This window comes from Thunnus thynnus, chromosome 9 (assembly GCF_963924715.1).
Source record: "Thunnus thynnus chromosome 9, fThuThy2.1, whole genome shotgun sequence".
Lineage (NCBI taxonomy): Eukaryota > Metazoa > Chordata > Actinopteri > Scombriformes > Scombridae > Thunnus > Thunnus thynnus.
The window spans coordinates 3517847-3662025 of NC_089525.1; the positions used below are offsets into that span (position 1 = coordinate 3517847).

Here is a 144179-nt window from a genome sequence, read left to right on the forward strand (position 1 = left end):
CTTGGGTCCACACAAATGCCAACTACCATGGAATACATGAGTTATTTACTGAGCACAACCCATTCCTGGCAGAGGAATACTGTATATCATATACGTATACTTGCATACTGTATGTCATTTAAAGGCTACATATTACAGGCTGCATATATTCATGCATGTCCACTCCAACCAATGTGCTACAAAATCTTGTAAGTGCACCTCTCTCTTTCTTTTGGAAACCTCTCTCTGTTGTGTGTCGTAAAATTATGTTTTAAATATGTCACATAGTGAAGATAATATGCAGGTTTTCGTTTCCTCTAATAGTCCGGCTATGTATGTATGTATATGGATTCTGATAGTGGTTCAGTTCTCTTTACTCTTTTCTCCACCTTTATTGTAGAGATTTGTGAAACACATACAAGAAGTCATACAAGTGTTTCACATAAATCATGTGAAACACTTGTCTCTGAGTCTGAAAGCCTCCTGTGCATGCAGGTTTGTTTACATGTGTGAGGCTGTGGGTCCCTGTGGATATAGCGAGTGTACATGCTAGAGAAGAGATTAGTTTTCTGTGTAATGAGTAGTGCATCATATCACAGAAATTCAGCAATAACATTACAGTTCTAATCCCAGTAACCTTCCATTACTTCAATATATTGGGAGTTGGCTTGTTTGCCAGGACTTTGCTTCCTGCTGTGCAGACGCTTTGCTGCTTGTTCTTGCCTCTCTCTGCTTGCATTTTCTGCTGATATTCTTGTTTTTCCTCTGCAGTAAACTATGAGCAGCAGCTCCTGGATACTTATAAATCACTGGGACGGTCATTTTTTGTAGATACAGTAGCCATATTTCAACATTTCTATGACCTCCTCAGAACAATGTGAGTGAGGCAGTGACTGGAAACATGATTTTAGCTAAAGCTAATTAGCAGCAAGATGTCCCAGTTCTCCACAGATGACTACCACAAACTTCTACAGAAGATTGCGGTGCTGGGAACCAAAATTCATCAGTTAGAAGTGAACATGAAAGTGAATGGACTATGTGGGAATGACACCACTTTACCATGGACTCAAAACAGTGGACAAGAGCATGGTAACACATGGCTAATTAGCACCAACAAGACCAAGAAACAGGAGGGCTGTGTACTGGATAATAAATCTACAAGTGGTAGTCCTTCCTAGAACTTCTTAAAAGTAAATAATTTCCCTGGGAAATGGGAGGATGAGTAACAGACAGAGCCTAGCACGCCCTGAGATTTGTAATGTGACCGGCTGGCCTGCATTATCATCCAGGCAGAGTGCCTCTTCAACCTCTGTTCTTGGACACAGCTGTGGACAGCTGCAAAAGGGAGAATTAACAACAAACCTCCCAAACAACCAAGTATGCAACTGGGGAACAGATTTGCTACATTGTTGAAGGACCTTGGATATCTGTCTGATGGCCTGGAAAACCTCTCATCTTCACACAGCAGGGTAAGAACTGAGAGTAACTCAGAAAGTAAAAGGCAACAGGGAAAACGACTGGGCTTCAAACTGATTGTGGGTGACTTTGCTGTAAGAGATGTAGGAATCATGTGCAGTAAAAACACCAATATATTCTGTTTTCCCAAGAATGTGTTCTCTGACATGACTGAGAGAATCCTGCCTATCGTGGCCGCACATCCAACTGTGAAAAATATCACAGTGCACAGAAGGACCAATGATGTTGTGAAACAACAGTGTGCAGTACTGAAACAAGACTTTATTGATTTGTTGATCACAGTCAGCTCTTTAAATGGTGAGGTGTGTATCAGTGGCCCTCTACCACCTGTCAGAAGAGGAGCTGAGAGATTCAGCAGATTGTTGGCACTGAACACGCGGTTCTTAACTGCATGAACAGTCCATTCAGTGTACTTTACTGACAAAAGTTTTCTGAGGCTGCAGACCTCTTTTTAAGGCAGATGGACTTTGTCTTAACAAGTCAGGAGTAAAACTGTTCATCTCTAACCTATTTTACTTCCTGCGTCACCCATCTGTTCCCTTTGCCAAGGACAAGAGACGAGAGGAATCAAAACAAGAAGAAGGCATGACTCAGCATGGCAGAAACCTTGAAAGAGAGCCACCTCAGCCCCCGCCTGACATGAGAGTCATCAGAGCCAAAAGGAAGAGTCTGCACCCCCCCACCAACTACCACCTGTGGGGATTCACCTTTTTCACCTCCCCAAACTTCATCCAGGTCACCCTTGTGTCAAGTCACCCTTTCCCCCTCCTCTGTGATTTTATGTTTTTAACTGAAACCTGGTTAGACTGAGATAACAGTGCCGCTGTTCTTATCAAGTCAACCCTTCCCAACTTCAGTTTTATGAATAAAGTAAGCGTGCATAAGAAAGGCGATGGAGTTGCCATTTTGTTTAATGATTCCCTCCAATGCAAACAGATGTCTTATGGAAATTTTGCCTCTTATGAATATGTGGCTCTTCAGTTGAATTCCTCCTCTTGACTTATATTTCTAAACATCTACAGGCCACCTAAATACTGTGCAACCTTTTTTTATGATTTTGCTGAACTGCTGTCTATAATTTGTATTGACTTTAACTCTGTTATTGTTGTTGATTTTAACATCCATGTTGAAAACTCCCAGGACAGAGGGACTAAAGAACTGTGTTGTGTTCTTGATAACAGCATATGACGGAGCCCACACACAACAAGGGGCACACTCTGGACTTAATCATCTCCAAGGGTCTGAACATTTGTAAGGTTGTGGTGACTGATGTTGCTCTCTCTGATCATTCCTGTGTTTTCTTTGAGAGTGCTATCTCCGTGCACACAAATGGTACAGGATATATATTGTCCCTGTGTCCACTTTTAATGCAATCAATCAGTCAATTCAAGTAGTATGACAGCATTTTATCTTATCAACCACAAGAACTTGGAGGACATTATACAACATCTCAAATCCTCCTCCTGCTGCCTTGATATTCAGCCTGCAGGATTTTTCAAAAATGTTTCAAATTGTAGTCCCTCAGATAGTCTACAAATTGCCAACATGCCTCTTCTCTCAGGTTTATTCTCACAGGCCCTAAAAACTGCCATCATCAAGCCACTCACTGACCAAGAAAGTGGATCATATCACTTTTTTTTGAGACAGCTAGCCTCCGCTAAAAGAGTAGGAACATGCTTTCCAGTAAATCCAAAGTTGTCTTAATGCTGTGTTGTCTAAGCTGGCTAGCTAGTAGGTGTGCACCGGATCACAAAACTCACGGTTTGGATCATATCACGGATTCAAGTCACGAATTGGATCATTTTTCAGATCAGCAAAAAAAAAAAAAAAAAAGAAAAAAAAAAGGGCGAGACAAAACTTTGTATTCCATATATTCTGTAAAACACTTACAGCATGGAACCTTTGCCCATGGTCTTAAATGAAAACAACAAGATGTCCAATGTTTAAATAAAATCTTAAAATATATAAAATATTCAAAGCTCAATTGTTAAATTAAATTACAATATGAAGCATGATACCTTCTTCCTTTAAACATTGTAGTGAATGAAACAACAGTCTGTGTCCACATCATCAAAACTTCATAACTTACAAACATGAACACATGTCTTGTCCTGCAAAATGTTGAATGAGCCACCAAACAAACATGCACCGGTGAAAAGTGCACCGCTAACATCAGTTAGCAGCTTCGTGGCTAATTAGCTGCTCAGCCACAGCACATTAAACAGCTTGTAAACATAGCTGCAGATGTCACTACGGACCCGTTAAATGCTGGTTTGGTCGTAGCTCTTCAAAATCCCTGTTAGTGACATGCTGTCTGTCTATGACTTGTACTTACAGCAGTTTGTTTACTTTATATTAAATGAGATATTAAATTTTGCAATTAATCCACGGTTCACATGCATGCTGAACCGTGGGGGGCGATCCGTACGGATCAAGGATCAACTATTGTTGATCCGTTGCACCCCTACTAGCTAGCAACTGGTAAGCCTACATTAATCACCTGGTTTTGTTCAGAGTTGGGGGGTTCACAGTGAGTACAGGACTTCTGTAATGCTGTGCGCAGTGACCTTGATGTTGATGGAAAGTACTAAAAAACCATTGGCCGGCTACTACCGCAATGTCTAATTTTCCATTTCTCTTAAAAATGCAACGTGTGGGTGTAGAAGATTCGGAGTTTTTGGAAGGTATTTTTAACAGTGCTGGGCTGAATAATCGAAAGTAACAAGTAATGCAACTAATTACTTCTTCTGTTGAGTAATTCATAAAGAAATGTAATTGTTAATGTAATGAGTAATTTATTACATTTTCAATTAAGTAGCCCAATGCTGGTCAAACCTCTATTATCAAAAGCAGATGACTAGCAAGCAAGAAAACCTGGCTACACCCACTATATCTTCAGGTGTTCTAGAAATAATGTACTAAAAGTACAAAGTATCTAGCAACGTTTACATTTATATTTCTTCTTACAGTAAAAGATATAATGTGTAGAGAATCCAGCTTTAGAGATGTTTTAAATGTGAAAATATCATGCTTGATTGATTGATGTGATTTTCTGTTCTTTACCTGCTCTGAACACTTTGCAATGTTACCTATGCTTCAGATCGTTCATGCATGCCCACAAATGGCCATCCACTGGTAGCCTTTATTGCTAAGGTTGTTGCTAAGGTTATTCCAGGGGTTGTTCACATCGTTCACTCACATATTTCGGATCAGATTCAGGCTTAAACAGATATGGATGTATTTGAAAGGTTTCCATGTTGGGTAAAGCACAAGAAATCCTACTACTACTGTTTGTTCATAGTCCAAGCTGCTGGAAGCACAGATGTATTACATGATATTGTAACAAAAAAATCCCTTGCGGCCCAAAAAGAATTTTCCCCTCTACCATTATAAAAGAGATGTCTATAAAACTGTTGACAGGACACTTCAAACTGCCAATAAGGTCAGTTATTACTCTATGAATTTTTAATCCATGAGGGTTTTATGTTTGTGAAATTTTCCCCGAGCCCAGAAAAGTGATTTTAAATTCTGTGATGTCACCACAATATAAAGTCTGTAGGCCAAGAGGGAATTTTCAGGCGTGGCCAGCGGGAGAAACACTGAGCAATTCTCATTCGATTGAATGAGAATTTGAATCCAGTATCCTAAATGCCTGTTTCAGATGGAGGCTGAACTGAGAGGCTGCATAAAGGGCCAGTATAAGATAAAGAATGAGTTTTTTGAACTGTGATTCATACGAAGATATTCCAGTGGAACCCCAAATTAAAAATATAGACTCAATCTTCAAATATCGACAACCAAGTCCATTTACCTTCGATTCAACCTTCCCTGGAACACAGACTGGGAAATTTGTATGACACATCCCCTTTAAAGTGTATTTGGCTGTTTCACTACTGACTGAATGTCATTGATCTTGTTTGACTGATAACTGTGATTCACAAATGCTGAATTAGTGTATTTTTGCCTGTTACAGAAGATAACAGCCTGAGAATTATGCATCACAAATGCAATTTTATGAAAGAAAATGTAGATTAGCAGAGATTACATAAAATTAATATGAATCATGAGGACAAAACAAGCAAGTCATCTGCAGCTTCAATGCAGAAAAGGTCATTTATTTAAAAGTATTCAGCAATTAAAACATGAACATAAAACCAACACATCTGGCTTCTGTCCATCTGTCCATCTCTCGTAAGTTCGCCTCTCCTCTCCTTTTCTCTCGCCTCCCATCTTCATCTTCTCCTCTACTCCAGGAACTCACTCCTCAAACTCCCCTCACTGTCAGAGAAGTTGATCAGCTCCTCTACCTCATCCTCCTCCTCATCCTCATCTTCCTCCTCAGCCTCCCGTGATGTCTGTGCCTCCATGTCTCCTCCACCCTTTCCCCCCAGCTCCAGGTAGCCTTTTGCGGTTTGGTTCACTGCCCCGCGGTCAACCAAAACACCACTCTTTATCCCACCGCCTCCTCCTCCTCCTCCTCCCCCCTCAGCTCTACTTTTAACAGGCTGGACCATCAGAATGCCCTCATCCAAAATGGGGGTCCCTTCAGGGCTGAGTCCTTCCCCTGCTGCCTGGTTTGCTTGGTCTGCACTGAGGGTATGAGCGCTGGGATCCATGGTGACAGTGGACTTACTTGTGCAAAGACCCATGATTAATGCTTTCTTGTGCTTTTTTAAAGCTGTAGATTCTAGTTACTTTTCACAATTGTCTCAAATGTCTTGGGTTTGTCAAATTGATTGTTTTTTAGCCTAGAAGAAAAAAAATGATGCTATCCATAAGCAAGAGTATAAAAGTAGATTCCTTGCTTGATTTGCAGTTCCAAGGCAGCGTCTCTTTTCACTTCACCTTTTCTGGTCGGTCGATCCAAAAGATTAACTTCCACAATCCCAGCCTTTCTTTTCTTGCTGAAAAACCTTCATAAGCCTTGCACCTTGATGACTGTTAGTGGTAAGTCAGATGAAAAACCGAAAGGAATGAAAACTTCCAGGAACTCTCTTGAAGATTGGATCACAGGTATAAAAGATTTTGTCAATAAAAGTGATCTTCCTGTTAATCTCATTAGATTTCTGCAAATCATTTCAAAGTCCTAAGGCCCGTGGCCAGTGGTGATTCTCCCATCCACACTGTCTAGCTGAATTTGCTTATCTGGTTTGAAATGACCATCCTAACTGAGCTGTCGGAGCCAGACTTCTCTTTCCCTCCCCTCAGTCCATAGAACAGGTTGGATAGGATGGGTTTCACCTCTTCTGCTGTCTAGAGCTATAAATAGCACTGAATCTTTTTGGATCATCCTTGGACCACTTGGAAAATGTGGGTGGGAAAAGTGAGAGAATACTACTCTGCATCACCAGCTACTACTGAGGTGCTTTTAAGCAAGAGACTGATCAAAGCTATTGAAGTTGCTTATTGGTCAGCATTAGTTAAGACTCCCATGTGAAGCAGGGCAAATCGGAGAAAAAAGAGCATTCAGTATTTACCGCTGATAAAGTTAACCAAAGTCTGTCTAAGCAAAAAAAGACTGAAATCTATTTGAGGATGATTATGTGTCCATTTTCCAAACTGTCTGTATATGGCTCAAGGTGATTTGGCACATATGGTTCTAGCAGCCTGCATTGTTCTTTCTGTCTCAGCTGGTCTTCTGAGGGTCCTTCACTTAAACCCACAGAGCTCTTAAAAAACAGATAGCGCCAGAGAGGGAGTCTGTTTCTGGCAGGTCGGTATATTTTATAGCTAACAGTCACAGTAAGTCACATAATTAAAGAATGGATCCAATGGGGCTGGATGAGGATGCAGTATATCACCACACAAAATACTGCATTAATTATAGTGTACTGTCATTTGCTGCTTTGGTTTGTTATGACACCACTGTCTTCTGTAATAAATCCAAAATCACCTGAACAAATAACATTTGCGTTACTGGTATTAGTCAGCAACCCTCTGAACACCTCACCCACCACAACAATAAAACACTGATAATAATTTGGTGCAGGGAAATTTAAAGGGTCAAAGTCAGTGGATGACTGGAGAAAGACCAAAGAGGCCAGACACCATCTTTGAATAGAGACAGGGTGAAGACATCAGTATGCTTCAACTGAAGTGCTTATTGGGTGTTCAAATAGTGTCTGAAACCCCCTCCCCACACACTTTTACAAAACCAACAATCTGACAGTCTTGCCCACTTTACACAGGGTCTTGCCAGGGTGCAGAGGTGAGAGAGTAGGCAGGATGTCTTTCTCAAGCTTTCTTTTATTCCATTCTTCACACAAGTACTTTTTGCATGTATAAATGAGTGCAACACTATGAATGCCTCTGAGGAAAGATTGTCCAAAAGTGTGCACCATTATACCCATTTGAGCAATTATTACATCTTGTCTGTCTCTATCACAGCAGGCTTTTCCCCTGCCTTTTGCCTGAGCTACAAACACTTTTGCCTTCAGACGTGGCCAAACAACATATTGTAAGAACTTGTTTGTATATAACCGACTGTATATAAAGCTATAGATGTATAAAGATGGACCCATTGGTTTACATTGGAGCCGGCTTGAAGCCCAGAGTTGCAGCTTGTGGTCGGTGCCATCTTTTCTGTTTGGAGCCAGGACCATCCAATAAGGAGTGTGGAGTGCTGCCTTTCACGCTCTGGAAACATGCCCCGTGACCTCGGACCAAAGTGAAGCACCAACCAGTGCACACTTAGTAACATTAAACTTACCAAAATATTGCATAACTGCATCCTGTGACAATCACAGTAGAACTGCATGTCTGGAGAAAAATCATTGTTTATTCTTTCATTTGAACCATTCCCTGAAAATACACATTTATTTCAAATCTTAACTTTCTAAGAACAATCTTTGTAATGTATAGCATTAGTATACAGTATAGTGTGGAATCAGGACATGTCCTTTGAAATACAGTTTTTTTCACAGATTTTTATTTATTCATCTCGTATTACATTAAAGTTTAAAGAGTCTTTAAATTAAATTCCTTTTCATATCTATTGTGTGTAATTTTATTTATATTTGTACAAGTTAAATGTATGTCGTTGCATGATATCAAAATAGCAAATCCGATCATTTTCTTTCTTTTTTTTTTCACTTTAGATGTGATTTGGTCCGTGAGTTGAGCAAGTGTTGGCACACATTTAAATCTAGCTGCGGATCTTTAAAAAAAAATTCTCTCAGTCAAACTGAAAATTGAGAAAGTCTTTTATTTCTCAGCTCTGAAACACTGACTAATTTAAAGGTACGAAGAAATTTGTGTGGTCTGTAAAAGATACGATGGCTGAGATAGGGAGATAGAAGTAGCGGTCTCATCTTATCTCTCTGCTCTGACAAATAGGTCTGAACACACAAGGTTTTCCACCACTGTCTGGTTATGGAAGGAAAAGTTCAGGGTTCCTCTGAACCTCCACAGTTCAGTGGAATATTTCTCTTTATGAGAACGGCTCCTGCTCACAAATAGTGCTTTAACCCACTTCTTTCTCTGTGTTCATAGTTTTGTGTGCACAAATAAATCAAACATTATAGTATGTTCCATGTTTAGACTGACTCACGTTTTTTCTTAATGTTATCTGAACCTATTCAGTTGAGATGAGCATGAAGAAACGCAGCTTATCTTACTACTGATCTTTCTGTGAGTGTAATGGTGCAACCGCAGTGGCCTGTCTGCTGCTCTTACAGTAAATCACGTAAATGATGTGAAACCATACTTCAGTAATCCACCTGGGGGAGTTCCAGCTTTAGAGTTCACAGCATTGAGACAAATCATTGACCAAAGACATATTTTTTCATTTTATGGAATATCGTTTGAATGAATTTCAGTTTTTACAATTCAAAACACAATTTATTAGCCGACCCCTCTAATCCCAGGTCCTGATACCTTAAACTGCATGATCCCATGAAAAGTTCTAATAATTTCTGTAAGACTCACAGCAGACAATGGATGCATCCTACCAACAGAGTAGTCATTGTAGCGAGGATGTGCCGATCTGGACATGGAAAAAGGGAATGAATATGATGATGCTTTTCAGAAGATTTGACATGCATCAACACTAATGAACAAATGTCAAGAGGCCACCAGTGAACAGGCTAAAAAGAAAACAATAGATGCAGGTGTTTGGGTCCACATCCTATGCGAGGTAAACATCTGTGTCTACCTCTTACTGGTGGAGGTCACGCAGGCAAGTGGTGATTTGACAGTCACTAGAAGTATGTTTAAGCTGAGCTTGTTTAAGCTTGAAGTTTATGCTTGATGCAGTGTCCACGGCACGAGGGTGTGCGTGCCAAAAATGATTGTGACTTTTGCGTTGAGCATGAAGGCTCCACAAGTTGTTGGGGTGCTTGGTCGCACACCTCTGAATTTTTGTAACTAGGCATGCACTTCACAAGTGGTCCCGCCGATTCTGGTGGAGCTGGGATTGCTGTCCCGGTTCATCAAACATCTAGAGACGGACAAGTGACAGTAAATACAGTACACAAATGCAATGTTTGGCGGTACGTTGGTGTTTACTACTGTTGCCAAGCAGCCTACTTTCTTTTACTTCTTCTCTCTATTGTAGTTCATTTCTTGTGTCTCTATAGCACTTGTGCTCTCTTTTACTTTTTGTCAGAAAGTGACCACACAACTTAAAATAACTTAAGTAACAACTCTTTCTATGTCATGATACGCAGAACAAAGTCAACAAAGACTGGAAATCGTAACAAAGAACACTTGCTGACTTCTTGCTGATTCACAGAGTGTTTTGTTTGCAAGTTCCCTGTCGTTTTGGAGAATACTGCAGCGAACAACATGTTGAGCATAAACCCCTCTGCATGCTCATAGTTCGTGCCCGTGCTAAGACTTTATCCCCTTTGAGAGAGTCACTGTGTGGTTACCTGTGTTGTAGCTGGGCCACTGGCTCTACTCTCTAGTAGTAGTGTGTGTGTTTCTTTGGTGTGCCTGTAAATTATGGAGGGATGAAACCGCCAAAATAAAAAATGAATAAAGAAATAAATAAATGACTCAATAAAGAAATTCAAATGCCATTAAATGCACCAAAATAAATATGATAAATAAATGGGCATTAATTAATTGACAAAATGTGACATAAATAGATATTTCTGTTTTAATTTGCTTCTGTATTTATTTACCTTTGTATTAACTTACTTTTCCATTTAATTTTCCATTTTATTTCTTAATTTATTCATTTTAGAATTTATTTATTTATTTATTTTTGTATTATTTTCCCTTTGCATTTCCCCCCTATTTATTTCCCCAAACTTATGTATTTCTGTATTTTCTTTTTACATTTCTTTAAGGTATTTCTGCTTCATAAAGTAAATGTTGGCACTGTCGATCAAAGTGTGTCATGGGGTCAACTTTTTGATTGGTTGATCAACATCAGAGTGCATAGATTGACTATACACGCCTTGCTCCCACACAGGTGGTCAGGCTAGGTGTTTGGTTTGAAAAGGAGAGGGTAGAGGGCTGTAATGGCATTAAACCATACACCTTGATCATCTGTACACATGTGTGTTGTGTTACAGATCTGAGATAACAGGCATCACTGTCTTGATGTAATATAGCCGGAAACAGGTATCTTGTTGAGAAAAAACAGCTGCACCAAACTCTGTAATCAATACATTAGCGACAAACATTCATTACTCGTCTACTATAACTTAAAACAATCATTCAGTTTGGTCATTACAGTCTATTCAGTCTACTGAGAGATTCGGCTACTCTGTGATTCAGCAAAATAGCTTGACTTCGACTTTTGTAACCGGTTCATCTGTGTTTTTACTACAGTCATCTCCTGAAACACTGCAGAGAGCCTAACGGGGGCAAAGCAACTGTGACAGCTGAAATTGTGTTAAATTAATTGCAAATTATATCATTAATATGCCTTCCCGATTAATAACATATCTTAAACTTAAGTTAAGAAAGCGTGGAGGTGTTGATAACCATGAAAAATATACATTTGAATAAACTCGTAGCCTCTCATGTCGCAGATAACCCACCTATTAATCTAATATGAGTAATATCTTGAGTCATATTTGAGGAGTTGAAAGTTTCATGGTAACCAATATGGGCTTATCTGTAAGTTATTGCCAGTAGTTTTAATGACTGGTGATTTTCAATCAGTATTTATCCATTTTGAGCGGCTTCTGTATTCTTACTTTATCAGAACTGCGGCTCTAAACTGCAATAGGAGATGCTGTTACACATGAAGAAGAGATTTATTCTCTTCTGTGACAGTGAACACACAATATTATTAAAAATAAATGTGGCCATTAATTAATTGATAAAATGTGACATAAGTTGATATGTCTGTTTTTATTTGCTTCTGTATTTATTTGCCTTTGTATTAATCCCCCTATTTATTTACTTTCCCATTTAATTTTCCATTTTATTGATTAATTTATTCATTTTCACATTCATTTATTTATTTATGTATTATTTTCCCCTCACATTTTTCTCCCCATTTATTTCCCCAAACGTGTATATTTCTGTATTTTCTTTTTTACATTTCTTCATGCATTTCTGCTTCGTTATGCAAAAGAGGGGGCTGAGTGTGTCATGGGAGACGTTTTTGTTAGCGCCGGTGTAACCAGTAATAGTTCTATTTGGAAGAACATTTAGGAAATTAGAAAATGCAAGAAATGTTATTGAATTAATTGCAAATTATATCATTGATATGCTGAATTGAGCAGAATCCCTACCACATATATATATATTTTTAAACTAAGAATGTGTGGAGGTGTCGATAACCAAGAAAAACTTAAATTTAAATTATTTATGGTGTGCATCTCATTGAGCCTGATACCTGACATACTGTACATACATATACAGGCACATACTGTATTCTTTTATCTGAGACATAATAAATTGAGGTTTATTACTCCAAAAAAAAAATCGTTTTTGTGCTGTATTCACTCTTTAAAACTAAAAAACAGCATAGTTTTGTGTTCCCAAGTGTTCTCTCTCAATTAACATTGCCTGTATTAAGTGTACAGCTAGAAATTACATGATTGTTTTGGGCATTTTTTCCCACATTTGTTTGCACATCCAGATTTGATGTTGTTGTTTTTTGTAGAATGGTCCACAAAAACAGTGTCAGGTGTTTTTTGGCTTTATGATCTCAAATTCAATTGCATGTTTTTTATGTTTGTATATTAGCTTTAAAGGTTGGAGTATGCATGAAATGAAAACCAAATTATTTGTACAAAGCACGGTCTGACCGAGTGATTGTAGCAGTTCTGAATGGCCACACTCGAAGGCAGAGTGAAAACCTTGCTGTCATGAGATGAGAGACACAATATTCATTCAAATTATCCAGCCCTACCACAGTCTTATCTGTGATCAGTGAGCTACCCCACTAGAGCTTTTTGTTGGTTACATGCATTGTTCAAAGGCACCACAATGGTGGTATTGACGGAAGCGCAAGCCCCTGTTATCTGCAAGTAAATTTTGATAATCTGATCTGAGGGCCCGACATTGTTGTACATGTTGTATAGTGAGACTAGTCAAACCATCCATTAGCTAACAGACATGGTCTGCCCCTGCTTTCCCCTTCACTGAAAAAGCTACAAGTGGTATATGCAAAAACTGTTTTTTATGATTTAACAGGGCACAATGTGTGACTGGCAGGGCCAGAATTGTATCTTTTCACTTTCACTTCAAGCCAGGGATGTTGCAGGTCCTCTTCTCCCTTTTTTAACAGAAGAAACACAACATGTTAGGCGGGTGAATGAAGAGAAATACAGTCACATCCCACCAATGGGCATGATGTTCTAAGACACAGATTGCCACACTGGTCTGACCTTTACGTTATGATTAACCAAAAAGCACAAATGCCCGATGTAAACCCTTAAGGTTTTTCATAACCAGCCATGCAGTGCTTTAGTGGTAGCAATAATAGAATCAAGGCCAGACTTGTGAGATGACCCACTGTGAACTGTCTTCATCAGGGACTGTTTTTATCCTTAACAATCCTGTGAGTTTCAGCAAAGAAAACATAAGATATGTAAACACATTTAAAGTTGTATTTAGGGATAACAGATGAGCTGTTATACAGGTGCTATTATCTGTTTATTTTAATTGAGCTTATAGTGGAAGAAGACTGTTGTCCCCCCCAAAACAACAGAATCAGATGTTTCAGGGAGTTCCACAAACAATATGTTTACGTTCAAGTGACAGCACCCTCTACTGGCCATAGTATTTATTACAGGAGCAAAGGAGGAAATCAGTTGATATTATGATAGAGCGACAAAGTCATATAGGGAGGTCGGGCTAGATGGATGAATCAACAAAACATCAGATTTGAACATGATCGCTGTTCATTTCTCGTGTCCCATCATGAGTCAACATTGTTGTTGGGGGGTTTTTTTGTTTGTTTGTTTCTTGTTTTTGTGATCGTCCCCTAACTTCAACCATGTGGTTATTACCATGACAACAAAGGACCCCAACCTTTAAGGGTAAACTAAATTATATTTTTTTACACTGTACATATAATCACGTAGGTCTATGTTGGCATATGATGTTAATACAGGTGATTTTTCCAACAAATATTGTATGTAAAGCTACTTTTGCTCAAAATTGGGTCATTTGTGTCTGTTTGGATTTGAAAATTCAGTTCAGCCAAATTATTTGCCCCCTCCTTTATCATGATGTATTTGGCAAGACTCTGAAGTATATTCACTATATCATGTGCAGCAAGTAAAAATAACAGAACACTGACTAACTGTAGCTTCAGTTTGTACCGCTCACACAGAGCTGCTGGTAGTGTTAGCAAGCCTGATAAGAGACAGCAGAGAGGCATCGTTGTGTTACTCAGAGAACCATGGTTATGAAAACAACCCAAAGATTTGTTCCTTTTTTGTGGCAGTAAATATAACACACTGATAACTAACTGTGCTATATTCAGAGCTGAGCAAGATATTCAGGGCTGATGACGGTAATGTTAAAATGACAAACAGCAGGGCTGTGGCTCAGCTACAACACAGGTACAACACAGAAACTTTTACTCAGGGCCATGAATGTGCTTCCAGTGACTGTCAAAGCTCCAGCGGACTCTGTGTCTCCTAATGTCACCTAATTAGCTCTGACTAGCAGCTCTACATCACTATTCCTACTACACTGAGCAATGGTCATTTTTAATCCACTCTGGTCAGTGTCTATTTACCTCCAGAGTCACACACTATGTAGCCACGAGACCATGCCCGCTACAGTCATTTCTCTTCAGTCCTCTGTTGCATTTTTTAAATACGCTGGGATGGAGGGAATTTGAGTGTGGGGTTACCCTTTAAACCTGCACCTACAGTGGTTTTTTAGAGCTTTTTCTCTGAAACCAGCTGCCTGAACCAGAGTGAACCAAGATGGGAAAGTTGCTGCCGAACAGATAAACAATGAGCTGAAACTCGACATAAAGCTCCATAAAGCTGAGGGGAGCTGCAGAGTCACAAATATTTCTCTGTACATTCATCATTATGAGCCACATCTCTCACATAACACACTATTATACAAATATCAATTATAGCTGCTTTAATGAAGTACTCATTTTAACCCAAACCACAATCTTTCCCTGAACCTAACCAAGTCGTTTTTGTACCTGAACCTAACCAGACCTTCACTATAGCATTGTAACATCATAAAACATATTTATTATAATATTATCCAGGACCATATCTTAAATGGTCAATAATATAACATGCTGGTAGAGGACCATCATAATGTCATTCTCTTTTTAATACTAAATTTGAAATAAGTGGCCCCACACATACTGTCCCCTTACATTTGTCCCATTTAATTAAGTGGTCAGATGATAATGTCATAAAGGCAGATGTTTTGCTAGGTTAATAAATCATCTACACACATGGATACATAAATAATGTTTAAGTTTCTCGGGTCCTTAAAACAAGGGTAAACCCGCCATGTGGATCTATATAACTAGTTTTATATTGCTCATTTGTTAATTAAGAGATAAGGAGTATCATATATGGTTCTAATCCGGGTCCTGGAGGGATAAACGTTATTCTACCAAGAGATATTTTCTCATTTGGTGTTTTGATGGTGGTGGTGGAGAGTGCTGTCTAGCACTTTGTTCCAACATCTCCCATAGGTGTTCAGTTGGGTTGAGATCTTGTGACTGTGAAGGCGATAGCAATGATTCACATCATTTTCACAAGCATAAAACCATTCAATTAGCCTTTATGGCCTGTATGGAAGCAACTGCATTCATTATGTTCATCCACTCATTTATTCAGGTTTTCCTTTTAACTTGTCACTGTTATGGAAGATCCCTCATCAATGGTCAACTCATCAGTGAAGTGTCCAGGAGCCTTTGATGCCTTATGTTAACAATATTTATTGAACACTTGGCCAAGCAGAGAAGAGAAACATTATCAATCACGGTTGTCTGTGCATTGATGTCGTCTCTAGTGTTCTGACACTAGTCCCAGGTGGTCACTCCTTAACCCCTACAGATCATACCATAAACACTATACACCCAGACATGGTCAAACCCAATGCATCTACTGTATGCAAAGTTAGTCTATTGGCTCATTAGTTTCTAAACAAGGAACTGTGTTAGTTTAGGTCACGTTGCATGGAGCATCAGGTCACTGTCAACACAGTGTGTTTATGCCAATGGAATCTGCGCAGTCACCTATCTGTGGTGTCTGGGGAGTCCCTGACCTTGGTTACCGTGACAACGCTGGTTCACTCTTTATTCAGAATGGCTCCTGCATTCCCCAAACATCCAGACACAGCTGTGTACCCAAGGAGAGAGACAGTTTCTCTCAGGGTGACCTCAAGTCCCATGCTTGACCCAGTGTAGCCCAATTTGTAGCCCCTAAAGTTAGAATTTTCACCTGTCTGTGCATATTCATCAGAAGCCAAATTGTGTTTCGAAGGGATCAGAACAGTTTACACAGATGCTTTGGCAACATCTAGAAACAAAGCAAATCTACTAGCATGTTAAGGAAACCAGCCTAACTTGGAAAAAGTAGAGTAAGTAAGAAACAAATCAATTCCTGACTAAAAATTAAGAGGAGGAGAGTGGAAAGATGCACCAGAATTGATTGAGGAACATCGGTGGACAGTGTCTCTGTGACACCTAGGTACGGATCTGACTAAGTCCTGGTCCAGGATTTGTCTTTCTGCATAAAAATTACATTTACCAACTGGTGTATCAGGTACACACATGACCATCTAATCAGACAGTGCTTCAGCTTCTGGTGATCATTTCCTGAGGTGGAGAAGAGCATGTTTCAGTGATCCATCCTTTTCTTTAGGTGTATCTCCTGGATAAAAGCTTTGACTACTTTGGATAATTTTGGATGCCAAAACATATGTACTGATGACAGGTGAATAAAGTTTAGTTTGGAAGCCATGAATTCATAGTATTGTTAGACAATCTTTGCCGACCTCTGTTGGTGAACTCTTACTGTAACTGAAAATACACTGAGCTGCCCATTACCCTGTTTACCATTCACTTGTCTCATGGTTTTTGATCTGAGATCAGTCCTTTTTGGTGATGACAAATTGAAAAATTCTGATGCTTCTACAGGTTAAACAGGTGAGCTAGACCTGTGTAATACCCTATTAGTTTTGGTTTTATTTGTCCAGGTGAGAGATGTCTGCCTCAGAAATTTCTGTCCCTATGCCAATACAATACAGGTGAATGGAATTTCATTTGTGGTTCTCACAGCATTAGTGTTAAAAACACTAAATTGGGCTCAATTTGTACTTGAGTGCACTTCCTTGTGGCTGTGAAAAAGAAATTTTAAAAATACAGTGAAAATTGCAAAATAGAAGCAATTTGCTTTTTGCAAAATCTGACCTAATCTTACAGTGAATACAAACAGCATCACTGTCTATCTCCTGACCAGTCTCTTCATTTTCAAACACTGTACTAAAATGAAGAATGAAAGATCTCTAGACCGAATTTTGCTTCTCTATATCATTTGACATTTTATATATAGACATTTGCATAAAAAGAAGAATAGTTTTAATAAAACAAACATCCACAGTATAAATAAAGCTGTGTGATATAGACTACCTGTACATTGCATGAATTTTACAAAGGCTATGGAGCAGATATTGCTATATTAATATGACTGCTGCAGAGCAACATCTTCCCCAAATACCTGAGGTTTGACACAAAGAATGGAGTGAGAGCATAGTCACTTTGATCATTATCTACCATACGGTGTTTTTATGTCAACATTAGTTATATGTGTGTCAGCCCTCTCCAGACCAGCTGAGATGCACAGGAGCATGTTCTTCAGAGATCCAAAAAGAGCAAAAAATAACTCTCTAACTAGCTATATACAAAAATGTCAATGACAAGAGAAACTCTTGGGCAGGATCTACAGTGTGAAAAGCACTTCCATCAAGTACGAATTGGAGTTTCTAATAAACTGGCTGCAAAAATCTGTCTCCTTGTGCAGCATACTCCATGTGAGTAAGCTAAGTAATTGCAGTGTAGATGCCTTATTGTCTGCTCTGTGCTCCCTGCAGGCTCTTATTTTTAACCCTAAAGGTCATAAGTACAATTAATTGCATAGTCAAGAAAATATTTACATTAGTTTTGTAGTTCATATTTTACAAAGAATTTTGAAAAAAAAAACAAAAACTCTGCACCCTCTAAAAAAACAATAGCTTTGTGAGTGGTGAAAATCCAGATCATGAGGTAAATCTATTGGCTTCAAAACAGCAGCACACCAGAGTCTGCAGTAGTTTTAAGTATGTTTTCATGCTTACAGAATTTCCCATCCAGCTCAGCTGTTTTTGAAAAAGACCAAGAGCTGAATATTATAGATCTTGATTTCGTAGACAAAGGTCCTCTCTATACCTGCGACTATAGCAAATACTGGAATTTAAACCAAGAGTTCAGGATTTGGGGGAAATGCACTCATTTGTTTTCTTTCTGACAATGAGAAGAGAAGATATGGACTTCAGGTCTGTGTGTTGAGTACAGAGCATGGTTAGCCTAGCTTAGCATAAAAACCGGAAACAGGGGAAAGCCTGACCTGCAAGAAGAAAGCCTAACCTGCAACCAAGGCTCTGTTCAAAGTTAAAAAATACACCTCCCAACAACTCTAAAGCTCACTTTGTATCTGTTTTAATCTCTACACAAAGAGAAATGTAAAAATAACTGTTGGTGGTTTTAGGACAAATTGTATGTTGGGGCTATTTCTTGGCAAAGATTTAACAGATGTTTGTGATTACAGTGATCCTAAACTACAACCTGGAAGCACTGCACAGAAGTGCTGGGTGGATGGATAAAATGATGCTCATGTAAATAAAGTCACAAATTACCAGGCTAGCTGTTTCCCCCTGCTTCTAGTCTTTATGCTAAGCTAGGCTAACCAAATCCTGACTGCAGCTCTAGACTTAACACATAGACATGAGACTGATATTGTTCCAAAATATTTCCAAAAATGTTGAATTCTTCCTAATGTAGTGGATTCACATAGTGAGTGTTTGTTGATGAGATGCAGCTGACTTTTATTGCATATGTCAGATTTAAATTGCCAACAGTGTCCATGTGCCCAGCAGCAAGGCAGCAATAAAAGATGTTGTCCTGCCACCAAGAGCTCCATTTTGGCAAGTGCACTGTGTTCTTATGTGCGGACCTCTGTCCTGCCTGTCTTTATGTTTATGTCCATGTCCGTCCCTCCCATGGTCTCTCCTCCTTCCTCCTGCTTCCTCCTTCTCCCTCTCCTCCCTCCATCTCTCTCGGAGCTCCTGTCTTCCTGCACGTGGAGAGAGAGACAAGGAGAGGTCGTCTACCACAGGTGAGGATGAGGAGTTGGGGCAGTCCAGCCAGTCAGCGGCCGAGGATCGTGGGTATCCGTCCTGCGGCGTGGAGCCTGGAAACATGAACTTCCAATAGGACTCTCCTCTGAAGAGATAGACAGAACCTGGAGAGGAGAGAGAGGAGGATTTCACAAAAAAACTTGTTTTTTCTGCTCTTTATAACAAATTTCATTCCATTTAACAGTGACAACAGATTGGCTTGTGTTGGCTTGTTGTACAACCCTCCCCCTCCCTGTCTTTCATCCCCTGAATAATCTTCTTTGCTAAATCTGAACTACTGTATATCTGGGATTTTTCCTGTGTGCATGAATTTTAATGATTCACCACAGTCTACATTATCTACATTACAGTACTGTGTTCAATAAACAATTTTTTATCTTATTAAATACATAAAAATGAACTGCTAGTGCTCATGGATGTAGCATGGAATGTCGACTTTCGTGGAAAATATAATAACTTTCTGAATAAAAGGGAACGTATGTAACAATGGTTAAATGACTAAACAGATTATCCCTGTTTGTTTGTTCAACCAATAAGGTGATGTGGATAAGTTCCTGAAAACAAATCGCCTGTGAGTGGTATGTCAGAGATGGATACCTTCCAGAAATGTTTTAAAGTGGAGTTTGAATGTGCTTATTCAATCAATTTAGTGTACGCCAAGAACATCTTTACTAACCCAACAACAGAAATAATTTCAATCATTTGAATTCCGTTACATTAACCAGCTCAACGAAAGAGATTCTGCCACATTGAGAAGCAACGTTAACACTTTTAGTATGTGGCAAAAGCTCTCACTCAAATGTGCTTCTCTTACAAACATATATACATCCATATGTTAGCCTACTTTTGTGGGATAAAAATGATCAATGAGTAGGTCAGTCCCCATATGATCTTGATATGATAGAGAACTAAGTTGATTGGAAGATGTTTATCATAACTCCATAACTAGTTCCTAATGTTTTCTGATGCTGTTAAAGGTTTGTTTACATCAGCAATGTCTGCAAATATATTTTATCATCCATTGACTAACTGACAAGAGGCAGATTTTTCATACAACAACCTCTTCAAATATGTATGTTAGTTTATTTCAAATTAATATGGTCAAAAAAATGATGGACTGGGATTTAATCCTAAAATAATCTTAACCCTAACCGACACCTAAACCTAATCCGAGTCCCTAACCCAAACCCCTAAATCCTGATTATAAACCATAAAATCCAGCAGACTGTAAGGACATATGGTCCTCAAAAGACTAGATAGCTCTACAATGACACACATACACACATTCCTGTTCTCACCATCACTGTGCGTCGTGATTCCACTGACACCCTCTCTGAGAAGCTGAGTCCAGGTGTCATCTTGCTCTGCTTTCTCAGCATCTCCCTTTTCCCCCCACACAGGGCCCTCCTCTGGGTCCCAGATCAGGCCCCGCCTCCCTGCTTCTCCGTCCTCCTCCTCCTCCTCCTCTTTCTCCACGTCATCATCTGCCCCTGCCAAACTCACCCCCATCCTGAGAGCTGACAGGGGCTGAGGGTAACCTTCCTGCAGGGTGAGGTCCCTGAACAGCCAGAACTGGGAACCTACAGCAAGACACCAGCTGGAGTGGTTACTTTTGGTTTGGAAAATGTAAAACTGCGAATAAATCAGCTTTTAGTGTAAACATTAAATAATAAGGCAGGTATACATATTTAAACAATATTCATGATACAATGTTCATAATTGGTTGGTCCAATGGAAACATTGTAAAACCTTTTCAGCTTGTCCATCAACCGAGTTTGGTGTCAATCGCACTTGCACTGTGTGAAATATAGCTTTTTGAAGTTTTACAAATTTCACTATTGGATATGTATTGGATTGACTGATCAATCTATTGATTTACTTTCTTGGTTTACACTAAATAACTGACTAATCAATTAATTGATTGATTAACAAGGAAGTCAAAATAACATAACATTATGACATAGCTGGGAGTCATTGTTAACATACCGCTGATGAAGATGATGGCATGGTCTGATTGTCTCTCGAGCACAGCGTGAAGACGTTGCAGGTCAGGAGGTAGACCCCTCCACAACCTCCTGACTGAAGCCCCACGACCGGACACTAAACCCTCGCCACTGACTCGCCACATCATCAGTCCTGGAGGGACATGAACAGGGACATAATGGAGGAGAGGCTAATGGTCATTTTTACACACAAGGTATTAATGTCAGTTTTCTAATTCAACCTGCTAATGAGTGTGTTTGAGTTTGCAGTCTCTACCTTTGAAGAAGAAAGTCTCTCCTCGGATTCTTGCCACAGCATCAAAACTGGTGTTACAGCGATCTATGGAGGGGCTGAAAGGATAAAACACACAGGGAGGACCAGTTACTGAAATATTAATACAATCTAATACATATCCTAGAGCTGTAAACAAACCTGTGCCAATGTGTTTTGTAAAAGGAATGCAGGAAATGGAAATGTTTTGGAACATTTAAAGCTGAATGTAATAATTATTGTTGAAACTTATTCATTACAAGATGATATTATTGTAGTTTTCATTGTAGTTTTTTTGTTTTTTTTCGTATTCTGTACTGTAAGCTCACCCATATCTGTGATGATAGTGATGGCCTCTGTGACGTAACTGTGGCTCTGGGGCAATGCGAGGAGCGTCTGTAGCCAGCAGCTGGTTCCTTTTACCTAAATCAAAAATGAAAACAATTTAAATCTCATGACAATATTCTGTACAGTAGACGTTTCCTTATAATGCAACTTTTTTTAAACTATTAATGACATCAAATGCATTCCAGTGATCAATATATTAAAAAAGCATCAGATTATGATGTAACAATCATCTGTAATCAGACAGAGAAATCTCAAGATTGATTATTAATTTGTCACCACACTGCTCATTATTAAGAACACGTCAATGAGCTACACCGTTACACCGGATGACATGTTACTTCATTACTATGAACACACACACTAGTTTATTTTGACTCAAGCCCACACACACTGACCTGCTGCCAGAAATACTCACTAGACCATCAAATGTGTATCAATCTGCTGCTGAAAATAGTCCCCAAAACAAGTTTTATTTCTTTGACTGACGTTTGCTTGAACCTACAGTGCCCAGCTTTTTTTTTTAGGAAATGACTTTCTAAAAACATCCCAAAACTATATATTTTTGACATGATATTTACATCTTTGTTGGGAAGGCCAAGTATTGAGAGACGTGGGATTTATTGACAATAACAAAAATATAAAACCACACCAACCTCATCCTAAAGCCATCCTCAGCCAAAATACTTGTCAGAAATTGTCTTTTTTTATGATGGTATCATTCATGATGATGTATTGAAAGTAACAAAGCTGCTGTGTGATCATACTGATGCATATGTAGAGCGGTCTGTATGTCCAAACTGCTGCTGGTAGGATGTTAAGAAGCATGCATGATATTATACAAAGACTAAATGAATCAAGAGATGCTCATTTTTAACAGCAATGGAGTCACACATGTCATAGATAATTTCCTGCTTTTGATCCTTTCATCCCTGACAGTCCAATGCTTTCACATGAGCATTTGAGAATAATGAGGAGGATAAAACTGCTAACAAAAGGGTCTGTCTGTACATCCTATGTAAGACACCAGACAGAGGTCAGTCCCAGCAACCAGTTCACAGCTGTCCTCACTCATCACTACTCAACAACTCTCCAGTTTCATGCCTTTATTGAAAAGCTACTGAGAGGGACTTTTTTATAAGAAGCAGATATGAAGTCACTACACAATTAAGTCATTATGTCCTCTGTCTGACACAAAATTGTAATGCAATTGGTGACTTAAAATATATGCAAGTAAACTGTCTTGCAAAAATGGGATAAAAATGTAGACCTACTGCAAGGAGCAGCAGTATGGCATGGTTTTCAAAGTCTGCTTTGTTGTCAAGTCAGAAAAGCTTCTAATCCACTTTTGGAGATAGTTTGGATGCAACATGTGACAGGGAAAACGATGTTAACTAATTGCAGCAGTTGTGGCTGCTGTTTACACATTATGTAAGTGCTACTTTTTGAGAAGAAGGTACTTTTGGTTGGTAGGTATTCTATTTTGATTTCTGAACATTGTTTATTGGAACTACTTTCCACTAAAGAAAGAGTCCTTATAAAAATAGTACATAGTCAAGTCTGTGGACTATCATGTAACGGGGACAATGTTTCTGGAAATAGATGTTAATTCTTTAAATGTTAAGCCACAGATGCAATTCCTTTCACCTCCATTGTATTGGGGTAGAGGGAGAAATCTCAAATAAAACCACAGTGACTGGAACTGCATTACTAGAAACCACTAGAACTAACTGAGAAAATGTGTTTTTTGTAAATTTTTTTGGTAATGTTTAAATTCTCATTATGGATACTTGTGTGACTAAGAAAGGTGCATTTTGATAGGAAAGATTCCTACCATAGAGCTGGGTGATGTGCTCTAGATCTTGGGATCCCAGGCGGTAGTGAAGGGGGTCTCCAGCAGGACCCTGGTAGTACGGTCTCATCACTGAGTGGCGGGATGAGGAGTGAGCCAGGCCCAGTGCATGGCCAAACTCATGGACCAGAACTGTGAACAGATCAGTACCCTCAGAGGCTGGGAAGGAGAGAGGGGGAGAAGGGTGTAGTTTGAATATTCATTCGTATCTTTCATTGTTTGGAGAGGATAAATGTAATAGGGAGGGGAATTATAATGTGGTCTAAAGCCTTGCAAGCAGTCACCAGATGTTGCGATCCTTCTTACAAACCCAAAGACACAACAGTTTTTTTTCAGATTTAAGAACTTTGGTATTTTAAGTCTTGTCTCTAAGATGGGCTCATATAAGCTCTGACCTCAGGGTGCCTCTACAGAACAGGTTACAATCACTATATTCAAGGCAGTTTTTTTTTATTATGCAATATCTTGGGTGGAAATTGAAGTTTTGATGTAAAGATAGCAATGGTTGAAAGGTCATGGGATAACCAAAATAAATAAGCTTTTATCTCTGAAGAGAGTGAATATTCTCTGCAAAATTTATGAAAATGATTATTCTGTGTACAAATGTGACCTAACAGGCTGCTTACACTGGATGCTCTTTAGTTTGAATTATTACTGTCTGCACTGACTGTACAGTATAATGACTCACATTTCACTGGTGCTTTATGCACATAATTCTCACTCCAAGCATCTTACTTATACCAATAATTACAGTGAATATGTTAGGCGGTGATTGAAGCCAAAATTCTAGTGCACAGGGGCACTGTGGCTGAATGCATCCAGAATATATTGCTAGAGAAATGGATTGCAATCAGAAAGGATCATCCTCTGGAGACTATAAACATCCACAGCCAAATTCATGAAAATGATTTTGTGTCAGACCAAAGTGTTGATCAAAAGGAAATTTTGAATAATTTCAAAATAGACAAAAGGACAGTTCTAAAATGATTTGTTCAAAAATACATATACAACTTTATAACATTGGAAGATGAACTGTGCAGAAGTTCCACCTGGCTGTCTGAAGACCCACTCTTCCTCTGCGTCCAAATGAACTCCTCCTGCCCGGTCAGGGTCTGATGGGAAAAAAGCATGGCCAACTGCACCGCCTGCCCCATCAAAGGGATAGCCATCACCATGGTAACCATGGAGGAAGTCTACCTGTAGGTCAGCTGACTCTGGACTGCCCACCTAGTGGCAAAGGGCAAGAGGGAAGGAGTGATTTGGACAGATTTACATATTAATGTGATTAGCTGTCTGTGATAGGAAACTCATATCTCCCATCTTCCTTTATGGCATGAATGCAGCATTGCACCAATGTATTTACCTCATGGAACTCCAGTGGTGTTGGCTCTGCCCACACTCTTAAAGCATAGAAGACCAGCGAGCGAATAGTCTCCCGAGACAGATGGGAAGAGGAGGGATATGAATGCAACCTGGGGATGTAAAAGAGTGTGTGTTTATCATGTCACAGGTGACTTGAAGGAAATGGGATGAGTGGTGATTCTGTAAAAATTTTGTGTATCTGACCTCCAGTTGATGTTCCTGCGGGTCCACATAGAGATAGTCCTTTTCCTCCTCCTTCTCATGTTTCTCTCCTCTTGGTTGGTCAGTGATTTAGATGGCTCTTCCTGATCAGGTAGGGAGCAGCGTGGAGTGCTCATTAACGCCATTGTTTCCTCATCTGAACACATCAAAACATGGAAGAGAAAAATCAGGTTCAAAGGGTCACATAAAGAACACCAGGTTAAACATGTTAGGTCCATCAAAGTGTACTTCTATGGTACATAGCTACCCACCCCTCTGTAATCCTCACCTACAATTCCTGTGTCTTTGAGGCCTGCAAACCTCTGCATGGCCCTGACAGCATTAGTAACAGCTGTCCAAGCCTGTAGCTGTCCTGTGGAAGGGTCTGAAGGTGGGAGGTAGCCATACTTCATCAACCAATCCTATGAGTAGAGAACAGAAAAGTCATCCTGAATGGATTCTCCAACAATTTCAGCCTTGCATCTAAACTGAGCAAATGAAGCCTCACCTGCTAAACCTGTCTCCTGAAATGTACTTTAATATGCAAATAATTTGCATTAGCAAATACATTTATACATTTTGTAGGAAAAGTAATATTGCCTGGAGACATTTTTTTGCCATGCTTGGGATGCTGTAGGGATGGCAATGTTGCTCTGTTGTTTGATCAGTCAACCACCGTTGTCCAGGGTGAAATATCTCAAACAACAATTAGATGGATTGCCATGACATTTGTAAAGGTATTTATGGTCCCAAGAGGATGAAACCTACTGACTTTGACTTTTCCTCTAGCACCACCATGAGGTTGACATCCATGCTTCAGAGTGAAATATTTCAGACAACATTTGATGGATTGTCTTTAAATTTACAAAAGATATTTAAGGTCTCTAGAGGACACATTCTAACCACATTGGTGAGCTTCTGTTTTCTTCTTTAGCACCACCAGCAGGTCAAAGTTTTCACCTATGCTGTGATATATTATATATACGATATACAAATTTTTGTGCTGTTTCTTTTACCACCAGTTGGGAGCTCTCGTCTTCAGTGGGTGCCACTGGTGCAGATGAGGGTGTTGGGGTTACACCTGCAGTAGAGGCTGTTTGCATCCATCCATTGCTCAGGCAGAGAAATATAATCCACGTCTTCATCTTGGCTGCATGTTTTTGCATGAAATATTCACTTAATAGAAATCTTCAATGCTGCCTTTAAATCCATTGGAATCTGAGATGATTTTCTATCCCTGGATTGAAGTAAAAAAATAAATTGAAAATTAAAATGTTTCTGGATGCTTTTTTGTCCTTCAGCTACTTCAACATACATTTGTATGCAGAAGCTTCATTCAAACTTCAAAATATTCAGCTCAAAAAATCTGAATATGCGTACTTTAAAAATCTTCACATCATTCATGGTTTTAGAAATATTCAACATTTTCCCACCTTTTTTAGCCCATTGAAATGGATGGAGAGAATGTGAAAAAGAAGAACAGTGTTGGCTCCAGCTTCACAGGAGATTCAACTGTCTAATTAACTTACAATTCAAATGCTTTCATGTCACTTACACTTCAATTGACTACAACTTTAACTGTATTTCAGTATTTCATTTCATATTACATTTCAGCAGGAAGCAAAATGTAGCCTTTTCTACTTTTCCTTGTATCCTCTTTCTCTCTAGCCTGTTTTTTCTTGTGTCATCCCTACATCACACATTCAAATGCAGAGGAAGCACTTTTTCAGTAGGCTCTTATGTCCAGTATCTTCAGTGACAAAACAAAGAATGTGCTGATAAATCTAATAAGACCCTCTAACCTGCTTTGGCTTTCTGTGCTCAAATTATTCCTGGTCAGATGACTGAACAGCCCTTCATTTTCTCACTGCTAAATTAGGAAAAAAACACCATGACTCCAATGTCACAAACATATGAATGAATTAAAGCAGTCAGCAAAAGAAGTTGACAGGAAACATCCATACAGTATTCCCACTGGGGAGACAATCTACCAGATGCAATCAGAAGATGGAAGGAAATTACCATAAAACACAGAGGGGAGGGCACAGATGACTGCTGTACAGGACACTGGTGGATGTGAGTGCGTGTGTCTGTGTCAGTCAGAAGATGCTTCATTTAATTAAGTTAGAGGGTATACCATTTCAGTTAAAACGTCTGGGGAGGGAGGGAAGGATGAAAGGGAGGAAGGAGAACGGTGTTAAAGTAATGAGATTAAAGTAGCAAAGAGAGTAGAGGGCAAAAGCCAAAAGGCATAGACTGTTAAAGACCAACAAACATTCTCCTTTATATCAGAGGTGATATTAACCTTTATGAAATTTTGTATAAAATACACTTTTCTGGTATACTCAGTTTTTTTGTTTGTTTGTTTGTTTTTTGTCATAGCACACATGAAGTGAACACAGCTTCTCTGTGCCATGACTACAAACAAATTATATGATAAAAGTTGTCTTCCTCTTGATTTTTTTCAAAAAGTCACTGAAACAAAGACTGATGAATGTCACATGGAATAATTTTTTGTTTTATTTATTGCTGACTGGGACTTTAATATTATTAATTTTATTATTCTTTTTTCTTTTTTGGACAGTTTGTGTTTTTTCTACCTTGTCTTGTTTCATTGTTACTGTGTGATTTTAAATAGCTTTTGGAATTTAAAATATAAAATAAAGAATCTATGACAAATTGTACGATTCATCTTGAAAACTGGCATTTTGTTTGTATTTCATAAAAGAAGTAAATGCTACTTATGATCATGCTGTTAAATTGATTTATTAGTTAGCAAGCAGTTGCCTATTTATACATCTAGCAGACACAGAGCAACATTCACATTCATTTTGAGTTGTGTTTCTAGACATCTGGTGAATATTAGTGCTATTATACGTCCAATATTCACTCTCCTTTCAGCTCTTGCTGAGGGAAATATCTGCCTCTGTAGTAGCTAGTGTTAGTAGTTGTGCTTTCTTCAGCAGTTATCTTTACTTTTGTCTGTCGGTAGTGTAGTTGGTTTGTTAGCACTTGAGACTGAACTAAAACAGTAAAGTTGCTGTAATGAGCTGAAAGACAGTAAAATGCTCTGTACATCTGCAGCAAGGTTAGCTGTTGCACTTTATTCAGCAGTTACTTTAACTTTTGTCTGTCGGTAGTGCTGTCAGGTCGTCAGCGCTTGAGAGCTGTGAGGGATGTGTTAAAGTAGTCACAGTAAAGTGACAGCCTGTAAAACCAAGAGATGCTAATAATCTCTCTTGTGCTATTTATAGTTATTATAGTTATTTATAGTTATTATTATTATTTCATCTTCCTATGAATGAAAATGCACCAATTCTAAAACTTTCACTTTCTTTTTTTCCTCTATGACAAACTCAATTACAGTAAAGCCTGGTCACTATATAGCTGCATACAGCTGTACAGTCATACTGATTATCTTGGCTGTGACACATGCAATGTTGTCACCATCTTGCACTAGCTTCTAACATCTCACACCTTTCACTATAACACATGCACACTTCAGATTAACTTAGTGGCACATGAAATGCCAGAGCACTCCAAACTCCAAATCTAGACAAACTGCAGACAGCAATAAACAACACAATTACCCTGCCGCAGAGCAATTTAACAAAACAGGAAGATGAAGTGTTTTCATGCTCACCCTGCTCCTGCTTAACGTCCGTCCTCCTCTCACTCTCTCTTTATCTGCCACTATAGGAACAGATGGGTCCTTTCTCCTCTCTTGCTTCTTCCCTCAAAGCCCAGCTAGTAAACCCCCACCCCCCACCCTCTACCCCACCCACTCCCACACTGCCATGACAAATGTAGGCATGTTTGCATAAAAAGCCTCTTCTTTCACCACATCCACAACAAATATGAAATGTATATGAAAATAAAAGCTTTAATCTTACACAGCTCCTGTGTTCTAAAATTAAAACAATCAGTCCCAGCACGACACTCTCTGAATCTGGAATCCTGTATTTGACCCAGCGAGGATTAGTGAGTGTTACATAGCAAAGATGGGTTTAGAGTTTGTGTGTACGTGCATGTTTGCATGTGTGCAACATCTGCATATTCATGTGTATCTTTGCTCATGATAGCATTAACATCTTACACAAAATCTGCTTAACGCCAGGATTAAAAAAAACTAAAATGAAGACGAACAGATTTGATTCTCCCTTTCTCTATCTGTGTTTCCTCTTTTTCTCTGCTTCTTTCTTTGTGTTTAAGCCAATGGACCAACTGTTGGAGGGTTAACATGGTCAGCAGACTGACCTCTAAGTACATCTGATATCCTTCCACTTGGCTGTTAAAATCTCAGTAAAGACATTCATCCCATTAAATTCTGACTTGGAGAGCAGAGAGAATATAAAGTGGAATCGTCAGATAGAGAGACTGACATGACGAGAGTGCGAGAGAAGTACATCTGGAAAAAGATTTTAAACTCTCAGTCATGTGATGCAGTGTTTCCTTGTATTTTCTTTTTGTTCATATTTTTGTCAAGAACACCCATACATTTCTACCTGCCTCCATATGTCTATAGGCTGATTCATGTCAATACTAATATTCTTTCCGTCTTTGCTGAGTCGTATTAGTGGCCGCAGCGTCCCACTGGGATCATTAAGTTCCATCTAATCTGCTCTTTGTCTGCAGAGGGACAATGGCTGATAGTGAAAACACATGTAGGGCTGATGTGATGTTTTTGCAGGAAACCTGATTCCTCTGATCTGTCTCTGTAGCAGAACGGGCAGATCCAGTGTCTGACTGATGCTCTTCACTAAACCCTCTCTGAGTTGGTCACGTTTGTTGGGATTGTTTTTCTTCAGTGCAGATTAACTTGTCGTGAAATAAATTTGTCATGTGCACCCTGACCCAAAGTCTAACTTTGACACATTGATCTTGTGTCCACCTGTGATTGTTATTAATCTCATTACGAATTGAACAGATTTGTACAAATGTAGAGTAGGTAAGTAACTTTTACCTTTAGGGCCAAATCACACCAGCATTTATGATTCATGTGAATGCAATCATTGTGATCAGTGGGTTTAGCTGTAAAATGACACAGGATCAAGTGTAACTTTTTTCTTTTCTTTTTCTTCTAGAATGACAGAGATACAGTGAATATTTGGCAAAATAATATGAACATAATCAATTACATTCATATTTATCAAAGACCTATTGTATTACCAAAAATCTTTTGGGAAGTCTGTGGTTATGCTAGCGGCTTTGTGAGCCTTTGTGAGTATATTGAAAATTTGACCTGATGATGGTGCCAGATTAAAAGTTATGGGATCACCAGAGTTCTTACAATTCATCCTGGGGGAGAACATCAATATCTGTATCAAATTTTCAATAGTCTGTACCATTCAGTAGTTGTTGACGACTTTCATTTAAAACCACAAATGTCAGCCTCATTGTGGTGCTAGAGGAAAAAGGTCAGTTGTATCACCAAAGCCATTAGCAAAAATTGTGTAGGAGCAACGAATGTCTGCACAAAATGTTGCGACAATCCATTTATTAGATGCTGAGATATTTCACTGAATAAATAAAAAAAAAGAAAAGAAATTGTCATTAAATCTGAACAAAACAAAGATTATGGTGTTTGGAAATTGTAAAATTAAAGTATAAGTGATGATAGACAATGTTAGCATAGAAAGAGTATATGAAAATAAATTTAAAAATCTGCTGGAAACCTCATATAAGATATGTGCGAGCAAAGCTGCAAGGAGCTTTACAGTACCAGGAACAACGAGACACATTCTAGATCACAAAGCATTTCACACTCTGTACTGTTCACTTGTATTACTGTATCTGACTTACTGTGTGGAGGTTTGGGGTAACACCTACAAAAACACCCTACAACCATTGTGCATACTACAAAAAAAGAGCCAAAAGGATAATAAACAATGTAGGATGTCATGAACACACCAACACACTGTTTTTAAAGTCATATACCTTGAAGTTCATGGATCTGGTATAATTAGACACAGCACAAATAATGTATAAAGCCAGAAATAAACTACCAGGTAACATACAAAAAATGTTCTTGGACAGAGAGGCAGGTTATAATCTGAGAGAAAAGTTTAATTTAAAGAAACTCTGTGTTCGCACCACATGAAGAGAGTATATGTATTATGAAGAGAGTATATGTATTTCAGTCTGAGGGGTGAATGTGTGGAATGGTCTGGATGTGGAGCTAAAACAAAGTACAAACATAACTCAGTTCAAGAGGATACACAAAAAAATATATTTAAAGAGGTATGTGGATGAGGAAGGGTTGTGTTAAAAAGTTTTATTTTATTGACACCAGGTGGATATTTGGGATGTACATAGAACTGGGATGGTTGTTCATATGAGTTTATGGATGGATAGTTGAGGAAGGGGTAGGAATAAATATGTGTATATTTCTCTACTCCTTTTCGAACATGTAATATTTAATTTGTGTTGTTTATAAGAATGCGTTTATTGAGTTTGTTGTTTAAATTTATTGTTTATTTCATTTTATTGGTATTATTGTTTTGTTTTTATCTGTTTTTTTATTTTTACACGTTCGAAATAAAATTGACTAAACTAACATAAACTAAAACTTGACCTGTTGGTGACGCTGGATGAAAAGTCAGCCAATCACCAAAGTCTTTAGGATTCATTCTCTGGGGATCATGAATGCATGTACAAAATTTCATGGTAATCCAATAGTTGATGAGATATTTCACCACTTGACCAGACCGAACTGCAATCTATAGAGGAATACCCATTCTCAGTTCTCAACAGTACCTAGTTAGTTAGCCATGACACTCTAGACAAATTAAAACACCAAGAACCTGGAAGAAATATTTCACCTCCTATATGACACATAACCATACACAGAATAACTCATATCACAATAAAACCAAGTCCTGTCATTCAGTTACCTTTTTGGAGGTCTGTTCTTCTTCAGCTCTTTTTATTCAAAGTAAGTTTTATGGAAACATAAAATAAAAGTTTCTGGGATAAATGGAGATTAAACATTTCCTCTGACACCGTGACAACAGGCAGCTGCCTCATGAATGCAGCTGCTGTGACAGGTCAAAGGTTACTTGGGGGTAATGGGTGATGGATGCTCGGTGGGTGGGTGGGTGGGGATCTTGGTAAATATGTGAATGGAGCTGAGTGTCTGGGACCGTGTGAGGCTCATCTTGTTGTCGTCCATAGCAACAAAAATACCCCTTTTGGACTGCATGGTGTCTCTGTTAAGTTCTTTGAATGGCCCTCTCTGGAGTCCTGCACACATGGGATACCTCTGTACACAGCTGCATTACGGTTTGACTGAAAAAGGGTTAAAAGACCAATACCCACTCCACAGCTGCCACTTTTAAAATATACATTATCTTTAAGTTTGCCCATTTCATTGCTTATATAAAAATGCTATTGACAGTGACTTGTCCTGATGTTCTGACAAGGCTGACCTGCGGTGGCCCATGATCGGTTGGTGGTAAACCACCAGATGACTTTTGAGTGGAGGAGAAAAGAGGTTCCAGGTCCACAAAGAGAGCAGTGTTCAACTCTGATTACTAATGTGAATGTCAGGGCTGAGAGGACAGTGATGATGTGCACAGAGCTGTGGTCTCATTTATAAAATGACTCAATTCTCAGTTGAGAATTACTCAAGACAGAATTTTGACCATTAGACCTCAAAAACTCACAAACCCACAATAAAGTTCTTACTTATAAAAGTTACTCTGACGTCTTTGTCATGTTTCATACAAACATTAAAACTTTGGTTCATCCAAATTACAAAAAAACATATTTTCCCCTACCATAGACTGTATATGTTAGCCTAACAGAGGTAGACAGATCTTTAATTATTAGAATGATGCATGAATGCAGTGAAGTCACTGTAAAAGAAGCTGATGCCTTTAACACAACTTATGGGGGAAACTTTGCCTTTTCACCAGCATGCTAATGCTAGCAGATTTAGCAAAGTGCACTGACTAATCATCAACATGGCTGGAATAAATCTCAGAGAAGGATATTTCAAAACCTTGGCAAACAGTGTAGAACCCAAACTATCTGCATAATTAGATATCTATCCAGGTGGGTCAACTGATCCTTTAAATGCAATAATTGTTGCCCCACCAGCATTATTGGAGAACATTTTTTGCTATGATGCTATAACCACACCTGTCAAAGTCCTCTTCTCCCCCCCTGACATCACTGTCAGCAGAGGTTGCTGGCCAGCGGCAGAGGAAGTTGGACTGGAATAATAATAAAGTATATGTGTCAGGAGGCATGTGTTTGGCTACAGTGACACTGACTCCTACAGATTTTCCATCACCCATCTCCCTATTTCTAATACAGGTGATTCTGGTGATGAATACTACAGGCAGTTTTTTTGGCAACACATTTTGCACCAATTACCTTGTTAACCTCCAACTGAATTTCATGGTATCCTGTAGTGGAAGAAGTATTCAGATCCTTTAAACACAGCAATGCTACACTGTAAAAAATACTCCATTACCAGTGTTGGGCAGTAACACGTTACTTTGTAACGTGTTACAAGTCAGTTTGGCCACTACCTGCTAGCTTGTTGTTGATGGTTATGTGACTCCAAAGTTGTTTTATTAGCATGTTGTGGTTTCTCAGCTGTCTTGCTAATGTTAAGCTTTCAAACCACAAGGTCTTGTTGTCTTTCTACACAGAAGATGTAGCGTGAGTATGGAGGCTTTGACGTTGTTTAAAGGGCACCTTTTGATGGATCTGGGCTGAGTAACAAAAGTAAAGTAATGAGTAATGTACTTTTGCTAGTATTACTGTGATTACTTTTGAAATAATATGTGTAAATGATTACATATTTCAGGTAACTTGCCCAGTACTGTCCATTACAAATACAAGTACTGCATTCAAAATCTTACTTAGATAAAAGTAAAAAGTATTATCAGCAAAAGATATTTATAATATCAACAGTATAGTCAGCAGCCTGACTGCAGTATGGCCCCTTTTCAGATGGTATATCGCTATTTGTCCTCATTATCCATTGTTTCAATGTCAAGTCAGTTTTTAACTTTGAAACAGTTTTTATATACTGCTGGGCAGTTTAATCTATACCAACACAACATAATTTTTACAAACTAATACTTGTGTTTTGTAAAATCTTAATATGCAAAGTAAGCAGTAATTATAGATGTCAGATAAATATAGTGAAGTAAAAAGTTTTTAGAAAGGAAAAGAAAAGTAGTGGGGTAGAAGCAGAAAATATCTGAAAATGGATATACTTACTCCACCTGTAGAGAGGGCATGATATAACAGTAAGCAAATTTCTTCTATATAGCACCTAGAATTAGAATAAGGAAAAGTCTCCAGGTCACTCCCTGCACTCTGATATACTACATACAGTACATAGTATGGTCTTCATTAGTGTCTGAGCTCTCTTTTTGTTGTAATGTATTATATTATTATATTTATTTTAGCATTTTCATTTTTTTAGTATTAAAATGATTGCTTTACATAACTTTGCTTTACATTTACTCTTGTCTGCATTGTTTCGAGGGTTAAACTACCATGTGTGATGCCTGGAGAGATGTGAGTGCATCTCTTCAGCCAGCTACAAGTCGAGTTTGTGACTGACACCAACAAAATCATTTCGATGTGTGTCCTTGTTTCTGCATCTTAAAAAGAAAACACACAAAAAAAGAAGACATTTTCCTGTTCCTGACGGTCAGTTTCACGGTCTAAAGGAGAAACTTTCTTCAAAATTAACCAACGTTAGTTAATGCAGCTAAACAATCTGGTAAATATCAGGTCCGTATTAACCAAATTGTTTCGCTGCATTAAGTAGTAGAGGTCGTCTGGTTGTTGGTGGATGGTTTATATTGATAAAGCGAATTCGATGGTAAAGCAAAAAAAATATTTTAAAAAATGAAAAGCTGGAGATGCCGGGGATTGAACCCGGGGCCTCATACATGCAAAGCATGCGCTCTACCACTGAGCTACATCCCCACTACAACACTGTGGGAAATTACGCAATAAGTACCAGCTCAAGAAATTTAGCTTGATTTACGATTACATAGTCATCATGAAGAAAAATACAATCACAATTATAATGTATACGTTCATGTAGCTAAATGACTTGCTTTACAGGCTAACTTAATAAAATATACGGTCCAACCAAGCTTTTTATGATGTGTTATTAACATAACATAACGTTAAACCACACAACTAGACAATTAATAACTACACGAAACCACAACTCACGTTTTAGAAGCATTTTCATTTTAAAACAGAAAATGTGTCGGGTACGGAGGAGTGAATGCAGGTGTCTCTTGTTCAACCAGCAGGTGTCGCTGTTATAGGCTATTATTGCCCTTTGCAGCTTGTCAGAACCGACGTTTACAGCACATTGAAGTGATTTATTATGTGTGAGTTTACACCTATGGTCCCCGAGTGAATGGAAACAGGTACAGCAGGCATATTTGTGTGTGTTTGTGTGTGTGTGTGTGATGTGTGGTCAGTCATAGGCTAATTCTGGTGGGACGGCTTGTCCAACTGGGGACAAAAGCCGTGTCCCTAATGGGGAAAAAGCTGATTTTTGGGGCAGTGGTTAACTCTCCAGGAAATGAATGTAAATCTATGTTATGTCGCCTATGTAGTGTATGTTTGTGTGTGTGAGTGTGTGTTTCTTTCTTTCTTTTTTTTTTTTTTTACTGACGTAATTTGGCGTCACACCTGTTAGCCTATAACATTACCCAAGCTTACCTGTACCGTTTACGTCCACCTGCTGCTCGCTGGGGACGCGGCCGTGAGTCTGCAGACAAGAACGGACGGACTGTCAGTGAGAAATGAAATGAGGTTGTACTCCTACAGATTTGGATGTCTGTTGGCCCTCGCGTGTTTCGTGTCGATTACTTGGATTAGGTCAACTCCCAGTGATGGAGGTAAGCTGTCACTGCAACCTAACGTTCTTTTTTTACCTGCAGAAAAGTAACTTAAAAAAAAAATTGCGCAAATCTTCCCCACACAGCAAAAAGTCGTTAAACAGACAACTTTGCCAGACGTCTCAATAACGTTGAAATTTGGTTGCAAAGTAAAAGTTGAAAAGACGTTTTTTTCAGGCTGTTTTCAACGGCTTGAATTCGATCTAATTTCAACCGATTCATGATTATACATTATATTCATTATATTATTACATTATCATATTATATTCATAATTACTCTCACAATAAGACCATTGACAAAAAAAAGTGCAAGTTACATTTATTGATACCTGTCAGATACAATAAAGACGTGTCTGTGTGTGAGAACCACACAGATGGTGAGTGAGACAGAAACTGTGGGAACTACTTTGCTCTTTCTCTCTATGCTCAGAACTAAACATGCCAAAATATATTTCAAATAGACCAAAAACAAAACAAACATTTAAATTGCATTGGGTTGCAGGTATAGCCTCCACTGCCAGACTGTCTAGGGGCATGTTTAAGGTGGTCTGCCACTGCACAGGATGTATGTTCCGTGGTTTTCCTGTCCCACTTTTTGACAGCAGATGCAATGACAAAGCAAATCATTTTTAATTAACGTTTATTTAATCCTGTTTATTGCGGAATACAATCAAAGGAGCTAAAAAAGAAATAGCGTACACACACTGACATCAGGGATGCAAACACATGGTGTGAAAAAATATATATTACTTTATTCTTTTCAGTTTTCCCACAAAAGTAAGAATTAAAATGTTACTATGATAGCCTAATCAATGCCTACTCTGAATGGTTTGTTTGCAGCCCTGTGACATCCATAAAAACGCACATAAAGTTATATCAGTATATACCAATCAAAGTGGTGTACAGTGCTGTTGGCTGAAGCACCCTTTCTGAGCAGTGGCCCTTCATGTTGAACTGTGACACGAGGATGCTGGTCATCAGCCTGAAAGACGAGCACATGAGATTATCTTACAAGGTGTCTACGGTTAATGAGTTAATCATCGTTGACTTCTTACGCTTTTAAAGAGATGGTGAGGGAGGAGAGGAGATGAGGTTGTTGGGGGGGGGGGTAAGAATGAATTGGGGGAGGGAGGAAGATAGAGGTAGGGAAGTGGATAAAAGGAGGAGAGGGGAGGAAGATAGAGAGGGGGAGGGAGGGGAAAAATATAGGGAGGCAAGGACAGAGGGAGGGTAGGGAGGAAGACAGAGATAGGGAAGGATGGGGAGAAAGAAAGGGAGGGAGACAGGGCCACCCGGTTTGGCCCCCTGGCTTGCTGTATGCCTTCCCACCCTTGCAGCTGCTCCACAGGGTCCAGTTGCAGTGGTCTCAACGCTTCAGAATGCATGTGCCCTGTCCACCTCCCGGTCCTACACGGCCCACTGGCGGGTGTTTGCAGACTGGGAGAGACCAGGAACTTCAATCCGCGTTTGTACCCTCTGCAGGGTATACTAACTTTCCTGCAGGGCTTGTTCAACAGTGGCCATGCTGCATCCACTGTGGGGTGTTTGCAGCTGCAATTATGGTGAGCCACGACAGTTTAGACCACTTCACAGCCAGTAGCCATCCACTGGTGAAGCGCTTCTTGCGGGGGGCCAGCAGGCTTAGACCCCCCACTGGACGCTTGTCCTCAATGGGACCTTCAGACGGTGCTGGGCGGTCTAGCAGGCCCGTAACATATTTCACAAACCCAACCAACTTCCCACCAAGAAAAAAAACACTGCACCATTAGACAGTCTCATTTGTTTCATATCAATATATTTAAATATCCGGTAGATGGAACTACAATTCATGCAAGTTCAACATAAGCCTTGTGACAACAAGCCACCCAACTGTGCATCGGAACTAATACATGCAACGTCTATGTAAACCTGTAATAATATACAAATGAAATGGGTAAATATTGCTGAGGTCTTATTATCTAAAGGCTGGATCCTGCTCTCCGCTGCTGCTGGAATTTGACAATGTCACTCTACGTTTTGGGGAAATTGAGATGGATATTTTACATATTTTTGTGACCTTTTATAGCTTAATCAATTAAACTAAAAAGGGAATTAAGAGATGAATCAATAAACATGTACATTTATTGCCTTGGTGCAACAGAAATGATATTTTAGTGCCCTGCCCAGTGAGATATTCAAAGTGAATTCAAAGTGAATGGGAGATAAAGCACATTTTGGGTGTGTGAGCATAGTGGTTCATTGTTTCAACTTTGCTGTTTTTGTCCTCTTGTCTCCAGAGTCCACAGCACTGCCAGACTTGCGGACCTTGTACGAGCGTCTTTTGGTGGCTGAGAAGTTGGGAGAGCAGGTCAGCAAAAATCTCAGCAGTATCCTGGAGCAGCTGAGGAATATGTCCAGAGCTCCCAGTGTCACTCAGCCCAACAGAAACGCCGACACCACCACCATCTCCACAACTAAAAGTAGGGTGCAGAGGATCCAGAGGAACCTGCTTTGGCCTGCTTTATAGTGATGTTTGAGGAAATGTTGGGTCATTCAGAAATTAATGTCAAAAATGCAGTTTTCATGGAAGTTGAGTCTCAGGTAATCAGGACCAACAGCTATATAGAGTTAAGTTTCATCCACATAGCAATGAAAATCAATACTGAAGACTGAAAAGTAGTGGGCCCAGTACAACGCCTTGCACCACTCTATATGAAATGTCTGTTCTTTGTGATGAGAAGCTTTGAATTTGGACAAAAGGTTGCTGTCTGATAGATACGGCTGAAACCAGCTCATAACCAAGTTGTGACTGACACCCCTACCCATTTTTCCAAACTATCAATTAGAATGTCATGAGCAACAGTAGTAAAAGCATTAATGATAAAACACTTACAACAAAATTTTGACACAGGGATCCTCTCCAAGATTAGGATCAACATTAAGAAATAATGCAGGACCCGCCTTTGTTGATTTTTTACTTAAGTGGAGCAAATTCTTGAAGAAAATGGAAAAATAATCAAACCAATCCACCAGAAGCACCAGAAATCAGATGATATGGATTGAAATTGAAGATTTGGAGCTGGTCAGCTCTCCTAATGGTTAATCCAGCCTTGGATTTGCACATTTAATTTGTTTAATGAGTTTCATAATAAGTTTAATACTGTAGTTTCTAGCAGTTTACAAAAACTTTTACCTGTGAGAAAGTTGAGTGCTTGCATTGACCTAATACCTCCTCCCTCTCCTGTGGATAGAAACAGTAAGGCAGCTGATGGGCGATTCAGGTCAACAGACATTCCTCCTGCCCAACATTTACCTCTATATGCCCCACCTCAGACAACATCCAGACAGCCTTGTGCCCAACGTAGTCCTGGGACAGGGACGCCGTGGAGGTATGGAGCACTCACACAAAAACACACTCACATAAACACACACATTTATTAGTGTTTAAAGCTGTGTGACTCTTTGTGTTTCAGCTTTGTTTGAAGGATTCACAATTTTCTTTCAAAATCAGGTTGATTCACAAAATAGTTTGCTTGTCAGCTCCACAGGAAGAAATCGAGCGTTTGTATTTGTCGATTCATTGATACAGTTAATAAGCTGAAAACATATATTTGTGTGATTTAAACAGCTGCCTGCTCAGATTACGCTTCACTAAACGTGACAGAAAAAGACTCAGAGTGTAAAAAAACGCAGGGAGTTTCTGTGAGACTGTTTGGGATTCAGTGTGGATTGATACATTTAATAAAATGGAAGAGTTACATTTTGAACAGAAAGGGATGTTTGTACTTTGGGCAACCACGAAACTGGTTTCAAAACGTGTTATTGTCTGTATAGCTCTCATAGTTTTAAAGAGAGTATTGGGCCCCAGTTGTTGAATTGTGTTGGTTCAAAATAAATAAGCAAATCAGAACATGTTCCATGTCTGAATATATTCCTTATATTACTATCAGACCAGACACTTTCTGCAAAGCTGCATTATTAATCATTCAACCTGTGTTTTCCATCAGATAATGAGAGGATAAAATCTAATGTGAAATAAGTTTGACTAAAATGACAAAAAATGGTTTGGTTGATTGGTTTTGGCTCAACTAGCTTCACTGAAATGTTCTGATGATCTGAAGGCTAAAAAAATATCAACAGTTTTCATTGACTAAAAGTCTACTACAATAGTTAGTTTTCTTTGACTAAGATAAGACTAAAATGCCCAGACTAGTCAACTATAACTTGACTTAAAAACAGGATGAAGTTGACTAATATGATAAAAACTAACAAGGATATTTGACACAGGAATAAGACAACACTAATGTGTGTGTGTGTGTGTGTGTGTGTGTGTGTGTGTGTGTGTGTGTGTCCTCCTTCAGTGTCCATGGTGCTGGGCATTCCTACAGTGAAGCGTGAGAAGCAGAGCTACCTCGTCAATACACTCAGCTCTCTGCTCTACAGCCTGACTCTCCCACAACGCCAAGATCTCCTCATCATTGTCTTTGTTGCTGAGGTTGCACAAGCACACACACAAACACGCACACATACCATTTCAATGTCAATTTCAAAGTCAATTTAATTGGCTTTATTAGCATGACGTTGTGGACCAAACAAATGTTGCCAAAGCAAATAGTTAGACACACATACACACATACTGGCATTGGCACATTTGTGCAGACATTGTGCTGACATTTCCTTATTGCTTATTTAATTTCCTTATCGCTTACTATAACCTTAACCTGTCCTGCTACATGCCCACCTCCAACTCTTAAGCCTCCCCCCCCTTTTTTGTTGTTGTTGGGCCTCCTTATGAAGTCCCACTGAGAAAGTCATTCTAAGGTTTTAAAGAGAAACATGTAGTGTAACCAGATTGATTTGATATTGCTCATCAAGGCCATAAAAATCTTACAAATATTTTACTAGTAATTAAAACTGTAACACTGTATTTCAGAATGGGGTTTACTGCGGTTTTATCACTCAGAGTATACTAGAGCTGTTATAAACTCTCTAAAGTTTTCCCAGCACATTATGCATGTGCTCATGCACAAATACAACAGACTGATACAAAGCTGTTTGACAGGTAACTGGGTTTATCCCTCTTTTCTGAGTTGCTGTTGAACACGCTCATATCAGTCTAGTTCACTTAGGTAAATGGATACACAAAAATCTGACATATGATCATTATAATATACAGTAGACATTCCATAACCTTCTCGTGCAGTCAAAAGTAACTTAATCTAGCATGAGCAGAAAGGGAAAAGTAAACAAGAGTGGACACACATTTACCCTTTAAGACCTGCCTAACTGGTTTCTGTGGTACAACACAAAATACTTACCTGGGCTATACAGGTGTGTGTTTTATATGACATTTGTGAAGCTAACACCCCCCGCTGTGAGCAAATAACATGATGGGGTGAAATGCTAGGAGGCTACATCACCCTCATATGAATTGAAACTTGTTATATGAGGTCTGGCCTTGGAGGGATGAGCACAATGAAGCTGTCTCAGCTCATAAGACCTCCATACTTCATTGTTGCGAAAGCATTCAAGACCTCCTGTTTGGTATTAATTAACTGCATCAGAAATCCCCCTATATCACTGACTTTCTCCTTTCTTTTTCACTCCTTGTCATGTCAGGTGGACTCAGACTATGTGGGCAGCGTAGCAGAGACCATCAGGAAGAAGTGAGTTAGCAGTTTTACTGTTATATCACAGTTGCTGTTTAGTTTGGTTTCATTTCATCTGTTGCCTGCGGTTACTTAAGTTAACTTAAGCTTTCAAAGAAACCAGTTCAGCTGAAAAATAACCTCTTTGTTTAAATTAGTTAATTTTGCTTTATTGTTTGCAGCAGAAGCTTTGTGAAGCAGGGCTGAAATTGAGAAGGGCACTCCACTAATTTAGACGTCACAGATTCACCTTGTTTCCCCTTCGCACCCTATATTGGGTTTCAGCTGTAGCAATACTGTAGATGGGACATTTCCCTCCGCTAAAGAGATGATATCACATCTAGAGAAAACTTGAGAAAATGTGCATTTACATTAATCTCACAAAACAAAGTCAAAATTCAAAGTATCTAGTTGCCCAGAAAGGATACTTTTATTTGTCCCTTTGGAACATGACAGGGACTAAAAGATTCTTAGCTTGTGAAATGACACTCAGACATAATCTCACACTCTGCCCTCTTTTGTGAGTCTGTAAAAACATTTTAATAACAATTTCGTCCACTCATTCACTACTCCCTTTATGACAAACTGTCACAGGTTTACTTCATAGTGAGCAGTAAAGTGGACTCACACATCAGCTATGTTTTGCATCTATAAAATCTGACAAGTTGCATTATGGGATTGTTAACAGAATTTTTTTCAAATTTTGTTTTATTATTATGTATTTTATTTATTCATATATTTTTGACAGTAAGTATAGTGCAACACATATCAAATAAGGAGTGATTTGGGACACAGCTGAATCCAACTAGCCAATTAAAAGCCTTCCTACTGTCTATCCAATTAGATGCCATTACCACCAGGTATTATCATTTGACCTGTAAACCACAAGGAAGCCTCATGGCAGGTTTTTTGTTTCTTAAAATTGTGGTCAAGCTGGTCGCATTCCAGTTGCAATGCATTCTGCATGCATTTCCACCTAAACTATGTTTTTCCTGATCCATGTCCACCTACTAACAGCAGTAGGTGAAAACTAGGTGACAAAACAAATTTTATCATCTAAGTGAGCTTTATGCCCAGGGTCATAAACTGACAGACTTTATGGTCTTTGTTTTCTCTTGCAAGGAAGGTCTGACAATATAGTTATGGCTGAATATGAACCTCAGATTAATTAATTACCGTGTTTGAATTTTAACTTAGGAAGACATGAGAAGAGAGAAATATCTTTTTCAAGATTAAGTACCAGAAATGTGAAAATCTTAAGTTTCCTCCACTTTCCAAGCTCAGAATCTTTCATACCCTGTCATGAGCCCATACACTGAGCTCTTTTAATACATTTGAATGTATATCAAGTTTTCTCTGTGTATGAAAGGCTCTGCACAAGTAAACTTGCCTTCCTTTGTGTACCATGCAGTTTATAATGTGTTGTATACTGATATAAAAGTGTTTGATGCTGCATTGATGTCCTTTGGAATATTCCCTCTGTATTTCAATAACCTGACCTGACCTGCTAAAAACAATGACTTGGTAGTTTTAACATGTGCAGACCCATCTGGAGCAGTTAGCACACCATGACGGAAGTTTTCTGTTTTCTATTCTGACATGTTGATACATTGATTTGTGCAGTAAAACTAGATACTGAAATATTAACAGAAAGTTTGAGAAGTATTTGAGTCTTCTCATTAGAATGTATGCCACCTGAAAGATGTAATGAATGATATTTGTGTCTGTAGTGTAAAGAATGCAGTTTTGTAGTTAACCTGCTGTTTCTGTGTAGTTTTCCCAAGGAGTCGCAGTCTGGGCTGCTGGAGGTGGTCTCTCCCTCACAGTATTACTACCCCGACTTTGCCAGCCTCGAAGAGACGTTTGGAGACTCCAAGGACAGAGTCAAGTAGGTTTACAAATTCACTTACTACGTTCTTGAAATGCTGTAAATGTTGGTTGCATTAAGTTTGATTTATCCTGCTTTAGTCCCATTTACAGTATGTCATAGTTTTCTTTGCCGTATCCATGTATTGGTTGCTGCTGAGACTATCCACATGAAACAGTTACATTTCATCAAATTTTCTTTACTAGGAAATATAAAAGAGAGGCAGGAAATTAGAATATACATAAGTTTTTCAAGAAAATGAGTACTAGTAGGTGAATAAGATGTAGATTGCAGTTCACCCATCATCTGTCTAGTGAATGTGAAGTAAGGACATTAATCATTTCGTCTTTGTTTCTTTGTGTATGCATTTTGTCTGTTCCTAGATGGCGAACCAAACAGAATCTGGACTTCAGCTTCCTCATGCTCTATGCTCAGGACAAAGGCACTTTCTATGTTCAGGTAGGGTCAGACTCTAACTGCTGATATCTGTGTTTCTCCTACTTTGTGAATATGGAGTTTATTTTCATGCATATGTCTGTGTGGACAGTTTAAAGTGCAGTCTAGATGATTGTCACTCCATGCTCAATACTGTTACATAGTCAGCAGCTGGCCACAGGCATAAACACTCTGAAGGGAAATTAATTTATTTGACGTACAGTATCTGACTAAAGCCAATTATCTCTAACCATGGTTCCTAGGAAACTCTATTGCCATCTCATGAAAGCTTTTTCATTTGCTGGTACGCAGTGTTGTAGATGCTTAATGGGAAAACTCCTCAAGAACACAGAAAGTAATGCATTTTACATATCCAGCAGTTTATTTGGAACAGCTCAGGTAGATATCATGATCAGCAGTTGTCAGCATGTCCAGACAGACTCAGAAAACACAAAACAGAATGTCAAACTTAAGCAGTAGACAACATCTCCATACCACCTACACTCATTGACTGACAAGTGATGCAAGTAATAAGCAACAAAGAAACTCAAAAGGCGGGGCACCAAAGGTGGAGATAACATTACAGTATTCAGGAGCATGTACTGCAATACTTTGAATTGATGTTTTGTTATCTTAAAGCTGTCTTCACCCTGCAAGCCAAACCAGTATGAGTAGCCTGTCCAGTATGCAAGTAATTTGACTTAGGGCTGTCGCTGTGTGTCAGCTTTTGTTGTTTTAACCAGTTTTAAACCAGTTTTGTGTTTTCCAGTTAGAGGATGATGTTGTTGCAAAGGCAGACTACTACAACGCCATGAAGACCTTCGCCATCCAAGAAGCTTCCAAGCCATGGCTCTACCTGGAGTTTTCCCAGCTTGGATTTATAGGTGTGATTCTTTGTGTGTGTGTGTGTGTTTGTGTGTTAATCTGTGGAAAGAAGAATTAAAGCAGTTAGTAAATTTACAATCCTCCATATTGGTTTGTAGTGCACTGACAATAAGATGTGTGTGTGTGTCCTTTAGGCAAGATGTTTCGAACCAGTGACCTTCCGATGATCGCTGAGTTCTTCCTGATGTTCCATAGAGACAAACCCATCGACTGGCTGTTAGATCACATTCTGTGGGTGAAAGTGTGCAACCCCGAGAAAGATGCGGTGAGTCAGTTATTGCCAAGAGGTGAAAAACACCACTAAAACAATTTGTCCCACAACTGCTCATATCCCCCATTTAGAAAATATCATGTGTTTTGGATAATGACTTGACAAACAGGAAAAAGATGTGACATTATGTAACTATACTGTCTATGGAGCACAATATTGTTTAAAGCTTTACAATATTCATTATGACACACATGCAGAAATAAGACTTCGTAGTATCCATACCAGGAAACGGATAGGTGAAGAATAGTTTCCTTTTTAACTCAGCATCACTGCTATATCATGAAATAGTACAATTATCAACAGGTTTTATTTTTGCACCTTAGAAAAATCCTAAGAAACTAACTTGCAAATATGCAGACACATAAACAGATGCCCGAAATGTGAAAAACTAGACTAAAAATTGATGTAAAGAAATAAAACGTCATAAGAATAATTTGAAGACAAGACGAAGAATAGACATTATTTTACACATTGTTGGAACAATAGAACAATTGTAGAGACTCCAGACTGTCACGCTTTCTTTAGATTTCTCATCATGTTTTCATTAGCAAATAGATCCTCGATCACAATATACAGCTTGACGACTATTCTTCAGACCTCAGAACTGACATACGTGCTGGTGTATTGTCTTGTGCAGAAAGACTGTAACCAACGGAAGGCGTTGCTCAAGCAGAGGTACAAGCCGTCCCTCTTTCAACATGTAGGCCTGCACTCCTCTCTACCTGGGAAGTTACAGCATCTGAAGGTGAGGGCCCCCAAATGTACCCAGCAAACATTTGGACATCTTATAGATGTCGATGTGTTGAACACCTGTGTAAATATAGCAGCATAATAAGCTGAAATGACACCTATAGTCATCCATAGCTGTGGAATCTGGTTTCCAGATCAGTTTGAGTATTCAAATGAACTATTATATAAAAAAATGCTTGTTTGGGGCATTGTTTTGCTCTATATACCATATACGGTGATAGCAATGTCCCTGGTTCTCTCATATACTGAGAGCAATGGGTGCACTTGTACTTTGAATAATTATGTGACATGTAAATTGCTAATAGCTAATATGGCAGTCATGCAGACAGTAGTTAGTAATAAACAGGTATACTATATGTCTGTGTACAGATACGGAACCAAAATCACCTGGATCTTACATAAAAATTTCCCAGGAGGAATCAAAGGCATCACAAGTGATGAAAACAGGTGCAAAAGGGGCCAAAGTTGTTTTTTTTTTTTTATACATGTCCTAATGCTGTTTATATGTGTGTGTGTGTGTGTGTGTGTGTCCAGGATAAGGACTTTGGGAAGCAGAGTCTGTTCTTGGCCCACAGTAACCCAGCTGCACAGCTGAACAGCAGCCTGAAATATTACCAGCAGCACAGTCTGGAACGAGCCTACAAAGGAGAGGACTTCCTCTGGGCATTAACACCCATCAAGGGTGACTTCATCCTCTTCAACTTCCCCCAGCCAATCCATGTATCTGAGTGAGTTTGAAGAATTATTTTGATAAGTGGACAAAATGAATAATTTTCAAAAAACGCCTGCACGGTTTCAGTCAGTGTCAGTCAGTTAATTTGGTACGTTTTGGATCTTATTATCCATTTTAAAAAAGTATAAAAGGGGTGAGAATTACACTTATTTTACAATGCAGTTTCACTTCTTCAAAAAAATGTTAAATATAAGGGACAATGAGGCAGACCATACATTGTACAAAATTTAACTGAGAAACTGCTTCTGTCTTCTGCTGTGAGCGCTGTAACCAACGCCTAATTCAAATAAAGACATCTGTGAGAAAATGTAAACATACAGGTGAAAGACAGGCAGTGAGCCCTTTCATACATTTCAAGTCAACGTTGAAGTCCCTGTACAACTTTCCACTTGTGCCATGGTTTTCTTTGTGTCAGTAGGATACACTGTTGAGCTGCAGTGTTTCTGGACTTGTATTGTATCCATCAGTCATTTCATGTTAATGGAAGCTGGCTTTTTGTCCTCATCAACTAAGGCGACATGCATCTGTGACACCATCTTTATTTGCGCAGAGACAGTACAGCACACACAGCAGACACACAGTGCAAATAATATCCCACCAGCACATTACAATGCTGTTAATATTTGCAATGTACATGCAAATACCACTACTGGTGAAAAAAAGCAACAAAGACACAAAATGCAAATGTCTACTTACTAAACATCTGCATGAGAGGAAACAACTAGTCAGAAGTCTGATGGTATTGCATAATGGATAAGAATCTAAGCATCTAGGGTGCCTAAAACTTTTGCACAGTACTGTATATGACTGAAAATAAGGAAAAGCACAACAGGTCCCCTTTAATATCCTTATATGATACTATACAGGTTACAGATAATCAAAGACTGTCTTTTATTCACCCACATTAAAGAGTATCTGTCATATCTGTACTGAGGTGCAGGTATTATCAGTATGAGACTTTCACTTATGGCTGTTCTGACCACGTTTATGATCCAATATTTATTTTAATTCAGTCTTTTTCTTGATTATAGAATTTACAATGCACACTTTCGATAACTATTTCGATATGTTTTAGAGCTGAATACCTCTGCAATAAGAAAATATAACATGCCAGTGTCCTATATTTGCTAAAGTGTCCTAAAGTATAGTATAATATCCATAAAGAGATGACGTCAGTGTGAATCTGTCTGGACAGAATTTATTTTGTAGCTCTGCGGCTCACTGACTCACAACACTGTGTCTTCAGTGAGCACAGCTGGGCGATTTTGACAGCTATCATTCCAGGAGCAAACATCTGGATTTATTGTGGATAGCTGTTAATCAAAATGCCTGGATTTGCCTGGCTCAAGACATCAATTGTTTTACTCTAACTGTGTATGTGCAGGTGAGTCCTCAGCTCGTGTCATGTAGTTGTCAGGGTTTAATAAAATAGCCTTTTATGATAAAAAAATTATTTACCCCTTTAAATTATATACTATAGTTACTGTATATTAACAATTCATCTCAATTCATTTCTCAACAAATTGATTCATTGTTTGGTCTGTAAAACACCAGAAAATGGTGACAAATGCCTGTCACAATATTCCTAAAGCCCAAGGTGATGTCTTCACAGTTTTAAACCCATAGATGTACAGTGTAAGATTTTCAGTAAGTAAAAACAACAAAAATTTCCTAATCTAGGTTTCTGTGAGCTCCATACTGTATCTTTAGAACAACCCGCTATGAGGTGTTTGTGTGTGCAGGAGTGTTGTGTGCATTCCTGCTTACGGGAGTGTTTGCCCTGCTCAAACTCATTCTGCCCCATGACATTTAAGGGCTGTGGTTCCATGTCTATAGTGGTTGACGGCCATTCACAGAGATGTTTACCTGCTTTCTATAGGACCCCTCCTCTGTTGATTAACACATCTGAGTGTTTTAGAGAGCATTACCCACCCAGCTAACATTTTCTAGTTTTTGAAGAATTACAGTAGCCAACAAATCTATTTAGGGGTAATATCATTTCTAAATATAAATCACATGACAAAATCAGATGATAAAAAAATAATTCCCACTTATGTTAAAGGTTGAGTTTGGAATGCTTTTATGCTTTTAAAGACTGGTTAGTGAAACATTTTATTTTCAGAAGCAGTAAAAACTGTTATAGTTAATGTAATTACACTTTCATTTTGCTGCTCTCTGTTAATAATTAAACACAGTAGTGAAGCCTTTTGCGTTCTATTTGCATTTCTCAACACCTGGTCCCCATTACTCTTTCCATAGTAACTTATCTTGATGCACTGGGAGTAATTTCTATGTTGGAACCACTCCTAAATAGATTTGCTGGTTACTGTATGTTCTTGTTAGGTAAGTGATAGGAATGATATCATCATGTGTAACAGAAAGTTGGAGTGTTTTAGTCTCTAGCCCATCGTGACATGAATGGTATTTTGAAGGAGGAGCAGGGATTTAGGAACGGAATTTATAGATGATGTGACACATCTGATAATGATATGATACAATTTGATGCATCTATATGTGTGGATCCTAAGAGTACAGCATTGTTTATTATACTTGTCCTGCCTTTTTTACTGCAGGTTCCTGTTTCGCAGTGGAAATATCGAGACCAGTGGAGATAAATTTTATAACACCACAGTGGAAGTGCTTCCCAGCAGTGTGAGTAACCTGTTTGTGTGTGTGTGTGTTCTCTTGTTCCATTACTGTCGTTGAGCAGGTCTTGGTTTTCATCTCTTGGTTTCATTCAGGAAAGAGTGGCAGTGCAAAGGGGAACACCCACCTGCTATCACTCTACTGCCTCCTGCTGGCTATGTGTGTGTGTGTGTGTGTGTGTGTGTGGTCCAGGTATTCCTCACATCGTGGGGACATAAATCTGTTTACAGTCATGTTGTGGGGACTTGCCGACCTTATGGGGATAAAAAGCAAGTCCCCTTAATGTAAAATCATTAATTTTAGGGTAAAAAAAACTTGGATTAAAGTTATGGTTAGTTCAGGGTTATGTTAAGGTTAGGGTAAGTCTCCAGGAAATTAATGTAAGTCTATGGAATGTCCCCAAAAGTGAGCTAGGACAGTGTGTGTGTGTGTGTGTGTGAGAGTGTGAGTGTGTGTTTGTATGTGTGTGCGCATGCATGCGTGCATGCGTGTGTATGTGTGTCACACACCATGGGTGACCTTTGAGTAAAGTTAAAGAGAGATGGAATGGCTGTGTGGAAGATAAGAGGGAAACCAGTTAAACAAGATGAGTCCAGGTCCAGAGGCTTCACATCACAGGTGAAATACCAACAGACCATAGAGTCAAGCACTTTTGACATGACGAAGCATCAAGAAAAAGTAGATAAAGTACATTTGAAATAAGTTTATTCATTTAAGTTAAAAATAAAATAATTCCTTGTCGGTGTTTTACATCTGCCATGATGAAGGTGTTAGAACCATGGACAGCATCACAAGGGTAGAGAGAGTTCAATAGAGAAGTTATTAGGTCATTGTCACCTCTCACTAATCCCAAATACTAAAAGCAAAGAGAAAATAGAAACAAAAGCAGCCATTCAAGAGGTTTGCCTCAATAAAATATTCTAAAACTGGGGGGAAAATGTTATTTAAATTGGGAACTGTCTGCCAAAATACTATTGAGGTTTGATACCCAGCTCTTGTCACCAGAGGATGGAAGAGAGGGAGAACCTCTTTGAATTTGTTGATTACATGGCTTGTGCTGTCAAACTCTTATGTTTTAGCCGAAGGCTCTTGGCATAGCTAAATCATCAGTATGTTGGGTGTAAGGAGCATCATCAGCTCTGAAGAGCCATTAGCAGGACTTAACTCTTCTAAGACCTCTAGTCTCATGCTGGTATGTGCTGGTGAAACAAGCAACGGCAGCATGTATAAAATTTCTGCGTCCAGACCAGCAAATATTTACCTAAAGCTGCTGATGGAATGAGAACCACCAAATGTGTGGAAGATGTGTTGGTTAATGGAGATGTTAGAAGAGGATGTGGTTTAAGCTTTCATGAAAAAGTGATATTTACACAGGTTAGCCAAGATCTTTTGATCTAAATGTTTGCTGGATTATGAAATACCAAGTGATGATTTGGGGCCACAGTAAGTTCAATTGGTTGATTTTGCTTGTGCTACATTAAAGTCGGTTAGTCTGTATCCCAATAATTTAATAGTGGTCTTTGAACATAGGCTTAATGATAAGAGTAAATGATTAATAACCATAGAACCGGACTGTGTAAATGTTTCTTATCTTACGTTAGCCCAACGTCACAGGTTTGATAGCTACAAGATCAGAGAGACGCTATAAAGTACATGCAGCTGGTAACACTGATGCAGGGATTAAGGTCTGACTAACTACAGGTTTTGAAAGACAATATTAGTACAGATGTTGCTGTTTAATATACATTAAATATAAATGTATATCAAATAACAAGTATTTAGTTTTTCATCCAGAATTCTTGTCAGTTTCAAACCCAGAAACACAATCTAATCAGTATTTTCATGTTTCCAACAGACTAAATGTCTAAATGTGTAATGAGAATTATCACCCAACTCTGCAGTCCCCCTCGGCTCTACAGAGATTTCTACCATCTTTCATTTTGTAGGTTTTATAGCCTGTAAATGTACTGTTTTGGTTCAGTCTCACCACTCTCATCAATGTTGTTTCAAGCAACAGCAGCAGGCAGTTTTTTCAGTCAAAAGGCTCTGATAAACCCACTGTACATCACCTGCTCAGCACCAAACAGCAGACACACAGTTAGCAACTAGCTGGTGAACATAGTGGAGCATTTAGCAGCTAAAGAGGATTTGGTGGAGACCAAAACAGAGCAAAAAGGAGAGTGAATATTGGACTTACATATATCAGGTGGACAGGAACACCTGCTGGATGTGTAAATAAGCAATTATATGCTAAGATGATAATCATAAAAATGTTACAAGGTGATATGTCAGTGTTGTGTTTTCAACTTGTTCTGCTGCCAAAAAGTGGCCAAAAAACATGTAATTTTAATGCGGCTTTAATGTTAAACCGGTAGATTTGGGCTATTGTTCACTATCCTTCAGCTGTCAGTCCCTTATACTTATGAGTTAGCAGAGAGAAAAATCTAACTTTGTAGGTTTTTGCTTTTTGAACAACAAAAAGACAGTCTGCACACATCTTTTCACACATCAAAATGATACAGAGTTAAGTCAGTCCGTTGGTCAGTTAAACCATTTTTGGCCAATAGACACACCAGCTTGCAGAAAACCATGGTAACCAGACCAGAGTTTGGTCAACTCCAGGGATTAAGTTTAATTAGGTACACCTCACTAAATTTTCTGTTGACAAAAAAGTGATGGTCACGGAATACTTTCTTACAGCTCTCTGACATTGATAATATTGTATTATATTATCTAATTATGATTACTTTCAAATTCTGGTCTTTCAAATGGCAATTTCAATATTTCTGTTATACCTCTCACTGGTGTTTGGATCATTTCTGGTGGACTGACGTCATATGTCATGTCATGTCATTTTGCTAAAGTCTTCCCGTCATCCCCAGCCTGAGGTCTGATATTAGTTAACACCCACACTAATCAGACTGGCTAGTATCAGTTTGTGTTGGGAAGAAATTACTGGTTACTTCTTTATGTCTTTTCGGGGAAATGTGAAGTCAGTGATGGGATGTGATAAATCAAACAACTACAATCAGATCACAGACTTGATGTTGAAATCAGAATAGCAGCACAAGGTCGTTATTTTGTCTGAAGCTGTTTGTTGAACCCTGACTGATACTTGCTGTGTTTTCTTTCTTAAGGCGTTGGCGCAAGACAAAATAGCTACTGGCTCTTCTCCTCCAGACAAAGAATCTGACAAGGGCTTCGTCATTATCGGTAAATACATCAAATAATAATCATTTAATAATACTAATAAATCACTGTGTGACACATGCATACATGTCAGTAACACACACCCAGCCACACACTAAATAATTGAGTGATCCAATTCTAGAAATTAGGATCTGTGCAGGAAATGTTCTTGTGTGATAAAAGACATGGGTGAGGCTTCTTTGATCACATTCCACACAGGACATTATTTATTAATATACAACCGCACCTATCTGACAGAATGACATAGCTGGTTGTTGAGGTAGACCGATTAAGATAATAAAACATAACCGATACAAACACGTCATCAGAGACGCTTCCACTCATTCCAGTCCTACCTACTCAAACTGATATTTTGTGCAAAATATTAAAACATTTCATTGTTCAAATGCTCTAAGGTAAATGTTAAATGTTTTAGTGGTCCCAGAATGATGACACCCCATTCTTTCCACTGGAGGTTTCCCAGTGTATGTGGGTTTTAGGCTTATCTAAAACCTGCTACAAAATCTCTCATTTTTAGCGCCACTAGCTGCACTAGGGATGGGAATGTTGTTCAGTAGGTCAGTTGGTTCTGTTTGGTGCTAATTTGCAAAACTAAGAAGATGATCATGGGAAACATTATACCTGTCGTTGTCATGGGCATATTAGCATGCTGAAGTTAGCATTAGCATGGCTGTAGACTCATAATTTTGTTATTGACTTGGAGGAAGCTTGTTATTTTCTCTTCATTTTTTTTTCACGTGTCACTGTTTATATGACATACATATTACATACATATTCATGTTGTATTCGTGCACTAACGGCAAGCTTTGTAGAACAGGAAAACCTCCTGTTATTCAGACTCGGGAGTGTTCAGGCATTATTCTGAAATGGTCACCTCCCAATGCTAGCTTTAATCACATCGGATCAATACCCTAAACTAACCTGTCTTTGTGCAATACACTGAGCTGGATTGATTGTATTTGTGTTAATATTGTATTTTATTTAGATGTAACTGTGATGGTGGCTCTGCAGCCATTTTGTGGTGTGTTGACTTCGGTAGTTAATTTCAGAAACGTTGTAGCTGTCAGTAATTCCCAACTCCAACAGGTGTCAGACAGCTCCGACACTGAACTGCAACTTGGAGCCTGACATCAGTTTTCCCACTCGTAATTACGGTCCAAACTATATGACACAGAAAACTTTTTTTTTGCTTGGAACATTGAGTCCAGGTGAAAATCTGATTAATTAATCTGCTGTTTTTAATAAATCTATATTGTTTTATTTTATATTGCTGACTGATTTTTATTTTTTTTACCAATTACAACATGTCAGTGGGGAATATATAAATTACAATTATAGCACTCTTAAAAGGGGATATAGTGAAACAAACAACTTGTGTGTATAGCATAAAAGTGTATATTTTGTCATTTTTTGTTCTCTTTTTACCCATTGCACATGCGACATTCCGTCTACCATGCTGTGTGTTTGTATGTTTCAGGTGCGTTTGAGAATGGGGTAGCTGCGGGGAAGATTGAAGAAGCGCTGCAGCCGATCTCAGCACTACGGTTGGTGGTTCACTCTGACTCAGACGTCTGGGCTCTACTGAGTGAGGTGTGACCTGAGAGCTCTGTGGTATTGTTCAATATGAAACTGTAGATCAAATACAGAAGTGCACAGATTGACATTTTCATATATTTACATTTTTAGGAAGCATAAATCTACTGATCGTTATGTGCAGTGTATGCTAGCATAGTGCTCATTCTGCAGTAAGTTTTAACTGTACACAGTCATACACAGGTCCACCTACATTCTTTTCAAATGCATGAGAACAGAGAGAAGTCTAATCTGCCAGACTGATCACATGCTGCATCAATCTGAAATGTACAAAACATTTCATTAAGTTTTTGCACATTTTTTGGTGGATGAGACGTTCTCTCAGGTCTGTGTGGACATGTACGGAGCAGGCTTGATTGACATCTCCCGCATTCTCCTGTTAGTATTTTTACATGTAGGGTCGAGACTACTTATACTTTCATTATTCTCACTGGCTGTGCTCCATTTGGCTGTGCCAGTGTGCCACATGGTGTGCACAGGCTAGGTCTGGGAAGCCTGTTTTACATAGACTGACACATGAGGCCACAAGAATGGTATTAAATCTTTATCAGATGGTAATCAAAAAACTGCAGGTATGGCTGAAGCTTTTTGAGCATGAGCTGTACTAAGATGATCTAGAACTAGGTGAAAAGGGCAGCATATTAAAATCCTGGAACCAAACGTTAAAGGAAAAGTTTAGTTAAGGAAAATTCGGGGAAATACACTTTTTTAGTTTCTTTCCAAGAGTGAGATGAGAAGATGAATATCAATCTCTGAGGTAAGTATGAAGCTGAAGTCAGGACGTGGTTAGCCTAGCTTAGCAGACTGGAAACAGAGGGAAACAGCTAGCCTGGCTCTGTCCATAGTTCAAATATACGCCTACCTGCACCTTTTAAAGCTCACTAATCATTATGTTGTATCTCATTTGTTAAACATGTACATTAACAAAAATGTAAAAATAACAATTTTTGGTATTAATGGGAGTTACATGCTGGAACCTGTGCTCACTGACCAAATCTGTGGCAGTGTGGGTTAGAGGTCTTCATGGGTCCAGTTGGTTTCGAGGGTCGGGTCGGGTTTCCTTTTACTGCCACAGGTGTCGGGTCTGTATGACCATATGTCCAATACAGGAGTGGATCCGAACGGACCCGAGTGTACGCATATAGGCTCTGATCATGGGGTACATCACAGTCACACATGGGAGAAAATGGTGTTTTCAATGAGAGGAGAATGTAAACTGTGAAGTGTAAAGAAGGAACAAGTTAAAGGAGAACAGGAAGGTAAAACCAACCGGAACATCAGCTGTTTGCTCCTGTTTTATGCAAATAGTTGACAAAAATGACAAAAAGGTTCTGACAAGGGAAATGAAGCTGAACATATTTTAGGAAAATCAGTTGTTTTAAGATTTATGCTGCTAAATTCATTTTGCAATTTGAATCACAGATATTACATTTATTATTAATTTCTATTAAATAAAATAAGGAGTAAATAGGTTAGAACATTGTCTTTTGTCTGTCTATCATCCAGTTGGCTACAGAAGGTTTTATTGTTAGTATAGGAAGTGGAATAGGATTTTCAGTTATTATATATTATACATTTGTGTTTGAAGCATGTATTTTCATTTCTATGACTTAAACAGATAAACAACTCGCACAATGTCCACTTACAATTTATTGCACCAAGCACTTGGTACAAGAAATTATAAGTGGACATTAGAGCTCTGACTTTACATTGGTTCTTAGGGCATTATCATTATAATAGAGCTGCTCTTTGCCACCGCAGCTGCTTGTTAATTGATTGAATTAACTGATAGCACATCAGGCTGCTGCTAATGTTTGTGTTCTCTCTTTATTCTTTTTAAAAAATTAATTTATGCACATCAGGTTCGGGTAGGTTGCCACTGGACAGAAGTTCTGGGCAGATGGATAAACTGTTCATCAAGAGAGTGTCCAAATAACTCCCACTAAAACCACAAATTATTACATTTCTGTTTATGGACTAATTAAACTAACTGGATAATAGGTGTTGTTAATACGTAGATTATTAAACTTTGAGCAGAGCTAGCTGTTTGCCTTTCCCTCCAGCCTTTATGCTAAGCTACACTAACCACATCCTGATCCAGCTCAGTGCTTAACACACAGACATGAGACTGATATCAATCTTATTTTCTTACTCTCACAAAGGAATTAAATAAGGGAGCTGTAACTGCTGACAAAGACACCCAAGCTATTTGCTTTCAGCTTCTCTAAGCCATGAGAACAATAGGTGTTTATTTGTATCCATTGTTTCCTGTCAGGCTGGTTTTTGTTTTTGTTTTTTGTGCCATACAAGCTGTCTTCTCAGGTAGCCACAACTTGTATGTGCCATTGCATGTGCCAGTCTGCACAAACAGGTAATGTTTCAGTCAAGCGGAGCTCTAATCAGCCAGAATAAGCGAAAACACCCATGTGAGTTTGCTATGTGGAGCTTCAAACTGTCTTATTCCCACTGTTGAGATGCAGCACATCAGTTTGGTGTGTTCCTTTACTGACATCCTTTTTTGCTTTATTCCACTCTGTTTTAATATTTAAAGAAGTAAACACTTGACTGCCTACAGTTACATTTGTGATAGCTGTTGAAGATAGTTCATGTAATATTATCTTTGTGTTTAAAAGTAGCTATAGTGAAGTAAGTGTTAAATGTGGTTTAAAACGGAACTAAAAGCCATGATCTGACTGACTCTGTTGTCATCTAATAACACATCAGGCCTTTACGTGTGTGGTCTTACAGCAGCTAAGGTTTGCTTAACACTCACTCTTGTTCCTATCTGTCAGATACTCATTAAAGTTTGACGACCACAGAGAAGAGGAAACCACATGCGGGCACACACACACTCTGCCATCAAGCCCAGCGCTTCACCTGAACAAACTGCTCTCCCTGCCGAGCAAAGACTTTCACTACAGGGACTCTTTTTTTTTAACAAGGTTTACATGAAGTGCCTAAACCGACTGTGACTGTGGAACTATGTTTAATGTTTGTTCTGATTCAAACTGGGGTGACGTATATTCAGTTCAAACAGCAATATTAAAAATGTTTAGTAATTACATCTAGAAGGAAATCCACTTCCCTTGTGAAGTGACCGAAATGGCCACAATGCTGGCTCACAGTAGCTGTTTAAAGACAGTCCTCTGATCAAAGAGTACATTGTTAAAACAGCAGAGTTATCCACTGAGTAATTTATTACATTTTATTTTGTTGTAACAAATAAAGAAAATATATCCAGTAGTTCCTTGTCCTTTGATTATTTAATTGCTGCCTTCTTTGGGTTTTCTTTTATTTGTTTGCATTTACAGGAAATATAAAACTGCAAAAGTTTCCCCAAAGCACAAATAATAGACTTGTCATACACATAGTATAGATGTGTTTCCTTGTTGTAATATGGAATAGAGGAAGTCATATCATTTTCAATACAAAACCAAAAAAAACAGTTTTAATATCAGCTTTCAATAATTTGACTCTCAAACACCGGGTAAGGAAGTGAAGTTTTATCCACAAACATGAGTCTGACATGAGTAGTTTAAATTTACTATTACAGGTTAAAGCTGGCAATATTCTATATTTTTCTTACAAACAAATCCCACGAAAACTACCAAAACCAACAGTGATCCACTAACAAGTATTGTGTGTGTATTAAAGCCTGATTTATCTTATTCATCAATGCTATAGAGCTCCATCGTACAAAAACTGTTAAAAGCACATCAGTGGGTTTCACTGGGTGACATGTTGCATACATGAGCACTGTATTTTCTTTTGTGTCAGTCCTACATATATGGAGGACAAAAACAGACAAAAAATGACTTTCATTTACAGAAATAAATTTAATTTAAATTTACTATTTAAAACATAAAATTTATTTTAATTTACAAGCTGACATTTGTGCTTCAAACACAGATGTCAGGGGCCAGTTTCATCAAATTTGCAACATGCAAGCTGCGACTTGCAACATGAGATCATTTTCTGTCATGTTATTTTTAACACGTTTAACTCGTCAAAATAAACACCTTACTTGTGACCCATGCATGAGCATGTGAGTAGAGTGTAGGACTCACATTTATCTGCAATCTGCGTGTGAGCAATACTCGCAAATTGCTTTTGTGAAATGAGCCCCAAGTCATCTTTATACACCAGGAGCAAGGCAAAAATAATAGAGCCAAATCAATCACACTCTTATGGCCAATTGTGCTTTGCAGTACTGCCTGTTGCATTAAAATACAGACACAAAAATATAGAAATAAAAATGTCTTTATTAACTACCAACATTTATTATTTAGTTATGCATTTGATTATGTATTTCAGCATGTATTTATACATTTATTTACATTTTTTTTTATTTATGTACTTATTCCAGCATGTATGAGTACATTTTTATTTATTTTTTTTTTTTTAGTGATATAAGTCAATTTTGCTCCTCCATACACATTTTTTGCAACAAACAGGCTTTGGGTGTGCCACAGGCAGGCTAGGGAATTCAAAGTGTATCAGAAGACAGACTGATACATTGTTGGTTTTTGTCTTTTCATGGGATTTGTTGGCAATAAGTAAAAAATGCCAGACTTATCTTAAGATTGTCACATTTTAAATGTGGTTCCACAAATGTTATTCTTCCTTCTAAAACAACATTCAGATCATAAGATAATCTAAACTATCATATTCAACATAACTGTAACATACTAGTAACACTGGCTGGTTAAAAGTTAATATCAGTCTGACATACTTTATCTATTAGCCCGCATACTTAGTGACAAATTACCTTTAAAGCCCCTATGTATAGAATTTGTATGCAATTACGCTTTTTTTTTTTTTTTTTTATAAAGTACCCTGCTGCAATACCCATCCCAGCTACTGGGAAGAGGACTCATACATTATCAATTTTTTCACATAGGGGCTTTAATTTGCTGGACCTTGGAGTAGTCTCTACTGTGCTACCTAACAGTGTGGTACATCGAAAAATAAGGACAAACGCCTCCTTTTCCCTCACAGACAACACAGGAGAAACCAGAGTTTGGGATGATCCAAACAGTTTTATTCACAAAGCATAGAACAGTATATCAGAAATGACTGCGTTAATGCCAAACCTGCTGGATTCCCAACTCTGGTCTCTGCTCTTTGTTCAGGATCTAAACCAAGACTACTGGAAAAAGTAGGATACACATCACTGCTGTGTCTACAGACTTTAGGTTACACCCAGTTTCCCAAACATCCTAACACTTGGATTATCCCAGTCCATTAACCTCCAAAGCAACAAACATGCTGGTATTAAGATGTTCCTGGGAAACCAGATCCTGCACAGGAGTTCAGTATAGAATGGACCAATGTGGTCAATGTGGAATCTTTGAAACAATGACTACACACAGTACAGTTTACATGTAACTGTCAAAGTTTTATCTACCATACAAACATACACATGGGTGACAAATGAAAGTAAAAACCAGCATTAATCCACCATGAGGATCCTGAACTGCCTCAGTGCTTTCTCATAGATTCCCCAGGTCTATGAAACGCCCCATCTGCATTCAGTTATTCAGCTTTTTCCTTTCATATGTCACCCGCCTATACATGCAGTATATACCAGACGTGAAAATGCAGAATACAAAGCAGTGGGGTCACTTGTCCTTGCGAGCACCCTTAGTGACCCTGAGAGCATGTGGAATTTGAAAAAGATAAAAACAAACATTTCATCAAAAAGGATCATCACTTTATTAAACCAAATTCATTTCAAATGGCAACATAAAACAATTATATGTAAACAATGTACAAATGCAACAGGGTTAAAGATATTTCAGATTTCATAGATAATGCTTCTTTAACATTTATGCATAAAATGTAGTATGCATATTTGTCACTGATTTATTGAGAGACTAAAACTAGGCTTTGCCAGTTTAACAAGCACATACACAAGACTCTTTTAGATCAAAATGAAATTGACACATCATGGTCGTGGTTTTAAACAGTAACAGTGAAGGTCACTGTTAAGTAGTGTAACTCAAAAAGCAGCAAAAAAACCGACAAAATAGTGACATTGTACTGAAAGACTGAGCAGTTTCAAAATGTGCCTTTAGACCTTCCTCTCTACAGAGAGGTTGTAAGCAGTAACAATAAAACTATTATGTAACATAAAAATACAAATTCTAAAACCTACTGTACTGATGGCAATGGCAGAAATATAATAAATAACAAAAGAAAAATAAATTTTTTCTCTCACTTTTTCTCCCCAATTTGGAGCAGCCCAATTCTCCTGCACTGTGCTCCTTGTCACTGCTGACTCCACTGTTAGGGAGGCAGCAGCAACAAACATGATCCCTCACCAGCTTCCCACCAGCAAACGCTTAAAGTTGTGTTCGCCGAAACTCACCATCAAGCCGGATCCATCACGCTCCGAGGAGTAAAGGGAAGTTTAACGTAAACACTTGAACTCTATAAAAATCTGAACAGGGTGGTTGGTTGGAGTTTTTTTTGTTCAGTGAGGAGGAAGGAGGGAGGGAGGGGTGGTGGAGAGAGGAAGAGGAAGCCCAACATCACCAGTTCCAATTGTCTCTGTGAGCCAATGAACATCTGACAACATGGCTTTGATAAAATCTCAACATGATCTGGACACTGACATGTTTTCCATGATAATGAACAGCCGTGCTCTAGACAGGTTTCCAAGCAATGTCATTGTGCAATGTGTGTGAAAGTGCAGGGTCGAAAACAAACTGAAATTACAGAGCTAAGAGGATGAGCACCATGAGAAGGAAGTTGATTTTGTGCCATTTAAAGGACTGGCTCACAATTTTTCAAGTCTGCCTTAAAACAAGTCAGGTGCTCATTTGAACACTGAAACATGGTTTTGCTTGCTGCTGAGCCATACTGGCCATTTAGTTTTTTTTGGAAGATCTCCATTTTGTTTGATAAACTCAGATTGCTGAAACCTCATTTTATCTTCAGATAAACTTTGGAATATATTTTTTGCATTCACTTGCACTGGAGCCTTATTAAGAAGGAATCTTTTAATGGCCAGCTTGAACAGAAGAAATGATTAGAACGATAAAAAATTGTTTCAATGTTCATATGGGAATATGAGTATAGTTTTATGACAGACTTGAAAACATGTGGACCTATCCTTTAACGGCACTCATTGCAAAGGTAAGGCATAGATATGTTTCAGTATCCCCAAAAAAGTCAAGCTTCCTGTTAGAGTGGATGATTAGCTATTAGCATCTTGTTTTCTGTTCAGAGCCCTGGATTTTAATAAGGTGGTGGGAAGTTTTGCACAGAAACTGGTGAGGCCAAACTGTTACTGTGTGGTTTTAGCTGTTTGTCAGACTCTGTCATCAGTGCTAACATTACTAATAGAACTTCTAACATCTGCTATCTGTTGATGGTTTGGGACGCTAGCTCCATATATAGCAGTTGTTTAGCAGGAAAATTACTGGGACTCAAGATGTTTGGGTTGAGAGATGAATAGCTGTAGATCTGAGTTTCAGCTGACTTCAGTCTAAAACATGCTTCTGAAAGGATACATGTAAACACGTCACCAAAGCTCCCACCATATGTTCACCTTCTAACTTTCAAAAACCTGCTGTGCATATCTGCAGATAAGTTGAGCTTAAAATGGTGTTAATCGAATTAAAACAAAGATTTGTTTCCTGACTGATTTGTCCAGGACTGAAAATGTGTTTCAGCTTTCTTTTGTGTTCATTTCCTCTATATTCTAATTTTAGAGATGCAATACTGCCCCCTAATGCGCACATTATGGAGCAGTGCAAGTATGATGACAAATACCCATCTTTCAAAACTGTCAGGATATTTGCAAAAGCATGTTTGAGGCTTCAGCAGCATCCAGGGGCCCATGGTGTTAATGATCAGAGTCCAGTATTCCAGGATGGTTGGGGTTATGTAATGTGTGTGTGTGTGCCGGAGGGGGGGTAGAGTGTTCTAGGTTCTAGATCAAGGTTCTCCGAGGCTCTCCTTACTTTCGTTTGCTCTTGGTGTCAGTGGTCTGGAAGACACTGGAGGCAGACATGAGGTTCTCGATGTACTGACCCAGAACCTGATTCTCCGACTTCAGCTTCAGGTTCTCCTCTTTGACGGCGTCCACCCGGGCAGACAGGTCTGAACACACACAAACATTCATCTTGAGCAACATTATACAGGTATGTGGGATCTAGATGGGTATTTTGTTTGATCATGTGCACTAAGGAGACAATGACAATTAGAAAGAAAATAAACAAAAACCACCTAAGCCATGTAAAATCTGAAATGGGCCAGACATCTAACTTAAAACTTGCTTGTTTGATTTTCAACAGTATCCGTTTATCCATTTAGTCGATCTGCAAATTTAATAAAAAAACATTTGACACTTGTTTCCATTAGTTCAGTGTGTAATAAGGGAAATATTCCAATATATTGTCCTTTTTGTTTCAGCACAGCCAAGTATTAAGTGTTTCAATGTAGATGGTGACCTTTTCAAAGAATGAGTTAAACCTCAAATGTAAACAGAAAATGTATTCACAGTAAAGCAGCTCAGATATGAATCGGAGATCTGGGAACTTCAAGCACAGATAGCTGTGCCGCTGATTATGATTAGTCAGCAAATGTGTCGTGCACTTGTAAAATCTTATTAGCAGGCTACACCTCCTTATCAAACACGTTTTTTAAACTGCTGCAGGAAAATTATACAGCAAGTTGGAAAGAAAGCTGTAAGCCTTCATCAGCATTGGGAGAGCTCAGCAGGAGCTTGTTCCAGCTTCAAGGAATGGAGAAGTGTATCCAACCTTTCTATGTGGAAGAGCACAGCATCGAGCACACAGCCCACTATTAATGGAAAATTGAAGAAAATAGCACTAAATCATCTATTTTTTGGATTTCTACAACCATACTTTTATGACTGATGAAATTCCCAACGTACCGATTAGTCAGTTTCTGTTTGACTGCGCTGGTTTTCATGAATGTGAAACCCACCGAATACACCTTACAGTACCGACATTCCAAACCCCCCCCCCATTAACTTTAAATAGTTGAATCAATTGTTATCAGTGCCAAGATAACATCGGATCACACGGCTGCCATGTGGAGCACCTTTGTTCTGTTTTCTGACAAAGAGTTGTTTGTTCACTTTGATAAGCAAAAGTTGGGTTGAGCAGATGCAACCCTTATATCTTCAAACCAAAGCTGCTGATGAAAACATAATAGTTCATTTTCATTTGCTGACTTTTTTGAAATCTGTCAAAAAATGATGTAACACTTTGAATGAAACACGTATATTGGTTTGTAATATCCAAGTAATATCCGTTACAAGTCATTAATTTCCTGTGGTGGAAATTATACTTATTAATTATACTTAATTATAAACTATAATTGTGAAACACAAACACCAGGAGACTGCAGGCATTTCTTTACGCAAACACTCATTGTCCTCACTGTTGTCTGCAAGTGACCTGATGACATTTGTGTTGAGGCATTGTTAACATATCAACATTAGTTGCTGTGGTAACAACAAACAGAAGGATCATCTCATTCTTCACACCACAGTACCATGTAGTTGTTGCCAACATAATTGAAGGAGGAGGTTAATCTATGCAGCCATGTTTTATACTGTAGTCACAACACTCTCTATGTGACATCCAACCTTTAAAGCAACACTGAGACTTGTCTCAAGATATAATAAAATCTGATCTCAATTCAAAAATACTGTACCACGCTGCTGGTATTTAATACTATAGATGGACAGTTTGACTGTCTGACTTTGTAGATAAATGAAAGTGTGTGTATGCCTGTGTCCGTCTGTCTTACCCTCTAAAGTGTGCTGCAGCTCCAGCACCTGGTTGATCAGCCTTGTCTTCTCTTCCAGCTCAGCCTGGTTCTCCATGTCACCTGCAGCCGTGCAACAGGGTCGTCACAATAGTCAAACATCATACACTGACTTACATGTAATCTGAATACAGACTGTGTATGTATGTGTGTGTGTGTGTGTGTGTGTGTGTCATAGAATACTGTTGGGGACAGATTTCAGACTAAAGACCAGTTAACTGGGTATGGCTTGTCCAACTGGGGACAAAATCCATGTCCCAAATTGGGAAAAGCTGATTTTTGGGTCAGTGGTTATGGTTATGGTTAGGGTAAATATCCAAGTAATGAATGTAGGTCTATGTAATGTCCCCAAAAGTGACCTAGGACAACGTGTGTGTGTGTGTGTGTGTGTGATGTCTCACCATCGTCTGAGCTCATGGTGAAGTACTCGTCTTCCTTTTTGGAATGCAGGGCTGCGACTCTCAGGAACACTATATGAAATATCTACAGTTTAATGTCTGTCAACAGTAAAAAGTACACCTTGTTGAATATGACCCTGTAGCTTTCTGACACTCAGAACTCCCATTAACTTCCACCAGAATACACCGTGATGGGCGGCAGTCAGTACTGTCACATACAATAATTTGAAGGATATAATTTAATAACAAAGTGAAATTTAATGGTAACATTAAGCCGAATTTGTCTTAAGGCCACAGTGTTTCACATAAAGACCTACACTCCCTATATAAGGTATGAGTTTTCCAAAAAGAAAAAAAAATCTATTTTCATAAATGGAGTTTGATATGCATGTATGCATGCAAGTACAGAGTGGATGAATGATGCCATTAATAATACGAGCCTGCCTTATTAACCCTGAAGCGAGGCTGATAAGAGCTGAGACAGACAGAGAGGCATGTAATACGGTTTGTTTGTTAGATAGCCGTAATAAACCAGCAGGCCAGCTGGCGGAAAAAACAAACTCCGGAGATACAGGCCCGCTATACACACGCTAGCCGGATGCTATTTAGCATCTCCTGAACACAAAGCTATTACCACCTACAATAAATAAATTAAACAGTGAAGTCACACGACATATAACCCTACCTTCAGACAGGAGAAACAATGATTGCTGCGCTGAAATGCAGTGTCCACAGAAAATGTGAACGCTTTATGTATGTATATGTAAATGTTTTGAGTCAGCTTGTGTCAGCTGTGTTCAGTCCGTCCAATCCGCCTCCATCAGGCCGCCTCAACATACAGCCGCCAGAGGACGACGCAGGACCGCAGGACGGAAAAGCAACACAACTGCAGCCCACATCACCCTCAATTCATATCTGTATTAAAACAACAGTCAGGTGTCCATATGAACAATGACAGAGGTTTTCCTCGCTGTAATCATTCCTCCTGTTCATACTGGCTATTAAAAGATCCCCTTCAAATGTGCTTTCAATGTAATAGGGGACAAAATTCACAATTTTGTGTAAAAATGAATTTAAAAGTTGATGTGAAGCTTATATGAGGCTTCAGCAGTCTGAGTGAGTTGTATCAAGTGGATATCTGCCACATTTACAGTCTTTTTAGCATCAAATTCCCTCTTTGTGTTTCCTCAGACAGTGTTTCCCTGTTGAGCTGTGGTGGAAGTATAGTAACAAAAAGAGGAACTTTGGCACTAAAAAGACTGTAACGTTGAAAGATATCTACCTGATTTGACTCATTTGGACGCTTAAGCTTCATATTAGCTTCAGATGAACTTTTAAATACATTTTTACACAGAAGGAGGACTGTGGATTTTGTCCACCATCACTTACATTGTAAGTGCATTATGAAGGGATCTTCTAATGGTCAGTATGAACAGGAGGAATGATTATAGCAAGAAAAACATGTTTCAATGTTCATTTGGGCTCCTGACTGTTGTTTTATGACAGACTTGAAAAATTGTGAACCTGTTTGTGTGACAGCGCTAAATGCACAGAAATGTGTAAATGTGTGTTTGATTTACTTTATAGAGTAAACCACTCTTTTGCCTCTACCTTTTAATTGCTGGTGTAAATGCATTCTATTGTACATAAATGTATACCAGCCATTTTTTCCTTTTTCTGATTTGGCTTGTTATATAATATCACCAATATAACCAGTTCACAAGTCTGAAAACATAGTTCCATGAAGCATCCCAAGAAGTAGGCTACATAAAGCATTAACTTCTGCATCATATATGCACATCATGTATGAAGGGTTGCACAACATGTCATAGGACCCCTACATTGCTGTGTACAAAATCATATTTTCAAGGGCATTAAAGTCAATATGTGTCAAATTTGGGGGGTGAGTTGGAGGTAAATAGATAAATAGATCTCCTCAGATGTACAGTCTGTGAAATTTATATTTGTATCTATGTATTTGTATCTATCTACATAAGCATACTTATATATAACTGTATTTATATATATGAAAGTATGCTGCCTACACAGTGTAAGCAGCCATATAACTATAGGTACTGCATACACCTGTATGTATGCATAAATGTACATATAGTGTGTGTACATTGAGAACATTGAAAGGAAGATTAAGAGTTGAACTTCACCTGTATGTTAAAGATTATTTACACATGACACATTTTACAGGAGTACAAAAAAGTTCAAAAGAAAAAACATGTTTATTTTTGATAAACTGACCTTTTTTTAATTAAAATGGGACATCCAACACAAAGGTTAGTAAGGTTATTACACGAAATGTGTGTCAGACTTCAAGGTATATGGGAGGTTGAGCAAACACAATGCATTTTACAGTCTACAATGAAATATTTTTGACCCTGGGGTTTGAGTGCAGAACTGAAAAAGATAACATTTGTGATTTGAGTTGTAAACACGAGTATCCTGTGAACAACTGTATTTTTGAAATAACCCTCCTTTCATATGTTTGTTATACTTGGTCAGAACTGAACTCTTCAGAGGTGGATGTTAAAGTACTTGTGTAGTATTCCACACAGTATCCCAGTCAAACCCAGTAGAGACAGAGTGACAAAGACAGCTAAAGTCAGGTGGAGACCAGGTAACCTGAAAATGAAAAAGAACCCAGTCAGCATTTTTACACTGTGGAAAGTCACTCATTGGATACTTTAACAAAAGGCCATTCTTATTTGAGACTTACAGTATATTGATGTTATGACATATTTTACTTGAAATCTATCCCAGATTTAACCATTTTGTAAAAAAAAAAAAACCTGATATCAGTTTGACAAATGACCTTCTCTTGGTGGACTTGACGTATCCGTTGAAATATATCTGCCGGGCAACGATGTACATCAGTCCTCCACCAACTGCAGCCACCTCACTGAAGAACACACCGCATGTCCATAGTGTCACCAGAAACACAGGGTAACACTCCACACAGTTCTGACTGCAAACATAACCAGAGAGTCAACTTTCAGAATGATGTGATTTTTGTCAACTTACAGTTCAGGATAACTGATAATTAGTGCTGACAGTCAGTATTTTCATTCAGTATTTAATGCCTCTGAAAAAGCACTAAGTCTACGATGGAAGAGGTGATGTTTCACTGTGTGTATTTAACAGTGAACAAGACTAAGAGTCTACAGCCATGCTAGTGGCTCAGTGAGACTGTACATCAGATTGCTAATATGCTCACAATGAAAATGTTAACATGCTGATGTTTAGCAGGTATAATGTTCACCATGGTCGCCATCTTCCATGACACAGTTTCAGTGCAGATTTGAGATATTTGGTGAATCAATTCATATTAGAAACACCACACAGCTTATAATTCACCGCTGAGATATGTACAGAAACGTCACCCAACAAAATGTGAAGTATTATATCCATCAAAGACCACCTGCGTTATCAAAAAGCCTTTGGGAGACAAGCAGCCATACTGGCAGCTCTGTGAGGCCGTGCTAAATGCTAACACTAGCATGACAACATGCTCACAATGGCTACAATATACTAAAGTTTACCGGGTTTAATGTTTACTATGTTCATCTTAGTTTAGCATGTTAGCATGCTAATGAGTACTGAACACAAAGTACAGCTGATGGGAATCAGTTTAGCAACAACTTTAACCAAATGATGGCGCTAGATGAAAAGTTAAGGAAGTTCATTCATCCCGAGGGAGACATGAATATCTGTATCATATCTGACAGCAATACATCAAATGTCGAGAGGTTTCACTCATATATCAAATATACTGTGAGGCATGTGACATGCAGCTGACAGGTGCCTTTCAAATTTGATTTAAGGGACATGACATCTGCTTAGGAAAAGAGGTCTTAGTCTTCTTACTGTGCACGGAAAGTCCTCTCAAACTCTGGAGGTCCAGTGACAGAGGGAGGCATGACTTTATGGGCTATTCTGGACAATCCCACCCGCCGGGCCAGGTAGCCTGAGAGGAGACAGTGATGGAGTGACAGTGATGAGAGCTCATTCAAGGACTCAAACAAAACATAATCTATTAACGTACCATAATCCAGGGAGTACAAAGAGGTTTTCAGCCTGCTAGAGGCCTACCTACGACGGACAAATGTCTTCAAACTGTCACTTAAATATCAATCTTAGTAACCTAATTCAGATCACTGAATGAAATAGAAAAGTTAAAAGACTTGTCTTCTGTTGCTGGTACAGTTTCTATTTCAGATTTGATCACAAAACACCCCCACAGTGACATGAGAGCGTGAGAAAAGTTATTGGTAAATGAACAACCCCTCTTACCTCCCATTACTGAACAATTATGTTTAAGTCAGTATGCTGACATATAGAGCTCACCCATTTGCAGGGCAGACAGGAGGGACACTGCAGCCAGCAAAAACAGGGAGTCAGTTGCCATCGCTCTGCGGAAAATACAGTTTGCCTCTAGTAAAATGTCAACTTTACATAAGAAACAGGTACAAGAAGGAAGTACTTCCTGGGGAGACAGCAACTTTAGCACATCCCACTGCAAGTGCTGTCATGTTGTGTTCACAAAGCCCTGCCCTGCTACTGGATAAATGAGAGAAGGGAATGCCTGTGCACGCAAAGTGTATACCTTTTTTTCATGAAACCTAATACCTGTTGGTCTATGTTGGTGCTAGATACAATTCGCTAAAAAGAAATGTGCTTTAAGATGCAAGGTAAAATGATTTATATTTATTTTCTTAAAAGCTTTAGCTTTAGCACTGTATCGGCAAGACTTGGATCCAGACCAAGTGGGTCCATCATAATGCATGTTGTATGGCTGACCTCCTTCAGCTCTTTGTTTTGGTTTTATAAACCACATATTTCTTGTATGATTCGGTTTAAGCCTCTTTCATTAACTCCCTTAGGCAGCAGTTTCCAGCAAAAAAAGCTCTGATAAACCGACTGTATACCTGCTACCTGCCCGTCACCAAAAAGCAGGCAGACAAAGTTACAGAGTGGCTGCTGAACACAACAGGTTTGGTTTTTGCCAAAATTGCAGGAGACCAAAATCTGTTATAAAAAGACAAATATAATCAGGTGGATAGAAGCAAAATTTAAAATGAACAATAACGTTGCTGGCCTGAATGTGAGGCAATAGTTTTCTTTAGCTATAACAACTTTAGAAGATTGTGATACAGTGGAGGCTCTATCTGTTTTATAATGTTTTTCTGCCCCCTGGTGATCAACAATTGATCAATGCAGCTTTAAATTGACACTCCAAACATCCAACATTCCGGAGATACCAAATATGACAAATTGACTTTCACATGAACAAAAACTCCATGGCAGACATCATTAAATTCTCTTACTGACCTATTTTCTCATATTTACCAAACTAATGAGATATCTCTACATAGTTGGACACCTCGTCCTTTCCAGCAGGGGGAGCACACCCTGACAGCTGATTGTTGCACTGTCACATTGAAATGATTTCTGAGAAAAGAGGCTTTTACATTCACCAAACTGGTAACACCTCACCAAAGTGCAGAGGTCCTCCTGTCATTTCATGGGTCCACACCAGGAGGAGAAACACATATGAGCCAGGAAAAGGCTGGTTTACTCTCACATATGAGAGAACTGATTGATAAAATTAGAGAATGTGCTAAAATCACAAGTGGAAACTAGGGCATCAATAACAGACAAGGGGCCAGAGTAATGGCTGCATAATTGTAATATGATATTGGTAGCCTCATTTTCACTGACTTCAGATAAATAAATTAAAAAAAAAAAAAAAACTTGTGCCAATTTGTGTGTGATCTGTGCATTTCATTATAAAGTTAAAACTACCGGGATCAAATGTGGATTAAGGTTAGAAAGTCAGGTCAGCTGTCATATCTTGCCATACCCAGCTGACGCCCCATGGTGACAGGATCAGCAGGAAAAGCAGCGCTGTGGACATCCAGCAGACTCCTGCAGCATGGACAGCGATGATGAGAACTTAGAGGAGGTTGTGGAAGGTAAGAAACATCAGCCGTTCGTAAACCACGACATTATTCACATTGTTCAAAACGTTTGTAAACGACGACATTGTTGACATGTGTTATCAGTTCTCCGTAAATCTCCATGAGTCAGTCAGTGGGCCCGCACGGTAACTTGGAGCGCCAGGGACTTGATTTCAGAAGGAAATCCGCTTGACAGGCGAGAGAGGGCGGCCTGGGTCATCTCAGTGTCCCGCTGCCAGCTTGGCTGCTGGAAATATTAGACCAGGAAGGAAATATATGTAAATGAGATAAAAGGTTACAATTTAATTTTTTTTAGCGATCGTCAGTGTGCTACACGTGTGCTCAGTTTATGATAATTAGCAACAGTGTAACGCATGAAAAGGTGTGGTGTTTGGATACTTTGTATCATGTACAGACACGAAGAACCGCCATAGTATTAGTGTTTGATGAATTATATGTTATATGGTACAATTTCCTGTTGTATAACTCGTAAACGTAAACTCTGCTTCTTTTTTTCCTAAAAAAAAAAAAAAAAAAGGTAAGTAACACGTGTCGTGGAACATTATATGACGACTTTTACGAATTGTTATCTTGAATTCTTCGGCATGCCTATGAGCCACCACCATAATCTTTTTTTAAAAATGAACTTGTCATTCCTCCTCCTGGGAAAGACACAATATCGAATGAACATGAACTAAAAAATAATGAGGGTCAATGGCAGACTTCACAAACCATCGCTACTTTAGATCATTCTTTCTATAGACGCTGCTTATTTGAGCTATATTGTGGGTAAATGAACTCACACCAGGTTCTTATGTTTAGTTGACATGTCTTTTCAGCACTGGTTAACCAGCCAGCAAAGCTTATGAAAATTTGAAAACAATGCATCATATTCAAATGTGTATTTTACCAGTTGATCACGTGACTATATGTACCGTGAAAGGAGCCGCTCACAGTGACAAACTCAGAGTGTTATCACCCAACACTGCACTTCCACTCACCTCTATGTGTTTAGGTTTTATAATCCGCAACTTGATTGTTGGGTTCTATCAGATAGATGGAATAAATATGGAACCTGGGTCTGTCAGGTGGCCTGATACCTGACTCCAAATGAATGTTCATGTTGTCTCTAGGCAACTGTTTGTCAAGTGTAAAAAATGAATGCAACTTTCTAGACTTATATTGTATATTTTAAGTGCAGTGTGTCTCAGTTCTATTTAGTGTATCCATTTTACATGTACTAGGACTAGGGGGTACTTGTAAATGAATCAGTGGAGATAGAGTGGTGTGCATCCTCAGTAATCTTTGATTAAACTTTGATGGCATTAAGGCAAAAGTTAAGGCAGGCTTAGACAGTGGTAGACACTAATTGACCAGGGATCTGAGGATATCTACAGAAACATTTACAGGTTAGTTAAGTTTAGGTTCTGGCAAAGTTAATTAACAAAGTCTTATGTATTTATAGTTTCTAGGAGGATATGAGTTGAGGCCTACTAAGTGATAAATCAGTAGTTGGGGGCGGTGTCGAGGTTAAAGGCTCCTGAGGGAAATCCAAATATATTCCAGATAGTGCTGCTTTGATTAGAGAAAGTACCGTGTCTAATCTCATCAGACTGTGTTTTCTCTGTACAATGCTGCTAGTGTGTGCTGAAAATCAGGTAAGAGTGTCATGAGGCAAAAAGAACAAAGATACAAAAGCAAAAGCAAGAATGCATTCAGTCAAGTCAAATCATCAGACTCAACTTGGCTGTGTGTGTGTTTAGGTCCATTGGATGAAGATGGTCAGCCCCATGGCTTCTGCACAGTGACCTACTCATCCAGTGATCGTTTTGAAGGACACTTCACCCACGGAGAGAAGAATGGCAAGGGCAAGTTCTTCTTCTTTGATGGAAGGTACTGCAAAGATAAAACAGAAATTCACCACAGATACTTGATTGTCATGGCTCCATTCTTAACATACTGTAGTTGTGTTTACATTCACAAGAATGTCCTGAAAGTGAGTGTGAGAGGGTAGATAGAAAAAAGAAATCAGACATTTTGAGGATGAAGTAGAAATGTTATGAAGAAAAAAAAAAACTAGTGCTACGGGAAAAAAGTCATAATATTCTGAGAATTAGATCAATATATTACAAGAACAAGAGCATTTAAATGAATTGGAGCCAATTAAGTAATGTATGAGTTCACAAACAGCAGCAAGACAGCACACAGCCGAGCCAAACAGTGAGCCAAACAGTGAGCCAAACACTCAGCCAAACAAAAGGTTCATCAAGTTCAGGTTTGTGGTTTACTGCACTGAAAAAGGATGACACCCAGTGGACACTATGACTCTTGGAATGATGTGGAAGGCAGCCAGAGTCAGCTGTTATAGTTGTATGCTTTGCATTGAGTGACCCTAAATGCTCCACTGATATCTTGCTAATATCATCGTCCGTCTGACAGGCACCAAGCCCCGTCTGTGTGCCTCCAAAAGAAAAGCTTGGGTACAGTTTCTATGTACTGTCCATAAAATGCTAAAACATGCACATGTAATGCAGTCTACCCAGTTTTTATGTAACGTTATGATGTAATTCCCTCTTTTGTGTGTGTTATAAATTATATTTTGTCAGTATTGGAGGGTAGATCAATTACATGAGGAACAGTCTGTATCCTCATGCAGATTATCAGACCTAACATACATCTGTAATACTGAACATATGTTATTATCACAGTTACAATGTAATTCTCAAAATATTAGCACCTTAATCTCAGAATATTATATTTTTATCAAAGTATCACAAATCTATTCTTACAATGTTTCATCATCTTTTTTTAATACATCATAACTTTTCTCAATATTTAGACTTTTTCTTGAAAAATTACTTCTTTTTTTCTCCAAATATTATGACCAAATATAAAGACTATAATCACCAAATATCACAACTTTTTCATCTCCAAACCACTTTTTTTCTCAAGAGTTTTTTTGTGAAATGTCACAGCTTTAGTCTTTTTTCTCCAAATATTATGACTTTTTACTTTTCAAAATTTACACTCCAAATATTACCATGTTACTTTTTTATTTCTTTGACATGATTTCATGGCATTATTTCTTCTTAAACTCCCCTGATTTGTTTTCTCAAACTACATTGAATATACATGATAAATGGGCTGCATTAATATAGTGCCTTTCTAGTTTTCCAACCACTCAAAGCTCTCCCCTCTCTGTCTCCTCTCCACAGTACCCTGGAGGGTTTCTATGTAGATGATGCTCTGCAGGGCCAGGGGTTGTATACATATGAAGATGGGGGTGTCCTCCATGGGACGTATGTAGATGGTGAGCTCAACGGGCCTGCTCAGGAGTTCAATGGAGAGGGCAGCCTGGTGTTCAAGGGCCAGTACAAAGACAACAACCGCTGTGGGGAATGCTGGGTCTACTACCCTGTGAGTCAGCTCAGTGCTTACTACAGCGCACTGGCTATGTTTATATTGAGAAACAAGTTGTGACGCTTATGAACGATCTTTGCTAACTGTGTGTGTTGTGCATGTTGGTGTGTACTGTGGTGCATCTAGGATGGGGGCTGTGTGTTTGGGGGGGTGAATGAGGACGGGGAGATGACCGGTGGCTCCGTGGCATACATCTACCCCGACAGACACACGGCTCTCTACGGAAGCTTCGTGGACGGAGAGCTGATCGAGGCTCGACTCGCCACCCTGATCTCCCATGAGACTGGAAGGCCACGTTTCGAAATCACACCCAACAGTAAGTAGTGATGTCATCTAATGCTTTGCTGAAGTTGAGTCAGCGCTAGTTTGTTGTACTGGTTCATTTTGCATATGCGCTTTCAGGAGATAACAGTCTGCTCTGTCAACCCTTTTTCAGGCACAAGGATATTAATGTACATGTTCAAATACAGCTGGTGATGTTAAAGGGATAGTTGGCTCAGTATAAACTGTATTCAGATGCAAAACACAGTTCTATTATCTTCACATTGCCCAGCCCTAGTGGAGCATCTTGACATCCTTCTTCAGTGTATAGTGAAGCAATCACTTTACTCACCTGTTTTATTGAGATTTTAGGGTTAACAGTATCATATAGTTAATTTAAATAAAGATTGGTATAAGCTGAAATATTTTTTCCCTTGCCTAGTTTTGTGGCAGTGATGCAGGAACAAGGAAGCTAATCCAATGAGGAGTTATCAGTTTGGATATCCAAATCATGTGCTATAATAACTTTGTTATACTTAAAGGGATATTCCAGTAATTTAGTGTTCCAAGTTGTCAGACCTGCAAGAGAAAGAGACAGATAAAGTAAGAAATGGTCAAAGTTGAAGCAGGCCTAGATATCCTTTAAGTCCCTAACCGGGGTCGAGCTACAAAAATGATGTGTCCTACACTTCCCATAATGCAACACAATAGGGTTTTTATTAGACCCTGCCTGCCTGGTGAATGCCCATGTATGTCAAACTCTATTCCCACAGATGATGAATGAAATGAGTGATGTTAACCTGAAGTTACAGGTTTCTCTTTATCAGAGAAAAATAAAACCTGTCACACAATGTATGAGTCAGTCAGCCACACTCTGCCTGTACTATGGTCTGCTTTGCATTATGTTATTACTCTGTGCTCTGCTGATACTGTAGTGTGCCATTCAGACCAATACAGTGGCACGACTTCCTGACAGACACCCTGTTTGGGACTGTCTCTGGATGAGGCAAAAGTTTAGGGAAGTGGCTGTGCACTGATCTTTATCAGAGATGGAGCAGTAACAGTAACAAGATGAACATTTGCCAAACAACCACTAATCCTCATCCTTGAAGCTTCTTCTCCTCTTGGGAAACTGAAACAAACACTTCCAATAAGGAATTAATCTCACCTTTGTGTGGTTTATTGTCCACATAGTTCCAATGTGAAACATCCTGGAGTATAGGAGACAGTCCCAGACAGAGCGACTGAGAGACACAGTAAAACAGAGCAGCTGGTCAGAGGAGAGTGAGCCTGCAGTCCAAACAAATGTTCTCTAGTTAAAAGAACTGTAGGTGACAGGAGCTTACAAGCATAACATACAACATTTTACTCTCAAAGCAGCTATTATGACTTTTTTTTCCTTGAACAACTCTGAATTCATTTCAAAATATTAACTTTTTTTCTCAAAGAAATTGCAAAATTACAACTTTATTTCTTAAATATTACAATTTTTTTCTCAAAAAAATTCAAACTTCATTTTTGAAATGATACATTTTTTTTCTTGTAATATGACTTCATTCTCAAAATGTCCACTTTTGTGTTTTTTTTTTTCATAGTGGCCCTAATACTGTAAACTTCAGCTCTCTAATGTTCAATATATGAAACAGGTAAAAAAAAATATTGGCTTTTGATTGAATTTGAATTGTAAACAATCGTACTTGAGCTTCATTTAGCTAACTGATTACATGTATTTTTGAAATCATGGTGCACATTATTTTGATTTTAATGGTGTTGTAATCAAATGTGATGTGCTGGAAACTGATGGAGTCATGCTGTAATTTCACTCAGATTGTCCTGTAGTTCTGCACTGGAGAGAGGCATTCACGAAATTTGATATATGATGTTTTGAAGGTGCTGTTTACTCATACGACAAGTCCACATCCACCTGTATCGGCACCCACACTCTGCTCCCCGACCCCTATGAGAGCCAGAGGTAGGTCATCTTAGTACAGAATAATATTAGAACAAAGTCAGGACTGTTGTTTTTATTCTCACCATATTGTTCCTGCGTGTGTGTGTGTGTGTGACAGGGTGTTTGTGGCAGACTCTACGATCAAAGGAGCAGGACAGGGTCTGTTCGCAAAGACAGACACTGAGACAAACACTGTAATGGCCTTTTATAATGGAGTACGCATCACACACACTGAGGTATGACAGACGCTGCACCAGTAGAAAAGAAGCTCATATAAATGATATAATGTGTTGTTTTACTTTGTTTTCATAGTTCGTTCTTGCAGTGTTGATCCTAATTTAAACCATTTGTCTCTTTCGTTTTTTCCATCACCTCATGGACTCACTCAGGTGGACAGCAGAGACTGGGCGCTGAACGGGAACACAATCTCTCTGGACGAGGACACTGTGCTCGACGTCCCTCAGCCGTTTGACCAGATGGAGAGATACTGTGCCTCTCTGGGTCACAAGGCGAACCACTCATTCACCCCCAACTGCAAATATGACCCGTGAGTACACACTGACACAAGCATATACATTATCATTACATCATCATTATTATACATTATCAAAATAAAAATTCAAAATCTTGATCAAGTTGAATCTTGATCTGACAAAAAAGTCTCACCACAAGGTCTGTTTAGTAGGTGTTCTGGAGCTTTCATACAACATGGTCTTCCTCAGCAGATAGAAACTGCCTATTCATCATTGTAGATGTTTACATTGTCTGACCGCTTTAAGGACTTCCTGTCCTTGTTGGCTTAAGTTAACATGAAAACTAACTAAATTTAAATGTAACCAAACTAACTAACTAACTGCAACTCATCCTGTGATTCAGACCAAAGGAAACAGACCAAAGGCCCAAGTGCTCCAAGGTCAATGCAAACATGGTTACATTTAATTTAATAGTCCAGTTAAATTTTTGCAGAACTATATATAGGGCAAACATCTTCTTTCCTCAATCAAAACCAGATATTATCATACATACAAACCAATCCTAGTTGAATTTGGAGATAACAACATTTTACTGGTCTTACTTGCTTAAAGAGAAACTAAAAGTCAGAGGTCCACTAAGACAACGAAATCACATAAAATATCTCATATTTAAATACAGTAATAACTCATTTTTTAAATGGCAGTTTGCTTGAAATTATTAATTTAGATGTCAGAAAAAAATGATCACTCAATGATGTTGCCATTATACAATTCCATTGACATTTGATATATTGCATGGGGTGTTCTGGTGGGCTGGGGGTTCAAAATGCTTTCCATGAACCGCATTGTCTCTGGTTCCATTTTAACTGGGGCCCATTATTGCATGTCAATCCCCATCTCTCTACTGTCAAATATTTAATAAAGGCATAACATGCCTATAGTTGTATGTTCCCCATCACTTAACTTATCCCATTAATAAAGCATGGCAAATTTAGTGTGGTTATATTTCTTGTCTGAAAGGTTTGTCCACCCTCGCTTTGGGCCAATCAAGTGCATCAGAACCATGAGGGCTGTGCAGAAAGATGAGGAGCTAACAGTTGCCTACGGTTATGATCATGATCCAATGGGGAAGAATGGCCCAGAGGCCCCTGACTGGTACAAGCAGGAGCTCACGGTGTTCCAGCAGAGACAGGCGGCTCCCACTGGCCAATGAGGATACAGATGAATACCTCTGGACAATAAGACACCCCTCTACCTGTGCTACCTACCACCTTACAAAACTCCAGGAGCATTATCCCCTGCAGCTGCATACCGCACCATACATATGGGAGAAGTTACTGTGCTTCATATGGTATTCAAATGGAATACAGCTTGAGCAATTCAGGCTTTGGAGATCCAGGGCCAAAGCAACACAAGAACTATGCAAGACACCAAATGTTATTAGAGGAGAAATGTCAGTGGGTGCAGGTGCTGTCCTGACAAAAATGTCCTTTGACTTCCTCATCACATATTACTCATAAAAATAAAAATTCACATGCTCATCTTTGGTGCTTTCAAATTTACAGTATGACAACAAATTACTACCATTGGTTTCAGTTTTCGCTGTCTGTATATTCTCTTGACTGTATGTAGATTGTTTTACACAGCGGCTGCAGTTTAATTAACAGGGCTCCGCTCAAAGTGTTGAGTTTAACAGCACTATTTGTACCACACAGTATTTCTCTTACTTGTTTAAACTGTTTAGCTCACACTTCATTTGAACTAATCTAGCTGTCTGACCCATACATATAAAAGTGTAACTTTATTCACTTAGCTTAAAATAAATAAGTGTATACAGTGGCTATTTATAATATGTGAAACAGGCAAAGAACTGAATTTCCTGGGATTTGTGGAAGTGATTAGTAATTTAAGTTTGAGAGAAAATAATGGAAGGTTTACTACAGGAAATACCTGTGAGCTGGTTCCATTTTTTTCTAACCTAATGACCTGTGTTCATACCATACAAAATAAAGTCCAAGATTAAAAAAAAAAAGTCAATTCATGTGCCTCATTTGTCATATGATGCAGTTGTGTATTTTTGCCATTCTGATAAAAAATAGTGTACCATTTCATGTTGCTATCAATATTAAAAATGAAGATTTTTTTTTACCTATTTTAATTGGGCTTTTGTAAAAGAGGTAAAATGGGAAACTTTCAGAGAGTTGTCTTATGTAAATTCCTGAAAAAAGTAACTGTACTACACATGAATACCTTTTAGTACACTTTAATGAATTGCAACTACTTTGAGATTTAAGGATCACAATGAAGAGTTAAAATTAAGTCTGAGGAAGGATACAAATGCTGTTAAATTGTATAATTGCAGTGCTAAAAGCTAGCTTAGCCAGCATAAATTCAAATTCAGTATAATTTAACTTTTCATATATGTTTCCATACAAAGGTAACTGATGTAATTTTGAATACCATTCCTTTTTTGTAATTTATGTAAGAACGTCCTTAATATTAATTTACTCTTTTCTTAACAATTATTTACTTCCCTAAAGAGCAGATTGCAATATCTTCACAATAACTTATTATATTTTATGATGAGTCTGCTGAAGCAACATCTTTCCCACGGGCTTATTTAGCGTTGCTCAATTATGAGTTTGTTGGTTAATGTTGGTGGAAACGTCAGTTTGCCTAACCTAGGGGGCGGGGTTGTCAGCCTGAGAGTCTAAACTCAGGGCTGGAAAAGCGACAGCGCACCTGCTGCTGGTCAGCCAGGTTAATGGATAAACTTCCTACCTGCTGAACCGACACTGAAACCAGCCAACTGTCCGGAACATATACACCACTGGGGAAAATACACCAAGTGTCGCTTCCTGGAATGAAAACAGTTCTATTTTAATTTTCAGACATATTTTCTGCAGTTATCAACACCGAGACTCATGCTTTTAACACAGAAGACTCAAAAACAGACGACGAGCATCAAGCGAACTTGAAGTTTCGCCCACAAGCTAAACTAGATACTGTAGGCTATATTGCAGGGTCGTCTTTCTAGCGGGTTAACACCTGGAGATGGACCGGTACAGGTACTTTATTTTTAACCAGAAGAGTGTGCTTGTCCTCGGTATCCTGCAGATGGCCTGCGCGGGTCTTTGTCTGGTTTGTGGGTTCATGGACGCTGTTTTCCGCAAGGATACCTCGCTGAGTACCACCAGGACCCCGGTGTGGGGAGGACTGGTGAGACTCATCCTCTATCATTCACACTTCAGTAGTTAAACAACACGGGCTCATTGAAACAGCATCAAAAAATATGGAGTTACTACTACGACCACCGATACTGGACTATACACTCAAAATTTGACAGAAAGTTTACTCCTTTAAGTGTAGGCTACTATTCTAATCATAACGTAACCGTTTTTACAAATTATTATCTTCATTTCGCCATAGCCATATACCCAATTAACGTGAGATATAACGCTGTCATTAGGACAGACCCTCCAGTGTTTCTACCTGTTGAAGTTGCTCACTGGCCTTTGTTCTTTCTGCTGCTGGTTTGTCATTTCATTCAGGCTACTTTCACTTGCTTTTAGATCATGGCCTCTCCAGGTGTTTTGGCGTTGTTTGCCTCCCAAAGGAAAAACTCACTACTGGTAAGTCATGTGCTGGTTTCCACTTGTGTATGTTAACTTTACTTTTCAAGGTTCGGCAAGTTTTTTTTCTTCATTTGCCTCTGGAGTACCTTTCCTTTTCTAATTTTCAGGTATTTGGTGTTTTTGTGATATTCAACTCTGATTTTTCATTTTGATCTCCTGTCTGTAATATTCTTATGTGAACCTGAGTGTCCATTAATGAAACACTAAGCCATGGCAGTGTTCTACCTTTTCTCAGCAGTGGTGTGTACAGACACATTCATTGCAGGTGGTGTTGTGACCTCACTGATTTCTCTTTTCCCTTAACTTACTCTGAAAGCTATATCACATCTCTGCGATGCCTAACCAATAACCCTGACCCCAGCTATGGAGGGCAGCGCTACCACGAACACTGTTTGAAGGAGAAACAGACTTGGTCACAAGAAATGATCACTGGAAAGTGTCCATTGTAGATGCACAGTGTTTTGGTGCCGTACAAACTTGGCATCCTTGACCCCCTTGTACATGAACCGACAACAATCTGGCACATTCAGCATTGTTGCTTGATGTTCAAAAATCTGAACAGATATATGAAAACCTGGACAAATAAACCAAAATTACAGTACCTGCATGGAGAGACACTGCTAGAGGAAAAGGGGGGGAAATATGTTTTTAGTAATACAGGTGAACCGACCCTTTACAGCTAAACTGAAAACTCCCTGTACTCATTTCCTTGGACAAAAATAAAAAAGAAGGATTGAGGAAATGGTGTTTTGCTGAAATAAAATTATCCCAACATTTTTTGAAGGCACAGATTGCACCTTGTGACAGCTGCTATATTCACAAAAAAAACTGTGTTAAACTTGAATCTGTGTGTAATATCTTGATGTGTAGAAAAGGAAAAAGGTAGATAAGCACAGTTATGTTAAGTTATTGTTGCTGTGTCCTGTGTGTGAAATGTCTGTTTGGTCATGCTCATATTATTCCTGCTGCTGGTGTTTAACCTGTTGAAAGACAAGGGGACAATAGAAGTTGGAGGCAACTCATTCACCAAACATCATCAGTATTGACGTTTCTGCGAAACAACACATTACAAAAGTATCATCCATAAGACTCAGCCATTAATACTATATACTCTACTCTGCACTGGGTAGATGATAACACTTGCTGGTTGTGGTGGTGCATAATGGAAGGGATGATGGCTCCCTCCTGCCCCAAACATTTGTGCACACTACAGGATTTAGATCACCACCAAAGCTTTAAAGTGTACCCAAACAGATTTGAAATTCTAGGAGTTAATGTAAACAGCACAATGACACAGAAGCTATTATATGGTCAGTGTGATAAATTATTGGAAGCAGGTCAACCAGGGATCTGTGTGTATTGAACATTGGACTCTTCTCTTTTTAGACATGAGTTCCAAATAGATTTCTAACAGTTTTCTTTTTCTTTGTCATAGTTTACTACCATGGCAAGATGTGGACTCGTGTAGGGAAATGCATGGCTAGCACTACTATATTATTTCTATAATAACTTGTTTTTAAGGAAGTGAATAGGCTGCAACTAACGATTATTTTCATTATCGATTAATCTGTCGAATACTTTCTCAATTAATCGATTAGTTGTTTGGTTTATACGATGGTGAAAAATGTCAATAACTGTTCCCCACAGCCCAAGATGACGTCCTCAAATGTCTTCTTTTGTCCCGACCAACAGTCCACAGAAACCAGAAAATATCACACTTGAGAAGCTGGAATCAGAGAATTTGGACTATTTTTTTTTTTCTTTTTCTAAAGACTCAAACTTAATCAATTTCTAAAATAGCTGGCAATTAATTTAATAGTTGGCACCTAATTGATTAATCATTGCAGCTCTGGGAATGAAATATGTGTCAGTTAGATAGTGGGAAATACACACTTTTTTTCTCTCTTATACACACACACAGTGTCATTCATTGGCTGTCTACCTGTTCCTCCAGGTGAGTGTGATGGTGGTGGCAGCAGGTCTCTCCTGTGCAGCTGCTGTGTTTACATCAGGTTACTCCTGTTTGACACTCACCTATGGGGAGGAGGATGAAGATGTCTTCCACCACCACGACAGTCCCCAAGTGGTAAACAAACACACACGCAGTGTATCATGTAGACATTACATACAGCAGATTTGTCAAACACAGGTGTAATTAATAAGGTAAACAGTGTCAGGGCGTTGGTATTGTGCATGCTTGCACACTAACATTGCTTACTGATGCACTTACATGGAACATCAATAACATTAGCAGCTCCACCTGTGATTTTCCTGCCATGACATTTATTTAGACAGTCAGAGGTGTTAATTCATTTTGATGGTTGTTATGGAGATCATACGTTAGTTAATTTTGAAATTTTTGGTTTGTAGAGTAAGATATGAAGGATAGATTAACAATTATATTATGTATTTTATAAAACCTCACTACAAGTTTTATACATTGCTTTTCTCTCTGCTCAGACGTTCGTGCTTCATCGAATGGTGAAGGGAGCCAATGCCACCATACTGCTGACCTGCACCATCAGCCTGGTGCTCTCCTCTCTCATCGCCTTCGTCGGCTGCCGTAGTCTTCCCTGCTGTGGCTGCTATGATGCCAGAACTGGACTGGTGGGGAAGAACAGTCACGCTGAATTGCATTCACTACAGAAGGAAAACACTCTAAACATTGTACCTTGTATGATGTAGCATATCTCAAGTAATTTAGGTGTGGAAACTTTTTTCTAGTTTGAATTAGCCTGCACTGAGAAGTAATGTCTCTGGTTTAACTGTGAGGTTTAGAGGTTGAAGTAAAAATTTGATAATTCTGTTTCACCCAACTGTTAAATTGACTGGTTTCTAATCCCTGCCCCCCTCAGTGACTGGTGCTTCACTTTTAATGTTACAAGAGAACAAGCGTTGGGAATGAGGACGTATTGCTATCCTGGGTAATGAGTTTGGCTGGGGTTGCTGGAGTGAAAACTTCCCTAAATCCAATAAAGGAAAGACAGAGCCTCTAATATTGGCCTGTGATGTAGTAACATCTTAGCTCCCGCACAGGTGTGAAATAGCTACTACACTGTGGATGTTCCATTCCGTAAGAGGGTTTTTCTAACATCACCTTTGACCCCACCATATAATGTAGTTAGCTAATGATATGCTCCTTGGACCTGGAAGTAACGTCACGTCTGCATAAGGCCTGCTGTACCTGGTCATGGTTGCTAAGCTAGGATCAGACAGTCCCCACTCAGGAGAGGGGTTCAGGAAATGATCAGTTGCAGTCACTACTGAACTTGTTAACTTCGAGCCAGTTAGAAGCCCAGAGTTGCAGCTTATGGTCAGCGCCATCTTTTCAGTTTGGAACCAGGATCTTTCAGTTAAGGAGTGCTAGCTAGCTGCTTTTAATGTAGGTTCAGATAAAAACCATGGCGAAGTAAAGCAATTTGCTTAAGTTTGTAACAAAAAGACGTGGTGAGGAGCAGAAGGAAGAGAATTCTGCTCAAGTACAGCCATCATTGTCAATCCAGACACCTCCTCCTGAGCCAGTTTCTTCTCAACAAGTGCCAAGTAGTAACAACACGAACACGGCTGCTAATTCAGTCCTTTCCCTGTCAGCAGTAGCAACAAGCTGTCCTGTTGAAAGACTCTTTTCAACTGTCAGTCAGATAAAAACTGGCATCAGGGCATCAATGATGACATACAGACTGAACTCTTTGTTCTGAACTGACTGAAGCGTTGGACTGTAATGAAATAATTTGTGTTTGTGCCCAGTCATCTCCTGCTATAATCATCAAAAGTAAGCTAATTTACAATTCCGACTGTAGTAGCCTATTGCCTATTTCAATATTGTTTATTGGGTGTAGTTTTTGTTGGGTGTACAATTGGATTTTATGCTGATGTTGCTGTCTGCCCTCTGTGGTTTATGTGGCCAACATGCCAGGCATTATTTTTAACGTTACTGAGGATGTTGGTGCTGGTGTACCTCTATCCATACACTTTAGCTATTTTATTTCAGCTGAAATAGTTTGATGATAACATCAGTATTAATATTTTAGTTAATTTGAGCACTGGTGAGTACTCCAGGTGAATCTACATATATGGGTAGGAAGGTATGGGACCAGCAGGCACTGGGAAGGGTTTATAGTTCTTTTTACCAGGGCAGGAGAGGCTGCAGACGCCATTGCTCTCTGTTCACTTGCTGAAATGGTTAACATATGCATTTCAGAACCTATTCAGTTTGATTAGTCTTGGACAGGCTAGGCCCACTCTGTGCCCACCACACACATTTCTGCCTATGCTACTGTACTGTAGATTTCAGTTTTATGTTTTATTCAACATTGCCCCTTTGATTATTCTGAGCACAAGGATTTTATCTTCCAAAAAATGACATTTTGTAGCAAAATAATGCTTTGATTTTTAAATCAGACTCACTTTTCTTTCTCATTTGTAATGTTTGTGTGTGCAGGAGACACTGGTTCCTCAGTGCGACCCCGGGGACACTGAGATGGTGTGTACCTGGCAAGGTAAGGACAGCTGTTAAATGTCCTTAGCCACCATAGTTGTAATTTTACCATTTGATGGTGAAGCTTTGCTTTCAGCAGTCAGTCTGTGATGTAGTTCTCCTCTCTGTCCAGCAGGTGGTGACGACAGACTCTTCAACTCTCCAGCTCAGTCCACTGACCAGGGCAGCAGAGTGGAGGAAGAGGAGGGACCCTCTAAATTGCCGCCATACAGCAGACTGACCTGACACACATCTACATTAGAGTGTCTGCTCCCACTTGTTCCTGTGCTTCTTCATTCCAAATGAGATGATTATGGATTATAATACCTATAAGTTGTGCCTACACATTTCATACTGTTTTTTTTGGCTGGACAGATGGGAGGATTCTCAAGAATCCACTTAAGATGAAGAAGCCAAAGTCTTGAAAAACAGGGATGTTTTATAGAGATCTTCATGTGACATATGCGAGTGGTTTGTGCTCACTGATTAGAGCAAGCACTTTGGACTCTGGATGTCTTTATTTGTTCTCTGACCAAAGATTCCTATAGCTAGACTCATTGAAACCTTGCCCAAGTTGCATGTCTGTATGTGTGAGGAAAGAAGACTGAAATAGCAGATTGTCTGTATGCAGTGTGACTGTTAGCTATGATATTTTATTAGTATTTAATTAATAAAACCTGACTGAGCTGTTACCATTTGGTCAACTTGCTGCATCTAAAGAGAGATGACTTCACATTTTGAAATGTTCAGGGTAGTTTATTGCAAGGTTACACATGTCAAAACCATTGCAAGCGTCTCCCTTTTTCTCCTGTCCCCAGTAGTGTCATTCATTAGTCAATAATACCTTTCACTAATTGATATGTTCTTTCTCAGTATTTGCTGGGGGTGGTGGGGGAGATGTTCTTTTCTCAAAAACAAAGGACACTTATTGAACATAAAAAAGCAGCACTCAAATATAGCACAATAAAACGCCCACATGATGTCTTCCACTGTTGACAGGCTGCAGAGATGCAGCTAGCACAGCCTGTCTCTGCTCGTGTTCTTTCCAGTTCCTGTGCATAGCCTCTGAACAGCAAGTCCTGAGAGAAGGCCATTTGGTTTGATTGATAGTCCTTCGAGAAGACGTTAATGTACAGCTAAACCTGGGGTTGATCAGCAGAGGAGCCACAGGACCAGCTGTGGCCGAAGAAAACTGAATAATTTAGACACAGAGCTGCAAACTAACATATACACACCAGCCTCAGGTGCGTAACGGCTGATGGAGACTTACAGTCAGCTTTAACAGTGTTTGCGAGACATGCTGGATATTGTATCACAAGCTTACATACAGGATATGTAGTGGGTGTATAGACATCCATTTACCCAAGAGATGCACACTACAAAGCCTTACACACTGAGAGGTACTGTATGTTAACTGTTTGATTCACTGGCTAGCCTACACAGTACTATAGTTAACCAATCTGGCTCTTTTATACAGCTGACAAAGACTAACGGCTTTTTTCTATATTCCATTCTTACAGGTTCCCTTTGCATCCTTTATCAAGATAACAGCAGATTCCTGGGACATTTCCCCATCACTGACTTTAGGAATAAACATCTTAGTATATTCAGCATGTTAGGCCGAAATACTGATTCTCAATCTGATGTGTTGGACTTTTGAAGATGAGACCAGTTTTGGCACAGCTCCACTCTTAACCTGCCAGCCACTACTTTAAGTACCCATTTATGGTGCCCTGTGGAGCTGGTGATCACTAATAGTGTTACAGACAAATGGACCCCTGTTGTGTTTTGTATTGTGCATGTGCACAAGGACACACCAAACCAATGTTTTCACACTATTCTGCTGATTGACATTTGGTGGCAGTAATGTGACGACAAAGGTGAAGACAACTAAATAGCAATCATGAATGTAAGCGCTGCAGGATTTCAAATATTTTTTAAATGTAGCTGTGCAAATGTTTTTATGAGAATAAATGCACTCAGCAAGTTAGTTAGACCTCTAGGTTTGAGGTGTGTTCAGTGAGAAAGACTGAGTGTAAACACAGCTTTAGTTTGTTTACAAGAAAACACCACAGGGTACCTTTAAGTGTTGTCTAACTGCTAACTGGTCTTAAAGGAACATGAGCTGATGTTGAGAAAATGCTTGTACTGGCCTGGGAGAATGTTTCCATTCATCAAAAGAGCTAAAAAGCTGTGTATTCAGACAATGTGATGCTGTGACTTTTTTCCTCTCACCTATTTGTTGCCAATGTTGTTAAGTGACATTTTATTTATTTAATCAGACTTTTCTTTTTCCTCCAGCTAGCCCCCATCAGCTGTTTCCAGACTTACTCTAAAATGTGGACCTGCCCAGTAACACCTCACAATAACAGCATGACAAAATCAGTTTTGGGACACATTTTGTCAGGTGCATGCTCAATCTATCAGGAGTCTTAGTGACCTAGTCAACTAACCAGTGCAGGTAGCCCAAACACATGTTGCCTATCCACAGTTCATTCTGCTTACCAGTCTAGACTAGTCCAAAGCCCAGGCTTCTGACAAGCAGGCAGAGGGGTCCAACTGTTCTTACCATTAGAGTACATGTTTAAAAAGAAAGAATAATTAAATATCCCATTTTGATTCCTAGTAAGTAAACGTGAATGTGATGACCTCAGTCAATTTTACCACCACCATCCCTTTTTCTCAATCAACTACAAGTCTACCCATGCTTCCTATCCCTGGGTTACAAACAAAGGTTACATATAAACTCACTTCCCTCAACATATAATGCACTTTTTGTAAAGAGTGAAAGGTTTTCAATCATTTAATTCAAAGCAGCCAGACTTAAAGGTACCCTGCAGAGTTTTTGACCACTAGTGACGACCATCAGGAGGCGCTGCTTTTAAGCAGGAGTCCTGTATTGTTTGCATCTAAATGCTCTACTAGCATGTGCACGCTGGTGGTACACTATTGCACTGATCAACAGTTGTTGGTGTTAACAAGATTTTGCAATGTGTCAGCAAAGGCAGAACGGCTGCTAGCTAGCAACCAAGGACATAAACAATGCGGGTTTATATAATTGTAAAAAAGATTTGCTTAGTTTTAGGGGGAAATAAATGCATTTAGTGTTTTTACTAGGCCTCAATAGATACAGTAAACATGACTGTTTACAAGGAAACTCCATGGGGTACCTTTAATAAAATAGTTGAATCAGAGGGCAGACAAAATAACAAACACCTTAATATACTGTATATGATGACAGTACTACATTACCACAAACTCAAAAAACTAACAGAGATGATCTTCTCTGACAGTTTTGACTAAAAGGTGACTGACTACATAAATAATCAGTCATATATGTGGCAGCCTGTTGTGTTGGATTGCATTATAATGTAACGTGTTCTGTTATTTTGTCCCCCCCTTCCATCAATCTGCATAAAAAAGTAATATTCTGTATTCCTGTTGAAATCAATGTAAGTTGTGCATCGTGGCCAGTAATGCGGATTAGGTGCTTCTTCATGATGACATGATGTTGGTCTTGTCCGGATTTTTTTGCCTCTTACATGTGACAGTGGAAGTTGTTTCAGGTCATTGTTCCCACAAGAGGCAGAAACTTGGATTTAACATTTCACCAGCTGTCAGAAAGAAAGAAATTTCCATGGATGACATTTTCCTCCAAACAATCTCAGGTGTTCCTTTACATTATTTATTAATGCTGCTGTGTCTCCATGTTTTCTGTTGCCACAGGACCCTTGTAGGTTAACCTTGGTGGTGCAGGCTTGTGACTGATTTAAGATTTGATTTTTGGCTGAAGTTCAGGATCATTTCCATGAACCAACAGTAGATTTTGGCATTCCAAAACAACACTCGCACTGTAAATACTACCCAAAAAACACTTAAAGTCATTTATAAATGAAAGCTGAAGCATGTGCTTCTGTGTGATGGAGACATTCATACTGTATGTGTGTGTTTCTGATTGTGAGACCATTTTGCTTGATGCATTCTTTCTTTCTAGACCTCCACTCTTTCTTTAGTTTCTCCCGTCTTCAAACTCATCAGCCTTGTGCAGCCTCACACTGAAGTTGTCTCCTTCCGTGTCTCCATCTTTCTCCCTCAGCAGCTGCTGCAGCCCCAGCCCCTGGCCCCATCTGTACCATCATCCCTCCCCCTGCTCAGGTTGATGGTGCCCCCTGATCCTCCAGGAGGCTGGCTCAACACCAGAGGCTTCTGAGACTTGAGCTTGTGGGCCACCGTCATAAAAATAGCCTCGACGTGGTCACTGTTTCCGCAGCTTCCGTCCCCCTGGCTGTTTGGGTTCTTTGCAGACGTCTCGAACAAGGGCATGGAGTGGGCGTCGGCGAACTGTTGTGCCACATCCGTGCCAACTTGGATGGAGTCTTGGAGGTCACACTTGTTTCCGACTAGGATCCTAGGAACCTCTGTGCCCAGAGCGTGCTGCTTGCACTCCTCGATCCAGGCGGGGAGGCTGCGGAAGCTGGCAGCGTTGGTAACATCATAGACAAAGACAACAGCGTGCACGTTGCGGTAGTAGTGCTGCACCATGGACTTCCTGAAGCGCTCCTGGCCTGCAGTGTCCCACAGCTGGATCTGTGGGGAAGAGTGTGGAAATGAAATCCCATAAAGAGACTAAAACCAACAATTAACTGATTCTACTAAGAAATACTGAGTGTTTATTCAACATCTGATAGATCTTATTCATCTGTACCATAAAGCTTCATTGTTGTCCAAAAACTATAAAAAAAAAAACACATCAATGAGCCACAGTGTTGCACTGGGGGACATTTTCCTCCATTACCATAAACACACACACTGCAGTTTATTTTGACTCAAACCCACACACACATCATCCTGCTGCCACAAATACTCACTAGAACACCGAATGTGGATTAATGCTGAAAATAGACCCCAACAAATGCACCTCCTAGCCAAGACAGTTTTGCTTTCAATTTAAAGTGTGCGCCAAGGGAGGGATGGCTGTGATGTCACTGCTATTTACAATGAAGTTGCCTTTCCAATAAACTGTGCTGTTTATACAGTAACTTATATGTGGGACAGTTCAGCTTAAACCAGCAGAAAAACTCTGGTCAAAAAAGTGAGTGAGCAATACTCCCTTAGTAACTACTACTGCTGTACCCTTGAGCAAGGCACCTCACCCTCAGCTGCTGCAGTGAAGCTGTTCAGTAGCTATCAGAGCTGCAGGGCTGCACATGATAGTAAACATGCAAACTAACACTGTCCTCCTGCAGACTAACACACAGGCTTGCTGGCTGTATTTAATGGGCTTTTTTACTAATATGGATATCCATCTATTTCTATCTACAGACTGCTTGAGTTTTGCACGACTCTGTTTCCCCACATCAGAACCAGCAGCATACCCACTTCTCCTAGTAACAGTGTCTGCAGTGCACACCTTGATATTCTCGCCGTCGATCTCGACCAGCCTCTCCCTGAAGTCCACACCAATCGTGGCCTCGGTCTTCTCGGGGAACTTGCCGGCACAGAAGCGGTACGTGAGGCAAGTCTTCCCGACACCCGAGTCCCCGATCACAATGATTTTGAAGATGCGGGTCCTCGGCGGCGGAAGTGTCGAGCTCGTCAGAGAGCCGGAGAATTCACCCGACGACCCGCTCTCCGCCATGTCCGCGACGGGCTGGATGATCAGCAGGGAAAGCTGCTGCTGGATGACGAGGAGGCGTTAGCAACACCAGCTACCGCTCCGTGTCCAAACTCACAGACATGAATTCACTACACATAACATTTAATCGACGTTTATATGTTGTCAATACGCATATCTGTATCTCTAGTTAAACCAGTGCATCCCAGTAAACACTCCCAATCCTCAGCTGTGAAGCCACGTACAATGTTGTTCAGGGAAGTCGCTTCTCGCGAGATAAAGTTTTGCAGCATTCACTGTCCCGTTAGCAAGACCGTAAAATCGAGATTCACACTAGAACCTCAACGTTCAGATAGTAAATACTCGTCGCCTCTGAATTGAATACTGTTCAATTCAGTTCGCAGTTGTTAACTACCACTAAAGATGGTACTAGAAAATACCACCCTCACCAACATCCTGTGTTTGCTTCATGTCAATAAAGCATGAACAGACAGACCATGCTGCATTAAGGCAGACAGACAGATAGATAGTCTTGGTAGTCAAATGCTGGGAGGTAGCTAGTCCTATTCAGTGTTTTTCAATGCTTTACGGCACCATGTCCTGATAGGGTAGGCCTATATTAAACTGTCCAAATATAGTAAATAGTTTTTCTGGATTGCCATTGCCACCACATGCGCTCATGTGTAGAAAGCGACATCTGCTGGTTAAATGGAAAAAATAATCAGATTTCTGTGAAAAAAACATTTCATGAAAAATAATTTCACAATGATAAACTAAAATACCATTTGTAATGAATATGAGCATAATCAAAGTGTTCAAGGGCTTGATCCTTGTCAGAAGTTAATGAGTTAAACTTAAAGGACAGGTTCACAGTTTTTCAAGTCCGTCTTACAAAAACTGTCAGGTGTCCATTTGAACAGTGAAAGAGGTTTTCCTTGCTGTAATAATTCCTCCTGTTCATACTGACTATTTAAGGTCCCCTTCAATAGTGCTTTCAATATAAATGATGGGGGCCAAAATCCACAATTTTGCATAAAAATGCATTTAAAAGATGATGTGAAGCTTATATGAGGCTTCATCAGTCTGAGTTAGTCATATCAAGTGGATATCTGACACATTTACAGTCTTTTTCAAATTCCCTCTTTGTGTTTCCTCGGACAGTGTTTCCCTGTTGAGCTGCGGTGAGGTATTGTACACGTGAGGTGTTATCTCCTGCTTTGGCATTTCAGCCTGTCGCACTGCCACCAGTGCCCTTAGGTCAGCTGCAGGGTCGTCAGCTGGAGACCGCCGCCCCTATTCCAGTACATCTCCCAGTGGAGGGTAGTGGCGTGTTGGGGACGTCCCCCACCACCCCCTGCAGCTGCCTTTACAGGGGTGTCAACCTTCAAAGGTGATCCTTCCTCTGAAGCAGCAGCCATTAGCTGACTGTTGCCATAGGAAGTACAGTAACAAAAATAGAGACTTTGGCATAAAAAGACTGTTACGTTGAAAGATATCAACATGATTTGACTCATTTGGCCTCCATTTACATTTACATTTACTTACACTGTAGCTGCAATATTATAGGATCTTCTAATGGTCGGTAGCCTATGAACAAAAGGAATGATTATGGCAAGAATAACCTATTTCAGTGTTCATTTGAGCACCTGACTATTTTTTTAAGACAGACTTGAAAAATTGTTAATCTACCCTTTAAATATTAATGGACAATGTAGTGAACAGGTTTCAGAAGTAAAATAATTCAGCCTTGTGTTAGATTCCCACCTAAAATTTAAGAGACATGTTAAAATGGTAGTAGTAGCAGTAGTTCTATGCACTCCATGGACTTTTCACATATAAGTTATTGCGTTACTTTTTGGTCACAAACAGCATCTACAACAATCAAGCCTCTTATGATGATAGATGGTCAAGCAATTCAAATTTTGGACAAGAAGTTGACACCACTTGCCATGTTCTTAAGAAATTAAATATGTTACTAATTTCATTAAATTTGCAAATCTCAAACTCAATAAATGCCTAAAGGCACTCAGGTGTTCAGTGAACTGGTGGTTCCTCTCAGGGTTTCTGGCTCAGCAACACAAGGAGCATCTGCTGGGAATTGGAAGGAGCCCTTTTATACTTCCTCATTTGGACTGAGAACTTTTTCTGCTCAGGGGATCAACATGTGGAACTCTTTACCCCAGAACTCACAATGGACCATGACTGGGATTAACTTGAAACCATTTTTAAAGAGGGATCAGTCATGTAGTCATGAGTGATCTGGTGCATCTCAATTTATATGATATTTCTATTGTCTCGTTTGTAAATTGTTTGTGTTATATGGTGTTTTTATGTATTTTCTTTTGGAGTTTTGTGTTTTGTACATTAATGTATGTGTGTGCGTTATTGAGTTTTGTGCTTCATACATTTCCATATATATTTTATTGTTGGGTTTTATGTATTTGCATATTAGGCTATAAATGCTGTGGTATGTGGCATTAGTCCATGCTATATACTTTTCTCTGTACAAATAAACACTGAAAACATGTATGCATTCAATTGTACCTGCCCCCAGTGTGTGTATTGTTGAGATGTGTGCTGCTTGTGTGTGCTCTGCTGCGTATATTGTCAAATTGCTTCACTAGGAAAGAATAAAGTCCTTTGAATTGAATTGAAAAAAACCAAATTGTTAAATTAAAATTGGCTGCTCCCACATTAAAGTCATGGTTTCACACTGTGGTTTGACACAAAAGAGGAAGAGAAATTCAGTATGTTCTTTTTAAATCTTTGGTCTTTGCAGTTGTATGCTACGCTTCACTAGCCTGATAATCAGACTCAATCACCCCACAGTGCAGCCTATAGTGAAGGCTTTCTGTTATAAATCTATAAAGTTATTTCTTGGGTTTGACAACACTCCTTTAGAACCCCAGAATATATCAGGTGAAAGATACATCCTATGGATGAGCTGGGACACATCATCAGTGATATTTCCTGGTTTCATTTGATGTTTCAGGTCTCACAACAAAATAACACCCTCACCCAGGTGACTCAGTCGGGTTTGATCAGTTCCCAACTTGCATCCCAGCAGCATTAGTCCACAAATCACTCCTCTTTATCCACATCATCTGGAGGCACTCTCTGCTGCCTCTGCTGCAGCCCTGATGGCTCTTCTCTTCAGAGGCCCACTCATGCCCAGCAGAGTGTAGACTCTGTAGAGAGAGTGGCTGGTAAAGCCTTTACAGACTACTTCTACTGGGTGGCAGTGTGCTCGCCAACCCTGTTCCCAGCATTCCTCCAAGAGTCCCTGGTACAAAGGCAAGCTGTTGTGAGGCCACTGACAAAATGACTATGTCTGGTTGCAAAGATGTTGCTGCGATCTGTGCCAGAAACTTTAGTTGCTCGCCCAGATGAACCATTAGCTGCTAGTCCTATGCGGTGGTAAGTAGATCCACAGAAGCTTTGGGCTGTGGTTTGGGCTGCTCCTCTGCCTTAATGAATGTAATCTGCTTTCTAGGGGGGCAATGGTGCTGTTTGTTATGGCTAAGAAGACACTCTCGGCTACTGCCTTCAGCACCTGGTCATGACGCCAGTGGTAGCGACTGTCCCCCAGGGCCTTCAGGCAGCTGCTCAGGATGTGTTTGAGTGTCCTACTCCCAGAGCAGAGAGGGCGAGAAGGTGTGTCAGCCTTGTCCCAGAGCTGGAGGTTTGCCAGGCTGGGTAAGATTTTATTAACGGCTTGGATCAAGAACTTTATGTACTGGGGCTCGCCAGATGTCAGTCCAAGTGAATCTTCATTCCACCACATTCTCCCATCTCCTTCAAGCCCCCTGCTGCCACATGCCTGCCATATCGCTTGTTCTTGCTTCCTCTACTGCTGCTCTCACTTCTTCCTGGACAAGCAGCCGCCTCTCCTTGCCCTGGACCTTGTTGTATTGAGGTGTCAGAAAGCTGCCCAAGCCTGGTCTTCCAATTACCACTGCCCTCACCACCGCCGTATGCCTCAGCCTCGTTTCTGCCCTCTCCAGCTCCCTGGTGGTGTTCCATTTCCTGCCAGTGTTGATTTCAATGCTAGCCGCTGAGACTTTGGGATCATTATCACAGTAAAGGCCTACAGCTGTTTCCACAATGTGTACAGAACTTTCTTGTGTAAAATTCTGGCATTGTTAACAAAGTCTACACTCTTCTTTCTTGTACTTTAGAATACTTTCATATATTCCTCCAGTACTCACAATTATTAATCACTACACATACTATTAAAGCAGGAATTCTGTGTATCAATAACCACACATGCATCCACATACTGTATTTCTGAGCATTTTAATAACCATGCATCTAGTAGAACAGCTGTTATTGTTCTGGTTCTTTGGTGGTTTCTCTCTCCTCGGGACACAACTCTGCAAGAGAAAAAGTAGAAATGACCATTCAAACATTCAAATGAATCCCTTCTTATAGTGACGCACACCAGTGCTGTGACTTTTATTGATTTCAATTGCTGTCACACAAGTTTCAGTAATATTCTGCTTGTTTGTAGATGAACTGTGGAGGCTGCAGGAAGCCCAGGCATCTGGCCTGTTCCCTGGCCTCCTCCTGGTCTGTCTGTGGTGACATCCCTGTCTTTCCTGAAAAAAAAGACATATTTAAAAGGATATGTGAGAGAAAATCAAGAATGTAAAAAGATGACATTGATTACATGTATGTGTCTCATGACTTTATTTAACCAGTTATACATGTCCCAAGCAAGTGGAATCCATTGGACTTTTGTATGGTTTGTATATAGTCATTTACTAGTTTATGTGAAGGAGGTAATCACACCTGTGGAATGCAAACATGAAAAGTGCCCGTGAGAACTCAAAATCTGGAAAAACTGTGAAAACAAACTCCCTAGTGTGGTATGAGTGTGGTATGGTGGGACACATACAATGAATCTTTGAGTTTCAAGGTAACATGTGCTTGACCTGTGTGTCTTATCTTTACTCTCTCTCTCCATTTTCTCCTCCTGTCCTCTCTTGTCTCTCAGGCATCTCTTGCTGGACCAGCACCCATCCTGGAACCGTTCTGCTTCCCTGACTGTCGGTGCCATTTCCTGCAGGAGTTCAGCCTCACCTCATGTCTCTCTCGCTCTGAATGATGTCTTTATCCTTCTCTCTCTCTCCTGTGTGAATAACGTCTTTTCTTGTCTGTTCTCCTGTGTATGTGAATGGTGTGATGTGAGTCTCCATGGTGGTGGAGGTCACGTGACTCAGGTCCTATTCTGTTCTGATGGTACCTGGAAGCTGCTTGGCATCCTCTTCATCACATTCTTCTCCCATTCTTCCATTTTCCCCCTCATAATTGCCCTCTGAGGCAAATTTGTGATTTGTGATATTGGGCTATACACATAAAATTGACTTGACTAGACATAAGATCAGAGTAATGTAATTAATTTTCTCTAAATTGATTTGTTGACAGTGTCAAAAGCGAGGAATGTGATATTTGATTTACTTGCATGTAGCTGTGTTTCAGATTGTATTTCCAACTACAGTAAAACTGACCGAATAGTGGATGCACATCTCATCCCTGGGAAAACAAAAGACAAAAAATTCAACACACTGCTTTCAAATGGTATGAATAAGATGTGTTTTTTTTATTGGAAGCTAAGACACAATATTACTGAGGAATAATAACTACATTTGTAACACATGCATGTAAACTTCAGAGAATTAAAAATTCCTCTAATAAAGTCATGATTACCACAGCAGTGGCTTGATGAAGACTGTTCTCATGAGCCAGCCTGGTCACCAAAATAAAACACTGGCACTGTACGTTTCTGTAAACATCAGAAATGTTGAATATCTACGTTTCAATATGTGTAATATGTAACATTAACATTTCAACAATATGTATCCTATAAACATTTCAACAAGATGTATCATATCAACATTTCCAAAATACATATCATATCAACATTTCAACAAGATGTATCATATCAACATTTCCAAAATACATATCATATCAACATTTCAACAAGATGTATCATATCAACATTTCTGAAGTGACATAGTTCACATGAGATCTACATGAGCTGACTTTCTTATTAGGAGGAGGAGGGGGTCGGTGGATGGTTAGGAAGTTTCTTGGCAGAAAGTTGAAAGTTGGAAATCAGCAGAGCACGGTCCGAGACCACCTCGAAACCAATGCCCGCTTCCTGTTTCAACCGACAAGAGCGGGTGGGTGTTTTTAGCAAGACGTCAGAACATTTGCAGCCATTTTTATTCTATTTTTTATTTTTATTTCAACCCAAACCATGATCTTTCCCTAACCCTAACAAATGGTCTTTGTGCCTAAACCTAACCAGACCTTAACCACAGCATTGTCACACCATTAAACATCATTAATCAACGGATAGAAATGTTAATATGATACGTTTGTAGAAATGTTGATATGATACGTATTTCATGTATTGAAACGTATATATTCAACGTTTCTGTGGTTTGCAGAAATGTTCAATGCCAACGTTTTGTTCTGGCATGAGCACGGTAAACATTGCACAAGGTTGCACGATTCTATGGCTTCCATATGGCTTGTATGGAGCTACCACTGGTATCAACCCACTGACCAAGACATGAGTTGAACACATGTTCCATACTTTTCCTTTGATTTTCTTTTTATGAAGTTTGAATTTATGTAGTTGGTGAGCTGCATACAACAGAAAAACAGACATTTATAGCCTCATGGCCACATGCAGGATCCACTTTCCAAAGATCTAAGAAGAAGAAACACTGGATTTACTCTTCTGCTGTAGGACAGACAGGAGGATGTTCATACTGTGGCCTGTGCTGCACCAGGCAACATTTAAGGAACCCCTTGCCCCATTTGTGAACTCAGCACTCCCTGCGTAACATACTGATTTGGTTACATAGCATTGCTCTATGCAAATTAGTGGTAAAGTCAGTTTGTTCCCTGTTATCCAGCAGCAGGTTGTGTATTTGGGTATTTTTGTGGTATCTGAGATATCTACTTTCTCTCCGGTATTACATATTTCTTTCCCTATAGGTGTAAATACAATTTTTGTAGGGAATGCTATGTGACCCAATCAGGGAGTAATGTATGGAGTGCTGAGGTCACAAATGGGCGGAGGGACTCCCAACCCTGACGTCATGTCAACTTTCTCGCATTAACAACCTTCTGCCAACAGAATTCAGACAACCACGCAAGAAAGGGCAACATTTTGTGATACAGCAGAGTAAAATGGTCCTCCAAACTATCTGAAGTGAGCACATTTTGCAGTTTCACACCTCTAACCCAGGGGCCACATGCTTATAGCGTTGAATAAACATTGAGGATTCATTTCTAGTGTAAACATCAAAAGTTGTCTCAGACAGTCATGTTAGCTGGACTGCTGCAAGCATAAAGGCATATATATACATATATATGACAACTCATCACCAATGCATTCTTCATGGAAAGTTAAATGTGTCATTTCAGAGCCTCTAAATATTGATTCAGAATGTTGCAGAAAGTGCTAGAAGCAGCTCCATGATCACAAAAAGGTTGAAACTGAATATTTTTATACTATCTTATATTCTAGACCTGCTAATATGGTGACATGCTGTCATATTTTTTTCTTTTTGTGGGGTTTGCAAATGTACAATTGATGAATAGGAGGTAAGCTGAACTGTCTCTGTGAAGCTGCTGGTTGTAGACTACAGTATGTCCATATAATATTTTCAAACCGCAAAGTGGTGTAAAGCAGTGTACCATGTGCAGCTCCTGAGCTGAGAGGGTTTTGTTAAGATGGACACATTCATCTGGAGTCGGAGCAGCTGTGGTCAGGGTCAGCAGCAGAGCCAGAACAAACGTCTTGGACAGAAAACACATGGTGGAAGCCTGAAGAAGATGCAGCAGCAGAACCCGGAGAACCAACTGTCCTTTGAGCTGGAGAGAGGTGGGATCACTGTCTTATATCATGGATCAGGTATGACTGTGTATGTGTGTGTGTGTGTGTGTGTGTGTGTGTGTGTGTGTGTATGTGTGTGTATGTGTGTGTGCACTTTTGTTACCTGATTGGGACCTTTTCCGGTATAAACACTGACCTTGTCTGGACCAGTAGTCCTCATGGGGACCAAAGCCTGGTCTAATGAGGAAAAATGTCATTTCTAAGGTCCTGGTTAAGGTCAGGGTTAGGGTTTGCTGTGTGTGTGTGTGTGTGTGTGTGTGTGTGTGTGTGTGTGTGTGTGTGTGCATGTGTGTGTGTGTGTGTCAAGGTTAGATCAATAACAGTGCCAAACCATTGTTAATTATTAAATACTGTTCAGTCATTGACACTTACTTTGATAGATTAGTTGCTTGATCATGAGTGTGGGATTGACCAACATGTATTGTTCCATTGAGTCACTTTAACTATAAAAAAAGTCACATTTCAGTTAGAGTTAGTGTAAATATGGATATTAGCTTTCAAAAAGCTATTTTGTCTTATCCTAGGTGTGTTTGCATGTGACCAGTATTGTATTGATAATATGCTTTTTACTATTACATTTATCTGATGGCTGTAGTATCGAGTTACTTTGCTGATTTTACATTTACTAAAAATCTGAATTCATTTTTCCACTCCTTCTTTTCTTGTTTGTTTTCTTCTTCAGCTCATTTGAAACTGTGGAAAAATCACAAAACTCGGCATACAAGGTTTGACCTCTACTACTACTACATCTGCTTTTCTCTGTGATTTACTTTTATTTTAAAATGTTACTTGTAAAACTTATTTTTCCTTGGTATTAGTGAGTAAAGTTTTAACTGTGGGGTCATTTGTCTTGTTTGACTTGTAAAAGTTAATGACCGTTGACTGTATTAGATAGTAGCACTATGTTTATTTCAGGGCTGTCAGTATGTTGCAACTCTGGTCATTGACCCTACTGCCCGTGTCAGTATGTCTTATTTGGAAAAAGTTACTTTCAAAAATAATTTTCTTGTGTACTTTTGCGCTTGGGTTTTGGACAAAATAATGAATTTGAAGACATCACAGTGGACACATTTATCTTTAATGCAAATTAATATTTTAAAAAAAATCATGACAACAATAGTGAGTTGCAGCCCTAGTTAAGAGCCCTGTGAGAGGATGATCTCTTGTAGTGTGGAGTCTGACACAGCTCTGTAAAGGGAGAAGAGTACAGTTGACTTGAGATAGAGATTAATGGAAAGATAAGGGGTGAGAGAAAGAGATTGGGGTAAAATAATGACAATTTATTCTAGATCAATCATGATGAAAATCAGTCAAATCAGGTCCTTGCAGCAGCAGCAGCAGCAGTATCTATGAAAACTGAGCAACTGGATTATACTGACAATCTTTTGTTTCAGCATATATGTACATTACATATACAGTTTGTGTAGGGTCCCTTGATGTCATGATGTATTGCTGCAAAAGTCCAATATTCACTCTCTTCTAGCTCTGTGGTTGCTCTCTACCAACTCCTGAGGGAAATATCTGACTCTCTAGATGCTAAATGCTCCACTATGTTCACTACCTAGTCTACAGCTAACTGTGTCTGTTTGCCGTTTGGTGCTGAGTAGGTAGTGTACAGTGGGTTTTTAGAGCTTTTTCTCTGAAAACAAGAACAACACTATGAAAAACAGTAATTAAAACAGTAAAGTTGCAGCCAGACAGCTAGACAATGAGCTGAAATGCTATAAAGCTCCGTAAAGCCGAGGTGAGCTGCATAGTCGCTGATAATTGTCTGTAGATTCATCACTGTGAACGACACCTCTGACATTACACATTACCATTTGATACATTGTTATTATAAAAAATATAGATTATAACTACTTTGAATAGCCTAAATGAGTTACTTTTGGTTGAGCATCACTGGTCAAGAATTGTGACTTCTCACCTATGATGGTGTTGTAGTGAAACATTCTAGGCTGGTGAAACTGGAGACATGCAGCTTGTTTCCTTGTGGTCTCCAAATCAGAAGCTGATATAGTCACATGCTTCCCTGCAGAGATCAGTAACAGTGAAAGGTTAACTAATTTTGAAAGTCTTGAAAAGTGACATCAGTAAACTGCACAGCACGCTAATATTTGCCAACACTGCTAGTCTGTAATGCTTTAGTGTAAATTGACCCCTTGTCCAGTATGACCTTAGCAACCATAAGCCTATAAAGAGTACACAGAGAATGGAGAGCTTAATAGGTGCATCAACAGTACAACAGAACGGTAGTGCTTAGAAACAGTCAATTATAGTGTTTTAAATGATCTAATTCTTAGGTATAATTACTTACTTACTTATTAACTGCTTACAATTTTACACCTGTAGTTTACCTACACTTTATGTCAGCAGAAGTTACAAATCTTGTGGGTATACTCCATTAGCATTGTATGAAACACTGACTTGTCATACAGTGCATCAAATATGCAAACATTATTCTACAATAATGTATCTGAGAACACTGACTTATTCCTTTTATCACCATACCTACCAAATAAATACAATAATCCGTAATTGTTGTCTTTATTGTAGGAGTGCATGAGCAGACAGTCAGGGCAGGTCTGCAGGAACTTGTAGTTAGAGGAGGAAGCTGCCACTAAAAGACACAACCGAGAGATTCATGATGAGGACAATATTCTTGATATACTGAATATGTGTGGATTAAATTGTTCAAAAAACTGTGGCGTAACAGCATCTGTTAAGCCTATAATGCAGGTTAAATGAGACCATTATCATATAAGAGGTAACTGTCACTGTACATTTGTGGGTTTACATAGAATTACTGTAATCACTGGTGCATATTTGTCAGTGTGTGTTTTCAATAAAACAACTTACTGGAGACTTCTAAGACTTTGCCATTGATGAGGGTCACATTGTTTGCAAATTTGAAACCTAGATGTGTCCTAAAATAATATTATTGGATGTTTTAGCAGAGAAAGGGCAAAAATGAAAAAAACAGAGTTAGATGTTAGGTCTTTCCCATGACCTGCAATTACTGTCTTTAGCACTTTAGAAAAATGTCAACACGCTGTTCTTCATCCCCACTTGATGCTCATTTACTGAGCTTAGCAAAAGTTCAGTCAGGAAGAGTATCTTTTGCATGCTTAAGCTTTAGTTATATTTCTCATACCACCATGCCATTCACATCTCTCACACATACGTCATTACTCAGGGCTGTCAATTGAGATGTCAGCTGTTCACATCAGTTGGTCACATTTATCCAATAGCACAGTGACACACCTCCATTGTCAGCCTATCATTTTGTGGCTGTCTTTTTAAATATGTTTTCTCCCTCTCTGCCTTAGTGCTTTTATGCTGCTGTTATGTGTGCCCCACCATCACTGCCCAGCTTCACAGATTCATCACTTCATCACTTCATCATCAACCTCATCAGCAGAAGTCATCAGCCATCACCACCACCAGTGTCTGGACTCCATGAGGGGATTTATCTTTCTGCTGCTCAGGACTGATGTCCTTTGATTACAAAATCTCCCTGTAGAACCTAAGTGCCAAAGACTTTTGACAAGATTTAATTATCAGTATTGTATCATCTGTACAATAAACAATTATCTTTGCTTCATTCTTGAGTCTCTCCTGATCGAAATCCTACAGTACTATTGCTTCAGAGCAGAATTCAGAGGTACGTCTATACCACAATTCAGTGAAGAGAGGAGATCATTAAGGGCTGTGAAAGAATCTGTTTTACCAATCGGTGGCCTGCAATAAATAAATCTGCAGATACATGCAGGTCATCGAATAAAACTACATTAAAACATCCATTTGTTTGCCTTTCACATTTTGTTTAGGTTTTATTCATTGAGAAAAAAAAATAAAAATGAAGTTTTAGTCTTGTTTTTATTGGGAGAAAATGTCAGCAAATATTTTTGTCATAGTTTTGCTGATGAAATTCACATTTCATTTTTTTGATACTACCAGTATGATTCCACTGGTAGTACTGGTGGTACCACTATGAGTCGCCATAGTCTGAAATTTTCAAATTATACACATATAGGAGCTTTAAAGTCAGCATCCACCATGTTAAGATATATAAGCCCCATATACAGTATGATTACTAATTAAAACAAGTGCATTATGAACTGTTACGCAGAAGAGAATGATAACAGAAGACTACTTACGGTTGGTTTGGAGAGGTTACCACTCGGTTTGCGAAATTAAACAGCAGGGTCTGGTTGTCCGTGGTTGTATTCACCTCTAGCCACATGCTTTTTATATTCTCCAAGGCGGAGTCCAAAATTTCATTATTGGTAAACCCCTTGATTAGGATCCATTTGCCCAAGATCTGCTCAGAGCAAAAAACTAGAATTTAACCTGACATGTTGTTTCATGCCCACATGTAATTAATAATGTGTATGAGGAAAAGGAAGAGATGCTGTCAGCTGAATTTACTTTACATTTTGGCAAACTTTCCTTTTAACACCTTAAATGTATTAATTTACTGTTAATTAAATATTACACTGGGGCAATAGATTTTTGATAGTTATTGATCTGTACCTGATGAAGCTCGTTCACTGTCAGAGATTGGACCAGCTGACTGCAGCCATCTGTTGTTGGTGCTGCTGTACTTAGGGACAGCAGAGAGATAAGGACAGATGCAGAGAAGTGTAGCATAGACATGGTGGACAGCAGCAGGGAAACACTTCACCTCAGAAGCTCAGTGAAGAACTGGAACATCTAACATTTATATGGAGGCTGTTACAACAGGCAGCTTGAAATTCCAATACTGGATTTAAGAAATTGGGAAATTTGAATTGTGCAATCTTTTAGTGACACATAAACAAACGGTGACATGTGTATGTCACCCATCGCTTTGACATCACGAATCATTGTCAAAGGAGACCTAGCCAAGACAGGCAGCACACACACACACACACACACACACACACACACACACACATACACACACACACACAAAGATTGCACAACAACTAAATAACAACAGGAACCCAACATGATTTCTAGTAAAGAGTGAATGTCTATTTAAACACAGTGACATATTTTAGATTTAAAAACATTCAGAAAGACTCATTTGTAAAAGGTTCACCCTATGATCCTGGATTTCAGTCCAATAAAGTTTTCTTTTAATCTACTGTGTGGATACTTTCCATTTTCCCCTTCATTGATTCATTCATTATATCCTGCCTAGGACAGAATGTGCACACAACTACCTTTCTGCAACCCATAGTATGTGTTCACATTTATTTTGAGTGATTATCTTGGTAGTATTGCATATTAATGACCTCATTTTTTTATTGATAAGTGCTTTCAAAGAATCTTGTACAATTAAATGAATCATGTGTTTTGGAATGGGATTACAATCACAGTAAGCAGCGATGCCACCGTTACTTAGCTGTATATGCTGCAGCCGAAATCACCTAAATATAAAGTATATCTAAATATATCCAAAACATCTGCAAAATTTCATAATTATAAAATCAATGACTCTTGGCCTTTATTACAGATAGTACAGCTATTAACATTATCAGTAAATCTGCAAATAAGCTATGATGAAGGGATTCATTTTGTGAAGTATTCAAATGTATTTTTTTCTTGGGCGATCAGGTGACTTGCTCATGGCCTTTGTCATGGTTGATGTAAGCAGATGTTACATAGTGGCTTCTGAAACTACTCACTACTGCCCCCCAGTGGGCAATATTAAGTTCACATCATTGTTTTTCATTGGATTTAAAAAAAGAGACTTCTTAATGAATTAAACTGTGTCCTTACAGGTGTCAGTGTTGCTGCTGTATTTCCTAAAACATTATGATGTATTGACATTATTTACCGGTGGTGATTTTTACTGCCTAACATTTCCAAATTATGTTGACAATAGAACTGAAACTTTTACTTGAATCAATCACTTGCTCGACAGAAAAATTAATGGACGACCTTTTTGATGTTTGATTAAATGTTAATGTTAATTTTTCAAGCAAAACATGTCACATCAAACCAGCTTTTCTATTGTGATGATTTTTTGTTTTTCTTTGTCTTATCTGGTAATAAATTAAATATCTATGGTCAGACAAAACAAGACTTTTGAACACATCCGTTTGGGCTTTTGGAAATTGTGATGAGCATTTTTCACTGTTTTCTAACATTATATATCTTATAGAAAAAACAATAAATCAATTAAATGAGGAGATAATCTCCAGATTAATTTAGAATGACGAAAATTGTTTCTTGCACCCCAAATTGACAGCTTTTCGTTTTTCAGAGGACTCAGCAGTACAAGTACATGAGCAGCATCACTATGTTGGCCATTGAAAATAATGCTGTAAGTTACATGAAGAAAACACACAAACATTTGTTTTTTCCGAACTACAGTCTCATCACCTGTGTGAACTGTATTCTCCTCTTGGACTATTCTGTATCATATGTGGCAATATTTGCATTAGTCCAGTATGACCACACTGGGAGGTAAGGTCATGTTTTCTAACCCTAGTGTAATGCAGAGGAGGGCGATGAAAAGGGCTGCAGCTGGTTTGTATTAAACTTGTTCCCTGTTGTATATAGTAGCCTATAGATTTGATGTGTATGGATATAAATATAAATTATACGAGCGTACGAGTTTATACATGGACAATAGTATTTATTGGTACAGCATATTTTCACTCAGCATCCCTGATGTAACAAACGTGAAACACCGGCGTACCCGTTACATCATGACCTTCATTTGCCCACTACGTGTAGCTGCCCTACTCTGTTCATAATCACAAAAAAGGCAAAATAGTATGAAATATATCTAATTTTTATATATTATAAAATAAAATAATCTTTTATAATATTTCACAGGTGTAAGACATATGTTAAATGAATTAAAGGTTATATAATGTTTTGTTAAGTGTTAAAAAGCGTTCAGGCACTAACTGTGCATCCTACTGTAGGCCCTCACGCGGTGCATGGTGCAACATGTGTTGGATGCTTCCAGAAACAGCGTCGCAGTTACTCTGTTGCAGCCCAAAGACGCGCAGCTCCACCGGACCCGGTCTCAGCTCTGTCCCGGACACACTACCTGGAAGATCTGACATCTGTTAGATACTCTTCACTGCTCAACAGTTCAGTCCTGCTTGGAAATTTTTTTTATTACATTGAGTTAGCCTGTTAGCTTGTTAGCTAAGTTGTCACAATGTTGAGTGTCGCCAGAAGCGTTTCAAGGACTCTCCCAACAAGAAGCTGCGCAAGAAAAGTGTCCTCTCTTGTCAAGAAGGTGAGTTTCAAACACATGCAAGTAACATTAAGTAATTACACACAAATACGTAAATGTTAAAGCAGAATCACGAGACAACCGGCCGGCTAGGTTAGCATGCTAACAGAGTTAGCTTGAGGCCAGACTACTCAGCTAATCGTGACTATTTAAATGTCACTTGGCGCTATCATCGACGCTTTGTTGTTTAACTGATATAAATGCGCACATAGAGTGGTGTCACGATAAATATCACTTTACTTATTCAATGTTGTTTAGTGTGAGCTCGCATTTACGCAGCTGGTGTGATTCGAGGTGTTTGAGGCTAAGCTATATGTTGCATAAGACGTCTTACCGGTCACCTTTCTGGTTACTGTGTGTGCTGTAGTGTGTTTAAATGAGAGCTGGATTCGTTTGTCATTTACTCCAAGTTTGAAGGCAGGATGTGTGTTGTGAGACAATTGATTCATCGTGTCCAAGGCTGTAACTTAGAGGATGAGTGGATGAGTGACCTTCAGTGAGCCGTCCCCACCCCCAACATGCTGCAACATTTCTCATGTTGTTTCAAAGTTGAATTCACATATTCACAGCGTATTACTCGTCGTTTTCTTCGTTGTGTTGCGTTTTAACATTAATTTATGATGATATGTTGCCGTACATGAGCTGGTAGACTTCTGTTAATTTGACAGATGTCGCTCAACATCTTACTACCTCAAGATTTTATCAGTTCAAGTTCTATTCAGCCTTGTTGTCTTTTTTAATGTTACATTCTTTAGTGGTCAAAGTTTTTTCTTTTCTATTAAAATGTACTGCAGTACTACCTATCAGAAGTTTTGCAATAAGTTAATTGTTTTCCTTTGTTAACAAAGATTTTTGTTACATTTATGATGGAACGTCATAAACCGGGGGACACCTACTTGTCTTCATATTTTATCAGGGTATTGGCCAAAGGGAAACAGTATATGGTAACTGTGATGTAATCATTTTGTGATTTGTTCACAGGCATGCTGGAGTGGCTTCCAACCAGATGCTCTCAGAGCCCTGTCCAGGAGGGACTATGCGTGAGTATCAGCAAGAAAAATACTTGAAATGGCTTTAAGTGTAAAATTGCAGCTGTAGGAAGATTGTTATTGATCTTAAGTAAATGATCAAATATGAAAGTAAATTTACATCAGTGTAAATGTTTCATAAAATGAATTTAGAAACTGACTTGTAAGTGGAGTTTCTCCCAGAACTGTAGAGAAAATTATTAAAGCACAATATTAAGTCTAAAGTTAAGAAATGTCCTACAACATTGAAGTCCACATCTCTGTAGTTGACATTAAGAACATTCTGGTAAGATTTTCATGACACACCTGTAACAATAAACATGTATGTGTTTCAGGTCAGAAGCCATCAAGGGTGCAGTCATCGGCATTGACCTGGGAACTACCAACTCATGTGTAGCAGTCATGGAGGGGAAACAAGCCAAGGTGATGATGAGCAGACGTGACTGTTAGAGATAATCCAGTATGTGTGTCAGGTTTAGTTCAGGCAGGACTCTGACAACTCAACTAACATACATGCCAGCTTTTCCTTCTCTCCTTTATGTAAAAGGTGAACGTTAAATGTTGACCATAATGCAATGACCAAAGAAAGAATCTGTCCCTCAGATGCAGCTGATTAATGGTCAAATCCTGGCACACACACACACACACACACAGCCGGGTTATGCTAGAAAATAACTAGTTTGTATAATGTGGTGTTCAACTTCAGTAGGCAAAACTTTAACTTCAACTATTTAACTAGCAGTCCAGTTTGACTATACTGGCACCTTTTTAATAAACTATTTTCTGTCTTGTAGTGTATATTTTAGATGCAAATGCATACTTGATAAACACATTTCTGCAGCTATTGGTCACTTTGTAAAGTCCAGGAAGAGTGGCTGTTAATGCTGGCTTGTTTTGTAAAGTCGGCTAAAGCATTGTGTGTCCAGTATTAGTTTGTTTTTACTGAAAGATTCCTTTCAGTAAAAACAACTACTGAGGTTCCTTGTTTTTTTTTCTTGAGGCATACAGTTTGTAAAAGGTGTTTCACCAGACTACAAGCCTGTTGTTGTTTTCAGACAACAGTTAAGACCTCTGGCAGTTAGCGCCTCAAGCATTTAACGTGTGCAAACAACAATTTGTGCCTTTTTAGAAGTAGATGTGTGTTTTTGGCTGGACCGGCCATGCACCAGCCCTATTACCTCGAATGTCTGTCACTGACTGACTGAGTGATGAAGTTACACAATTGGTCAGCTGGCCCAGTGTTGGAGTTTCCCCATTGGCTGTTGCTCTTGCAAAATGAATCAGCGCAAACAGTTTCTATTACATCCTCAGTCGTGATGGATCCATTTAAACAGCCTGCACGGCGGCTAGCAGCTATTTAGCATGGCTAGCATTGGTAGCATAGCTGTGCTGTGTGTAGCTCATAGACTGTATAAAAATAAAGAGTATCCGCCGTGTTTCTGATTTAAGAGCACTGTGCTGGGCAGGTGACAAGTGTGATTACAGTGTTTGTGTGCTGTGAAAGACGTCACAGCACAGATATAGTCACACAGGTGATAGACTGTTAGCCTAGCATGCTAATCCTACATAAACATATGGATGAGACCATATGTTTACATACATCCGCAGATAGAAACAGATGAAAGCAGGAGGAGTTAACAGATAATTTGAATAGTTATGATTTAAAATGAGTTCTCTTGCAAATGAAACATCCCAAGATATGTGTGGAAAGTATTGTTCTTGCAACTGCATTTATAACCTTTTTTTTTTTTTTTTTTAATCAAATGTTGCTTAACCATGTCATGTGACAGTACAATTTAACAGTAAACTTTAACAACAAATACTGCTGGAAAAATTGCAGATGAATATTAAATCCAGGAATTCACATTATAGACAAAACCAGTGACTATCACTGTAACTAAGACATATACTTGGTTTTGACCCAGTCTTGTTTCACCACTGATCTCTTGGGTCTTGGATATAAACGGTTATCCATATGGTTATGGTCATCTTATTCACTCTCTGGTGCCTCACAATGTTCTTTAAGGGTTTTCCCTACTAATGCATATATTAGTTAACAGTGTAACAAAACATTGTGGCCTGATGTTAAGTGACACTAAATCATGACAGCAGGTTTTGTTGAGCTGAAAAATGGTTTGTGATATCAATAGCTATATGAGCGGAGGAGCGCGCAGCAGCTGTTTTTCAAAGTTGTAAAAGATTTAAAAAGGGAGCTAGAGAGATGAGTTAAAACCATGACAACTTTCTCACCTCTATGGAGAGGGCTTCTGCAAGCTATTTGACTGTCTGACAAGCACGTCTGACAGAGTATACTGGCCACTTAATACTGTCAAAAATCAGGTGCCATAACTGGAGAATTTTAGTCCAACCAAGCTCTGCCATTATCTTTATTCTCATGAGGACATTCTGAGGCATTTTCAGTTATTTTCATGGAGTTAAGGTTTTATTTATTTAATGATGTAAGAGTCTATTATTTGCATTGCAAAACTCCTCTGCAGACAAAGAGTAGTAATCTGATAGTCAACTTGGAGTGAACAAGGCAGTACATTAGAGTAGAAGAACGCTGATGCCTGACGTCAGTCTGAAGTTTCATGAAGCAACTAAAGGATTTTGTCTTTTCTTCCCAGGTGTTGGAGAACGCAGAGGGAGCCAGGACGACTCCGTCAGTCATCGCCTTCACAGCAGATGGAGAGCGTCTGGTGGGCATGCCCGCTAAACGCCAGGCTGTCACCAACCCTCAGAACACACTGTATGCCACCAAGAGACTGATAGGACGCCGCTTTGACGACCCAGAAGTCCAGAAAGACCTGTGAGTGCATCTTTGCTGAGTTAGGGTTATATAATAGACTTTTAACTCCAATAGATGTTAATGTTGTTTCTTTTTCACTAACAGGAAGAATGTGCCCTACAAGATTGTACGTGCATCTAATGGTGATGCTTGGGTAGAGGCTCATGGGAAAATGTATTCCCCCAGCCAGGCTGGAGCCTTCGTTCTGATGAAGATGAAGGAGACCGCAGGTATGACTGCATCTGCACTGGATAGAGACTGTCTAAACGATCCACATGTGAGCGTTGGGTTTGGTAATGATTTGGTGTTTGTGTTGCAGAGAGCTACCTGGGAACCAAAGTGAAGAACGCTGTGGTCACCGTTCCAGCCTACTTCAATGACTCTCAGAGACAGGTACACACACACACACACACACACACACACACACACACACACACACACACACACACAGACAGTAATCAGTCTGACTGACAACTCAGTGGAAATATTTAGCACTAAAAAGTAAGATGAGGTGTTTCAGGCAGAGAAGCTCTAAGGTGTCGTGATAGGTGTCACCATGAGCATGGTTTTGTTTTGTGCTTTGGGAATAATATTTGATTAAATATTCAACCTCAGGAGTTTTTAAACAGGAGATAAGCTTTCTGTGCATCTCCCAGTTGTGGTAAATCACCTGTTGAAAGATTGTTCCTCTGGGAAGGGTGCTTGAGAAAGTGCTTGTAAAAGACATTGTTAGTAGAGAGCGTTGTGTCTTCCCAGAGGAACATCTTTGATTCAACTGAAATTGGCGTTGTGCAGAAAGAGGATAGCAAAACAGCAGTGGGGGCGGCTACCACGGCCTAGTGTCTTCTAAGGACATCTACCAGAACACGTTGTGTGATAATTACTGGTGCTGGTTTGGCAAGAAAGTACTGTAGGTGGAAGCCTGGGATGTTTGTTGGAAAAGAGTGTGAGAGTTAGCAGATGGCCACCTCTGATCAGTAAACGTTTGATTTTATGATGCTTGTGCCTTTCCCAGTAATGTGGACAAAACACTGTATGGCCAATACCTCACAACATTCCCAAATGTATAATGTATCTCTGTGATTTCAGGCAACGAAAGATGCTGGTCAGATTTCTGGTTTGAACGTCCTGCGTGTGATCAACGAGCCAACAGCCGCCGCCCTGGCCTACGGCCTGGACAAAACCCAGGATAAGATGTGAGTAGAGACACCAGCAGCATCAGTAATTACTGAAACATGGAAATGAAGAAAGGAACAATTAGACAACATAATAACTGGTTTGGTTTGTAACTAAACTGACTTCTGTGTGTCTCCAGTATCGCTGTTTATGATCTGGGTGGAGGTACGTTTGATATCTCAGTCCTGGAGATCCAGAAGGGAGTTTTTGAGGTGAAGTCCACCAACGGCGACACCTTCCTGGGAGGAGAGGACTTCGACCAGCACCTCCTCCAACACATTGTCAAGGAGTTTAAGAGAGAGGTAGATCACTTAAGTCTTTTCAGATGAGCCTGTCATTTGTATTTCAGTCCATGTTTTAAGGTTTTCATGTGTGTGTGTGTGTTTTGTCTTGTCTCCCCAGTCTGGTGTGGATCTGACTAAAGACAACATGGCTCTCCAGAGAGTCAGAGAGGCTGCTGAGAAGGCCAAGTGTGAGCTGTCCTCTTCACTGCAGGTACACACACCTTTTAATCCTCATTGATGCAATGAGTTTGTGCAAGTCAGCATATACATATAAGACCAGTTCAGACTTGGTCTGTATACTCCTTCACTGTCACATAAATGAGATTATGTTTAGCCTTGAAGCCACAGCCCCAGCTCTCAGTCAGCTGCCCAGACGGTGTGTGTGTCTGGTTCAGTGTTACAGTGCTGGTAGAGGAAGTTCCTGCGTTGTGCTTCACTGCAGCAGGTTCTGTTTTAGAGTCTGCTGCTGCTGAGCTCTTGCAGGACTGGGCCCAGTGAGAGTGGACTGTCCTGATACTAACAGCAGGGCAGGCCTAGTACAGGGCCATACAGCATTTTTAAACTTTTTGTAATGGCACTACACCTAGTATCTGTAGTGAGCTTATATTGTTGTGGTTTGACGGTGTAGAGGCTGATATTTTGTGTTGTTATTCATGAAAGGAAGTAACGACTGGTTGATGGATTGATTGTTTCCGCTAGAATTTCAATTACTATTGGAAAATGGAAGACTGTAACAAGACTGGTGTTCATGCATATTTATGCTATACAGCATATATACAATGCTGTATATACAGCATGGGACTCAAAATGTCAAATGATCATCATTTGAGATTTGGCTCTTTCCATAAATTTAAACCTGTAGTGTGAAACTTAACATATAAATGAACATCTACTACATTCTAGCCCTTACCAAACGACTTCACACAATGCTGATGAAGCCTATCACCACCAGATAAATCTCTCTGTATTTCACAGTATACTGCAGTTTTTAAATCTGGTGTCAGGTTTGACACCTGAGCTGAGCTGGCTAACTTCTGCTGCTAACGTGAAGGGGGATAAACATAAATAATAAAAATAAATTAATCATGCGGCTCTTCTAGACTTTCCAAATGTTATTGGACCAAATGGATCAAATTTTGATAATGAAATGAGCCATTTCGTGGGGGTTGTGTGACACTCAAAACAATGTATCCACTGTTTTAACAGCCACAACAGTAGCGACGGAGCAGGCTATGATGAAGCCTATGACATAAGCATGTCGACAGTGTTTTTGTAATTACTCTCACTGCCAGAGGGGGGAGACAAAAGTCCTGCGGTCCAGCTTTAAAGTGTAGTAGTGATAAGCTTTACAATAAATACATTATATCTGAGGTACTTTACATTGATTGACAGTTACAAAAGACTTCCTGCGAATGACTGTTAATAATCATTTTTTAATAATAATAATGATTTAGTAATCTGACACTGTACTGATCCATCACTAAGCTTATTAATTGATCACTAATAATGATCCTTTATTGCTGCTATCGTTGATAATGTCAAACATGCCATTCCAGGTGGTTTGATGTTGTGATGTTATAGACGCTGTCTGATGTTTGGCCTCTTTTCTCAGACTGACATCAACCTTCCCTACCTGACCATGGACGCCTCCGGTCCCAAACATCTCAACATGAAGCTGACTCGCTCTCAGTTTGAAGGCATCGTGTCCGACCTGATCCGCCGCACCGTGGCTCCCTGTCAGAAGGCCATGCAGGATGCAGAGGTGTCCAAGGGAGACATCGGAGAGGTGCTGCTGGTCGGAGGCATGTCTCGCATGCCCAAGGTACACAACACACACACTATCACCCCTGAGCCCACAGGTCCTACCAGAGAGTATTAGTCTATCTATTTGACATTGCGAGGAGGAGGACATTAAAACACACAACTTAAAAAATGTCAAGGATGTGCTGCCTTTGTAGCATACTGGTTAGACGTGTGTGTTGCATGTCAAACCTCTCTCTACCCTTTTTTCCTATCACGTCAAATATGCTTTATTGGCATGATTGTTAAAGTTACATTACTGCCAAAGCTAAATTACATTTTATTCAATAGTTATGTTTTACACTCTTGCTGCACTTTCAGCTGTTATGTAAAGGCAAAAAAAATAAACTTAACCACCGCTGCCACCAGACCAACACAATACCTAAGATGAGAGACATAGTCACAAGGTTTTCTGACAGCAATTAAGTCACAACAGATCAACCTTGCCTTGAAAATCCTGCTCATTTCAAATCACTGCAGAATAGGATCTGATCCAGACAGTACTGTGAAGAGTGACATCTGCTGGACAAATGTGGCACTACAAGTAATGTGGATTATACTTTTATGGAAGATTTAATAAAGAGTGTTGAGCTCTGTTAGGCAGTGAGAAAAATACCCATCACTAAACTCTTGTCTTCAGCAGCGTTGCTTTGGATTTTGAATTCCATCTTTTACCTGAAAGCATGTGTAATTTTACACTTACTAGCACTACCCTAAAGAAGTTTACTTGTGTATATATAAAATGGAAACAGCAGATTGTTCAAGCTTAGTCTTATATCATCCAGTGTGTTTCTCCATATTTCTTTTGATCTTTTCTGTTATCCATTTCTACTATCTGTGTATTACTGCTGTGCACAAAAAAATCCCAGAGAGCACCAGCAGACCGTAGTCAGTTCTGGTTCTTGCTCTGCTGGCCCTCACATACTGTACATGAGTTCAGTTCAAATAAAGCTACGCTAACACTCAGTGTCTGTCTCTCTGTAGGTTCAACAGACTGTTCAGGACCTGTTTGGTCGGGCTCCCAGTAAGTCTGTAAACCCTGATGAGGCTGTTGCCATAGGAGCAGCCATCCAGGGTGGCGTGTTGGCTGGTGACGTCACTGACGTGCTGCTGTTGGATGTGACACCACTGTCTCTGGGTATTGAGACCCTGGGCGGAGTCTTCACCAAACTCATCAACAGGAACACCACAATCCCCACCAAGAAGAGCCAGGTACTTACACAAACACTGCAGGGTTATAAATATATATTCCCTTTTAGTAAGGACTGTTAAGCTGTTTGCTTCTTTCTGTCGGCTTTATCATCAAAAATGGCTTGTAAGGTTAAAAATGTCAGCACAAACATGTTCTGAAGTACCTCTGTCTGCTCCTCTCAGGTGTTCTCCACAGCAGCCGATGGACAGACTCAGGTAGAGATCAAGGTGTGTCAGGGAGAGAGAGAGATGGCAGCAGACAACAAGGTGCTGGGTCAGTTCACTCTGGTGGGAATCCCCCCCGCTCCCCGCGGTGTCCCTCAGATTGAGGTCACCTTCGACATTGACGCCAACGGCATCGTCCACGTCTCCGCCAAGGACAAGGGCACAGGCCGTGAACAGCAGAGTGAGTGTCTGCCTTCCATATGTAGAGGTTAAACTAACCATCACACACAAGTCTGGACAATACATTTTTAAATGGTTGTTGAGACTTTCAGAAATGATTTCTTTCTGCTAGTATTTAGAATTTTAAATGCATATCTTATCACATCACTTAGTTTAGCATTCATTCTAGATTTTGCAGTCTTCAGGGAGAATGAAAGACTACTATATGATCAATTACATATGTAGCTGTAATCACCCAAGACCAAGAGTTCCAGTACTTTTTTTTTTAGTCAATAGTCTTTACTCAAGCAAAATGTTGCTCAATAAACAGTGAATATTTGACTTGAATGAAAAGGTTTATGAATGTAATGGGTTTTAGAGCTGTGTTGATGTGCCTCAGCTGACTTCCTTTTGATTTTCATTCGTTTTAATTAGCAGATAAAAATGTGAAATTGCTGCTTGTTGAGTGTCTAAACATCCTCTCTGCACTGTCCTCAGTTGTCATCCAGTCATCAGGAGGTCTCAGCAAAGACGACATCGAGAACATGATCAAGAACGCTGAGAAGTACGCAGAGGAGGACAGGAGGAGAAAGGTAAAGGCTTCAAATAGTGAAGTAGATTAACATGGAAATAATCAATGTAGTTCAAGTATGTTCTAAATGTAGGGATAAATAACTTCCACTTGAAATAAGCTTTTGTTGAAGCACAGTATGTGTAATTTTTTACATTAATGCAAACCCACACTGGTCTCTTCTAACCATGTTTCACTGTGTTTACTAGGACCGTGTGGAGGCTGTCAACACGGCTGAGGGCATCATTCATGACACAGAATCTAAGATGGAGGAGTTCAAGGACCAGCTTCCTGCTGATGAGGTACAGCTGCACACTTTTTAGTTTACTCACATGAAGTTTATGTCAATTTGGTTTGTATGGCAAACTGTGATCACTCAACACTAGCTCAGTCAGCTGCTTTAAGCTGAGGAAGTGCACGTTTTGCTTTCGTCATTATGTACAGTGTAAAATATTAGAAGCAGCATTCATCCTTTAGCAGTGGTGCTGCACCGCTGTAGGGAAACGCTGTAATCAAAGTTAATTTTCTTAAACAAAGGAGTAAGAATGGAGCAGAATGCTGAAAAACAGTTTGTTGGTAGATACTGAATATTCCCTTTGCATTCCGCCAAGAATATCAAATGGCAGACTGCAATATCTGCTTTTTTGTGTCTTATGTTGGTTGTATGGCAATGATTTTGTGGTCAAAAAATCTGCCTAAAGGTATAAAATAAAATCTGTTACCCAGTTTGTCAGCTGTCCTGAAAACTTCAAACCTTTTTTTGTAGTTACTTCTCTCTGCCTTTGTAGGGCAGAGTAGATGTTTCCAGTGCTATTACATCCCGCTATGTTAAGTGAAAGTAGCTGTTGATCTGGTCTGTGTGTGGTAACTTCTACCCAGCTGTCAAGATATCTGAAATGTCAGGGATGCAGGAGTCTGCTGTATATGAATGACGGAGGGCAGGTTCATGATAGATATGAAGATGATGGTTTGGATCCTACAGACTTGGCTGTTAATTTATGATTTCATATATTTTCTCACAGCACCATATTTACACCACTTAGTTCCACTCAAAGTATAAATGACATGATGGCAAAAACGCTGTTCTTCAGTCTGAACATACGATGCAGCGTCATTGACTCATGTTTCCTCTACTCGCAGTGCACCAAGCTGAAGGAGGAGATCACAAAGGTCAAGGATCTTCTGGCCAACAAAGACTCAGAAACAGGAGAGAACATCAAACAGGCGGCTGGCAACCTGCAGCAGGCGTCACTCAAACTCTTTGAAATGGCCTACAAGAAGGTAAGAAGAACATTAACTCTAAGTCATACAACAAACTATGGAGGTCATGGTTGATACCTTGGATAATGTGTCTCACTCCATTGATAGTAAAAGGTTGTGTGTGTGTGTGTGTGCGTTTGTGTGTGTGTGTGTGTGTGTGTGTGTGTGTGTGTGTGTCAAAATGAAAATTCATGTTTAGAAGCTGTGTTGCTTCTTCTCTGAGTAGCTCATACACTATCTGTTGTTGCTTTAATACCATTTCTAACAGAACAGCACTCATCTAACCTGGCAGGACTGAAGTGGTGATTCATAATTAAATTGTAACATAGATAACAATGAGATGATGATGATGATGATGAAAACAGGATTAAATCATCTCTAATGGAGTGTAGTTGTTGAGCGTGTACAGCAAGAGATGGTGAACACTAACAATAGAGCAAATGAAAGGTTCTGGCATTAAACATTAGATAATAACGAGGTTAGAAAACAAATGAAAAGCCATTATAATATGAAATTGACTCCTATATTAATCTTTAGTTTGAAGTAGGATTGGATCTTAACTGTGCTATTTGCCTCAAATACAATGCAGATTAATTAGTTGCTTATTTCAAAATGAAGGATCAAAGTGTTCTTCAAGTGGCTTTTTTTATCCTGCAAGGGATTCAGATCTGGCACAATAATCTTCACAGTTGAAGATGTTGATGTATGGCTAAAAAAAATTCAGATCAACGCTTACTTCCTCGACCCATCGTTTCTAGGACTGTCTAAAATACCTTTTTTGGACTTTGAAGCTTCAGCATTAAGTAGACTCAGAGCCTCCTGTTAAAAACCCTGTTAACGTGAATGCAGAAATAAAATTAAATAAATTACAACCTTAGTCTGTATACTTTAGTCATGTGGGGGAGTGCGAGTGCGAGTCACAGTGCGAGTCACAGTGCGAGTCACAGTGCGAGTCACAGTGCGAGTCACAGTGCGAGTCACAGTGCGAGTCACAGTGCGAGTCACAGTGCGAGTCACAGTGCGAGTCACAGTGCGAGTCACAGTGCGAGTCACAGTGCAGGTGCCTCCTCCTCCTCCTCCTCCTCGCTGGCTGTCTCGGTGTCACTCATGCTACCGGTGTTTTGTTGGTCTACGTCCAGCTCCTGCTGAAGCTGGAAACAATGTATTGTATATAATTTGGAGGGATTTCCTATTTAAACACATGTAAATATTAATTCATTATGTATTTTTATTTAATATTTTTATGCTTCTTTCACAATTGATATGATATTTAACAATGATGAATTGGATACATTATTGTTAAATATTAGATCCACAATAAAAAGATGAGAGGACAAAAGAAAATCCTTTGTAAATTATAAACCATTAAATAATTGTTCCCAGCTTCAATCTGAAAACATTTATCATGTACATGACATACCTCTAACTCACTGCTTCCATCCTGCAGATGGCAGCAGAGCGGGACAGCAGCAGCGGCAGCGGCAGCAGCAGCTCGGGCTCATCAGAGGGGGAGAAGAAGGAAGGCCAGCAGTAGATCTTTGCACTTGGTTGTCGGGGGTTCCTATGACAACGGAGGACTGTCGGGCTCGGGGTGGACTGGGGGGGGGCAGTCACGAGTGACAAGCTGAATCTTAGTCATTCTCATCATATTATATTATTCTACTGTGTTTTGGCAGTAAAATACTCTAGTGAAACGATAAATGTCAGTGTATGCTCCTCCAAGTCCTATGATATCCTGTCTGTTTGTAATTTAATTATCTCCCAAACAATGTCATGTATGTTTATTTTTACAAAGCTGTTGATTTACATTCTGAGGTAGTAAAATGTATTTTTTTGTGTAAGACATCATGTAGATTTCATCTTTTGTTCATCTTGTTTATGTCTCCAGCTTTGGTACAGAGGACAGCCCTGCTTTACTCTGTCTACATAAGATAATAGTGTACAGTGCTCTGTGTGAGTTTATAGATATCTTATTTTAATAGTGCGCTCATAACAACTCTGAGGTGGGAAGCTACTGTACCGGAATATTTGAAATGACTTAACTTTTCATGTCAGGAACTTGCCACTGCCTGGTTGTGTTGAGTGCACTCTAAAGGCTTTGCAAACTAATGAAGAACTGCAGTAACGCGGTTGTTTTCATTTCATCATTTATTCTTGAAATCTGTAAAAATGCATCTACTGAGAGGGATTGTGATCCTAGTGGTTCATTTCCTCTCATGTCCCCTGACATTTGTTGAGGGATTGTTAAAACGAGTGCAGCTGGAGTAAATTCTCACACTGCCTAATGTGGGAGGACAGAATAAATGTCTGTCTGTGCGAAGATGAGAGCAAGCTTTCCTTAAATGATGTGATATATAAGAATGTAAGATCTGTGAGAAACACTTTCTTTTAGTTCTTTTATGTCCTCTTCTGGAGCATTCTGTAAAATACATGTCTTGAAGGTATCACTGACTTGAGTTGAACTAGAAATGAGTCAGGTGAATCTGGATGTTAAAATTGCACAATAAAGGATGAGGCCTTAGTTTACTCCATGCTAACCGACACAGAACAGAAGGAAGAGTTGGGATGTGAGGAACCACCGCAAGATCCGTGGAAATATGAGCCCAGCCGTGTCATTCCCCTCCAACAGGAAGTTTTGTTGCTGCCATAAACTGCTCTGTGTAATGTGATAGTTGCTGCATGCCTGCCAGATAGTGATCCAGGTCGCTCTATGTATAAAGGGAGCAAAGAGGCAGGCAGGAGGCAACTTATGGAACTGAAATGGGGGGGAGGGGTGGGGGGTTATTTAGGGGTGTGATTATATTAATGGAGTGGAAATTTAGGGTCACCATAACTGTTGCTGTCTTTTCTAATAAAAATCTGAAATGGGATCATGTGTGTTGATGTAGCTTTTCATTCATTCATTACATTTATGAGAGCAGTCCAGAGAGAAGTTGGAGATGTAGCTTTCACCACGATTAGGCAGCTTCAACACAATAAGATTTGAGCTAAATGATAATTGAGTCCCAAGTTGCAGACACAGCTACCTAAGGCAATTGGTGCCTCCACACTTGTGCAACCTCTGCCTACCTTGTTTTTGGCTCTAATTTATCATACAAACAACCAGCAGAGGGAAGCAGAGCTTTATCTTCCAGCCTCAGTGGAGTCGTCTTTAAAGTGCAGAGATTTCCTACAACTGAAGCATCTGACAGTGTTTTATCTCATAACAATGCATATTTCTGTCACACAATATGTTCTGACTTCACTACTTTGTCTTTTACTCTCAGGCCCAAGCCCACTGGTCCCTACTGAAGAAGTAAATCTTAAAGGTGCAGTGCGTGGAATTTAGTGGCATCTAGCAGAATGGACTTAGCAGAAATGGAATATAATTCACTTTTTTGGTGAGTTTTGCAGCCACTGTAGGTTCTCCTACATGCTTCAAAGGGGAGGGGTATTCACTCGGTTGCAATCTGCAAGCTCACTGCTAGATGGCATTAAATCCTCCACACCGATCCTTTAAATAACAACACCCAAATATTTAGTTTCATTTTTTAAAAATTATCAGTCATTTCCTAAAACAGCTGGGCACTGTAGTTTTTATCAAGCATTACTCAAACAGGAGGAAATAGTGCATTTGTTGGGGATTATTTTCAGCTGCAGATTAATAGACATTTGGTCCTTTAACTACAGTGTGTGTACATGGTAATGAAGGAACATGTTACCCAGGGCAACAATGTGGCTCACTGATGTGTTTTCGATGGATCAATTGATTGTTGGTATTTGTCTGCACATGAGATTTGGTGACAACAAGAAAAAATACACAATATCACCACACTGATCCTTTCAGCACATGCACATCTCTTACCTTGTAGAAATACAGCTTACTGAATTGGGTTTAATGAACATTTAAAAAAGATAAAGAGGTACAGCAGCTATCATTTCATCAGGCTTACAGTGAGCTGAATCCCTCATTACAGAGCTTTTACTTTGTGTACTGACAATGACTACTAGCTGCTAAATCATATTTCTCTTGCTGTACTTGTAGTAAGTAGACCTGCAAGACAACATATGCTACATCTGTAAATGGCAAAAATGTAACTGTATGTTCTCTTGAGTGACAAGACAGTTTAGAAGCATTGCATTATGAAATGTGATCGTCTCACTGCTGACATGACATGTCACCTTTAACTGCAGTCAGCCACACTCAGGCAGACAGGAAGGTGGATCCTGAGGACAGACAGCAACTTCACTTCACCTCAGATCTCTTCCACATGTTCCACTGAACAATGCTGTCAGAGCCACAGCACTCAATTTAAACTGCGCATGAATAACTGTGGGACGGACTGTGCCCAACAGCACAAAGGCTTATGATGCACCATTGCAAAGTCAATGGTTGATCCTCCACTTAGGCCAGGGCTTACCAACTGCCCCCCCTCCACAGCACAAAAACAACTTGCACATCACAAGCCAAGTCATACACAGGGCTCAAACACTGCGACCACTTCTTCCTTTCCCTTTCATGGGGAGGAAGATAAAAGCTGCACAGTCTTTGACTTGAATGAACTCTGAAGTCTTCGCCTGAGTGTAGTGCTCTTATATCAGCAGATGGGTCGCACACAGATCCCTCCCTCTGTTAGTCAAAGTCAAAGCAAGCAGCAGTGCTGTCTTCATTGACAATGGCTCAAAACAGACCAGCAAATGGGCTTGAATGGCTCCTTAAAAGAGCCATATGAGCAGAAGGCAGTTCCCACAGATGGACAGAGGAACACATCAATGCACATTCTCTTATTACAAAAAACACTTTTCCCAAGCCTTTATCTAATCCCTCATGACAACAGAAGATCACCTATGCATAAAGACATCCAAATGTTGCACAAATTTTAACACATTTTTCAGAACATCAGTAAAAGGTGGGGCTATTTTTTAATTAACCATTTCAGAAGGAGTGGGTGCATCAATATGATGTTATTAAAAGATCGCTCATCAAACCTCAAACAGTGAAAAAAACATGATGGAAACATGACATTTCTGTTTGTTTCATGTATTAATTTGGGGAACATTACAGTCTCCACATTGCTCCACACAGATCTGATGTTTTCGTCTCTTCAGTGGAGCAGAAACTTAAAGGACCAGTGTGTGAGATTTTAAGTGTAAGACTTATTGCCACCTGGGCTACAAACAGCTGAGTTAGCTGGGGCTGAATGAAAGATTCTCCTGTCTCACCCTCACACTGGGCAGTAGGGGCGTCACAGCAGACAGAGTCCAAGATATCAGTGCAAGTGGAGTCAAAAAAGGTGGTAAGTTCCTCAGCACTGAAATCACAACAGCCATCTGGGGTATAAAGCAACAGAAAACTGCAACATAGTTAGAGGGTTAATCGTATGTAGGCAACGTGCAGGATCAGATGTTGTAACCATAGAACAAGAGACAGTAGCAGTAAATAAGGCAGATGATCCGATATACAAGTGTCACAAATTTCACTGATACATACATGTAAACCATGAGACAGCACAAGATCCAGTGTGTTTGGTTTAAGTAATTAAATAAGGCGATTCATGTTATGCGACTTGGGTAGGCTCCTGTAGTTGGCCTCTGTGTTTTCCTCCAGAGTTACTGTACGGCATCAATGTTAGCAGAGAGTTAGCTGTAAGCTAAGTGCCAATAAGGCATTGTGACTCAGCATTAAAGGTGGAATCAGCAATTCTGGAGACACACTATTTATCAAATTCAGTGAATATCTCCTCAAGGCCTGCTAGTTGTCCATTCTGTGTGTGCACTGAAAAAAATCCAGTGTTCATACACAGTACTGACACTGCAAATGGGAAACAAACAAAGTGGCTCGGACCAAAAATCAGTAAATACAAACACTGCTTGGTTAAATAGTCTGTCTGCAAAGAGAAATGATGACTCAGACATTGTGAATAGAAGGAGGACAGTGCATGTGTTGTATCTGAGAGCTGAGGAGAGGCTTCAAGCAGTAAGCAATGTTTGTTCAATCAATGATCTATAGGATATATTTGTTTATGAATCAATCAATAAATACCGCTATGTTGACATAGTTAATCACTATGTGCTATGTTGACAGAATAAATCAATACATTCAATATTTACATACTACTGCTACTGCTAGTCTATAATTATTGAATCAATATAAATCTTTATATTGGCAGAGTTAATTACTTTACACGGTATGTTAAAAGACATATAATCACTACATTTAAAGAATTCATGGGATTCTTTAACATTACTGCATTGGTAGAGTTATTTGATGTTATTATTTCAATATATCATTGAAAAATTCATTTTAAACAGCAACATGTATTTGCCGTGGTAGCTGGTAGTTCTGTGGTCTTTTTTCTGACAGCGGAGGTAAAGTTTTGTGCGTTTTGTTTAATTTTGCTGGCGTTTCCTGTCCTGACAATGGATCTGCACTGGGAGCGGCACCAGAATCGTCCCCACAGAGGAGCCCTGAAAGCAGACTGTCTTGGAAACTTGGGGTAGCTCTAATTGTCCAGGTACCTGACTATAGATGTCCCCCCTCTGATGTTTCCAGCCCAAGCATGCAGTGAACCCAGCTGTTGACATAAGGCCCAAAAGGGTCTTGACAGTAACAGTGTTAATGCAACAGATAATTTAACATATCGTTACCAGTGCTCTGGCTGCCCAAACTGCAGTAGTCCTGAGTATCAGATCAAATCAGATGCTCAAAAGTATTTAGTATTTTGTGATTTCAAACCTAGTACCACTGGCTTGAAATAAAACTCCCCTGTGTTGCTGTCTACAGCGATAGGAAAACCAGTGACCTTTCCATAAATTAGGTACTTTAAGTGATTTAGGTGATGTCTAAATACAAAAGCTGCACCATAGTTCCACACCAAAGGTCAAATGTACCTTCCCTCACACATTACCCGGCAAAAGACTCTAGTGTCTCTCTGCATTAGAAAGCTTTCTCAGGACCAGCTGTTATCACAGTGTGCATCTCATTACATTCATTTTAAAATTCAAATCATTATGGCCTAGCTCATGAGGACATAAGACATTGTGTGAGTTATAACAAATGTACTTCAGCTGCAGTTTTGAGCTGGCTTGAATTTTCCTGAATTCAATGCATTGTATATCCCATAGTCTAATATAGGGGGTAGAAAAAGCCCAAAGTAATGCTAAATAATGATAAATGTAACAAACTAAAATTAAGTTATTTTTATTTCATTTATGATGATAAATGAAGCTCATAGGTTATATGTCTTCATATCTTGTATATGTACGAACTAACTTTGTACCATGATGGCAGTAAAGCTTTGTGTTGCTTTGCTGCCATACCAATCTGCTAAAACACTGCCTTTTTAACCCACGATCATCTGTGATTGACACCCAGGGTGTGTTATTTGGTTGTTTTCATTTCAGTGGGAGTCAGACAGTTTGGGTTTTATAATTCATCAAGTCAGTCTGACAGGAAAATATGTCAGATTTGATACAGCTGACATGATATTCCAACAGAGATGTTTTAGATTTAGTTTGATGCTCTGTTAATCTAAAAATATGTGGATGAGAGTGTGTGAACATTTACCCTTCAAGCATGTTATTTTTTGGTTGATTCGTTTCTTTTTCTACAGTCAGACAAACAAAAGGTGAGAATACAGACAGACTGGAAGGAACATAGAGGGGAAAAATCAGTCTGATAGAATTGCTATGGTTATAACTTGCAAGTATTGGACTGACGGGAAGCAAATAGAGAAAGTGAGTGACAAGCAGACCAGTTCCATTTCCAGAGTGAATGCAGACCTTTAGAACAAATTTCTAATGCTGTAAATTGTGACCAAGGGTAAAAATTCCTCCGTAAGTTGTACTGTCTACCTCAATAAACAAAAGGATTTAACATCAACTCAGTAGAACCAGCTGTGACAAAAATCTGCAAACTACCACATCTAGTTTATTCTTGGATGTCCAATAATTTGCTATGCATGAACCATGTCTTGAGAACAAATATTAAGCACTAACAAAATGACAGAAATGACAATGTAGTTCTGTCTCTTCCATGGTTGGTCCTCTCTTCATCTAGCACCACCATGAGATTAAATGACTGACATTTGTAGTTTTGGACCTTCACGCAAGAAGTTATGGTTTAGTAGCTGGTGTGCTGATTTGGGGAGCAAAGGTGATCAAATTGATACTTTTGCTGTTTCAGCTATTTGTTGAGTTGATGCGCATTAATGCTTGGAAGAGGACAGAAGGGTATCCTGATGAGTTGACTCACATCAACCCACAATGACGAGTGAAGACGACCCAGGTGTGTGGGCTTACATAGAATACTATGTAGAATAAAACTGCCATATAGACTGCAGAGAGTCATGAGCTTAATTACATTTATTTAGATCCACAAAAGGCAGTTTAGTTCAGAGACATACAGGTAGGAAAAGGTGGCTGCGCTGCCTCTTCAAATCACTTAATATCCAAAATGCCAAAACTATCCTCTTTCATTTGCAGCTCATTCAGGCCTGCTGAATGCCTTCCTTGCATTCAATAGGGAAGTCCTACAAAGTCACTGCAGTCCCCACAGACCAACACACACATACAATCACACACATAGACAAACACTTCACACACTACCACAAACTGCCAAACTCACACGAATCCTCTCTCTCTCTCTCACACACACACACACACACACACTCACTCACTGGCATAGATTTTCTCTCACATACAGACACGCAAAGGGCAACGTTGTCAACCTTTTCCCTCAGATACAGTGAATGTTGTTTATGCTTCTGTCAGCAGCTTCAGTGGAAACACACACAGACACACGCACACACACACACACACACACACACACACACACACACACACACACACACACACACACACACACACAGCGAGAGCCCGCGGACAGTCAGGTTAAAACTATGCATTATTGATCCCGTACATCTTGGATTATTTAAACATGGAAGTGGTATCAATTGAAAATAAACTGCTCACTTTGTAGCCTGAATTCTTAATGAGATGGTTTGAGCAAAATTGAACTCATGTACCTGCTCGTCTTGAAAAACAAAGTTCAGGGGAAACTTTGACATTTTTCTATTTTGCTATTTCTGCCAGTTATCATGAAAAACATTTCACATTTCTCTTCCAGCTATCACGATGCTACTTTCAAGTGCTGCTGAAAATACTATGACGTTGAACAGAGAGCAGCAGAGAGCAAAAAAAAAAAAAGAACAAAAAGAACAACAACAACAAAAAAAACAATCCCCCAGTTGCCAGATTAAAGGCTAAGTCCAAAAAGCCCTACCAGTGAGGGCTGGTAAAAGTGATGAATACAACAACTTTTTGATAAAACAAGTTAAAAAATAGCTGAAAACAAAAATGCTGTTGATGTGCATTACTTCTTCCTTTTGCTGCAGCAGCAAAATGCAGCTCTGTGTTGCTTCATTTGTTAAATTAAGAGCTGATGACTCCTTTTGTTACATAGTGTGTAACAGTTAACGTACTGTTAGCATCCAGGCAGTTAGGTGATGAGGAAACAGGAGTTGTAGATGGATTTACCCTAAAAATGCACAAAACATTATAAACAAAGAATTAACCCTATAAAAGATGTCAACAAATACAACTGTACTCAATGTAACAACAACTAAACAAGATGGTAACTGAACAAACTGACCTAACCATGGATGTGTTATAAGAGCTGGATGGAGCTCTGCTGCTCAGCCTTGCAGCCAATTTTTCCCAGTGGTAACTTCATAGACCACCATTGTAAAAGAGACGTCTGTATAACTGTTGACAGGACACCTCGAAATGCAAACAAGATCAATTATAAGTCTTTCTATTATGAATTTTTGATTCATGGAGGTTTTATATTTTTAAAACTTTCCTTGATCCGAGAGAAAAGCGATTCTGGATTCTGTTCCAGAACAGCTGATCAGACTCAGTTCAATCAACTCTGAGTATGTTCACTCTGAGTTAAGTGCATGTGTGATGAATGAAAAAAGGCATCATCAATGGAGCTCTGATAATATGAGTCACCATGGCAACAGGTAAATAAAAGGCAGAGCCTCCATTTTAATCCAGTAGATGTAGAGATATGAATGTATGTGTGTGTGGACGAAGCACATTTATCTTTAAAAAAAAAGAGCCTGAGTCAGAGCAGGAAAGTGTCAATAAGTGAACACAATAAAGTTTCATTCAGTGTTGTCCATTAATTCATCATTTAGCAGACTTACATTTCATTAATGGTGATAAAGTGGAATCTGACTGTGTATCAGGCTGCAGCTACGTTACATTTTAAATATATTTGTTCAGCTTTAATCTGACGGGGACAAAAACACAGGAGGCAGCGACTGAAGATGAAAAATATAGTTAAAGATTTAATAAATGTATAGATCAAAGACACAGAGACATGACTGTAAGCTCACAGTCTGATCAGTAATAATGTGTTTGGTGATTTGCACTTGAAAAGGCATCAAGGTTAAAATACAGCAGATTTTAAAATTTTAGACACTGCAGCTGCACCACAGTCCTGCTCACTCAGAAATATTAACAAAAATGATGATGCGCATAAAGAAAGTAACTTTAGAAAGTCTTCAGTTACTTCTCTTTCTGGAACTGAAAACCCAGAATTTCCCTCATCTCAGGGTTAACAAACTCAGTGTTTTCTCTAAACCCGCTTTCTGGAATACACCCCAGGAAACAACATTCCCCAACAACCACAGTAACCCAAGACAAAGAAACAAATGATTAATATAACAGAAAATTGCATGTGTAACCCTACAGTGTTACAATGTGTGCACTCCATATAAAACAATGTAAGGTTAAAGTACAAACTGTGTGGTGTTCATTGTTAGGGTGAGGTTGATTGTGAATGAAATGAACCTGTGTAGGAAAGCAAATGAATGAGGTGGAGGAGTGTGAATTGGGTGAATATTACCATGTGTGGCTGTAGCCATCACAATCTTTCAACTAACAGCATACATGTTTGATTCTAATAATTAGACAATCTCAGTTAAAATTGGTGCAGTCTATGTGTTGATTTTTTTTATTTGACTTTCGTCTCAGTGTCTGGGGTCATATCCATGGGGAGTAGTGGCAAGTGTTTATTTTAGCACCTGATTTTGATTTAGTTTTATTTTTAGTCTTTTCACTAAAATGTGTATTAGTGTGTGTCATATTTTAGTTATTTGATTATTATTACTTTTAATCTGCTGTAGTTTTAGTCAGAATCAGCTTTATTGGCCGAGCATTTTTACACATACAAGGAATTTGATTCCAGTCTCTAGTGGCTCTCAATGGGCCTCATGCATGAATGTTTTCTTATTTTTCTCTTATATTTGTTCTTGCACAAAGCAATTGGAGGAAAATAAGAAAATCCTATGTGGGATTCAATAAACTCTCTTAACTGCCTGAACTTGTCGTAAATTACTTGTTTCAGCCTGATGAATGAGGTGCACATTTGTGAGATGTGATCATTAGCGTAATCAGGCTCCTAAAATTGCCATGTAAGGCTCCATGTTCCACTCCGTTTGTGAGCGAGTTTCATTCACAAAAAAGTTGTGAAGAGTAAAAACACTGGGCAGCTTCAAGTCCTGCTTTCAGAAATCAGAAGACAAACACAGGAAATTTAGCAGTAATGAAACAAATAGAAAATATGAATCTAGCTAACATGTCATCAGAGCAGCTCTGCACTTTGACAGAAGTAAAGAGGGAATGATTTGATGTGAAGTTAGGCGCTAAAAATGTAATTCTAAATCAAAGTTTTTTGTGATGGGAGGCGGTTATGTGACAGTCACAGAGATATTAGAGGAGAATATTATAGTCTACAGGTGATGTTACACTGTCAGCTGCAACAGAAGATGATACTGGACAGAGAGCTGCAGAGACACAGAGGCAGCTGAGTGAGAGAAATTTCCAACAACTAGTTGCTGTGCCAAAATATGGACATAAAAATCATAAAATATAAAAAACCTTTTAAGTAACAGTCATGATGAATATATGGTAAACAGAATATATATTTTGCATTACATTTGTTTTACTTATATACTAATTCTTTTGTTAATTTATAATAATAACATAATGTTTCTCCCCAGTGAAGGAAGGCAGAGATGATCTATTCATGACACACATGACAGGTCTGGACCACTCGTAAATTTTGTTAAGTCAGGAACATTCAAAGTGTGACATGCATGCAGGTTGTTGAATAAAACTTTGCATTTAAACAAAAATTAGTAAATTTGTTCATCTTTCACATTATCATTTATCTTTCATCCATCAATGAAATTTTTTTTGTCATAGACTTTGTTTTCAGGATCAGAATCAGGTTTATTGCCAAGTAGGTTTACACATATAAGGAATTAGCCGTGGTGGTGGGGTGCATACCAGTCAAAAATATACACGAAATTAAGTCATCCTAAATAATATTAAAAAAAAAGAAAGGAATTTACAATAAAAAAGTAATATATATTTTAAGTGAGAAGAGCTCATAGAGTTTATTTTGTCTTGTTTTTGTTGTGAAAAAAAATGCTGTCAATGAATAGTTTTCATCATTATTTTTGTTGATGAAATAAATACTAGTAGTGGCTTGAATTGCAACAGTGTCTTTTTTGATACTACCACTGGGGGCATCAAAGTCTAAAATTTTCAATTTCTACATATAGTGACTTTAATACCCCAGCAGGTTTTACCTCAAGTCTCAGCAACAGGAGCCTGTAGACACTCCTTAAAGGCAGCATGAACACAACTTGTCATCACAGCTCACATTACACATTACTCATTGAAGGCAATTGTTTCTGTCCTCTACATGTCATGTCATTGTCCTTTACTTTGATTGAGGAATATGTACAATTAACGAAAAGCCAGTGCACAATGTATTTCCATCACAACGTGACAAGATCCGGGGGATGAAAAATTTCAGACTGCAGTGCCAAATGTCACATAAATGTCAAAATCCTTGAGATGTAAGTTTGTGATGAGAAAGTCGATGCTGGTCAAACATCAACATGCAAATCTGCATGAGAGGAGAAAAGTCCTTCAATAGGCAAGACTCTGAAGCCTTTACTGTTTCAGTGATGTTTTTCTGATGTTTGTTTTTAATTATTTATTTTAAGATATAATAAGATGGTTTGAAGTCATGATTGATAGCTGTGACAGCTGCTCTCAAAACTCCATCAGGCTGCAGGACGGCTAGGGGGGGACTCCACTGTGCAGACTCCAAATGACATCATACAAACAAAAGGGCGGCTCCCGGAAAGGAGATATTTTGGCTTCACTTTTGCATAGAAGTAGGAAGTGGAGACGCATCGTCCATATTTATATACATTTAACGGTCAGACTATATATCACTTTGAGGCTGTTAGATGGTATGCTGAATGCATGGTGTGAATGATGGTGCAGAAGCATAAGTCAGGAGATCACCAAACTCATTAGGATTCATGGTTTGGGAACCATGTCTGTAACAGATTTTGTGCCAATCCCTGCAGTACATGTTCAAGTATTTCACTGAAATTGAGAACATTTTAGCCATGTGGCTAGCATTGCTAACTTTCCTTCTCCAGATGTTATTGAGATATGTATGTGGTATATGTACTGTATATACACTGTATGTGGTTATGTGTATGTGTATGTGTAGTTATAAGTATGTATGTTTACATATAACTATTTTTTCTCCCTTTTATTTTTTTCTTTCTTTGAATGTTTTTCCTTATTAAACAGCTGCACAACTTTCAACTTCATTAGATGACACAAATTGGATCAGACTAAACGGATTGGACAGATCTAACAATTCAACAAATCTTGGTCAAAAGTGCTACAGCCTTCAACAGTGAATAACCCCCAACATTACTGAATAAATATAAAACAGGTTAATCTCTCTAAAGCAGAGTTCAGTCGATTGGTTTTATATAAATAACACACATACCTTATCTATGTGTGTTGTTCATTGTAGCTAACGTTAGTCTAGCTGCTGGAAACAGCTGCTCAGCTGATACAGATGGGATGCACAAATACTGTTGCTCCAACTTTGTCAGTCGAGGAAAGTGTTGCAGACACACTTTGATTTTGTTGAAAGCATGTGTAATGACAGCATTAGCAGCTATAGCAGTGCTCTCTGCTGTCTGACATTCAGCTGTGTTTACTGAAGATGCTAGTTTGACATTAGCATGAGCCTCAGATAGCTAGCTAAGCTGGACAGTCACCAGAAAACAACTCTGTTATGCTGCAGAGTTCATCAACACGACTGCTACAGTGAGCACGCTGCAATTTTTTTGTTCCTTGGACGGCAGGGGAATGCATTTGTTTTACAATTTGTGCGGCCTGTATGGGTAGTCAGCAAACACTCCTGTAACTCCATCTCATTAAACAGTAAGAGACTCCACCTAGTGGAACAACTACTACTACTGCAGTAAATTTACCTGTACTAAACATTACGTACTTTAGACTGTGTACACACAGTATTTTCCAAAACTTTATATTGAATCAGGGCAATAAGTTGACCAAATTTTTTTCTCAATGAGAGGGTACGCCTGGTATGTATGCTTTATTAGCTGTGGATGGTGTGCCATGTTGCACTGGTGTCGTATGCATCAGCATGCGACACATAATCACATATAACCTGCCTCATTTCAAGAGATAAAAACTTAATTTTGGTAAAGATGAAGTAGTGGAATCATTTTTCACTCTGATTTAGAAAGTCATGATTTTATAATTTATGACAGGACTGAATAACTATTAAATATGTTTTTTCTTCATTTTATCCACCTCCCCATAAGTATATGGTTAAACCAGTGCAGAGAAGTGATTAATGGGTCAATCCAAAATCTGATGAAAAATCAAATAAAAGACAATCAAACAGAAATATACTTTAGATATTTGAAGAAGAAAAAGATGAGTTTTCTTTCACTGCTGACACAAATGCCCTGAACTGTTAAACCATTCTTCATACGTACACATAAACACCTGCTGCATGACTAACCCACTTGCATGGAGGGATCATTATAACATGTCCCTGGGACAGATGTGTGCTGGCTGTTTTATATATATATATAAATATATATATATATATATATATATATATGTGTATATGTGTGTGTGTGTGTGTGTGTGTGTGTGTATGGTGATTGACAGCTCTGCTCTGCTGCTCTGCACCAGCTCTCCTGTGACTTTGCCTGCAAATGAACTGACAGAGAGTTGAAAGGCAGACACAGTCCCAAGGCGAACACTGGCTGGAGGGATTCCAGGAGAGAAATCGGTTTGAGGACAATTATATTTCATCACCACCCTTTTTTATTGTTATAATTTCCCATTTTCCCTCCCAAAAATATTGTGTAACCAGTTCTGGTTGTTCCTGCAATTGCCTGTCACGTCTGTCATGTAACAAGTTCTCATCACTTCCAGCTTTCTTTCATTAACTTTTCTTCAGAGATTCAAGAAATGTTTGGAGGGAATGTGCTGACTGATAAATCTGCACATCTTAGTTTATTATTGGACTACTCAAAGCACTGATGGATAGGTAGAGCATGGAAATTAAAAAAAGGAAGCCCAGAAGTTGCAATTTAATGTTTGCTCTTGATGGACAAGTCAACAGAATTAGCTTATGGCTGTGTGTGTATGAGAAATTACTTGGTCAGGGGAGATGTCCAAGTCAATAACACCTCCATAATTCCTTTTTTGACAAACCATATTTCACTGTCTCATGTCAGCAGGTCCCAGGGAACACAGAATACTGAGTGTACAGTCTGTGTGTGTGACGTCAGCCTCAGTCAGAGGGGATCTGGGAAAACAAATGCTGACTCTTGAGCAGCAGCAGCAGCACTGATCGTTCTCATTCTGGCCCAGAAACTGTATCCAAGGAGGCTGTCCATCATAACTCTGCCTCATTAACATAAAACACTTTAAATTATGCAGGAACCAGTCACTTAATTAGCTCCACTGGTGCCCGACCAGCGGCCCACATCCTTCTCTAAACACACAGAGGTCTCCGTCTCACTTTATCGCTTCTTCTTCAGAAGAAAAAGAAATGCCTCTGCTGTCTCTCCCTCTATAGTCAACTACATAACTTCACTTCAGTAATTCTAATCAGCTCAGTGACTTTATAGGCATGACTGCTGATACTGTTAAAGCATCCTGATGGCTGAATGAGACATTCATTGTTCATACACAATACACAATATATGCATTATCCAAAGGCTGATATATGTAGCACAACAAGATAGTGAAGCTCTTTAAACAGAACTGCATTCCCGTGCATCTGCGCAGTGGCATCTGCCTTACAGGAAATGTTCTCTGAGGGAAGAGAACATGGTTGCAGGTTGTTTCTAAACAAAGTACGGTAATGACAATGTTCGTGGCAAATCAACAGTGCAGATGTCTGACTCACTGACATGTTTTTAATCATTTTTGGTTTTGTTAGTAGATTAGTTCACTGGTAGTTTGGCTCTGCACATGAGATTTGCTGACAGGAAGAAAAATATAGAAAATTGCCAGCACCTTTAAGAGGGCCACGAATCACAAGCAGTCAGATGATCAAACAAGTTGTAGGCTAAAAAAAACCCAGGTTAGTTAAAGAGAGAAAACTGCCAATGCAACTTTATTATCACTAGTAGAACTGGTGATCAGAAGTACATACATAAGATTCCAGTTGAAATAAATTGGAATTGTCCTTTAAGAGGACTGGAAAACCAGCTTATTGGTAGAAAATAATATTAATCATAACTCAGAATCCAGGTCATTTCATCGGGATTTGTGAAATGATGTGTAACTTAACTTTACATGAAACTGTAAGCATACTTACATAAATTAAGTTTGGTATTGTGTTTTTCACATTGTTCTTCTCTGTCAACGGAGCCTTTACAGATGTGTCAGAATGGTGTGAACACAGCTGCAACTAGTTCAACTAATTCTGAGTGTGTTTTCAGTCTGACGATTGGCAAAAACGGTCATTAAAACAGATCAGACGTTTTGACTTATCATAATAACATAATAACATTAATAACAACTTCTTTTTTTCTGTTTGTATGAGTGCCACGTGTCTTAGTGAAATAGGTGGGGCAGAAACTTTTGTAACTACTTGCAGGGTTACTTGTTGAGCTACTGTACCTGGTTAGCTAATCTAGCAACATGCTAACCTGCAGGGAACATGCAAGTACTAGCCAGCAGCAACAGCCCATCAAAGTAGCTCTCTTGCTAATGCAGGTTATTCAAGAATTGTATTTGTACCATTGACTCAAGTCTCACAACTGACTGCAAACCATGCCTCTTCTTTGGAGCAGTTGAGTGGGTTAAGTAAAAGTGGATGAGTGCACATGACACAGCTAGTCTCCATTTAGGACTCTAACTCTGTTTCTCTGAACATCATCAATGTCAGAACGGTGTGCTATTGGTCAATGATGAAAATACACATCTATGCGGAAAAAAACTTTTGGATTGATATCGCCTTTGTGAGCAATTCAGTGCTTGCTGTGTTTCTAAGGCAATTGACATTGAAATTTTGTGGTTATAAATGCTGGTCTGTCTGGGCCAGAGCTAAGCCATATGCTACTGAGCCAGAAAATAGAATAAAGGGCCCTACATATGACACATAAAATGAAATGCAGCCATAATTCATTTTATTAATTACACCTGCGTTTGTCAAGTCAAAATATCTGCCGTGACAAACATCAAGGTTGCATTCAGTTTGGACACTCTTTCCTCAGAACATTCACTCCTGGTAGCTAATGTACAATTCAGCTTTTTATGTTTTTTTTTTTATTTTTTATAAAACTAACAGGCTAACCTTGAAGCTTCAGACAGCTGAAGCTTAGTCTCCAGTGTGGAAGTTTTTGTATCATGGATGAATCATAGGAACTGGAAACTGGCTTCAAAGACAGTGCCTAATCACTTGAATGAAAATTGCTTCCCTGGCTCATAAGTCAAAAAACTTTAGTAGCATCTGGGTTTGCTTCCGTGCTGTGTGGCCCACTGAATATGCACAGTAGTATTTCTCCCTCTGGCCCTGTCTGGGTGTTCCCACTCGGTCCATTGACTTTACATTGAGATGTAATGAATGCTAGGCTCGAGGGAAGTTTTAAAACCATCCATGGATTAAAAAAATCATAATACAAAGAGAAATAGTTGACCTTGTTAGTAGTTGGAGGTGTCCTGTCAACAGTCTTACAAACATCTCTTATAATGGTGGTTATACTTTTTTTTTACACTTCACACATTTTTGCTTTTGTGTAACAATTTGGCTTCAGTACTGTGGAAAATGTCTGATTCTTGAGTACTCTGTTTAGCATGCAGACTTTGCACAGCTCTCTCTGGAGCCACAAAAGGCTTAATACAACTTTTTCACATATGCAGTAGCACTCCCCTATAAACACATTTGTGTGTGATGTACAAAACTGGTGGAGTTGATCCTTGAACAAAATTTGATTCTACACACTCTTCTCAGTAACTGCATTGAATGTTGTTAATGATGTTATACAGATATTGCAGTGATACAATAGCTGATAAATACAAAAATATGAGGTTACAGTAAAGTTTCATGCTGTAATGCGTTGGATTTCCACTACAGTGATTTTTACTGTCTCCTTGTCTCTCACGTGTTTGCAGGAGGTTGCATCAATCCCCTTTCATGCCATCCAGGTTCATACCATTTATCCCCAGGAGATGCTGAGAAGGAGTGATCTATTTATATTGCTGATGTTCATCTTTGATCTGCCATGTTGGAAACTTTGATCTGTCATCTCTCTTTGTTATGTTGACAAGTAACTTCCCTGTACTGTGAGCAGAGAATCATTCCTGTTTCTAACTTGTCCTGGAAGCCTCGAAGGCAAACTTCAGCATGATTATTGGTCAGGATTCTGGCTGTCAAAATCAAAGCAAACGTGTTTCAGTTCCTTTAGCCTTTTTTGTCAATCAAAGGATCCAACCAAATGTAACTTATGTTCCTTGGTATTCTTTATTCAATATTTCAATAGTGGATTAAATCGTGTAAAATCTGTTTCTCTCACTGTCCCTTCATGACATCATGTTCACCTTTAAAGTCCAACTGAAACTAATAGAAACTAAAGAGATTCTACTGTGCTGAGACGGTGTAGGGCTTTTGCTACATATTTTCTGACTGCTCTGTGACATTCATTAACCCTTTCCTGACTACTTTTGCCTTTTGCTGCGAGGGAAAACAGTGCTTGCTCCTCACCGGGAGTCTGTGCTGCCGAAGCAGTACAAGCCTAAGTAAAAACAACAAGGTATAAATAATATTAATTCTACTTCATTATTCAGCAAATATCGACTAAATAAATCACTGATTTTTCTGTGAACTCATCATTGCACTGGTATCGGCAGTAGGCTGAGGCGGAGCACTCATCATCCTCATCCACCATCAAAAATGCCAGAAATAATGAGTTTAACATGATGGATAGTAGATAAATGTTCAAGTAATGCACTTGTTGTGCCTCCCTTCATAGTGAGCACCTTCTCACAAATATGCAGTAGTTTTGTTGATTTTGGTTAAGTGTATCCACACTTTTGAAGGTGGTCCACCACATTTGTTAAGAACTGTCACATAGTTAGCATATGTATAAACCATAGTTCTTTCCTTTTTTTGTCAGAAACACAGAGGTGCAACATTAAATCACCTTTAACATGACCAGTTGTAATATCTGGCTCCAGATTGTCAAGTGACCAATATGTCAACATCTACAGTCAACATTTTACTTTGCTGAAGCAGAATTAACATTGCATTGTGTTCAGCTGTAGCTCAATTCAATGCAGTGGAGCTCAGTGGAATTTTGTCTGAGCTGCACCTACAACATTTGACTTGAAAAGCCAACCAGCAACATGTCATTAAAAAGAATGACAGGGTTAACCACAATTATTAGATCACTGTGAACAGTTTCACCGAGAACTACACTATTTTATACATCCACCGACTGTTTGTGCCAGAGGAAGCAACTGGTCTGTGGATATGTCATGATCATTTAAAAGAGTGGTGTTATTGTTGGAGTTTCAAATGTAACATGTAAATGTAAAAACATTTATTCCCTTTTTACACCAAAATTAATGTATAAAATAAGATGTAGCTGTGGTGTTTCTGTTTCAACAGCACCATGCTGGGCAGGTGACAGGTGTGTTGACGGTGTTTGTGTGCTCTGAAAGACATCACAGCTTAGATATAGAGTCAGACAGCTGACGGACTGTAGCCTAGCATGCTGATATTACATAAACATTGGATGTAATAACTGTTGTGGAGATATGAGCGATGGTCAGCACCTCAGTGGAGAAAGTGTACACGAGCCTTTGATGTCTTAATGCTGAAAATGTTTATTGAAAGCACTTGGCCAACTGGAGAACTGAAAACAGCAAACACCAGAGAGCTCTGCTCTGATGTTGTCTCTTTCTGTTCTGCCCACTGAAGGTCTGACTCTTAGTCTTTAACCTCAACAGATCAGCCTACAATATGAAAAATTAGTCTAATTGGTTCACTAGTTTCTAAACAAGGGACTGCTTTTTTACCTGTGTTAGTTCAGGTCACGTTGCATGGAACTTCAGGTCACCGTCAGCACATTCTGGTTACACATTCACCTATCTGTGTTGTCTAGGAAGGCCCCCTCCAACCTTGGTAACCATGACAATGCTGATTTACCCTTTATCAGAGAGGCTTCTGTTTTACTCAAAACATCACAGAGGGTTCTGGAGTCTCAAGGAGAGGAGAGAATTTCTCCTTTCTACTTAATAATTACAGTGTGGCCCAGGCTTGTAACCTAATGTATAACCCCTAAAGATGGAAAATTCCATAACAATAACAAAGTACATATTACTTTGTCATTACAGAGAGACCATACGTAAACATATGGATGAGACCATATGTATAGAAACAGATGAAAGAGCAGCCAGAATAGGGGCAAAAATTAGCGTGTTCTCCTGGGTGTCATGTTTCCATCACTGCTGATTGGAGCGAAGGCCGATAAATACCCATGACTACTGCAGACATTTGACCAGGGATTGCATGCCGATTGTACCCTTTCCCGCTGAGGACAAAAGCTAGATGTTAGTGGGTGTTATTGGGTTTTTTTTTGTCCAGTGTGAATGGGGCTTTATTTTAAAATTTAGTTAAAATGTTTAACTAAATTAAAATATAGTATCAAAAAATATCAATGGAGTTTATTGACCCACTACAGTGTTGAGTCTACACTAATATAAAAACAGGTAAAATCTCATAAATAGTGTCTTGGACTTCAGAATAAAGACATGATGTCTTTTATGAGCGCAAGAGCTCACTGAGAATGCAATGAGTTACTGAGACACACTACACCTTACCTTAATTCTGCTTATGTCACCAATCTGTCTTTAGTGAGGGAGGAAGAGGAGAGGAACAGTAAAGATGAAGCATGTGTTTTATCTTGTTTGAAGGCCTTGGGAGTTTGAACTGGTTTGAACACATGGAGTTTGAATCAACATGAGAGACACTGAGTTTGAAGCCAGATGGCTCTTCAGCTCTCCAGACAACGTCTCTTCTCAGTTTCAGTGAATCATATTTGACACACATTTATTATCAGTTACAGCACAGTACAGTACAGTGGTGTTGATGTCTCTGTGGTGTCCTGGGGTTTATTTTAAAACACATTTTGAATGACTGTAACCTAGAGACATTTCAAGATTATCAGCCAGGCCCAGAAGTACGTCAGCAGCTTGACAGAGCAGCAGCAGGAGGCCCCCACATCCACACTTCTCAGCCCACAGGAGGTGGTGATGGAGGTGCTTCTAAAAGTCCTGCTGGGATTCTGCTTACCTCCACTAAACACCTCCTTCAACATGCCATCTCAGCAGCTCAGGAAAAAGGCAGTTGGAGTCACGCAGGCTGTTCTAGACTGGGTCTCCACCACTTTGCCTACCATGCACCATCAGGCCACATTCTCTCTCCATCAGAGACGATGTGGTCCTGTCTATCCAGGAAAAGGTTAGACAGGATTACACTCAACACATCCTTTTGAAGAGGCTGAAGTGCTTTGCAGCAGAGGTGCTGAACATCATCACTGGTGTCTCAGTGAGAGAGATCTGTGTGCAGTTTCAGCCTCAGACTCTGCTGATATCTCATCTCCACCAACTCTGAAGCCTCCAGCTGAAGCTCCAGTCACTGCTTCAGTGTTGGATGGTGAGATTTTGAAAGAACAGAGAGAGAAACATTTCCACTCCATCACCTCCTGTGACCTCTGTTGATGACCCTCCTGCCATCCCTGCTGCACTGGAGTGTTTATACAATCAACCATGTTGAACCAGTGGAGCATCCTTTATCCAGCTCAGAGCCAGACTATGTTGTTTCTCCTCCACCTGATCCACTGACCCCCACTGCTGAACCTCCTGCCAACACTGGCTTGGATAAACCAGCAGAGCAGCTAGCACCTCACCCAGAACCAGACTGTGCTGCTGTCTCATCTCCACCACCTCCTCTGACCCTTCTACTGAACCTCCAGTCACTGATTCAGTCCTGGATAGTGAGGATTTGAGTGAGGAGCCCACCAGAGAACCATACACTCCTGTCATGATAGCAGAGCAGGATGACCTGACCATCAGCCAGGGTGAAGCCAAAATTAAGGAGTGTGGACTCAGAAGCTACTGTAATTGGTTCAGAAAAACACTCTGCTGCTGCTACCTGCCTGAAGATGCAGACTGAAATTATTCCTCAGTTAGATTTTTCCTTTGTTCTTATTATTATGGTTCTATTCAAAATAATAAATTCTTTGTTGTATTGCAGTCAGTCTGCATCAGTCGGTTTCATTTAACGTAAGATGAAGATGTCATCAAACAGGAGGTGAAAGCTGGATCCACTGTTTCTTTGAGAAATTTATAATGTAGTACAAAGTCAAGAGGTTGTGTTATGTAGCACAACAAGCTAGCGAAGCTCTGTTACTGAAACCTCATTCGCAGTGGCATCTGCCATACAAGAAAACTCTCCTGAGAGTTACAACCTTATTGTTATTACTCTTTGGAGCCGTTTCGAAAATCATTCTCTTCAATTTTTTTTTTTTTTGAACAATAACAGGGCTCTATGGCACAGAAATAGGATAGGAATAGGATATATCAGACCTGGGATACACACACAATACTTGTAAGTAGGATGAGTTCATTGTTGGTTTGGCTCTGCACATGAGATTTGTTGACAGTAATAAAAATATAGAAAATCGCCTCATCCTTTAATGTACTGTAATTCCTGGAGATCTCATGACAGCCAGAGTGTGCTGCTTTGTGACCAAACCAGAGGTGAGGCGGGGAGGAAACAGACAACTTCAACCTGATTTTAAAAAAATATCCTATGAAATATGTAAAAGAGAGAGAGAGATCCTTAACAGTGTGTTGAGTACATGAAAACTATAGAAGGACAAAATATGGAGGTCTAGGTCACCCTGGTTGCCTACAGATTTAAGGTGCCAACCATAAACTACAACCCCAGTTCACATCGTCTCTCTTTCCCTTCATTTCCTTTAATCTCTCTACTGTCAACCAACTAAATAAAGCCATAAAATGAAGGTCAGAATCAGACAAATCAAGGACATCTGACATGTATGTTGTAAAACATCTTACCACTAAGAAACTGACTGTATGTTCTACGCAAGAGCAGATTTAAATGTAATTTAACTGTTTCAATGTACTTGTGTTTGAGAGTTAAAAAGTTATCCAAAGCAGTGGAGTAAATTATTATTAAACACATGATACTCGGCACTAGCTGTGTAATCACAAGCATACTGTAGTTGGCAGCAGCCTCATCTAGGTGAATGACCTCTAGTGAGGCAGGAAGCATTGAGAGAGGAGGGGTGGCTACAATTATCATGCCAGGACGGACTGGCAGATCCAATTAACCGACTCTCTTCCACTGGTGTAAATGCTCCTGCACAGAGCAAAACCTGCCTTCATCGACCCTGAACACAAATACCTTGATAGGGTGGGAGCTCTGCAAAGGGTGGAGAGGGGTACAGGAAGAGGATGGGGATCCTGGAATGCTTTTTTGTAATCATGTAGTACACATGGCCATTATTAACATACTACCAAAGTATATTTTCTTTAGTTGCAGTCCAACAAAATTACAAATATTATATTTCAGCAGTACTTCTATTGGCCACTAGAACAATAGCCGTTTTTCTTACACATCATCTTCCTGTAATGGCTTTATGTTAACGTGACCATTAACACCACATTGTCTGCAATACTTCATTATTACATGGTCATTAACATCAACTACTTAATCTAACTAAACGACTGTTGACTGAGAACAATGACAAGCTTGTTCTGGCCTTTTCATCGCTTCTTCACATCTTTAACCCAAGCCAGAATTAAGACCTCTAATTGACTTGAGTGCAAGGAACCATATACAGGACCAACTGTAGTGTAGCGTGTAAGCTAAAGCATTATGAGATGGGACATTAATTCAGAGGCTTTGTTTATTTAAGGTGAACATGAATTAAAGGAAAAAAATCTTTTTAACCTAACTGGATTTAGTGGCTTTTTAAGCTAACCAATGATTTTAAACCTGATACAATTTCTAGTCCTGTACATGAGTGATATTGTTTAGAGGAGCGCTCCTGGGTCTCACGTCATCGCATTCTGGATCCAGCTCTGATTGACCACATCCATCATCATCTTCCTGACCTACCCAGAGGTTGATCAGAAGCCCTTCCAAGAGGAAGAAAACCATGTTTTTTAGGAAATATTTTGAAGTAAAAGACAAAGAAGATACAGAGACTTTGAACATGTGTTCTAGCCACATACACACACACACAGAATGATGAGCACTCATTGCATCCTTACAGACATTTTGTCAGCAGTCAAGCTCCCCTGAAATTAAAAGGAGTAGCAAAACTAATATGCAGAAACCACAGGAGTGTGTTTTCGTAATAAGTGTGGGTGTATGTTTGTTTTTCATAAATGTGTGTGTGTGTGTGCAACTTCTCACTGTACAAAGGCAGTGCAGAGTGTCTGCAGCCCAAAAGTGTGAAGATGAATTGGTAGTGGAACTGAATAAGTGAGGCATATTAACAAACAGAGCCTAGTCATTTATAGATGAGAGCGAGGGTGGAGAGGAAAGGACTGGAGAATGAATAAAGAGCGTTAGGTAATAAGAAGGTGAGAGAGAGGAAAAGGTGAAAAGGATTCAGACAGAACACCTACACGGTGAGTAATGAAGAGACAGCGACGTGCAACAGTCAGTTAAGTCCAACTTGTCAAAACAAGAAATACTAAAGACTGTGATTTTATGCCATTTTAAAACATGTTGTTTATTATATCACTGATACTGTACTCAGTCCTCACTTTAGGTAGAATCTAAGGACATTAAACAGGTCAGTCTGACTTTCATTTTGGCTCGATATTTGCTCTGCTTTTCAGTGTTGGTGCAGTCTGTCAGATCAACATCTCTTCAAAGTCAGAATGTTTGCTAGGTAGATAAAGACTGTTTGGACTGGTTTTAGACAGGGTCACATTGTCTTTTTGTGCCCTAATGGCCAGAGATGTACAGGATGGTGAAGCCAGTTAAAACCAAGTTCACTCAGCCTTTTAACTACACCAAATGTTTTAATTTATTACACCAGTTTAATTCTTGAGGATGAATTAGAGGATCTTTAGTTTTATTCAATCAACCTAACCATTGGATGGATTTCCATGATTCTTTTTTAAATTGACCATGATGATCCCCTCACTTTTCCTCCATACAACCATAAGCAGGTTGACTTTTCTGTTTTAAATGTCTTGACAACTATTGGATGGCGTGTCATGAAATTTGGTACATTAATGTTCCTCTCAGGATTATTTCTAAAAACTTTGGTGATCAACCACAAATGAAGCACCATCATCATATTACAATTTAAATTTTGTCCAGTACTTTAGTTTATGACTAAATACCTGCAAAACTAATGACACTGCCACAAGCAACAGCTGTACTTAGCGACAGCGTGCAGCTATTTGCTAATTAGCAAATGTTAGCATGCTAACACATGAACTAAGATGGTGAACATTTTAACAGCATACCTGCTAAACATCAGCATGTTAGCATTGTCATTTTGAGCATGTTAGCACTTTGACATTAGTAACACTGTAGTACAGCCTCATGTAGTCACTAGCATGGCTATAGACTCTTAAGGTGTTAATCACATCAGAGATCAAATGTGTTTATTTTTAAAGTTGGTCTGAACAGCCACCCTCAAAGGTGGAGTGAAAAGCCCACCGTCATAGGAAGAATATCATTTAAACACAGGGATAACCAGAGCTGTAGTGGAGTGGAGAATAGTAGTGGAGAAAGTGAGGAGTTTTGTTAGTATCTGACTTTAGAGTGCAAGTATATGGCTACTTCCCAGAGGCAGTACATATCAGTACAGACTCAATACATATCGAACCCACAAAAGAATCTGCCTTTTTGATTCATTAGTTCATTTCATGCCAGCACTACAATGGAGGATAAATGCACGTAAACACTGTTTACCCACCTCACAAATATGAACATTGTATCCTCGTATGAGACACTGAGACAACTATTACTGTTAACATGGAGTGACCAACAAACCGCCACCCACCCATGCTACACAGGTGTTAAAACAAAACAGCCCTCTGTGCTGAAGCTAGTAGGCAGACTGGAGCTGCTTTCATGGTATCAACCGTAGACTGTATATAAAGATGGATGACTCATCTCCTCTTCCTGCCACTATGTAAAAATGAAGCCAAAATATCTTGTTTCCGGGAGCTGCCATCTTGCTTGTGTGATGTCATTTGCAACCAGAGTCTGCACAGTAGAGTTGGGCAGTGGGATGACAGCCCGTGGGACCTGCTGCCGAGAGCCAAGTAAACCATTCAAAACCAGTTTGTAACTAGCAGCTACAGCTGGTAGTGAATCACAAATGAAAACGTAGCGTCTTCCATGAGAAACTGCTCCAGTCACTCAGCTCATCTGCCACATATGATGGAGGTTTGAGGGCAGTTGTCAATCACAGCTGTCAATCATGATGTCACACCCCCTTTTTATATTGTCAAATAAATAATTAAAAATAAACCTGTCAAGAAAATGAGCACTTGAACATACATCAGTGTGATAAGAACGACCTAAAATGACAGAAACCATCTTTGGGAAAAATTAATTTGACGTTAATTTGGTTGTTTTAGTTTGGCCCATGTCCCATCCCCTAACATGGGGGGGCAGGACTTATGACCTATACTTCAACCAGCCACCAGGGAGTGATCAAGATATTTTGGCTTCAATTTTGGGGAGGTGTCATGTTGGCCATCGTTGTATACAATCTATAGGATAGACAGAGTTCAGAAGATGAGAAAAAAAGACCACAAAATACATAGCTAGCAAAAGCTTGTATGTCTGGCTTGCTGGTAAAAATTGTATCATAATGTTTGTAGTTTAGTTTAAGTTTGCTGTTTTTTATATCTAAAATTTCCTTTTCAACATATGGTCGCTATTCTGAAACTGGTCCAGGGAGGCTTTGGATGCAGGCATGAGGAAGAGGGAGTGGAGGACCTGAAGCTGTGGAGGCCAGCCATCAACCAGTTAACAATTTCATTCAGTCATTTAATCTCATTTATTATTTGGGTCAGTGCGTGTTATTAAATATTATACCACTGAATGTGATCTAAATATTTTTTATCTTCCTCAGCATATGCATCAGTCCTGATGGAGTCTCTGTGGGAGGATGACTCAACGTCACCAAAGACTCCACTGCAGGTGGATCCCTTATCAGATCCTGACAGCAGATCACCAAACACCAGGCAGTTGGCCAGTAACTTGAATAGCCTTGATGGTTTAACACAGGACTTTAGTGTGAAACCCAGCACGGATGTTGTAGTTCTCAGTTTGCAGTTTCACATCATTACAAGTCAGATTAATTCTATAATTAATACTCATATTTACCAAGAGTTAACTGACTTTTTTGCTTTGTTGCATATTTATTTATATTTGAAACCTGGTAGGACATTTACATAGGGAAAAATTAGATCATGAATGATTGAGTGATGGGGTATTTTTGAACATTTTCACTATTTACTCATGGTTATTAAATAAAAAACAACCTGTCTCATGATTGTCTATTTCTGTGTGTATTTTGATGTAGAGCCAGATGCAGATTGAAACATTATGAAATAGCTAATTAAGCATTATGCAGCTTTGGCAGTATGCACTCTCTGCTTTCTAGTTGTTTTAAAAGCGTAAATTGGTATTCTTTCGTTTGACCATATATTTTTGAGATACATCCTGATACATAATTTAAAAACCTACATTCATTATGTTTGTATGTATGTCTTACTTAATTCCTAGTGTGGAAGATAAATTTCCCTTGTGTAAATAGTCATGGCAGTGTCAGCACAAAAGACAGCATGCAGGAGGGTTAATTATTAAAGAATCAAGGAAAGGACAGTACTCATGATATTTGATTATTTGCTTA

General features: G+C 39.3%; 8 protein-coding genes, 1 long non-coding RNA gene and 2 other non-coding genes across 18 annotated transcripts; 5 read left to right on the forward strand and 6 right to left on the reverse strand.

Moving 5' to 3' along the window:
- Positions 1–15747: 15747 nt before the first annotated feature.
- mmp17b (matrix metallopeptidase 17b) lies at positions 15748–28968 on the reverse strand. Its single transcript, XM_067598553.1, has 12 exons — positions 28908–28968; positions 26281–26501; positions 25554–25686; positions 25268–25421; positions 25065–25173; positions 24751–24928; positions 23684–23860; positions 21834–21927; positions 21511–21584; positions 21238–21387; positions 20550–20831; positions 15748–19355 (listed from the first exon to the last, which is right to left on the reverse strand). The coding sequence occupies exons 2-12, from the start codon at positions 26428–26430 to the stop codon at positions 18958–18960; spliced, it is 1899 nt and encodes a 632-aa protein (XP_067454654.1). The 5' UTR covers positions 26431–26501; positions 28908–28968; the 3' UTR covers positions 15748–18957.
- A 6181-nt stretch (positions 28969–35149) lies between these two features.
- trnaa-ugc (transfer RNA alanine (anticodon UGC)) lies at positions 35150–35221 on the reverse strand. The gene has a single exon. It is a non-coding gene; the product is annotated as a tRNA-Ala (tRNA).
- Positions 35222–35577: 356 nt separating this feature from the next.
- zgc:154054 (Alpha-1,3-mannosyl-glycoprotein 4-beta-N-acetylglucosaminyltransferase B-like) lies at positions 35578–57430 on the forward strand. 3 transcript variants are annotated; one of them, XM_067598556.1, is made up of 16 exons: positions 35578–35679; positions 36086–36156; positions 38433–38615; positions 39387–39524; positions 40497–40630; positions 41755–41801; positions 43558–43671; positions 44034–44109; positions 44855–44969; positions 45105–45235; positions 45879–45986; positions 46526–46719; positions 49298–49376; positions 52508–52583; positions 54058–54170; positions 56966–57430. In XM_067598556.1, the coding sequence occupies exons 3-16, from the start codon at positions 38546–38548 to the stop codon at positions 56981–56983; spliced, it is 1413 nt and encodes a 470-aa protein (XP_067454657.1). In that variant the 5' UTR covers positions 35578–35679; positions 36086–36156; positions 38433–38545; the 3' UTR covers positions 56984–57430. The 3 variants fall into 3 exon arrangements, with proteins under 3 accessions (XP_067454657.1, XP_067454656.1, XP_067454655.1); XM_067598555.1 differs by lacking the exon at positions 36086–36156 and having other exon boundaries at positions 35579–35679; XM_067598554.1 differs by lacking the exon at positions 35578–35679 and having other exon boundaries at positions 35700–36156.
- A 2434-nt stretch (positions 57431–59864) lies between these two features.
- LOC137188954 (short coiled-coil protein B-like) lies at positions 59865–65225 on the reverse strand. The gene is made up of 4 exons (XM_067598557.1): positions 65064–65225; positions 64382–64450; positions 63963–64043; positions 59865–62282 (listed from the first exon to the last, which is right to left on the reverse strand). The coding sequence occupies exons 2-4, from the start codon at positions 64395–64397 to the stop codon at positions 62140–62142; spliced, it is 240 nt and encodes a 79-aa protein (XP_067454658.1). The 5' UTR covers positions 64398–64450; positions 65064–65225; the 3' UTR covers positions 59865–62139.
- A 1388-nt stretch (positions 65226–66613) lies between these two features.
- mgst2 (microsomal glutathione S-transferase 2) lies at positions 66614–70378 on the reverse strand. Of its 3 annotated transcripts, none has more exons than XM_067598562.1 (5): positions 70251–70340; positions 68735–68799; positions 68255–68354; positions 67203–67289; positions 66614–67012 (listed from the first exon to the last, which is right to left on the reverse strand). In XM_067598562.1, the coding sequence occupies exons 2-5, from the start codon at positions 68793–68795 to the stop codon at positions 66904–66906; spliced, it is 357 nt and encodes a 118-aa protein (XP_067454663.1). In that variant the 5' UTR covers positions 68796–68799; positions 70251–70340; the 3' UTR covers positions 66614–66903. The 3 variants fall into 3 exon arrangements, with proteins under 3 accessions (XP_067454663.1, XP_067454661.1, XP_067454662.1); XM_067598560.1 differs by having other exon boundaries at positions 67203–67355; XM_067598561.1 differs by lacking the exon at positions 68735–68799 and having other exon boundaries at positions 67203–67355; positions 70251–70378.
- setd7 (SET domain containing 7, histone lysine methyltransferase) lies at positions 70250–77993 on the forward strand. 2 transcript variants are annotated; one of them, XM_067598558.1, is made up of 8 exons: positions 70250–70362; positions 72111–72240; positions 73563–73764; positions 73894–74083; positions 75919–76000; positions 76098–76215; positions 76369–76526; positions 77473–77993. In XM_067598558.1, the coding sequence occupies exons 1-8, from the start codon at positions 70323–70325 to the stop codon at positions 77663–77665; spliced, it is 1113 nt and encodes a 370-aa protein (XP_067454659.1). In that variant the 5' UTR covers positions 70250–70322; the 3' UTR covers positions 77666–77993. The 2 variants fall into 2 exon arrangements, with proteins under 2 accessions (XP_067454659.1, XP_067454660.1); XM_067598559.1 differs by lacking the exons at positions 76098–76215; positions 76369–76526; positions 77473–77993 and adding an exon at positions 75624–75674.
- Positions 77994–79183: 1190 nt separating this feature from the next.
- Positions 79184–85256, forward strand: zgc:113425 (uncharacterized protein LOC541425 homolog). 2 transcript variants are annotated; one of them, XM_067598566.1, is made up of 6 exons: positions 79184–79671; positions 80025–80084; positions 82042–82173; positions 82548–82694; positions 84529–84586; positions 84701–85256. In XM_067598566.1, exons 1-6 carry the CDS (start codon positions 79507–79509, stop codon positions 84808–84810), a joined length of 672 nt encoding a protein of 223 aa, XP_067454667.1. In that variant the 5' UTR covers positions 79184–79506; the 3' UTR covers positions 84811–85256. The 2 variants fall into 2 exon arrangements, with proteins under 2 accessions (XP_067454667.1, XP_067454666.1); XM_067598565.1 differs by having other exon boundaries at positions 79186–79671; positions 84698–85256.
- Positions 85257–85299: 43 nt separating this feature from the next.
- On the reverse strand, positions 85300–90621 carry rab33ba (RAB33B, member RAS oncogene family a). Its single transcript, XM_067598563.1, has 2 exons — positions 89975–90621; positions 85300–89151 (listed from the first exon to the last, which is right to left on the reverse strand). The coding sequence occupies exons 1-2, from the start codon at positions 90200–90202 to the stop codon at positions 88657–88659; spliced, it is 723 nt and encodes a 240-aa protein (XP_067454664.1). The 5' UTR covers positions 90203–90621; the 3' UTR covers positions 85300–88656.
- Positions 90622–99176: 8555 nt separating this feature from the next.
- Positions 99177–106311, reverse strand: LOC137188961 (uncharacterized). 2 transcript variants are annotated; one of them, XR_010929561.1, is made up of 6 exons: positions 105671–106311; positions 102627–102696; positions 102251–102414; positions 100606–101017; positions 100018–100122; positions 99177–99281 (listed from the first exon to the last, which is right to left on the reverse strand). It is a non-coding gene; the product is annotated as an uncharacterized lncRNA (long non-coding RNA). The 2 variants fall into 2 exon arrangements; XR_010929560.1 differs by lacking the exon at positions 105671–106311 and having other exon boundaries at positions 102627–104943.
- Positions 105070–118138, forward strand: hspa9 (heat shock protein 9). The gene is made up of 16 exons (XM_067598567.1): positions 105070–105339; positions 106318–106376; positions 106700–106787; positions 108992–109173; positions 109258–109382; positions 109472–109545; positions 110242–110348; positions 110468–110630; positions 110731–110823; positions 112225–112434; positions 113397–113624; positions 113787–114009; positions 114486–114580; positions 114768–114860; positions 115699–115839; positions 117266–118138. The coding sequence occupies exons 1-16, from the start codon at positions 105259–105261 to the stop codon at positions 117350–117352; spliced, it is 2049 nt and encodes a 682-aa protein (XP_067454668.1). The 5' UTR covers positions 105070–105258; the 3' UTR covers positions 117353–118138.
- Positions 110962–111165, forward strand: LOC137190397 (small nucleolar RNA SNORA74). Its single transcript, XR_010930223.1, has one exon. It is a non-coding gene; the product is annotated as a small nucleolar RNA SNORA74 (small nucleolar RNA).
- Positions 118139–144179: the final 26041 nt, after the last annotated feature.

Bases quoted from the DNA above. Each gene is read 5' to 3' on its own strand.
- hspa9 (XM_067598567.1), top strand. From the start codon at position 105,259: ATGTTGAGTGTCGCCAGAAGCGTTTCAAGGACTCTCCCAACAAGAAGC. The intron at 105,340-106,317 runs GTGAGTTTCAAA...ATTTGTTCACAG, and splicing joins TGTCCTCTCTTGTCAAGAAG to GCATGCTGGAGTGGCTTCCA. The intron at 106,377-106,699 runs GTGAGTATCAGC...TATGTGTTTCAG, and splicing joins CTGTCCAGGAGGGACTATGC to GTCAGAAGCCATCAAGGGTG.
- rab33ba (XM_067598563.1), bottom strand. From the start codon at position 90,202: ATGGCGGAGAGCGGGTCGTCGGGTGAATTCTCCGGCTCTCTGACGAGC. The intron at 89,152-89,974 runs GTGTGCACTGCA...TCTTCCCCACAG, and splicing joins TCGACGGCGAGAATATCAAG to ATCCAGCTGTGGGACACTGC.
- zgc:154054 (XM_067598554.1), top strand. From the start codon at position 36,066: ATGAGGTTGTACTCCTACAGATTTGGATGTCTGTTGGCCCTCGCGTGT. The intron at 45,236-45,878 runs GTGAGTCAGTTA...TGTCTTGTGCAG, and splicing joins GCAACCCCGAGAAAGATGCG to AAAGACTGTAACCAACGGAA. The intron at 49,377-52,507 runs GTGAGTAACCTG...TTCTTTCTTAAG, and splicing joins TGGAAGTGCTTCCCAGCAGT to GCGTTGGCGCAAGACAAAAT.
- LOC137188954 (XM_067598557.1), bottom strand. The intron at 62,283-63,962 runs GTAAGACAGACG...GTGTGTGTTCAG, and splicing joins GCTGCAGCACACTTTAGAGG to ACCTGTCTGCCCGGGTGGAC.
- zgc:113425 (XM_067598565.1), top strand. From the start codon at position 79,507: ATGGACCGGTACAGGTACTTTATTTTTAACCAGAAGAGTGTGCTTGTC. The intron at 79,672-80,024 runs GTGAGACTCATC...ACTTGCTTTTAG, and splicing joins CCCCGGTGTGGGGAGGACTG to ATCATGGCCTCTCCAGGTGT. The intron at 82,174-82,547 runs GTAAACAAACAC...CTCTCTGCTCAG, and splicing joins ACCACGACAGTCCCCAAGTG to ACGTTCGTGCTTCATCGAAT.
- mgst2 (XM_067598560.1), bottom strand. From the start codon at position 68,795: ATGGCAACTGACTCCCTGTTTTTGCTGGCTGCAGTGTCCCTCCTGTCT. The intron at 68,355-68,734 runs GTGAGCTCTATA...GTCTCCTCTCAG, and splicing joins CCTGTCTGCCCTGCAAATGG to GCTACCTGGCCCGGCGGGTG. The intron at 67,013-67,202 runs GTCATTTGTCAA...TTTCATTTTCAG, and splicing joins GTCAAGTCCACCAAGAGAAG to GTTACCTGGTCTCCACCTGA.
- mmp17b (XM_067598553.1), bottom strand. From the start codon at position 26,430: ATGCAAAAACATGCAGCCAAGATGAAGACGTGGATTATATTTCTCTGC. The intron at 24,929-25,064 runs GTAAATACATTG...CTTTGCCACTAG, and splicing joins CACCACTGGAGTTCCATGAG to GTGGGCAGTCCAGAGTCAGC. The intron at 23,861-24,750 runs GTGGAACTTCTG...TCTCCTTCCCAG, and splicing joins GTGGGTCTTCAGACAGCCAG to CCTCTGAGGGTACTGATCTG.
- setd7 (XM_067598558.1), top strand. From the start codon at position 70,323: ATGGACAGCGATGATGAGAACTTAGAGGAGGTTGTGGAAG. The intron at 73,765-73,893 runs GTGAGTCAGCTC...TGGTGCATCTAG, and splicing joins AATGCTGGGTCTACTACCCT to GATGGGGGCTGTGTGTTTGG. The intron at 76,527-77,472 runs GTGAGTACACAC...CTTGTCTGAAAG, and splicing joins CCCAACTGCAAATATGACCC to GTTTGTCCACCCTCGCTTTG.